This window comes from Bubalus bubalis, chromosome 16 (genome assembly GCF_019923935.1).
Source record: "Bubalus bubalis isolate 160015118507 breed Murrah chromosome 16, NDDB_SH_1, whole genome shotgun sequence".
NCBI lineage: Eukaryota > Metazoa > Chordata > Mammalia > Artiodactyla > Bovidae > Bubalus > Bubalus bubalis.
In genome coordinates this window covers 38,665,412-38,782,287 of record NC_059172.1, presented here as the reverse complement: position 1 = coordinate 38,782,287, position 116,876 = coordinate 38,665,412, and the positions used below count along the sequence as shown (strand labels likewise).

Here is a 116,876-nt window from a genome sequence, read left to right as displayed (position 1 = left end):
ATGTTCTGTTCCTTGAACACCCCAGGTTGTTCTTGCCTCATGCTCTTCGCATCTACTGAAGGCTCTATCTGAAAGATAGGTACTCCTAGATTTTCTCCTCCTAGATCTAGCAGATCTACTCCTAGATCTTCAAATAGCTCCGTTTCAAATATTCAGCAAGCCTTCCTTGACCACCCAAAGTAGATTAACTGCTCCCCTCCATTCACACTCCAACACATCAGCCTGTTTTGTTTTCTTTATAGCACTTAAAAATCATCAAATTTAACTCATTTATATGTTGGCCTTTTTATTGTCTCCCAGCATTAGAACAGCCTCATCAGTGCCTGGAAGAGCACCTCATTCCGAAGAGGGCTCATAAATGACCATTGAATGAACATAGGACCTTGTGTGTTATTTTGCTTTTGTTTCTTCGTGTGTATGCTGAGAATACATCTTGCGGGAATGACTAGCTGGGCAGAATTGGGGCATTCCCAGTAGTACTACTAAGTGCCTGAGGAAATGATCTTGAGTTCTAATGTTCTCCCTTTAAAAATATCCCTTGTGGGTTTAGCACAGAGCTGAGAGCACAGTTGTGAGCTGGGCAGGGATTCAAAGTCCTATGTGTTAGCCATCCTGAGATCTGCCTAGCCCCTTGGAAACAGGACTAACCCCAGGTCCATCTCCCCACGGTGTCCCCACACTTGCCTCTCCCCAAAGGCCAGGCACACACCCTCTTCTACCTTCAGTGTGAACAGACCTCCTCTTTCTCGGATGTACACACTGTTTCCCCCTCAGTGTGTCACTTTGTCTGCGTGCACACATCTACATCCCTTATAAGTCTCAGAAACATTTCATCACATCAGTCCAACTTTATTTTGGCTGTGGGCTCAGGACAACGGAGGGCTGCACACGTGGACTCTCCTTTGGATGCAGGTAGCGGGGCTCAGCTTGGTGGGCAGGGGCAGGTGCATCAGGACCTTCCTCCTGTGTAGCCTAGTGGTGCCCAGGGGCCCTTCCAAGTACACAGGACAGGAATACACTGCCAGGCCGCCTCGGGGTGGCAGGTCATTGGCCCCTGGGGCCTGGGCACTGACGCTGACAGGAGGCAGAGGGCTGGGTTGACTGGAGGAGCTGTCCTGCAAGGCCCCTGCTACCGGGTCCCACTTGGCATTGTGAAGCTGTAGTCCAATCAGCAGCAGCCCCATCTCTGGAACCGTGGGATGTGGGCCATTCGCCACCTGGGGGCGCCAGAAACTGATCAGGCACGGCTAAGAAACTAAGGGGTCCCGGTGGAGTCGGATCAGAGAAGCAGGTGAGCTACTGAGGAAGTAGAACCAAGAGGAGCTAAGGTGAGGGGCTTAGCTACACTGCGAGGTGTAACCAGGAATTTGAAGGGGCGGAACTGGAAACGAAGGGGTAGCACGAAGATACCTGGAAGTGCAGAGGACTGATCAGCTCCTGACGTTTGTGGGGGAGTTGACAGGAGCTGGAGGCTTGGCAAGCTAGGAAATTTGTTGGGGCGACCACAGCAAAGGTAGCTTCCCAACGCAGGGACAGCATCAGGCGGCGCGGGTGGCAAAAGGCTGACAGGTGAAAGATGCGCTCTGGTACTTGGGTTCCCACACCCAGGTAGCGAAGCAACAGCTGCCCACGGCGCGACAGCTGTCGCAGCCAGTGCCAGGGCGGCTGCGGCCCGGCAGGCGCGTGGGGTCGCCAAGGCGGGGGTAGGCGGCCAGTCCAGAGAGCCTGAGCCACCTCGGCACAGCGTCGGGCGGCACACGGGGGCGCGCCCTTCAGCTGCTGCAGCAGGCAATCCAGGTCCCTCTGCAGTGCGCCCACCAGCTGGCTCAGTTCCAGCACCTCCGTCTTGAGGAAGCCCTCCACCGGGAGCGGCGCACTCAGCCCCAGCTCCCCGAACCCCACGCCAGACTCCTCTTGGCGCATGGTCTCGGTCAGCTGAGCCTGCAGTGACTCCAGTCTCCGCTTGGCTTGCGCTAGGCGTTGCCGCAGCCGCCTTTCGGCACGCCGCGAGGTACCGCGGGCCGCGGGCACCCAAGTAGGTGAACATCGCTGCAGCGCACTCAGGATGGCGCGGCTCTGGCGTCGCAACAGCCATGTCTGGGAGCCAGCACTCAGTCCGCAGATCCGGGGTTCAGGCGGTGTGGGCAGTAGGTGCATCTGAGCCTTGCACTCTTCCAGAGCATCCAGCTCCTTTAGTTCTTAGGGGTTGGAGAGGAGGGGTGAGAGATAAAGACCATCTTTTTCCACCCCAGACCCAAGGAGTAGGCCTTCCTCTGACATTTGAACCCATCATTATCTCATAACTGTGTCAATATCCTCCTTTCTATACCTTTATTAGTACCTTTGTTATATTCCCTTGAGCAAGGTGGCATTACTGTGCTGCTTCCCACCCCAACACAGATACCTGACTGCAGCTCACCTGGGCTGGGCATCAGAGTGGCCAGCAGATACTGAGGTGTGTGTGGCTGGGCTCCATTCCCGCTGCTGGAGCTCAAGCAGGCTCGCGTGAGGCTAACCAGGACCTCCCTGTCCTTGTCATCTCCCACAGGACCCCCATAGAAAACCGAAGCTGAGGGTGAGGTCAGAGCCCCTCAGTTTCAGTCCCTCCCATTTCCACCACCTCCCAAACCAAAGTAGTAGATTATGTCCCATCTCAGCGCTCCCCCAGCCCACTCCCTTCTGGGTTCTCCTGGGGGCTGGTGACTACATGGGGGACAGGAGGAGTCTCACCGGCCAGCTCCCTCATGGCAACACTAGGATTGCTAAGGTTGGCCCACAGCTGGTCTTGGGTCTGCAGGACGTGGGTCAGGGTCGCTTGACTCCTGAGGGTGGAGAGCAGGAAGTTGGGTTTCAAAACTGTCTGTATGCTGAGGATTTTCACATCTTTCTCTCCAGCCCAAACTTCTTTCCTGAGCTCCAGACCCATGAGGCTTATTAGTCATTGCCACTTGGCACCTCAAATTTCCTTTCAACTGAAATCATTTCCCCCCACACCAGCTACCCAGTCATCCAACGCTGAAATCTGAGACCCATCCTTGACTCTTCCTTCTTCCTCACCCCATCTCATTTCTCGATACTGCCAGAGCCTCCCCAAACTATTCTGCTTTCCTCCAGCCCACCCCATCTGATCCGTTCTCCACACTGCTGCCAGACTGATCTTTCCAACAAACAAATGGGATCATGTTTCTTCTATTTAAAGCCCTTTAGTGGCTTCCCACTGTCCTCAGGATCCGATCAGTCCCACAAGCCTGACCCCTAGCATGTCCACCTCAGCCACACTGAAGCCTTCTCTCTCCTGCTAAGCTTAGTTCCCTCTGCTCAGAAAGGCCTCATCTCCTCCTGATCTGCCTCTGCTATCAGGACTCAATTCAAAGCAAGATTCCAAAGTCCTTGGAGACGCCTTCCTTGACTTCTCCTTGCCCTCATATTTTGGAGCTCCCCAGAGATGAATCCCAGCATGTGGAAAATATTCAGTGTTTGCTGAGTGACTGACAGAGCAGGATGGGTGGGGGTCCCTCACCAGTGCCCCCTGTGAGCCTGCAGCTTCATTCCATAGAGCTGCCGGTGTAGCAGGAGGCCATGTAGGAGAAGCAGAGGCAGCACCCTGCTTGGGGGTTGCACAGAGAGTCCTTGCTGGACTAGCTCCATACTGTCGACCAGGACATGGCCCAGCTCCAGGGACTGGTCCCAGAAAACAGGCATGGAGTGCTGAGTGAGCACGGCTGGGGAGGAAGGAAAGTGCTGAGTCAGCACAGTGCAGTTGCCCTCTGGGCTCCAATCCAAGAGCCTATGGGGAAGCTCCTTCCTCACCTGGTAAGGAAGCAGTAGCTTCTGCAGACACAGTAAGCCAAAGACGGAAATCCCTGTGGACAGCAGCCACATTCCCACTTGCTTGTTGAGCAAAAAGCAGTTCTAACTCCAGGTCCGAGACCTCTAGGGGTCAGACATGGGGCTGAGATCAATTTCTGGATAGGGATCAGACTTGAGGCTAAGGGGTCATACAAAGGGGATGAGGGGATAGACCATGAGACCCAAGTTCAAGCTCAGGCCCAAGTTCAGGATAAAGTCCTAGAAGCCATCTCTAGATAGCAAACCCACCCTTGGCTCCATCCAACAGTCCCAGCAAGGGCTGCAACAGCTCTTTTGGCCAGTGAGGCATAAGATGACAGTTCTCCAGCACCAGCCATTCCCCCCTGAGCATAGCCTTGTGGAGAGAGCTGATCACGATGGAGACTGGGTCCCAGGTTTCAGAGCCCAGAGCTATCACCTTCAGATGCTTCTTCCCCTGGAGACAAACAACAAAATGGCAGAGTAACTCAAAGAGATCCTAGGATGACCCAAAGGAACCAGAGTAATGCCACAGATGACCCAGAAAGTCCCTGAGTAATCCAGAAAAAGAATGCTCTGGGGGAGCGGGGGGGTACCACCCACCCCAGCCCTAAGAGCCCCGTCACTCTGTGGCCCAGAGGCTAGGCTCAAACCTGCTTATGTCTGGCAGCCAGCTTCTGGATAACGGTCAGGTGATGCAGGGTGGCAGTGGGATGACCGGGTGGTGGTAACAAGATCAGTATGGGCTGAGTAGCCTGAGTGTGTTCAAAGGGGATGGTGTGGGCACTCAGGTTTTCATCCAGGGGCCGGCCCAGGAGGCTGGTGGTGAAGGTTGCCAGGGTGCTGATCAGGCACTCAGGTCGCAGCACACGCCACAGGATCAGCTTCTGGAGGAGGCTCAGTGGGTGAGCTCCCGGCCCTGGTGCAGGGCCCAGCACACTGGATGATAGCGACAGGTAAGCCTGCCAAACACTGGCATGGCCCGCCAGGGATGCACACAGCCCAGCGAATGGGGGCAGCACCTCTAACATCTCACATTCGTGCCAGGTTCTCAGCCCTAGCCAGGCCGGTCGAGCCACACCTGGGACTGGTTTTTCACAGCCTGTGCTGGGAGAGACTGCCAGTCCAGGCCAAAGGGCCAGCCTCTCCAGCTCCGGCGCCTTCCTTGCCACTCGCAACAGAGCCAGAGCACCCAAGACACCCACCAAGGGTACTCGGGTCAGGCCCAGTGTAGCCACGGTGCTACCTAGTAGCTGGTGGGTCAGCTGTCTCTTCAGCTGCAGCAGACGGCAGGTTACTTCCTCCCGCTGGTGAATCTCACCCTTTATGCTGTTCAGAGCCCGTTTGGTGGCAGCCAAACAATCCTCTGGACTCATATGGAAAAGTGGTAGTAAGTTCTGCAGTGAGCTAAGAGCCTTTATGATGGTCATGCCATGCCAGACCACACGCCGATAGGGTACCCACAGTGCCACCTCCTTCAGCTTCAGCTCTTCTAGGTCCTCTAAATGGGCACGCAGCTGACACAGCTCCGCCTGGGCCCTCACCACGTCTCGCAGGAACTTGGCTGGTTTCTGACGCCGTGGGCCCTGGAGCAGTAGCATCGTCAGCAGCCGCTCCTACAAACAGTTACTTATTGCATGGATCTGGTCCTTCTCCACGTAGTTCCCCGCTCAGTGACATTCATCTCCACCCCCATACCGGGCCCCATCCCAACCCACAGACTGAATCTCCAAGCACCTCAACAGCCCCTGCAGCTTCCCAGGAGTCCAGGAATCTGACGGTCAGGTCCCACCAGTGGGTCTCGAGCTCAGGACGCTCCGTGCACAAGATTTCCCGCAGCATCCGTTCTTCTAGGATTTCTGTATTCACACCCAGGTCCAGCACATTCAGCCCCTTCAGCAATTCATAGCCTAGCACTTGGAGTCACACAGGAGAAATGCTTAACCCTTTCCCTTTGGCAGAGCCAGGGGTGAGGGGCCCAGGGAGTGTGGCTCCCAGCTATGGTCCTGAGCCCGCTCTAGGTCAGACTGAGTGAAGCTTGGGCCCTGGTATGTCCACAAAGGTGTGCTGGCAACTCACCCACTGGGCCTCACCTTTTTCCAAGGCATTGAGGGGGACAGTAGTACTCAGATAGAGGCAGAAGCCAGGCTGCACCTGGGGTGGGCTCAGCTGTTCCCGCTGAAGTAGCCATTGCAGTTCTGGGCAGTCTAGGCCCAGCTCCATGTTGGTCAGTAGCACGGGCAGGCCTGCGCAGGGGAGACAAGGACACCTTACCCACCATGTCAGCACCTGGGTGCCCCCATGCACTAAGTCTGGCTCCAACCCAGGGTTCTTCCAGAGGATTAGTGCCTGGGGTGGAGGTTAGACTGGGGGTTGAGAGGCCTGTGGGGCCACTGAGTAGGGCAGGACACAGGAGACCTTGGGCGGAAGGCTTGCATTCTCACCACGGGCAGCTGCCTCCCGGAGCCGAGGCCCCAGCTCTGGGCTGGCGCCTGAGAAGACTTGGAGGTCAGGAGCGGGTGGGGACTGAGTTTCCTCCTCATTCTGCTGTTCTTTCTCCTCTTGCTCCTGTTGCCCTTCCTTTTCCTCCTTTGTCTCCTTGATTCTCCTTTCTTCTGCCTTCTGCTCCTTTGTTTTATCACACTCATCACTATCATCATCTTCATCTTCCATGTTCTCCTCTTTAGACTCTTTTTTATTTCTCTTAAAGCCCTTCCCTGTGGCAGGAAGATGAAGAGGTGTTCTTCTCAGGGAGGGAATCAGGCTCCTGGGGAGCCTTATTCACCCAAGGACTCCAACTCATGAAGGAAGGTCTGGTCTGCAGGAAGACACCTTAGGAAAGTCACTTAAGCTCTCTAAGACTCAATTTCCTCATCTGCAAAATGGGTTGATATGAGTGCATTACTAACACCACATAGGGTTCCTGTGAAGATGACGTGAAACAATGCACAGAAAGCACTCCGCTGGCGCCTGGCAAGCACTCAGTAGAGGGCAGCTCTCAGTAACTATAAAATTCCAGGAAGGGGTTCTAGTCGCCCCTGAAACTAGCTCCATTTCTGCCTTTCTGTAGGTTGGCTAGAAGAGTCAGTGCATTTCCCTTTTTGCCTGAGCTAATTCTGTCACTAACAACTATACGAGTCACCACTAGCATAGAGATCAGTGCCTGGAAGTATCAATTTGTAAAAGAAAGTCCATAAACTGTGGTCTTGGCCACCACATGGGCAGTGCTATGGACATGGGTGGTTGTAACCAACAGCTATCTGCAGTCCCCTTCTTTTTTGCCTCCTCTACTGCAGGAGCTGGAAAAAATGAATAGTGTTTTGTTTTGTTTTATGTTGGGAAATTTAAGAATAAGTTTTTTAAAAAATTAAGTGTTTAAGAAATGGGCAAGTAGACGTTGCCAGACCCACAATGTTTGTTTCCTATTGCTTAACAAATTACCACAAACTAAACAGCTAAAAACGACACACATTTATTATCTCTCAGTTTAGTAGGTTAGAAACCTAACCAGACACTCTGCTCAGAGTTATACTGGGCTAACATTGAGACTAAAATCACAGGTTGCACTGCTCAACTGGGACTTGGGTGTTCTTCCAGGCTTACCATTTTATGGGTTTTGTTTGTTTTTGTTGTTTTATTGAAGTACAGTTGGTTTATAGTGCTGTTAGTTTCAGGTATACAGCAAAACGATTCAAATATCTATATGTGTATTCTTTTTCAGATTTTATCCATTATAGGTTATTACAAGATATTGAATATAGTTCCCTGTGCTATAAGTAGGTCCTTATTGTTTATCTATTGTATCAATAGTAGTATACAATAATATCTGTTAATTCCAAACTCCTAATTTATCCTCCCCCTCCTTTCCCTTTAGTAACCATAACTTTATTTTCTGTAAATATGTCTGTTTTGTAAATAAATTCATTTGTATCATTTTTTTTTTAGATTCCACATATAAGTGATATATGCTATTTGTGCATCTGGCTATCCAGATTTCTGGAAGATCTTTTATTTTTCTGATGAAAGGGACAGATATTGGCTAGGAGCACCTCTGACATGATGCTTGGAGGGATAGTAGCCTTTGATAGCAAATATGGTGGCTTTAAAACAATAGAAACTTATTCTCTCAGTGGCCTTGAGACCAGAAATCCAAAATCAAGGTGTTGGCAAGACTGCACTCCTTCTGAAGGCTTTAAGGAAGATTTCTTTCTTGCCTCTTCCAGCTTCTGGTGGTTCTAGGAGTTCCTTGGCTCGTGGCTACATAACTCCACTGTCTTTCCCTTCATACGGCCTTCCTCTGTGCACCTGTGCCTTATCTTCTGTCTCTTAAAAGGACACTTATCATTGGATTTAGGCCAACCCTGGAAATCTAGGATGGTCTCATTGCAAACCCTTAACTTAATTATATCTACAAAGACTCCTTTTCCAAAAAAAGATCACATTCATAGGTTCTAGAGGTTAGGATAAGGATATATCTTTTGGGTGGACACCATCCAACCTACTACAATGTGATAAATGACTATACCAAGGTCAGAAAGCTAGAAGATTCTGGGTGCTTGGAGGCAACACTGAAGCCCTAAACCTGCTTATCCCGGTCCTTTTTATAGGTTAAGAAGGACTTATCCAATAAAATAAGTCCATTTGTTTAAGCCATGGTGAGTGGGACTTTTGTTATAGGTAGTAAGCAGCAGTGAGGCTTTTTCTTTTCCTTACTGGTAAGGTGGCTAAGCTACGTGTAGCTAAAAAGCTGGCTTATCTCATGGGACTTGGCCCCTGTGCTCACTGAACTTTAGTGGACTTAGTAGAAGATGCTGGAGCAAGCTGGCTACACCTCTTCTTAGTGAAACAATCTCCAGAAAGAACTTTAAGGGAATTCCTTTCTTCTCATATCAAGCACTGTTAGATCACACATGATCAGATAATCATGAGCCTTGCTGACTTCTAAAAAATGATTCTGTACATCATATCACATGGAATAGGAACTCACGGGCTATTGGAAAATCAGGGATGCCTCCAGGTTCATTGCAAGCACTTCTCTCCCTGCATTCCCTGCCTGAGTAGTCTCTCTCCCCATTTTGATCCACATACTTCCAAGTAGGGGCTGCATTCCATGGCCAGTCAGCCTAAGCTCCCCGCTAATACTGTTTTCTTACTACAGCCCTGAGTTAAGGGCCAAGGTTTAGATGGACGACAGTTACACTAAGGCTTAGTGGAATTGGTGGAGTCCCCAGAACCAATGTTAAGAGACGGAAGCCAGAAGTTGGGGCTTAAATTCAACAACGAGAATATATCAAGAGTTCTGGCATCAGTTTAATAGGGTCTTTACAAGTGAAATCTGGAGGGGAAAAGACGAGAGATTTTAGGGGATTAGCCAGAAATTCCCCCATCTGGTAATAAGTGTTTGCTTAATTTTACAGCACATTCTAAGCCCCCATACCCATTCCAATAGGAAGTGGACATTTACGTTATAACGGCTACCAACAGGGTACTCTTACCTGACCTTCCTCTCACAGATATTTCTGGGGGACAATGGGCAAGGAAAATTATACTGTTTATCAGAACTCAGGGCAGCTGAACTGGCTGTCCAGGAACTGACTCCAGTGAATTCAATTAGCCAGTGAAATGATGCTAATCTTTTACCTTCTGTCTGGCATTGCACAGTATCTGCTACAGACCAATATAATGTGTATTTCTTACCCTTTCCAAGTTTCTAAACAGAAGTTTATTATAGTTATCTTGATTTGATTTTGCTTCTCTTTGCTTATCAGGTGTATTCTTAAGGTGAGATTCACTTAATCTAGGATAGTTTACAGAACCACCATGAAAAGCCATATCCAGATCTGATCAAGAGATTATTCAGAGTTTCAGACTCAGAATTGGATATAGCAGCTAGATGTTTCTTTAGGGTGTCTCTTATTAGAGAGGGGGTAAATTAATTTATAGCTACACATGTGCTAGCAGTATAGTGGATGTTTTTGCAATGGTGTATGGGCACAACAGAAAGTCATATACTGGACAGCCAAGGGATGGACTGTAATATCGATAGCAGTAAGACACTGGTAGTAATAATGACTACTGACTCAATGGACATGAATTTGAGCCAACTCTGGCAGATAGTGAAGGACAGGGAAGTCTGGCATGCTGTAGTCCATGGGGTCACCAAGAGTCGAACATGACTCAGTGACTAAATAGCAACAAGAACAAATAATGACTAATGTTTTTGAGAACTTATTATACACTAGGCACTGTGTGAACTCTTTTTTTCATGAATTATCTTAATTCTCACAACACTTTATGAGATGGCTAAAAGACCCTGATTTTATTGGCAAACAAACTTAGGCTTTCAGTTCAGTTCAGTTGTTCAAGTCGTGTCCGACTCTTTGCGACCCCATGGACTGCAACACGCCAGGCCTCCCTGTCCATCACCAACTCTCAGAGTTTACCCAAACTCATCTCCATTGAGTTGGTGATGCCATCCAACCATCTCACCCTCTGTCATCCCCTTCTCCTCCTGCATTCAATCTTTCCTAACATCAGGGGTCAGCTCTTCACATCAGGTGGCCAAAGTATTGGAATTTCAGCTTCAACATCAGTCCTTCCAATGAACACTCAGGACTGATCTCCTTTAGGATGGACTGGTTGGATCTCCTTACAGTCCAAGGGACACTCAAGAGTCTTCTCCAACACCACAGTTCAAAAGCATCAATTCTTCGATGCTCAGCTTTCTTTACAGTCCAACTCTCACATCCATACATGACTACTGGAAAAACCATAGCCTTGACTAGATGGACCTTTGTTGGCAAAGTAATGTCTCTGCTTTTTAATATTTTTTAAACTTAGGCTTTAGAGAGATTAAATACCTTGCCTTAGGTCACACAGCTAGCAAAGTGCAAATATTTGACCCAGGTAGTCTGCTTATAGAGCCCCAGTTACAGACTACTTTATTATATACCTTCTGTTCTAGAAATCTATTATTTTTATTATTTCCCCAGAATTCCTGATAAATTTGAATAGGAAAACTCTGAGTCATAGTCCAAGGTTCTAATAGTGCTGAGCAGACCAGGAAGTGGAAGATTATGGTCAGCCACATAGATTCACAATCATTGCAGTATGGGCCCAAAAATATACATGTGACCTGATTTATTAATATCATATTGGCTGAAGAAATCTGGGATACCCTGGCCATGAATATTTAGTGTCTTCATTGTGAAAGGGAAGAGTGCATGTGGCCGAGAGTGTTGAGCAGCTCAGATATCAGTTTATTATCCCTGGATTTACCTGTGCCATTGGTGGGACTGGTGGCCAAGCATCCAGCCTCTTCCAGAGGCAGCGGCTTCAGCCAGATGAGGGCCTCGTTGCCAGGGTCAAGCAGCAGGGGCCAACGGCAGCTGAAGTAGTGAGTGCGACTTCGCAAAAGCAGCGCCGCCAGGCGGGCTGACTTTGCCTGGGGCTTCATGTCTCGGTCCCACTGGAACTGTTCAGATTCGGAGCTCAGCAAGGACACAAGGCTGAAGGGAGAGCGTATGGAGAGCAGAGGGTTCTTTGGCAACCTGGTGACAGATTTCTGCATCTGCTTCAGGGCCTGTGCCACGTCATCTGGGCCCAGCGGCTCCTGACAGCCCCTGCAGAGAGCCAGCCACTTGTCCAACAGCTCCTGGCGTCGCACTGGTGGGAAGGGACCCAGGTAGTTGATGGCAGCTGAACACAAGAGGGTATCTCCGAGCACCGTGGAGGAGTGACCCTTCAACTTCTGGTGTGGAAGGGAAGACCAGACAGTGTGTAGGCCGGCAGGGAGGGTACAGGTAGAAGGTCTGGTGGAGAGGGAGCAAGGCAGGGTGTGGGGGAAAGCGTGGCAAGGAGGGCAGAGTGGGACAGAGGGAGGCGGTGAGGGCATGGGGAGGAGCAGAGGAGTGGTCTGCAGTGCAGAAATGAGCTTTAGGGGGCAATCTAGAAGGAGCTGGTTACCTGGAGCTCCGTAGTCCAGGAATGCATAGGCGTGAGCAGGGCAGCCTCAACCGGCCACTTGTGATGTTTGCCACATTGAGCCTGCCCCAGATTCTCGACCACACGCTTGTGGGAAGTTTGGGCATTTTCCAGATTCTTGGACAGGGCCAAACTGTGCTCTAGAATCTCCTGGGCCTGGAACTCGTACTGGCCCAGGCGGGCCTGCTCCCGAGCCAGTGTCGCCTCCACCTGCCGCAGCAGCAGGCCCGTGGGCAGTCCTCGGCGCTGTGCCAGCCCGTAGCACAGAACGGCCCAGAGCCAGGCTGCCAGGCTTGCTATAGGTATGCTCACTGCCCGCAAGTCTGCATCGCTCATGCCTGGAGCTTTCAGAGCCAGGTTTAACTTGATTATCTCTGCGTCTGTCATCTTCTCCTTGGGGAAGAACACCAGCTCCTGGGAGAGTGTGTGTTAAGAGGGGTGGGGGAAGACATGGATGCTCTGACCTTGCCCCAACAGCCTCGCTCTGCCAAGTTGCCGCTTCGTGCCTGTATTTCTCCTCCTCCGTGGAGCCCCACATTTCTTACCTGATAAAAATCCTCAGAGCATAGCAGCTGCTTGGCACTGGCCCAGCCTGTTTCACGGTGGAAGAGGTCGCACAGAGCATCAGTCACCTGGACCACAGACTCTGGTGGTGCTCGATAGCTTCGTATCTCCTCAAAGTCAGCCACCTGCAGCTGGCTCAGGGGCCCCAGAAATGCCTTGCCCATCTAAACAAGGAGAGATGTGTGATTGCAGTGAGGTCCCAGAATGTCCTCTCTTCCTTCAAGGTATTTCCAGGAGGGACCATCTTCTCCTAGGGTCTCCAAGGGACCACACCCCAAGCCATCCTATTACCTTTGCCCCAGGAGACTCCATGACAAGCCAACCCATCCTCTCCTCTGGGCATCCTAGGAGAGGTTGTTCCCTTCCAAGAGGGGATCAGCGCAGGGCAGGTGGTGGGAAGAGCGCACCTGCTCTAGGAAAGCCTCATACTGAGCCCGCAGGGCATCCCGCTGCTTGGTCAGGTTCTCAATGAGGTTCTCCTGCTGCCGACACTCTGTCAGCTGCCGCTTGTACAGAATCTTGCTTTGGTCTAGCTGATGATTCAGTCTGCCAAGGCTCTGTGAACAGAGATTAGGCTCTGCATCTCCAGATCTTGGGCCAGGTGGGACTACCCCAAGGGAAGACCCCACATGGGCTTGGACTCAGCCATACTCCTGACAGTTGTATGACCAAGTTGACCATTAGGGTGACCCAGTTGAACTCCAAGTAGGCTACAGATACGTGCTGTGCTCTGAAACTGTCATTCCCCAGTCTGTGAGTTATACATCTAGTCAGGCAGCCTCACTGCATGGGTTGGGTGCTTCTAACCTACCATACAGGCCTAGGCGATCTGAATCCAAAGCCTACGTGCTTAACCACTGGGTGACACTCTATCTTACTTGACCCGCTAGTGGCATTTGTCACAGAAGAAGCTCCTCTCTGTTGAAACATTCTCCTCCCTTGACTTTCATCAGACCATGTTCTTCTTTGGCTTCTATGGCTGCTCTTCCTCATTCTCTTCCTCTGCTATCCCTTAAATATTTCTCAAAAAGTTTTCAGGGCCCCCTTATCTTATCATCTTTCTGTGTACCTCCCTAAACTCATGGCTCTGATTATCACTTATATTTTAACAACTCCAAATCCTTATATCTAGCCAGATTCTTCCCCAAGACCCACACCTCCATATCCATCTGCTTAGTGGGAGTTTCCTCTTCAGTGTCTCACAGACCCCTCAGACTCCACATATCCAGAAGTGGATGTATTGGCGATGGCTCCTCAGATCTCTTACAATCCTATTCATCTCTTCATGTATTCTTTCCTCAGAGATCTGTGGCAAAATACATCCAAGTTTCCCAAGGAAGAAACCTGATGGTTACCTTGACTCCACCTCTTCTAGTCCTCCAAATCAAACCCATCTTCAAGCAAGGCCTTTCTGTTTTATCTGCAATATGTCTCTCATGTCTGCTTCCATCCCCAAAACCATAACTCACACCCACGTGCTCTCACTCCTGATCTTTTGCACTGGCTTCCTAACTCCTACTCCCCCTCCTCTAATCTGCTTTTCATGCTGCAAGCCTATTTGGTTTTCTCAAAGGCAAATATCAAATCATCATGTCTCTTAACACTCGCCACTGTTACATTTGGTTTACAGTACCTCCGTGACCAGGAGGCTTCTGTTCATCTTTCCAACGTCATTTGCTTTTCCTCTCCCAGCAGCGTGCTCTCCAGCCATTCCTGACTTTCAGTTCCTCCAACCTGGCACACACACTCTTGCCTCTGGGCCTTTGCACCTGCTGTTACTTCAGCCTGCAACATTCTTCCCACCCCCTTTCATACCAAATCTCACCTGACCTTCAGGTATCAACTTTGATGTACTTCATCCTTGCGTTTACATATTTAAGGAATGCTTTTGGTGCTTACCAATGCCTCTGTGCTACACAGTGTGGTACTATGCTCTCTCTAGGAAGTTTTTTTTTTTTTTTACTTCTTTTTTATTTTTTTTAAATTATGAAAAGATGATAACACATTTACCAGAAACTTGGAAAATACAGAAGAATGATACATATAGTTCTACTATATATTTCAATTATTTTTCAAGTAGATAAATTAAGATTTTTAGTTGGAGTTCAACATCAAGCTCTCAAAAATTAATAGAATAAATATACAGAGAAATATAAGGATACAGTAGTCCCGAAAAGCACTATGAACCAATTCAACATAAGACTCATACAATTTTAGGAAGTCTTTCTTGACACTTCAGAGCATGCTGGACTCACTCTGTCATAATGCATTGTTTTGTAACTACTTGCATGAGCCTATATCTTCCAGCAAACGAGGCACCATGAAGGACAAGGAGAGCGCCTGTCTTTATTAGGAGGCCATCTACTATCAATACATGATGACATTTATTGGGCTTTTGCTACATGCCAGCACTTTGAAGTACTTTACATGTAAAGGCCTCATTTAATCCTCATCCTAACATTTCTGGATCTGAGTTTTTTCATCTGTAAAATGGAAGAAAGAATGGCCTCCTTAGGAAAGTGGAGGTGAGAATTCTATCTACCTAGATAGGAGTCGGACACGACTGAGCGACTTAACTTTCACTTTTCACTTTCCTGCATTGGAGAAGGAAATGGCAACCCACTCCAGTGTTCTTGCCTGGAGAATCCCAGGGATGAGGGAGCCTGGTAGGCTGCCGTCTCTGGGGTCGCAGAGTCGGACACGACTGAAGCGACATAGCAGCAGCAGCAGCAGATGTAAACATAAACGTCTCCTGCATTGCAGGCGGATTCTTTACCAACTGAACCATAAGGGAAGAAGCCAGGATAGATGTAGACATGCACAAAAGTATTAATGAGTGCTCACACAAAAAATACGGAATTCAAATAAGCTTTGCTGAGCACAGTCATAAATAAATGAACCAACTGAATATGAAAGGGAAAAGAGATGGAGGGGTCCAAGATGACTCCTGGGGTTCAGCTTAAGTGACTAAGTGGAGGGCGGTGCCATTTCCTGCGGTGGGCAACTGAAACAAGTACACATGGTTATGGCTGTTAAGTGAATGCCCCTGAGACTATGAACATCTCTTATCCAGCTTTGGGCTTCTTATGTTCTGATCCAAGGATCAGAGAATAATAGCTCCCCTAAATTATATAAAAAATCCCTGGTATTAATCGTTTGGGGAAAAAGCAAGACCTGAGACAGACAACTGGAATCTGGAAATCATGGGAAAGAGGACTCCCGTTCATCAATGAACTTCTTAATTTTTTGCATCTCAACAGAGTTTTAATTTTTAATCTAAGCTAGTGATCCTCCGTGGTGAATGGTGGGAGGGCAACAGTACTATGATGACTCCATAGGACACAATGAAAACCACGTATGTAGGTACTATGTAAGCCATGCCCCTGGGGCTGTGCAACGCCGAAGGAGAGCCCTGCCCCATCAGAAGAGGAGGGTTCGGCATGGGGAGCTGGAAGACCTGAAACCCCAGGAGAAAGCAAGTCATAGTATCTGCTTGTGGACTAATCACTAGTAACTATCTCACTGTAGTTACTCCTGAACCTTCATCAAAGTTTTGTGTAAGCAGGAAAGGGGAAAAAAATGCAATATCAGAATTCCTCTTATTAAAAATGAAACAAAAACCAAAAAATGTCTATTTTAGGAAAGCATTTTTAACTAAGAGTGTTTGACTACAGAACATGTAATGTTGCCACTGCTACCAATTTTAGATGCTAGATATGAGCAGTTCACTTATTCAAAGAAGGAAATTGCTCTGTATAAGAAAGCAACAGGATTTACAGTAAGGACTGGGAAAAAAATCTCTTGTTACATGAGCATTGCCTTTGGGAAGTGCTAAAGGAAAAATAGGGTGACTGAACAGCATTGGGAGCAGTGCTGGGGAGATGTGACAGGGAGAGAAAACTCTGTCACTAGGAAATGCCCTGTAGAGGAAGGTGACAGGAAAACAGGACACTGAGATCTAGTAAACCATTTAAACCTATTTCTGGTTCTGTTCTAGAATGTAAATTGCCCCCACTGCCATCACCCATCTGCATTTCCCCACTGTCCCTAACAGTGTACATTTTTGTATACAGAGTGTATAAATTTGTATATTTGGTGTATTGTGGAAGGACATGCTGCAGGAACAAAGCGGTATGGGAAGAGAGGACAGCTACAAGAGGTGTGCCAACCAGCAGTGAGCAATAGAGAATCCAGGAGAAGAGGATTAAAGTGAGAGGGGACCATGAGGATGTAATCCTGCCCCATCCCCAATGGGAATCTCTGCAGAGCTTGGGGAGCATACTGAACTTCACACCGTCAAGGTACTAGGGACAACTGGAAGCAGACACTTGGGTTTCATGCATTTAGAGGAATCAGCCTGATCTCAGACGTGCCACAGGGAAGTTTGAGCCTGAGCTCTAGAGGAGGAGGCAGCAGGGATTAGAGACAGCCCCTGGGGGAAGAGGGGCTCTCAGGAGACCAGAACTAAGGTTCAGTCTGGTTGGTTTCTGCAAAGTCATTGTTTGGGCTCCTGCTTTGACCTACTGTTCATGCCTCAAACTCCTCTCCCCCTTACCTTATGGGAGCCTTTCAGCTGCTCCTCCAAGTTGAAGACCAGGGTGGTGTGGGCACTGTGCTTCTCAATCAGCATCTTCAGATTTTCCAGGGCATTCTGTAGCCTGAAGACACAGTGTGCCAGTGAGTGGACCTGAGGGAGTGGAAGGAGATACAGGGGAGGGAATGGGGGTCACTCACCGCTGGGCCCTGTTCTTAATGTGCAGGGTCATCCATTGCCGCTGCAGTACGAAGGTGTCCAGGAAGTCCAGGAAGGTCTTGGGGGTGACGAGGGACAATTCAGGGCACAGGTGCCCTTGGTAGCTGGCAGCCGAAAGGTGGATGAGAGCCATGGCCTTGGCCACGCTGGGAACTGAGGCCTGGATGTCTGGGAACCTCAAGGAGTCTGCAACAGGCATGACTTTAGCCTGGACTTGTGAGCTTGTAGGGGAAGAAAGGAAAGGGACCCTCTCTCCTCGCTCAGGAAGGAGGGCAGAAAAGGTGAAGGGAGGCTCAACCAGGTTCTAGAGAGAGACTGACCCAAGTATCAGTCCTCTTTAGAACCTGGTCTAGATGAGGGGTGAGGGCAGGTAAGGAGGGCTCACCGTTATCAAGGGGTGGGCTCTCAGAGCCCTTCAGGTGATGCTGGGCCACAGCGACCAGGGAGTCTTGGTCCCAGGGTTCATAGCGGTCAGTGCAGGCACTGGCCAGTTGAAGGAGCCTCAGGAAAAGGGTGGGGGGTAGCTGTTTGTGGGCCTGGTCATCTCCGATCAGGATGAACATGTGCAGGTGGCTCCGCACCTGATGGCAGAACCTGTGGGGCCGGAGCTCTGATGCCGTCCTCTCCTTCATCCCTGTCTGCCCACAGGTCCCCACCCCAACCTGACCCCTCAACCCTGCTCTTCCATGCCCCCTCAGTAGCCCTTATGTTTTGTGGGGGCTTTTGGCCTTCGGCCAGGGTGGAGCCAGAGCAGAGCAACCCCTGGCTTGGGGGTCTTGGCCTCACCTCTGCCACAGAATTTCCTTCTTGATGTTCTGCTTGACACTAAGGCTGTCCCTGGGGAGATGTCCTTCAATGTTTTCCAGATCTGCCTCTGTGTACAGGTCAGGAAAACTGCCTGAGGTTGCCAGGGCCAGCAGGCGATGAAAGGTAGTAAGATCCACACCCTTGGGCACCAGCAGGGCCACCGGCTGGCCTAACGTGCCAGCATGCCAGCTGACCTCCCTTAGACACTGGAGAATGGCTTCCTCTGATCCACACGGCAGACAGAAGAGGCGGGTCTGACAAATGCCAGCAGCCAGAGTGATGGCAGTACAGCGCCCAGTCCCCTGAGCCCCTGCGAGCAGGAGGCCATGCTGCTGGGGCCTGGCCAACACCCGGACCAGGCGGGCCACGTGCTGGGCCATCGAGTGGCACCGGGCAAGGTGGGGGTTCAGGCGCAGCTGAGCAGCTGAGGTGGCCAGCTGCTCCTCCAGGCTCATCCACTGGCGTTCCAGGTACAAGTTGGAGCTCTCAGAGTTGGACTCTAGTATCAGTTCCTGACTGAAGACCAGGTCTGAGGGCTTCTCCTGGGGCCGGAGTAGCAGCATTGGGAGCAACAAGGGTGAGACCATGTCTTCTTGGGCTGCCTTCTGAGCCAAGTTCTTAGATTTATTTGGCTGGAGTTTGTAGCTGGAGGTCCTTGTGCCTTCCTCCTGGCTTATCTTCTGACTCATGTTTCCTATGGTCATCTTCCTTACTGGTGCTACGGGTGGTGCTGAATCATTGCACGGTGAGCCTGTGATGACCGGAAGGTCGTACGGGGCCTCCTCCTCCTCCGTCTCACTCCCGCTGTTGCTCAGGTCCTCCCACTGAGCCAGCTCCCCTTCAGATTCCACTTCAGGCACCTTCTCTTCCTCCTCCTCTTCCTCATAACCCTTGCCCAGGCTCTGGGGTGCTGGCCCACAGCAGAAGACATTCTGAGCTACCTCTAGGAGCAGTCTGGCACAGAAGGAGCGTTCCTTGAGGCTGTCCAGCCGGTCACAAAACGTTCTCTGTGCCTCATGCAACCAGAGGCGCACGATGTTGCGCGTGGCCATCATGATCATCAGGCGAGTGCCACGTAAGCCGGACACGCGGCGCAGGTGCTCTTGATGGTTGAGACAGTCCACAAAACCCCGGGAGCCCACCCTGATGGGCAGCAGCTGCAGGCTGCCCAGAAGCTGGCTCACAGAGTGCATGGAGAAGCGGTAGTGTGGGCGGAGGGGTGAGGGCATAAAGCAGTTGCCCACTGCCTCCCAGGCCTCCAATGAGGCCCGAACCAGGGCTCTTGCTAGAACACTCTCCCGTTCCACAGAGGGGAAGCGCTCGAGCCAGGCCTGTATGCTGGGCATGTGCCTGCTCAGCAGCGTGGCCTGGGTCACACTGCCCAGGGCCAGCACTGTGAAGAGCCGAGAGAGGCGTGGGCAGAGCAGCTGCTCGCAGAAGCCTGGCACCGTGGCAGTGGCCAGGAAGTTGACTCCAGGCTGCAGCGTCTGCAGCTCCAAGGTGCTGTGGGTGTACACAGTGCCATCTATGGCCTGACGCAGAGTCTCCAGCAGTGGCTGACAGCTCTTCGCTGGGTCTGGGGGCCGTGAACAGAGAAAACCTGCGTGAGGCCCAACAACGGTGTCACCCTGCTCCTCCTCTCCCTGCCTCTGTGGGTCTGCTCCTGGCACACGTGGGCTTCTGAGGGAGTTTATGCATCTGGGATGTTGGGACTGGGTCATGTCTGAGTACATTGTTCTCTCTCCCTAGAAGTGAGTGATTTTTTTTTCCTTCTTCCCTGAATCCTACCTCTAAGACAAATTACATATTCATTAACTGAAGGTTAGTGAACAGAAAGGTTTGGAAACCTGATCTGACCACAGCAGAGGGAAAAGTACAGTCACTACAGTCAAAGATAATGGAGTTATATCTCATGCAGGCTTTTATAAACTCAACTTTATTGAGAAATTATTTCTATAAAATAAAATGTACACATTGTAGATAGTTCAGTGACTTCTGACAAATGTATATGTCTGTGTAACCAGCACCCCAGTGATATTTAGGACACTTTCATCACCCCAGAAAGTTTCCTCCTGCCCCGCTGCAGTCAATCACCTATCACACTGTCCCAGGAATTTCTATCTGATCTGACGTCTATCATTATGGATTAGCTTTGCCTATTCTAGAACTTCATACAAAGGGAATCATACAGTATGTGGTTTACCACGTCTAGCCTCATGCACTCAGCGTGATTCTGAGATTCAGCCATATTTTGCGTGTATCAGTAATTTGTTCTGTTTCATTGCTGAGTGATATTCCATGATGAAAATATCACAGTTTGTAGATTGACTGACACTGATGGACTTTTATGTTGTTTTGAGGTTTTGACTATTCAGAATAATGCTGCTATGAACATACATGTGCAAGGTTATTTAAGAACATACACGTGCTTTCATTTCACTTGGGTAAATACCTGTGAGCAGAATTGCCGGGTCATATAGTAAACATACATTAAATAGGGAAGAAAATGTCACACTTTTTTTTCCCCTACAGTTGTATCATTTGCTCCTACCAGCAAAGTGTGAGGGTTTCAGTTGCTCCACATTTCACAATTACTATCAGTCTTTCTTAGTAGAATCTTTCTAGTAGGTGTGAAGTACTGTCTCACAGGTTTTACATTTGGAGTTCACTGATGCATAACCGTATCAAACACATTTTCATGTGCTATTCGTCACTCATATATTTTTCTTTTGTAAAGTGTCTATTCAAAGTTTTTTGTCCATTTTTTAAATGGAGTTTTTCTTACTGAGTTGTAAGAGCTTTTTTATGTTTTCAAGGTACAAGAGCTTTGTTAGATATATGTATCTTGAATTTTTTCTATGGATTTTTTTTTCATTTTCATAAGTGTCTCTTGAAGGGCATAGGTTTTAAATTTTGGTGAAATATAGTTGTATCCTAAGAAATCATTGCTTCTAGCCAAGTTCACACAGATTTTTCTTCAATATTTTTTTAAGATTTATAGTTTTAATTTTTATACTTGTCTATAATCTATTTATAATTGATTTTTGTGAATGTTGTGAGGTAGGATTCAAGATTCTTTTTTTTTTTTTTTCCTCACACATACATACAGATGTCTCTACCCCAAGAATTATACCTTCCCCCAGTGAATTATCTTGGAGCACTTGTTGAAAATCAAATGACCATAAATGACCATATAGCAGATTCATGATTCTGTTCCATTAGGCTGTATCCATGTCCTTATACTGATATTGGTATTTATTACTTGATTACTGTAACTGTGTACAGTAAGTCTTAAAATCACTAGTTTAAGCCCTCCAACTTTCTTATTTTTGAAAGTTGTTTTGGCCCTTCTAGGTCTTTTGCATTTCCATGTAAGTCTCAGAAACAGTCTGTCAGTTTCTAAAAAATAAAAAAACAAAAACAAACAAAATAAACAAGACTTCCTAGTTTAGACTGGGACTGCACTGAATCTGTAGATCAGTTTGGGGAGAAGGAACACCTTAACACTGGTGACTCATCTGATCTAAGAACATGATATATTTCTACATTTACTTAATTCTCTTTTATCTCGGCAGTATTTAGCAATTTTCAGTGTGTATCTTTCACTGTTTATTCCTAAATACTTTAAGCTTTTACATGATATTTTAAATGATACTTAAATTTTTAATTTCTGATTGTCATTAGGATGTAGAAATAATAATGATTTCAATAGATTGACTTTGTATGCTGTGAGCCTGCTAAATTCACTTGTTTATTCTGATAGTTTTGTAGTTTTGTTTTTGCTTTTGGTAGATCCTTAGGACTCTCCATGTAGTAAATCATGTTATATGCTAGTAGAGATAGTATTACTTCATCTTTTCTAATTTTAAAGGCTTTTCCTTCTTTCTCTTATTGTACTGATGGCAGTCTCTGTTCACTATTAAAAAGCAGCAGTGAGCATGGACACTCTTGCCTTGTGACTGGTCTTATGGAAAAAATGTTCAATATTTCACAATTAAGTATGTAATTAGCTATAGATTCCAATAGATGCCCTTCATCAAATTGAGAAAATTCCTTTCTATTCCTAGTTTGCTGAGAGTTACCATAAATAGTGTTGAATTTTATCAAATGCTTTTTCTTTATCTACTAGGATGATCTTATACTTTTCTCCGTTATTCTCATGTCATGCATTACACCGATTGATTTTTGAATGTTGAGTCAACTTGCATTCTTGAGATATACCCCCACTTGATGATAATGTGTTGCTAAATTTTACTTAGTATCTCATGAGGATTTGTTTTGCATTTATATTTATGAAAGATCATGGCCTATAATTTATTTTCTTGAAATATCTTTCAGAACTTGGTATTAGGGTTTGGTGGCCTTATAAAATGAGTTGAAAAGTATTTACTCCATTTTCTGAAAAACTGTATGTTTCCATTTTTTTCTTAAATATCAGATATAATTGAACTGTGTAATAACCATCCAGGACTGGGAATGTTTATTATTATGAATTCAAATTTTTAATAGATATATAGGGCTATTCTTTTCCTATTATTTTTCTTCTTGAGTCAGATTTTGATAAGGTGTGTTTTTCAAGACATCTGAATTACTAAATTTATTACTGTAAGTTTTTCTACAATATTCCCTTGTTATTCTTTTTAATATCTTTAAAATAAAACCTCTTTCATTCCTGATATTGATAATTTATATTTCCTATTTTATTTCTTGATTTGTGTTACTTGGAGATTCATTTAATTTATCTTTTTAAATTTTTGCTTTGCTGATATTTTCTATAGTTTGTGCTTTTTATTCTATTTCATAGATTGCTGGTCTGATCTTTATTATTTATCTCCTTCTAATTATTTTAACTTGCTCTTCTTTTCCTAGATTCTTAAGCTGAAAATATAGATCACTGATTTCAAATTTTTCTTATTTTCTAATTAGGCATTTAAAGGTGTAAACTTTCTGAGCACTGCTTTAACTACATTCCACAAATTTTGATATATTGTGTTTTCACTAGTATTCAATTCAAAATAGTTTCTAATTTCCCTTTGAGTTTCTTCTTTTATGCATGAGTTATCTAGAAGTGTGATGTTTAATTTCAAAAATTGGGGAATTTCTAGTATCTTACTGGTTTTTATTGCTACAGTCAGAGAAAATATTCTGTAAAAGTTAATCCTTTGAAATTTGTTGAGACTGATTTTATGCATAAGGTCTATCTTGGTGGATGTTCCAATGTGCACTTGAAAAAAAAGTACATTTTGCAGTCAGTGGATATAATGTTCTCTAAATGTCAATATGGTCAATACTGCAAGGGATGCAAGGGACAAGATTATTCAGTGAGCATATGTAGACTGAGAAGATATTAAGAATGGAACACTCAAGTCTGGTCTGTAGGTATAGGTCTGAGAGTCGATAAATATAGCTAAGGATTTTACAGTCAAAAGAAAGGACGATGACTCCTTCCCTCCCGACTCCTCACCGGAAGCAGCCAGGTGCAGATCCTCCAGCAGGAAGAGGAGAAAACCTTTAGAATCCAGGTGCCGCGCAGTCCATGGGCCGGCTTGTGATTGCCCCTGGACCTCCCGGCTCAGCAGGAGGCGAAGGTGGGTGGTACTGACAGCGGGGTGAACGGGGCTGTTTATGTAAGGGTGCTGTGGCTCCACCAGCACTTCCACAAAGGTTGTCTTCCCTGTTGCTGCCTCTCCAGCCAGCAGCACTGGATGTCCCTCTGACAGAAGCAGGTCCACCACGTACAAGAGCCGCTCAGTCTGCAGGACAGGAGCGGGGCTTACTGTGGCAGCTCCTGATTAGCACAGTAATCTAGCTGAAAGTAAAGGTCTTAGGAGGCTTATATTAAAGTTGTATTTGCAGAGCACTTCATGTATTCTTGTGATTTTAAAAACGTTTCAAGGAATGGGAGCAGGCAGCCCTCGGCTATGCTGAGGACATGTACAACCCAGGATATGTCTTTAAGCCCCAACCCCAGCTTCGGCCCCACTGTCCTCACACCTGGGGAGAAGGGGAGAAGGTGCCCTGAGTTCCCTTGATGCGGCTGCCCAGGTATTGGCCAGTGAAGGGGGCCAGTGTCCCGTCTTCGGGGCATACATGTAGATCAAACACTGAGTCTGAGGGTGGCAGCTCACAGTAGTTGGAGAGGCAACTAATAGAATCCCTCAGGAAGGTGTCATAGAGGGGCCAGAGCCTGCTCAAATGAACATACGGTGAGAGTGTCATATGGTTACAACAGTTCCATTACACTCAGTTTCCATACACTCACACACCCCACCCTTCTCCAACAATGGTGCCAGGGTTTGGACACCCATGGGTCGTTCCATTTCCGCCCTCTCCATCTCCCCCCTCCAGCCCTGTAGATACCTGGAGGGAAGGTGGGCTCCGAAGCCCCAGATCACAGCAAAAAGAAAGCTGCTGATGGCCAGCAAGTGCTCCCTGCGCTTACTAGGCACGGCATCACTGTCAATCTGGCTCTGGTGCAGAGAGCTGTTTTTTGAGGCCTTGATGCTTCGAGCCACTATACACTTTGAATCACTATAGCTGAGGTCCTCTATGAAGGTCACCATGGCCAGGAAAGGAGCCCCAGTAGGAAAAAAGAGGAGGGGGTAGGAAAGAGAGTAGAGGTTGGCTATCACTTCTCACTTTCAGTCCCAAGATCCTAGTCCACCTAAGAACCTGGGCCACAAGCTTCAGCTTATATCCCCACTATCCTCAAGGCCACATAGCTCTCAAATCAGTCCTTGCCTTCACCTGGGATATGTGCCTTCTCCTCCTCATCTATGCGCAGGTATGGGTTGAGCAGACAACGCAAGATGCGGGCCAGGCTGGTGACTTCAGCCACACCTGGGCAAATGGCCCGCTGTCCATGTACCTGCAGCAGAGAGCTAACACCCTGGCAAGTGAGGAACTGGAATGTTGCGGGCACCAGCCCTTCAGCCAGGTGGCTGAGCTCAGTGACAGTTTGGGGCTGCAGGCGGTACTCACGGGGCAAGGCTGCCATCAGGACGCTCAGTATACCCTGCCAAGTCTGCTCCCCCCCACACCACACCAGGGCACAACGGCCCACCACGGTGGGGGACATGCCTGTGGTATCTCCCACTTCCATCAAAAGAAAAGTACCTGGGGGTCGTGCTATTTGCTGACCATTGGGGAGGCTAAGCTGTGGGGGGTCACCTAGGAGGCAAGTGATAGAGTCCAGCCAGGAAGAACTGGCAGCTCCATCACATATTATCCAGTGATGAATCCCCACTGATTCCTGTACCTGCCCCCTTGGGCCCATGGTCCTACACCGACTGCCTTCACGCAACAGCCTGGGGAAGACACCATTGTGCCAGCAGGGGCCCTCCAGCCATCCCAGGAACTCCTGAGGGCTGAGGACGCCTGGATACAGGTGAGTAATTTCCACAGGCTGGCAGCTCTGGGTTGTGGGGTCCTCCATGGCCGCCAGCCGATTCTGGATCTTAAATAAGCTGTGCCAACACATGGTCTTGCCACTGCCTGCTGGGCCCAGGAGCAAAATGCCCGAGGCCTGGCCCAGGGCCTGGCTCAGTTGATCCAAAGACCCCAAAATATCAGGGCTGGGATGCAGGCCTCCCTGCCGTAACTCCTCCACCAGCAGTGACTTCCTCAGCCTGGGGGTCACAGGCTCTGCCAGCACCTGGGAGGCGGTGGGAAAGAGCCCACAGAGCAGCTTCTGGAGGTCCTGCAGATGGGCCCCCTCCAGGAGGCTGAACAGTGGGGAGCGCAGCAGGGTGCGCAGCAGGGTGGCCTCCTCCATGGTGGCTAGGCTGCGGGACTGCTCAGACTCGGGGTCCTCCTTGGTCACATTCAGAGCCTGTATCGTGTCTTCTAGCACTTTCCTGAGGAGGGGCAGGCGGCAGGGCAGGGGCCCAGACACCAGCTCACGCTCTAGGGAGAAGAACTTGGATAGGCGGGTCGCGATGCGGGAAGCATCCCGGATCCCTGCACCCAGCAGGGTCAGCTCTGCCACTTGCTGCAGGTCGGGCAGGGTCAGCGCCACGGGCCGCAGCAGCTGGCGCAGGTTGGCGGGCATGGCAGGGCTCAGGGCCCGCAGCGTCAGGAGACAGCCGTAGCCAAGGCGCATGTCCACATGATGTCTCTCAAAGAAGCTGCTGCCGAGGAGCCAGGGGTGGGTGGGGTCGATGGTGCTGGTACTTTGGGAAGCTTCCTGGTACAGTGGGGCATAGAGGTGGCGCAGTTTGGCCAAGCGCTGGCCCAGGGCAGAGAGCAAGCCAAGGGGCAAGTGCTGAGCTGCTTCTAACAGCAGCCAGGCACCTCCCTGCAGGGCACCGTTCAGGTAGTTGCTCAGGCTGCGGGCCTCCATCTGTGGCAAGCAGGGCATCACCACCAGCTGGCGCCCCAGGGCCTGGGCCAGGCTCTTTACTATGGCTGCCTTGCCCACACCACTGGGGCCCAGTAGGGTCCCACAGGCCACCTCTTCCAGGGCTAATAACAGCACAAGGGCTGGCCGCTCAGGCAGCAGGCTGGGTAGGGACCCCAGTCTGGGACCCAGGTACTCATAATTGTACAAGAAAGATCGACCCAGCACATCTATCCAGCATGCAGCTGGGGACAGAAAGGTCTCAGTAGACACAGCAGTCTTGAGACCCTGCAGGGGGCTTTGGGGAGCAGTGTGAGGGGGACCCAGGTGATACTTGAGTTGGCGGACCCAGTGGAAGTCTGTCAGTCCAATGACCTGGTGCTCTTGCAGCAGCTGGGATATGTCCCGGTGGGCCACCGCCATGACCAGCAGGGCACTGAGCAGGCTGGTCTGGCGGACAGAGGGCAGGGGCTGCTCACCCTGAGAGGCCCTCTGGGCCCGGAGAAAATGCACCAGTACCTCTAGCTTGCGCACATGCATGGGGACCATGGCCAGGGTCCTCCCTTCAAGCAGAGCCTCCTCCATGCCGGCCCGCCACACCACTTCCTCCGCCACCAACACACACTGCCACGGGAAGGCCTGGACTAAGTCCAGCCAGTGCTGGACATACATCTTCACGGGCAACTGGCTTTCCTGGGGCAACTGGTTTTCCTGCTTGAAGGCCTTGTCTAGGGACGGGCCCAGAGCAAGACGGGCAGCCACGCAGTCCTGCAGATTGTACACCAGTGCCAAACGCAGACTCTCCTCCAGGGAAGCCAGCCACTTGGGGAGATCGGGATGCAGAGGAAGGGACCCCCGCAGCTTCACCTCCTCCCCACCCACCCCAAACACCGCGAGCGCCTCCACCTGAGTCTGTATGCTTGGGCTTGACTCCGGGTCATCCGTGCCTTTTGCAGTTTCACTGGACTCAAAGCTCACCGCATGCACATGAGGAAAGCAGCGTCGAGCCCACAGCTGGGCCTCACAGGACTCCAGTGGGGCAGCCAGCAGGGCCACGAGCTCACTGTCGCTGAGGAAGAAGAGGCGGGGGAAGTGGGCGCGCACGGCATAGAGCACGCTCTCCAGTGCCATGATGATGCCCTCCAGGTCCATGGAACCCTCCTGCAGCAGTTGTTGCAGCTGCTGGCCTTGGAAAAGAGGGTTCCGCTTGGCACTGGGCACTATGAGTGACAGAACCAGGGGGTCGGCTACAGAGATCTGCATCAGGGTCCGATACTGCGCATCCATGGCCTCGAAACGGGTACTCTGTGGTAAGAGAGGGCAAGGGTGAGGGCAGCGCCCCCACTCCGACCCAGGGCCCTGCTGCTCAGCAGCACTGGTCCACCCTGCCACACCCACTTCCCTACCAGCTCAGGACTCGGAAACTGGATCTGCATCTCATACAGAACTTTATTTAGGAAGATCCACTTCTGCTGGAAAGTCACCCACGCCTGCAGCAGGGCACCTGTGAGGGCAGTCAGGGGAACAATGGAGGGAGACTAGGGTTCTAGCTTCTGCAAGAGGGACCAGCCTCCTCCTGCCCTCTTGGGGTGCCCTACCCCCAAAAAAAGCTGCTTAGTAGGACCCCAGGACCTTGTACGAAGGAGAGAAAACCTGCAACGTGAATAAAGACCTGGTCACTTTAGCCCAAGAAATGGCTCTGAAGGTGGTGCCCACTCTGTCTTCCCCAACCCGCACCTCTCTCCCCGTCATCTCCCATCAGGTCCCACCTATGAGCCCAGCTAGAGGCCTGCACTCACTCAAGCCATGCATGATGGTCACCCACTCCAGAGCAATTCTGTTTAAGTCTCCTGACTTTTGGATGGCCAGGATCTTGAACAACACCTGAAGGCTTTCATGGATAGAGTCCTGCAGTCTGCTGTAATCTAAGGAAGAGTGGACTTGAGCTGAGCTGAGCTAGCAGTCAGATGGGGCAAGGGTGCAGGCGACTGATACCCAAAACACGCTGAAACGCACAGATCTCAAACTATTCTCTGGAAGATATAAACATTTTTTCCTCCACTAGTTGAACCATATGCTCACCAACAGTCAGAGTGTGTTTGCAAAACTGTTTATGTGAGTTCTGTTTATTATGTAAGTTATATTTTAATTACAGAATTTAGTATTATGTTAATCACTGAAATACAGGTGGGGAAAGAGTTGCTGGTTCTATAAAAACTATGGAAGCCTTCAGAAGTAAAGGTAAACTATTAAAAAATAAAGGCATGATATTAAATTAGGTATCCATGCTGTTGCTTTAGTCTTGTCCGGCTCTTTGCTACCCTATGGACTGTAGCCTGCCAGGCTCCTCTGTCCAAGGGATTCTCCAGGTAAGAATACTGGAGTGGGTTGCCATGCCCTTCTCTAGGAGATCTGCCCAACTCAAGGACTGAACCCACGTCTCTTTGCATCTCCTACACTGCAGGTGGACTTTTTTTTACCACTAGCACCACCTGGGAAGCCCAAATTAGGTATGGACAAGTCAATTTTTTTAAACTGTGAAATTATAATAAAACTCTAGAAAAATTCTGGACTCAGCTTCATAAGTGTCCTCGTGTCACTTCTCAACTTTCAGAAATGGAAAGTGGAAATAGCAGACAATGTATTAATACTACAAAGGCGTGCCGAACCTCTATCAGTTGACTGCAAATCAAAGAAGAGCTCTTGTCCTCAGGTTAAAAGGTTAGTAAATAAATGTACATTATATGATTTAAGCTAAAATAAAAATCTTAAGCCATGTATGCATATTTTATGACTGATTGCCCTATTTAACTAACTTTTTTAATCCGCTGGCTGGCTTTAATTAGACCAGATAAGAGGATTTCTCCTTTACTGGCAGTTCCCTAACTATTTCATTTTTGGTGCCTGGACATACACTGCGCCCTCTGTCCAGCAAGCCCTTCTGCCCTTGCATGTTTGGTAAACTTGTACTCCTTCAGAAGTCAGCGTGAGGCCTTATCCTAAGGAAACGGAAGACTTCTCTCAGTCTCCTGCTCATTTCAAGTTGCTCCTCTTTCTGATGGCTCAGTGGTAAAGAATCTGCCTGCCAACCAGAAGACCTGGGTTCAATCCCTGGGTTGGGAAGATCCCCTGGAGAAGGGACCAGCTACCCACTCCAGAATTCTGGCCTGGAGAATTCCATGGACTGTACACTCCATGGGGTCGCAGAGAGTCAGACACGACTGAGCAACTTTCACTTCTACTTTTTCACTGCTCCATCGCACACCCATCTCTGTTCTTTTGTCCCTGTCTGGGAGTTCACAGGAGACAGGACTTTGGTCTGATAATCTCAAGAGTCTCCTGAATTTGGCTCAGAAGAGGCAGGTGAGTTTGACGAGGGAAGGACAAAGGAATGAATGAGCTGGTGCAGCCTAGAGGACAGAGCATTGAACACTGTGGAGATGTGACCATAAAGGGGAGACCTTTGCTGAAGAGGCCAGACATTGGGCAGGAGAGAGGGAGTGAGGGGCTCCCAGGAAGATTAAGACTGTGTGGGAGCTGCATGGAAGATACTGTCTCAGAAAAGATGGATGGCTCAGGCTATCCAGGAGGGCAGGGGCCCTGGCTAGAGAAGACAGATCCGGCAGAACTTGGTGGATGAATATGCCCCTCACCCTGTCTGGCTGTCACTGGGCCCTAGGAGGGCCTCCTCACCTGAGAGGATGAAGGTGCCGCTGTCCTTGCCCACTACCTGCCACTGAGGGCTGCGGGTTGCTTGCCTCTTGGAGCGCTCAGAGACTGGGGACTCGTAGGGCACATGCAGGATGAAGTTGAGCAGTCGCAGCTGGCGTGCTTCCCAGGCCCGCCGCAGCCTCAGGAGCGCCTCGTGGGCATGAGTCCGTATGTTTTCAGTCCTCCAGATCTGGAAGAGCCAGGACTTAGGAGCCGGGACGGGGGTATGGCTCAGGGGATAGCCCTGGAGCTTGGACTCGAGGTCCAGGGCTCAGCAGAGTGCGGGTCTCGGAGAGGGAGAGCGGGGTCATTGGCTTCAAAGGCAAGCCACCAGCATCACACTGTGACCTAGGGCTGCTGCCCTGAAACTCACTCTTTTGCAAAGCTCTGGTCGAGCAGACAATACATCAATCAACTCATGCTCTTTGGGAACAGGGTAAGTATTGGGAGACATCTGCCATGCTGTGTGCCCACCACTTAGAGGCTGCCACCCACTTACTTCCCCTGTAGAGGAGGGACATACTCTCAGTCACAGAGTCTGGAACCACCCATCAGATCCCCATACTCCCCAGGAGGCTAGCAATCTCAACCCCCTCCCCACAGACCAATATCTGCTGTCCTCCTTGTCTCAAGGGGCTGCTGGGTCTTAACTGGCTCTTTTAGAGCTTAGCAAACAGGCCTTGGGCTTGAGCTACCCCTCCTCGGTGGGGGTTGTTGGGGAGGGCCCACCTGATTGATTCGATCTGTAAACTCCAGCAGCGGACAAGAGAGCAGCTGGCCCACTGTTAGGAGCTCTGTGCTGTAGAGACTGCTTAGCCCTAAGGCTGGAGGTGGAGGGACAGCAAGTCAGAGCAATACTCGGTCTTTGGCAGAGCCCAACCTAGCCCAGCCCAGACAGCACATCTCAAAGCATGACATAGAGGCAGGGGCCCAGAACCCAAGGTCCAGAGCACAATTCAGAGTCCAGAACTAAGACTCCAGCCTAAGTCCAGCCCTGGGCAGCAGAGAGGATCCACGTGGTAGAGTGGGAGGCTAAACATGCTTGTCTCAGTGAGGGGAAGGAGGCTGTGGTCCATGGGGAAAGGTCAGGGCAGCCCAGGGAGGAAAGATGCTTCTCCAAAAGAGCCATAGAGAAGTGAGTTGTCCCATTGTTCTACCCCTATGTCCTTCCCTCCCCCAGCCCTCTGACTCTATCCAAACCCACCTCGCAGGAGTGCTTGGCAGTTGAGGTTCTGCACCTGGAGGCTGCCCAGCTTGTTCAGCAGGGGAAGGAGGCTGCGGAACTCCTCCAGCATGTGCATGCAGCGCTGCAGCACTGGGCTGTGCAGCCCCAGGGTCGCACTTATCCGGGCCGCCTCTGTCAGCCAGCCGTCTGTCTTCTCCTGGGCCAGAGCCAGATTGAACTGTGGGGGGAGAGGCACACCGGCAGCTGGAGACCCTCCCACCCCCAGCCCCAGAAATGCTTCACACCCGGGCAGGGGCTCCAAGGAGGGCGTCAGCACCTTGGCAAAAGCCATGCACTTCCATTCACTGATGTTTTCAGAGATGACTCGGTACAGGTGCCAGATGTGCTGCTGCTGCACGATGGGGCGGGTCCCACAGACTGGCAAGGGCACAGGACTCTCGTCCCCTGTGGGATAGGCCCGGGGGTCAGGTGGGGGCATGATCAGTCAAGATCCCATTATGACAGAAGGGAGGGTCCTGAAAGTGCAGGGGATGAGGTTGGGGGGTGGGGGCGCAGTATCCAAAACTGTTCAGTACAATGAACCAAGGGAGAGTTAGTCCAGGGAAAGAAACTCTAGGAAAACGTGATAGGGATGAAGGGAAGGTGTCCTCTTCTATTGATTAGAGTCTGTCTCTCTTATGCCACTTCGGCCACACCACCCTTCTCTATTGCTCAGATACATCAGCCCTGCTCCCTCTTGATGAGGGCCTTTGGCTGGCAGCTCATTCTTTCTGGAACACTCTCCTCTAGAGAACTATATGGCTCACTCCCTTACCACATTGGAGTCCTTGATCAAACGTCAGTTTCTGAATGAGACCTAGGCAGTGCCCCCCCATTAAGAACTGCTATCCACCCTCCCTGACATTCTTGACTCCTCTTAATCCCAAGGACAGAGGAGCCAATTTTTTGACTTCAGAATCCAATATTTAGCCAAGCTGTGATATAAGGACATTATACAGTCATTCTTAGTCATAAACAGCTTAGAAATTCTAACACCTCCAGCTCCCTTCTTAGAAAAAAAAACAATTACTCAAAGAGTTACTGCAGCCATCCAAGGAAGAGGTGAAAAAAACTAAAAAGATGTGGTATTTTTTAAAACTGAAAGTGGGTAAACAAAACCATGCAACCTTAGATGTAAAAATAGTTGTTAACATGGTTACAGAACAAAGCAAATGTCAAAGATAGCAAGTAAAATAAAAGACACAGAACAGAAAACAAACAGTAGCATTAATGGTCTAGATCTAAGATCCTAGATTGTTGTATTAATAATAAAAACTGGGAGTTTGGTGAAGAGACAGGGGTGGAAAAAGGAAATAAAATCAATGCTGTGCAGTTTTCCGGGTAAAACCCCACAAGGCCAGAGTCCCCTACTCTACTTTTCCACAAACATCCCAACCACTAGCAGGAAAGGCCAAGGTCTGTGGTCTAAATCAGCTAGAGTATGGGATGAGGGTCCCCCAATACTTGACCAAAGGAAGCCCCTTGTTTTAGGATGGTCCCAAAGCATCTCCTCCCTGGGATTGGGGACCTCACAGTCAGAGATGGTAGCGGTTGGCAGCTGGCTAAGAGTCAACTCAGAAGCAATATGCCCTTGCAAGGGATACAAGTGAGCGACAGAAGTGACCGCACCTGAGAAAAGAACCTGCAGCCCACAAAGTCCTTCCGGTGCAGAAGGGAAGCAGCCTAGCCGCACACTGCACAGAAGGGCCAAGACCAAGAGTTCGATCCGGCTTTCCTCCTCGGGGCCAGGGAAGCCCTCAGCAGCCGCCTCTCTCCACCACACTGGCTGGAAGCAGTGGCCATGGAGCATCCACACCCGTTTTTATCTGGGACCTGCTGCCGGCTGTAGGCCTGAGTTGAACAGGGCTACACAACTGCTAAGGACTACGACAAGAACACGTTTACATTTCTCTGCACAGGCTTTTAGCCCTCCGATCCCATCACATTCTGATGGAACACTCACCTATTTGCTTTCTCCTCCAGACCATGAGCTCCCATCTAAGCACAACGTTTATCCCCACCCTAAGCACAACACTTGACATACCCAATGGATTTAGATTTTGTCCTGCGATCTTTGCATATGAGAGAGACTAAAATGAAGATATGTGATTCCTAAGACTTGCTTAGGATCACCCAGGACACAAGCCAGGATCACACCACCCAGGATCACGCCACCCAAGAGTGGTGGTGGCGGAGGGGGCAGGGCCCTGGGTACCAGTGAAGGTGGTGTAGGCATGGTGCAGGTCACAGAGGCTGCTGACTGTGCTCTGGTACTGACGCTCCAGGGAGATGAGCTGGCGCTCGGTGTTCCTCTGCTCTTGAGCAGGGTCCATGAACGGACCAGACAGGGCCTTCTCAATCACACCTTCCAGCTCCGCCAGTGCCGTGGCCATCAGCTGCTGCAGCTTAGGCACGATGGCATGCCGCTTGCTGAGCAGGAACTCTGAGGCCTGGCTTTTCTCATACTGGAATGACTCCCACGTGTCCATAAGCTGAGGGGCAGGCAGAGGGTGGTCAAGCAGAGCTGGTGGTGGTGGGGAGGAGCAGCGGGAGGGGCAGAGGAGATGCCTTCTCACCGAGATGTCCAGTGCCTCATTCTCAGCACTGAAGAGGCCAAAGTGGTTGCGGATGAGCTCATAGAGTGACCGCGTGTATTCCATTTGCTCCTCCAGCTCAGCGTACCGCTCGTTGGCCTCATTCAGCTACAGGGATGACAGCATGAGACCAGCACCCTCACAGCCCTGTGCATCTCTCTGCACCCATCCTGAGGGGCACTCCCTCCTGCTAGAGGCTCCAGGTCCCAGCAGTTGCCTTTTAACCCACCGAGATCAGGGCAGCCCGGGATCAGATCCCCATCTGACCAAGGTCTCCCTGAAGACAGCACAGCCCCTCCCCCATTGAGTCATTGCCCTGAGGACAGGGCAATGGATCTCTACTTAAGCACACAGAGAGCAGAACTCTGTCTCTGAAAGCAGGACTGTCTCTCTCTCATCACATCAGGGCCTCTCCATATCATGAGGATACTGAGGGCCATGTGAACAGGGTGAGAACTGGCCAGGGCAGGTCACACCGGTGAATGCAGTTTAAGGGCATCGAGCCCCACTGGGAGCTCAGCAGAGACCGGAAGGGAGTGTGCTTAGCACGTGAGTGGGTTGGCCCTGGATAAGCTGGGGAGGAAGGATTGGGAGCGCCCACCTTCTGGGAGCACCATGCGATGGAGTGGATGTCTGAGCTGATGGTTTGGAAGGCCTTCATGAAACCTGTGAGCTCTGTTATCAGCTGCTGACTGCGGCTCTGGCATTCGTTCTGTACCTGTTCAAGAATGTCCTTCCTGATGTTTACCAGCTTGGATTCTGAAGACAGGAGAGAGTGAGGCGTGAGGGGCTGCAGTGCCCAGGGAGCATCCAGGAGAGGCTGGAGTGAGAGCAGGTTGAAGGGGAAGCCAGAGCATGAACTGGTTCCCTCAGTCACTGAACACATACTGGACCCCTGCCTGGTGTCATTAGCTGCAGTTCACTGGGGCCCGTGCTGGGCACCAGCAGACAAGGGTGATGAGTGAGACAGAAAGGTTCTCACCCAGAGAGGCTCACAATATGGCAGTAGAGACAAACATATAAATGGACAATCACATATCAGTGCAATAAATGCTCTTCAGCCAGCCCTCAACCTGGCTCAGTGAAGAGGAAGGAAGCCTGCAGAGACTGAGGAAGGCGTCCTCAGGGCAGGGGGCACTGGAGCAGACTGCACTAAGTGGTTAAGGCTCCCAGGGGCACACCCAGTGGATGAAAGCATGTGCAAAGGCAAGGGAACGCCATGTCCATGATAAGCAGAATGCCCACCAGATAAACAGTTTCTGTCTGAGGAGTCTTACTGCATCTGCTCTAGCTGGCTTTGGCAATATGAACAACTTCACTGTCACCAAGGACAGGAATAATACCAATATGATGGGTCATATGGTAGAGCAAGGATTCAAACGCTGGCAGCCTGGCTCCATCTTGTTATGTCTTATGCTTTGAGGGGTTAAAAGTAAATTGACTCATCTTTCATGAGCGTCTCTGCAACTGGAAAGTAGGACAGTGAGTTCCGGGGCATATAATTAGGACATACAAGGAATGGATCTGATGGGGTTTTGAAGAAAGTAACCAATAGGAATTGGCACCAAGAGCTGAAACTGAGAAAACCAAGATGAGGGAACCTCCAAGGGGTACTCAAGGTTGAGCAGAACACAAAGATGTGAACTTATCCTTTTCCAAACTGTCCCACTGGCCTCTGACAGTAGCTGGACCATTGCAGTGGTGCTGCTTTCTGAGCAGCAGCACCAGGTTGGTGAAGACCAAGAGCTCAACAGTGACACCATGTGGTAAGAAGGAGCAGTAGACTGATAAAGTACCAGGATTCCTCGGGGTTGCAAGTTGGAGATGGATGGGAAAAGACATTTGAGAGATACTTAGGAGGCAGAAGAATGGAAAGGATTTGGTGACAGGTTGGATGTGGTGGAGTTAGGGAGATGGGTGAGAAAAGTACGAACTCAAGTTTCTGTTGAGGCCAACTCATTATCATTCTCTATTAAAGGGAGCCCAGATAAAAGAGGAGCAAAGTTGCAGGATAAATACATAAGACTAGAAGGATGAAAGAAGGATGAAAGTGAACAGAAGAGAACAAGGTGAAATGAAAAAAAAAAAAAAAGCATTTGCTTCATGCCATACTCAATGCTAGGAATATTACAAATAGTATCTCATTTAATCCTTCTTCCCATAACCCAGTGAGTGGCTACATTATTATGTCCATGTTACAAATAAAGAAACTGAAGCTCAGTGATATGAAGTCATGCAAACCAGTAAAAACAGAGCCACAGTTCTGAACCCAGTGCTTTTCTCTTTCCATCTGTTCCTCTTAAAGAGGTCAGTTGACCTTGGATTAAAGACAAAGAAGTCAAAAAATTAGAAAGAACACCGGCTTCCTGAGCAAGAGTGGAGCAAAGCCCACTGCAACCAGGGTCAGAAAGAAAGCAGGCCAATCACAGGCCCTCCTGCTTCTGCCTGGCCAGCCTGAACCCTCTGTACATTTAGGAGGGAGGGTGGGAATAGGAGTAGGGAGTTCTGTCACCTAGGAGATACCTAAGGAAGCCTGTGCTTTCATCTGTGGAGGGGCAAAGGCAGGGAGAGCTAGGCAAGCAAGCACTTCGAGGCCCAGCTCCAAGGCCTCCCACCTTCATATACCAAGCAGGCCTAGAGGGCATGGGTCTGAAAGTACCTAGTCTCTGCAGGAAGCAGACATTGCGATCTGGGGGTGTTAGGTCACAAAATAGAACCTCTCAATTTCCTGGAGGAACCAGCTTCCCAATCTACTGTGCTCTGTGTCTCTCCACAGCCATCTCCTGGGTGGAGGCACTTAGCCAGCAAACAGTAGTGTGAGACGCGCTTCCCACAGGAAGGGAAGAAGAGAAAAGAGGAACGAGGCTACGTCTTAAACCAGACTTCTCAGAGATCCAGGGAGACCAACAACTGGGCCTTGGGCTCATGTGGGTAGGTAGACACCTGAAGTGGGAAACTGAGATGGGCTGAGGGGCAAATAGATAGCAAGTGGGCCTGAGCTCCACTTTCCATGTAGTCACTCTGGGGAGATGACTTGCAGGGTGCCCTTATACTCATGTGACATGAGACAGTCACAGCAGAGCAGAAACCAGGGCGTGAGAAAGAGGATCAAAGTTAATGTTCCCAAGACCCCACAGCTCCCAGACGGCAGTGGACACAGGAGACAGTGGAGAGTTGATAGCCAGCAGGCCCGGATGGTGTTCCTGGGTTGAGGGGCGAGGGGCCCTTCAGCAGAAGCTATGGGGGTGGCCAGCCTAGGACAAAGACTGGATGAAGGGTTCACTAAAACGCCAAGGACATGTGGTGTCAACAGGAGCCAATGCAGAGCCAGGTCAGCAAGGGCAGACCCTCTGGGTTCCTACCAGCCAAGAGAACACCGGCCAGCTACTCCAGCTCAGGATGCAGCTGCAGCAGAAGCAGCAAGGTCAGAAGGAGGGCAGAGACCTCAGGGAAGTCAACAGAAGCCAGCCAAGAAGAGCACACGGACCTGAAGCCCCCTCCAATGCCAGGTGCCACCCTGGGGAGGAAAGTGAACTGAGGACACTTGAGAAACAGAACAACCTTGAACCATAGTATGAATTTTGAATTGACCAATTACCCCCAAATAGACTGAATTAGACCAAAAGTCCTACTTTAAATGGGAAAAAAAAAATGTGTTCACTTTCAATTGGAATACAGTTGTCCTGAGGGGAATTGGTTCTAGGACTTCTGAGGATACCAAACTCCACACATGCTCAGTTCCCTTATAAAATGGCATAGTATTTGCTTATAACCTATACATGCCCCCTGTGTACTTTAAATCATCTCTGTGCTGTGTGCTAAGTCACTTCAGTCATGTCCGACTCTGTGTGACCCCATGGACTGTAGCCCATCGGGCTCCTCTGTCCACGGGACTCTCCAGACAACCATACTGGATTGGGTTGTCATGCCCTCCCCCAGGAGATCTTCCCAACCCAGGGATTGAGCCTGCGTCTCTTATGTCTTCTGCATTGGTAGGCAGATTCTTTACCACTAGCGCCACGTGCGAAGCGCCTTAAATCATCTCTAGTTTACTTATAACACCTAAAACGATGTAAATGCTATGTAAATAGTTGTAAATACAGTGTAAATGCTATATAAACAGTTGTCGGTTCAAGTTTTGCTTTTTTGAGACTTTCTGGAATTATACCCACAGACATAGAACATACAGATATGGAGGGCCAACTGTCTGTTCTTTCACCATCAGCAGAATTTAAGGCTACAGCACAAGCCAAGATCAGTTCAAGAGAGTAACTTTTTATACATACAAATCGTGGTGTCGATTTTGACTGCTACATGTGGAGAGAGGGCACCCTTGATTCCTGAGAGTCTCAATAAAGAAACTGAATTCTCCTAGCCTGAGGAGCAAGCAAAGATTTTCCTCAGTCACATTTGGTCTGACTCCTTCCACACCATAAGAACAGAAAATGTCAGGTGACAGAGACACCTTTCCTGAGAAGTGTGGGGGATGAGCTGGGCCAAAACAGATGGAGAGGCCGTCCCCTGTAGCGGACAGCTGGCAAAGGGAAGGATGGGACCTGGGGCTTTGCGAGGCTCTACTAGTTCCTGCACCAAAGGTCTCTGGGGGATGCTGAAGGCCCAAAGGGCCGTGTGGATAAGGTACAGAAGGCGAAGGAGAGAAGGGAGGATAGGACTTCGCTGGTGGTGCAGTGGTTAGGAAACCGCCAGCCAGTGCAGGGGACACAGGCTCCATCCCTGGACTCCACATGCCATGGGGCAACTGTACCCACGTGCCACAACTAGTGAGGACGCAACTACCAGGCTTTGCAGGTTGCTCAGTGGTTAAGCCTCCTGACAACCCAGGAGACAGGAGATGCAGGTTCGATCCCTGGCTCAGGAAGATCCCCTGGAGGAGGAAATGGCAACCCACTCCAGTATGCTCGCCTGGGAAACCCTGTGGACAGAGGAGGATGGCAGAATACAGTTCATAAGGGTTGCAAAGAGTCAGATATGACTTAGCAACTGAGCACACACGCATGCTGCAACTACTGAAGGCCGCATGGCTAGAACCTGTGCTCCACAACAAGAGAAACCACCGCAGCGAGAAGCCCCTACTCGAGGGCCACCGTAACGCGAGAGTAGTCCCCATTCGCTGCAAGCAGAGAAAGGCCGTGGCATGCAGCAACAAAGGCCCAGTGCAGCCACAAATATATAAATAAATAAAATTTTAAAAAGCCAAGAACGGAGGCTAAGCAGCACTCACCGATCTCCGCCCGTATGTCGCGGCAGCTCAGCAGCAGCAGCCTGCCTCTTGTGATCAACTCCATGGGTATCCTGGAGACTTGGGCCTGCCAAGCGTTCAGGCGGGTCACCAGCATCACGTAGTTCTTGATAGGATAACCTCTCATAGACTCCAGCTTTTGACACCCCCAGGCTTGCAGGAACTCATAAATGCCTGTCATCCAGTGATAATCCCTGCAGAATTCCTGCACCTCCTGCAGCATGTCCTAGAGGCAGACGAGGGGTTTAGGGCAGAGGTGGGCGGCTGTGACAGGAACTGGTGGCCACCATCCCATTCCTTAAACCTCTGTCCTCACCTCCAGCAGGGCCTGTTGGACAGCCAGTGCCTGCTGGATTTGGGAGCTGTTGTCCAGGTCCTCTTGCAGCTGCTTATAATCAAGGGGTAAGTACTGGCCCCGAAGCCGGCGCCCATGGACCTCCAGGGCTTCAGTAACTGTGCGAGACTTCCAGGGCCACACCAATCCTATATTCGGGCCACAGAAGACGTCCACAGCATCGCTGGGCTGACCCTGGAACTTGGGCATCATGAAGTCTGAGTCTGAGTAGTCTTCTTCATCTTCGTCTAGTGGGGGACATACCATGATTGTCCATGAGTGCCCTCCAGGGACCATATACAACCTCTCCCTCTACCCTGAGTGGGGACACACACATTACACACCTTACACATTCTCTGTTCATGAGTGAGTTTACACATACATCTATATCATAAGCATAGTGTCAGGGAATCTGTTGGGGTTTAGACGCAGACAGCAAAATTTACTCTAGCTAGCATATGCAGTAAAAGCATTAGTCACTCAGTTGTGTCCAACTCTTTGCAACCCCATTGACTGTAGCCTGCCAGGCACCTTTGTCCATGGATTCTCCAGGCAAGAATAGTGGATTGAGTAGCCATTCCCTTCTCTAGGGGATCTACCCAATCCAGGGAAGCCCAGTATAAGTAGCTCAGTATAAGCCCAGTATAACCAATTCTTTTATAAAATTACATGAGTTGTGAATGACTGCAAGAACTGAAAAACAAAACCACTCTAGACCAAGTGTCCAGGTATTTGTGCTGCCTGGAAAATTGGGATGTCATTGCCATACCACCAGCTACATAAACACATGATCATAAATGATTACGAGCCCCACCAGCAGAACAGATGGCATGCGTCCTGCCTCTCTCCCCTACTTACCTCAATTCTGAACTGAAGTCACATATAGCTCTAAATAACCTATGACTCCCAGCCTCGAGGAGGTCTGAGAAACGCAGTCTCAGAAATGCAGAACAGAGGAGGAGGTGCGGAAGGAAGCTGAGCAAGCCAGTCCTCAGCACCTGTCTTAAGGAATATCCTTGAACCCAGCCTTAGCCTTAATTCTTGGGCTTCCCTGGTGGCTCAGAGGTTAAAGCGTCTGCCTGCAATGCGGGAGACCTAGATTCGATCCCTGGGTCGGGAAGATCCCCTGGAGAAGGAAATGGCAACCCACTCCAGTATTCTTGCCTGGAGAATCTCATGGACGGAGGAACCTGGTGGGCTACAGTCCACGGGGTCACAAAGAGTCAGACACTCCTTAATTCTTAGAAACTGGTTAATTGCCAACTTCGGTATTTAAGATTTGCACAAAAAGGGAGAAGAGGCATCAAAATGTTCATAAATTAGATTCATACAGCAAACACGTAAACACCACGGTGCCCCCTCCGAGCAAGGGCCCATCCTCAGATCTCTTCCCTTCCCCATCAGGACTCACTTTCTAGAACTAACCCAGTTTCGTGGTTTTAAATACCATCTATTTTCTCTGGAATTTGTGTCTAACTCAGATCTCTCCCTGAATCCCAATCCCATTTAAACAACTGCCTAGTCCACATCTCTACCTAGATGCCTACCTTGCACCTCAAACTTTTAACAGCCGCAAATGGGCTCTGATCTCCACCCAGTCCCCTCCAAATTGTTCCTCATGTAGTCTTCCAACTTCAGTAAACAGGAACTCCATTCTTCCAGGTTGTCCAATCAAAAACTTTGAAGTTATCTTTGACTCTCTTCTCTCACATACAAAGCACCCACCCATCACAAAATCCCATTGGTACACGCACGAGGAGCAAAAACATGCCTCTACCCTCCTACCCCCCAACACATGTTCAGACCCAGGTTAGAGCTGCTCCATCCATGTCCAGCGCCTGACTCTATGGCCATGAGGACACTGCACATGCCCTTCTCCCTCCTTCCACCCTTCCTCCCCACTGCCTAGGGCTCCTTAAATACCTTCAATATACAGGGACTCCCAGAAGGCCTTCAGGTCTGTAGACTGCATTACCTTCATGCCAAGGTACAAAGAAGGGGCAGAAAGAGCAAACAATGAGGGTTCAGACCAGGCTGAGGGCTTCTGATTCTAGATGATAGGAACAGGGTATTCCCTGTAGGGAATTCCTCCAGCCAGCCCCCTGCCCAAGCCATAATACCTTCAGGGCAGAGGCCTTTGTTGACCTTAGGCCCACAGTTAAAATCTGGATCATATTTTCAATACAGGGCTCATGAGACAGCTGACCACGACTGTCAAAGACCAGCTGTGCTGAGAGTAAGGGTTTCTGCCTTGGGGCCTGTAAAGAAAGGTCAGGAGAGGTTGTGGGGCCAGAGGGCAGTACTTGCTCCCCACCAGTCGGCCCCTGACTGCCTGCCCACCTTCCCCCATGCTATCCACCACCTCACTTGCAGGATGTTGGCCACAAAAGAGGTTATCTCCTCCTCTATGATGGACACGAGGTTCTGGCAGATCATATAGTCTACCAAGCGGGCCAGCTGTCCCATCTGCAGCAACCAGGCCTCCGCCTGCTTCAGCCTCTGCTCCAGCTGCTCGCACTGCACCTTCTGAAGGTACACGGAGGTCTGGTCTGTCCTGATCCTCTTGCAGTTTTTCAGCCGCTTCTGCAGGCCCTGTTGCATGTGGTATGTATCCTCGTGGATCTGTCAGGAGAGTGGAAAGTTCACTGGAGAAAGGGAGATGGAGACCAAACTGGCCACCCACTGGTCTGTTGCAAAGCTCTTGGGTCTTAGAGTCTAAAACCTCGACCCTAGATATGCAGATGGAGGGCTGCTTCTTAGTAGAGATTGGCCCTGGAAATCTTTAAGTGACCAGAGAAGATGTGAAATGGAGAACATATAGGAGGCTACAATGAGTTGATTTGATAGGCCAGGCCTGTCTGCCAAATGCTTCCAGTGAAGTGAGAGTTGCTCAGTTTTGCAATTCTCTAAGCCAGAGTGGGTAGCTGTTCCCTTCTCCAGGGGTTCTTCCCAAACCAGGGATCGAACCCAGGTCTTCTGCATTGCAGGTGGATTCTTTACCATCTGAGCCACCAGGGAAGCCCAAGAATACTGGAGTGGGTAACTTATCCCTTCTCAAGTGGATCTTCCCAACTCAGGAATCAAACCAGGGTCTCCTCCAATGCCCCCGGGGAGGAACTCAAATAGAAAGTTTGTGCGTGTGTAAATAGAGAGATTTGCCATGCATAGATTAGACAAAGAAAAAAAAAGATATTCAACAAATAAGGTTCAGTAATTATTCCAGGTTATGGTGTCCAGTCACTAGGCCTGTGTGATATGGCATGCTCACCAGCATAACATAGCCTTCTGTGAGAGCAGAAGCTCTCTCTGGCTACTGACATAGACTTTCTAGTGGGGGATGGGAAATGTGGGATAAAAGCCTGGGAGCCTCTTTGTGGGTTCATCTCACAGCGGGGAAGTTCCTCAGCCTACAAGAGTGCTGATAGTTGCCACCTCTCTGGCCTGTCCTGATGAGGAACAGAGGGGAGACACCAGGAAGGTATGTTTGGCCAGATGGACCCTTTTGTCCCTGCTGCTCTCCTATCCTTTTTGATGATCAGCAGAGCTTGTGGTGAGAACTATGAGGTAGCTATGAATTGAATTCTGCTCACCCTGAGCTCAGATCCTAGTCTTCTGAGACCCAGACACAAGGCAGTTGAAACCTAAGCTAGGCATGTCATATACAAACTTGCCCTGGATATTTGGCGAGGTGTCCTCTTCCATGCTCTAGCAATGCCCTCAACATCCAGTGGTTCCTATACCATAATCCTTAGTCCAGTGCACCATTATCAATTCGTGTGACTCATCCACCACACTGTAAATTCTCCAAGGAATTTACTCCTTATTTGATTCTGTCAAACTTAACCCCAACTGCTTAACACAGAGTCTGGCATGGTTAGTTCCATTATAAATGTTTGTAAAAAGAAGATATCATCTCACATTGTAAGAGGACTTACCGGGTGACACCAAGGATAAAACCATGAACAACAAGGTCCTACTGTATAGCACAGGCAACTATAGTCAATATCCTGGGATAAATTATAATGGAAAATAATATTTTTTAAAAATGTATATATATGTGTGTATGCATGTGTAAAATAGAGTCACTATGCTGTACAGCAGAGATTGGCACAACATTGTGAATCAACTATATGTCAATAAAAATTAAATAAATAATAAAATAGAGAGAAAATGGAGATTCTAAAAAAAACACTAACAACAACAATAATTACTACAATAGAGTATAATCTATTTAAAACCTTACCACTAGGGACATTATATCAATGCAAAGAAATAGAAGAAAACAATAGAATGGGAAGGACTAGAGATCTCTTCAAAAAAATTAGAAATACCAAAGGAATATTTCATGCAAAGATGGGCTCAATAAAGGACTGAAATGTATGGACCTAATGCAAGCAGAAGATATTGAGAAGAGGTGGCAAGAATACACAGAAGAACTGTACAAAAAAGATCTTCATGACCCAGATAACCATGATGATGTGATCACTCACCTAGAGCCAGACATCCTGGAATATGAAGTCAAGTGGGCCTTAGGAAGCATCACTATGCGCAAAGCTAGTGGAGGTGATGGAATTCCAGGTGAGCTATTTCAAATCCTAAAAGATGATTCTGTGAAAGTGCTGCACTCAATATGCCAGCAAATTTGGAAAACTCAGCAGTGGCCACAGGACTGGAAAAGGTCAGTTTTCATTCCAATCCCAAAGAAAGGCAATGCCAAAGAATGCTCAAACTACCACACAATTGCACTCATCTCACATGCTAGTAAAGTAATGCTCAAAATTCTCCAAGCCAGGCTTCAATAGTATGTGAACCGTGAACATCCAGATGTTCAAGCTGGTTTTAGAAAAGGCAGAGGAACCAGGGATCAAATTGCCAACATCTGTTGTATCATCGAAAAAGCAAGAGAGTTCCAGAAAAAAATCTACTTCTGCTTTATTGACTATGCCAAAGCCTTTGACTGTGGATCACAACAAACTGTGGAAAATTCTTCAAGAGATGGGAATACCAGACCACCTTACTTGCCTCCTGAGAAATCTGTATGCAGGTCAAAAAGCAATAGTTAGGACTGGACATGGAACAACAGACTGGTTCCAAATCGGGAAAGAAGTACATCAAGGCTGCATATTTTCATCCTGATTATTTAACTTATGCACAGAGTACATCATGTGAAATGCCAGGCTGGATGAAACACAAGTTGTAATCAAGATTTCTGGGAGAAATATCAATAACCTGAGATATGCAGATATGCAGAAATATCAATAACCTCAGATATGACACCACCCTTACGGCAGAAAGCGAAGAAGAACTAAAGAGCCTCTTGATGAAAGTGTAAAAGGAGAGTGGAAAAGTTGGCTTAAAAATCAACATTCAGAAAACTAAGATCATGGCATCTGATTCAATGACTTCATGGCAAATAGATGGGGAAACAATGAAAACAGTGACAGACTTTATTTTTAGGGGCTCCAAAATCACTGCAGATGGTGACTTACAGCCATGAAATTAAAAGACATTTGCTCTTTGGAAAGAAAAGCTATGATCAATCCAGACAGAATATTAAAAAGCAGAGACATTACTTTGCCAATGAAAGCCTGTGTAGTCAAAGCCATGGTTTTTCCAGTAGTCATGTATGGATGTGAGAGTTGGACCATTAAAGAAAGCTGAGCACCGAAGAATCGATACTTTTGGACTGTGGTGTTGGAGAAGACTCTTGAGAGTCCTTTGGACTGCAAGGAGATCAAACCAGTCAATCCTAAAGGAAATCAATCCTGAATATTTATTGGAAGGACTGATGCTGAAACTGAAACTCTAATACTTTGACCACCTGATACGAAGAACTGACTCATTAGAAAAGACCCTGATGCAGGGAAAGATTGAAGGCAGAAAGAGAAGGGGACGACAGAGGATGAGATGGTTGGATGGCATCACTGACTTGATGGACATAAGTTTGTGTAAGCTCCCGGAATTGGTGATGGACAAGAAAGCCTGGTGTGCTGCAGTCCATGGGATCTCAAAGAGTCAGACACGACTGAGTGACGGAACTGAACTGAGGGGCATTATCTTTAAAGTTCTAAGGAGATTTCTAATGGGGCTTCCTGATAGCTCAGTTGGTAAAGAAACATTGTAAATCAACTATACTTCAAAAAAAATAAATAATAAAAATAGAGAGAAAATGGAGATTCTTATTAAAAAAACAAAGTAACAACAATAATAACTACAACAGAACATAATCAGTATACATTTTTAAAACCTTACCATTAGGGGCAATATCTTTAAAGTTCTAAGAAGATTTTAGAAACCTAGAATTCCATATCTAGCCACAGTATCACTGAAGTTTGAAGATGAATAAAGACATTTTTAGATATACAAAGACTCTAAAAATTTACCATCCACAGATTCTCTCTGGGGAAAAAAGGAGTATATTTCTGACAGAAGAAAATGAATACAAGAAGATAAAGTGGTTTACAAGAAATTGCAATGAGAAAAAAAATTGTGAAATATATTGTTAATTCTAAATGAGAAGCTATAAAACAAAAATGTTTGTAAGAATGTAGGACTAAAATTCCAGGAGATATCAAAAAAAGCATAACGAGAAGGGTGAAAGGTAGGGAGAGGAGAAAAAGAAAATTAGAAGAATACCAAGATTTTATTCTGCTTGGGAGAAAGATACAGATAGAAACTCGGCATTTATTCAGTCAACAAATATTCATTGAGCACCAACTGTATATCATACACTACAATAAGTAATAGAAACATACTAGTTAATGAAACAGATAAAAATTCCTACCATCTTGTTGGAGTACATACAATAAACATAATAAATAATACACAATAAACATATAAATAGTAAATTTATATTGTATGAAAAAATTATGAGAGCTATGAAAAAAAAAAAAACAGGAAACAAGGAATCAGGAGTGCTGGTTAGGGGACTTCCCTGGAGGTCCAGTGATTAACAATCTGCCTTACAATTCAGGGACGCAGGTTCGAGCCCTGGTCAAGGAAGTAAGATCTCACATGCCAAGGAACAGTTAAGCCCACACCTCAACTACTGAAGGAGGGAAGGAGGAAGGAAGGAAGGAAATGGGTTTATACCAGTAATGCAAAGGTGGTCTAACACTGACAATTCACCATATTAACAGACTCAAGGAGAAAAATTACATGATCATCTAAATAGAAGAAGAAGAAGAAAAAATCACTGGACAAAATTTAACACCCATTCATGAAAAAAACCTCTTAACAAACTAGGAGTTGATGGAAACTTCCTTAAAAATTGATGAGTATCTAAAACACTCACATATAACATCATTATTTGTTTCTAATCTATCTGAGTTATTCAATAATGCTACATTTTAATGGACAGCAGTATGCTTTTATTCAGCACAGATTATAAGCTTGGTTCTGCAACAGTTCAGTTGCCAGCTGTGATGATCACTGATTCTGCCTTACTGCCCTTGCACCCCACCTTTGGGGTGACTGCCAACAGGGACTGGTTCCATTCCACTCCACATAGCAGCACAGGAAGTGGCAAGTGTTGCATTTGCTTGTCCTTTCATTTTTTCAATGGTGATTTTTAAAAAGTTAATTTTAATATAGACACGTTGTTTTTTATGGCTTTTAATTTTTCTGTTTTAAGAAACCCTGGGATGATGAAAATATTATCTCATGTTACCTTCTGAAAGCTTTTTAAATTTTCTTTTTGCACTTACTGTCTTTTACCCACCATGAATTAATTTTTGTATATGGTATAGCAACTACCACAAAACAGCAATGTTTTAAAATACCATTTATAATAGCAACAAAAAGTGTCTAGTATCTAGCAATAAATCTAATGAACACAAATATATTCAAGACCTCTACAGGAAACCTGCAAAATCTTGTCAAAAGTAATTAAAGAAATAAAAATAAATCAATAGATCTATGTCATGGATTAGGAAACTAAATATTGTTAGGATATCAATTCTCCCCCAAATTGATCTATAGATTTAAAGCACGTGAATAAAAAAAAGAATTCCAGTAAGGTATTTTGTGGAAATTAACAAGCTGATCTGAAAATGTATATAGAAATTAAAAGAACTAAGAAACCTAGGGAAATCTTGAATAACAAAAAGCTATAGGTCTTACAATACCAGATATTAAGACTTATTATGAAGCTACAATAATTAAAATAGACAAATAGATTAATGGAGCAGAAGAGAGTCCAGAAACAGGCCCACACATACACAATCATCTGATGTAAGAAAAAGACACCACTGTAATTTAGTAGGGAAAGGACAGTCTTTTCCATAAATGAGAACAATAAAACTTGACTCTTACCTCACACCATACAGAAAAATTAATTTGAAATAGATCATACAACTAAATGTAAATGATAAGGTAATAAAATTTCTAGAAGAAAATATAGGAGAAAAGGGATAGGCAAAGATTTCTTAAGCCAGAACCCAAAGGACACTAACCAAAAAATAATCATAAAATGAGCTTCAAGAAAATAAGAACTTGTGCTCATCAAAAGACACTATTAAAACATTAAAAAAGGCAAACCACAGACTGGGATAAATGTCCACAATATTTATATATTTGATACCAGGCTTATATGCAGAATATATAAAAGAACTCCTACAAATTAATAGACAACCCAATCAAAACTGAACAAGAGTTAAATACGTCACAGAAAAGAGTACCAAAATGGCCAATAAACATTTGAAAAGATGCTCAACATCACTGGTGATCATAGAAACACAAACTAAAACCATACACTCACCAATATGGTTAAAATTAAAAACCTCAACACTCTCAAGTGCTGATGAGCTTACAGGACAACTAGAAGTCTGATGAGAATATAAACTGGAACAACTACTCTAGAAACCTGTTTGGCACTGTTAAACATACCTAAACCTTATTCTAGCAATTCCACTCCTGAAATATACACCCCAAAGAAATGAGGGTTTAAGTCTATCAAAAAACATACAAACTTCATAAGATTATCCACAATAGTAAAAAACTGGAACTAACACAAATATCCATCAACAGGAGAATTAACAAATAAATTGTGGCTGCTGCTAAATTGCTTCAGTCGTGTCCGACTCTGTGTGACCCCGCAGCAGCCCACCAGGATTCCCCGTCCCTGGGATTCTCCAGGAAAGAACACTGGAGTGGGTTGCCATTTCCTTCTCCAATGCATGAAAGTGAAACGTGAAAGTGAAGTCGCTCAGTCGTGACGCCATGGACTGCAGCCCACCAGGCTTCTCTGTCCATGCGATTTTCCAGGCAAGAGTACTGGACTGGGTTGCCATTGCCTTCTCCGGAAATTGTGGCACATTTGTATAGTAAAAGACTACACAGCAATACAAAAGAGTGAACTGCTACCACCTATGGTACTATGGATAAATCTCACTAACATAATGTGAAGTGAAAAAGAAAGCCAGACCAAAAAAAGAGTAAATGAAATTTCAAATCAGACAAAACTAATCTATGGTGACAGAGGTCATAACAGTGGTTACCTTTGTGGAGGCACTGATGAGAAAGTACCAGGCAACTTGCTGAGGTTCTATAGACAGTATATATCTTGATCTGCTGGTAGTTATTATATGGGTGCATACATAAGGAAGGGTTTCCCCAATGGCCCAGCAGTACAGAATCTGCCTGTTATGCATGAGATGTGGGTTCAATCCCTGGGTCAGGAAGATCCCCTGGAGTAGGAAATGTTAACCTCCTTCAGTATTCTTGCCTAGAAAATCCCCTGGACAGAGGAGCCTGGTGGGCTACAGTTCATAAGAGTCGCAAAGGGTCAGACACGACTGAGAGACTGAGCACGCACGCACAGAGGGCATGCACCGCAGACGTAAAGTAGGCACAAGAAGGAAGGGCTCCATGACTGGATGCTTCTATCAGCCACGGTGACCTATCAAAAGCTCAAGAGAGCTTCCAAGATAAGCCCAGAAACACATAAGATCAGGATCCCAACTTTCAAATTCTCTACTGCTCCTGGCACAAATGACTGAAAATCAGACATTGTTATGTTCCTTCTCAACTCCGCTCAAGCCTTTAGGAAAAGATTGACTCTAAGCCTCTGCCTATTTGTTACTAATCCATCCACCTAGAGTACAGGCTGCTGTTGGTAAACAGGACAAAGACTCTGAGCCCACTGCAGAGTCCAGAACACACTGGGAAGCTTAAGCCAAGAGATCGCTGAAACCTTGGCATGTTCAGCTTGGAGAAAAATCTCACCGTAAATGGGAGCCTCTTACCAGATGAAGGATGGATGTGCAGAGACGCAGGCAGCGATAGAGCAGCCGCAGAGCCTTGTGGTTCTCCTTGGCTAGAGCCCGCCGCAGGTCCAGCAGCTCATAGCACTGATCTGCTTCATGGGGGAGCCAGGACACAGAGTGCAGCTCCTGCAGAAGTCTGGAATCAAGGGCTAAACTGGTCAGAGCTGGCGACTCTGCCCTCCTTCCTTGGACTCTTTTGACTTATTCCTAGCCCAGCTCACCCCAGAATGAGCAAAGGTTTAGAGACAGCATAATGTTTCCAGTGACCGACAGTGACAGCCTCCTCTTGAGGGTTCTTTGGAAGAGTTTAAGCCCAGGGTGTTCCTGACTGTGGAATTCTTTGGCAAAGGTTTGGGGTATGCACAAATGTTTACATTGGGTAACCCTTTCTGCGAGGAAAGAAGGTCAAAGAGATCCTAGGGTCTGACTGAGGAGAGACTGCAGAGGCTTTTTCCTTGGAATAAGGAAAGCCGCAGGTCTTTACAGTCTAGACGGACAGGCAGGTTCAATGCACGATACTGGATTCTTGGGGCTAGTGCACTGGGACGACCCAGAGGGATGGTATGGGGAGGGAGGAGGGAGGAGGGTTCAGGATGGGGAACACATGTATACCTGTGGCGGACTCATTTTGATATTTGGCAAAACTAATACAATTTTGTAAAGTTTAAAAATAAAATAAAATTTTAAATAAAAAAATAAAATTAATTATTGTGATAAAAAAAAAAAAAAAGGTGAAGAAACTCCATCTTCTCTATGGGCTGGCCATCCCTGAAGAAATCCACTTCTGTTATTTATTCCCCCCACAACCACCCTGAAAAATCTACATCTCAAAATATCCTTGAAAAAATGGACTCCCTGATAAACAGAGGATGATCATACAGGTACCATTTATTCAGTTCCTACTGAGGCATTGAACATGGTACTTTATATTCATTATCTCATTTAATTCTCACTGCTGGTTCGTTGAGTAAAGAAAGTGAAAGTAAGTTAAAGTGAAAGTCACTCAGTAATGTCCGACTCTTTGCAACCCCATAGACTATACAGTCCTTGGAATTCTCCAGACCAGAATACTGGAGTGGGTAGCCTTTCCCTTCTTCAGGGGATCTTCCCAACCTAGGGATTGAACCCAGGTCTGCCTCATTGCAGGCAGATTCTTTACCAGCTGAGCCACAAGGGAAGCCCAAGAATACTGGAGTGGGTAGCCTATCCCTTCTCTAGCGGATCTTCTTGACCCAGGAATAGAACCAGGGTCTCCTGCATCACAAGCAGATTCTTTACCAAGTGAGCTATCAGGGAAGCCGTCAAGTACAGAATCTGCCTGCAAAGCAGGAGACTTGGGAGAGGCTGGTTCGATCCCTGGGTCAGGAAGCTCCCCTGGAGAAGGAAATGGAAACTTAATCTAGTATTCTTTCCTGGAAAATCCCATGGACAGAGGAGCCTGGCAGGCTACAGTCCAAAGGGTTGCAAAGAGTTGGTTATGACTGTGATTTTTTTTTTTAAACAGCTGTGGAAACAGTGTCAGATTTTATTTTTTTGGACTCCAAAATCACTGCAGATGGTGATTGCAGCCATGAAATTAAAAGACACTTACTCCTTGGAAGGAAAGTTATGACCAACCTAGATAGCATATTCAAAAGCAGAGACATTACTTTGCCAACAAAGGTCCGTCTAGTCAAAGCTATGGTTTTTCCAGTGGTCATGTATGGATGTGAAAGTTGGACTGTGAAGAAAACTGAACGCCGAAGAATTGATGCTTTTGAACTGTGGTGTTGGAGAAGACTCTTGAGAGTCCCTTGGACTGCAAGGGGATCCAACCAGTCCATTCTAAAGGAGATCAGTCCTGGGTGTTCATTGGAAGGACTGATGCTAAAGCTGAAACTCCAATACTTTGGCCACCTCATGCAAAGAGTTGACTCATTGGAAAAGACTCCGATGCTGGGAGGGATTGGGGGCAGGAGGAAAATGGGACGACAGAGGATGAGATGGCTGGATGGCATCACCGACTCGATGGACATGAGTTTGAGTGAACTCTGGGAGTTGGTGATGGACAGGGAGGCCTGGCGTGCAGCAGTTGATGGGGTTGCAAAGAGTCAGACATGACTGATCGACTGAACTGAACTGAACAGAGTAGCAAAAATCTTTTGTTTTCAGATCAGGAAACTGGGGCTCAAAGAGCAAGGTCTCTTGCTAGTGTTTAGGACTTAAATTCGGATCTGTGCATCCAATTATGCCATGATGATTAAGCTAGACTGGAGAAAATCTAGAGCTGAGGTTGTGAACTGGTAGCACATGGGCCGAATTCAGAATGAAAGGGTTTTTGTATGTACCACTAAGAGTTGGCCAGCACAGTGTTTTAATAAAACTTTTTGGTGTTTTAATGAAAATTAAAAGATAACCAGATAAAATTAAGAGATTTTACAACAAAATGTGGATTCCTAGGTCATCCTGAAAAAATAATGTGGCTGACATGCTGGATCCATATTCCTAATGGTAAGAATCAGTTGGAACTGAGTAGTGACTGTCCTCTTCAGGTGCAACCCCCAAGCTGACTGCAGTGCCATATTCCCTAATGTCCTGAATGCAGCCCACTGTGCTTCTTTCACAGCTCTTCCTTGGGCCCTGCAGGCATCTGAGCTTGCAACTCCTATCACAGAAGATAACCGCAATGGTTGAGGAGTTGTGCAGACAAAGCAAGCAAGAACTGAAAACAGGAGAAACTTTTTCTTAAAAAAAAAGAATTCAAGTAATACCATGGTAAGAGCAGAGTTTCAAATACCTACATTACATCCTCAGATTTGATATTTAATAACTGGACAATCTGGAGAAAGTTGATACAGAAATTTATTAATACATGGATATGTTCAGAATATATTTTTCAGAGGAAAAAACTGGTTACATAACAATTATGTAAAGTCTGATTGCATTTGTATATATGATGGGAAAAAGACTAAGAATATGTGACAAAATGTCATGGTTATCTGTAGATGGTGAGACTGAAGAGTTTTTCATTTGTGCTCTTTTTGTATTTTCCAAATCTTCTAAAATGATCGTGTATATTACTGCTTATAAAATAATTTTCAGAAGTCCACTGCAGGGACTTCCCTGGTGGTCCAGCGGCTAAGAACTCTGTGATCCTAATGCAGTGGGGTTAGGTTCAACCCCTGGTCAGGGAACTAGATCAACTAAGACCCAGCACAGCCAAATAAATAAATACTTTTTTAAAAGTCTATAGAAGTTGTGACTTGAAGACTCACCTGCTGATATGGAGCAGCCCAGCTCCAAAGTGGGGGACAGCCAGGAGCAGGTGTTTCTCTAGGAAAGACCGATGCTGGTGCAGCCTCTGCAACTTCACACCCTTCTTCCAGCTACAAACCAGAGGGAAGTGACAGTGTACTGTGGCTCTTTGTGATGCCTCTTTCCAAACCCCATAGCCACCATCACCCACCTGGCTAAGGCCTTGCGTAAGAGGCAATACTTGAAGAATGGAATAAGCTGGAGCTGTTGCCAGAGGACAGAGTGGTGGTGCCAGGTACCCAGTGTCATCGCCTCACTGCCCTCCACGGGATGTATGTGCAGGATCCCAAAGGGAGAGAAGATGTAGTGCTCGGGATTCACCTTGTTGGCTGGCACCACCATCAGGCTGTAAGGCCTTTGAACCAGAGCACAGATCAGTGGGGGCCTTGGGAACTTGTGCAGACTCCAGGGAGGGACAAAAGAAGGGCAGAAAGGGGAAACCAGGAGGCAGAAAGGAAGGCGGAAGACAGTGGGAAGAGGGGAAAGAGAGCAGAATTTTCTTCAGGCCAGAAAGATGTGATATTAAGAAGAAAAAGGAAGCCAAAAACAGGTGGGAAGAAAGAAAAAGGCTACTAGCCAGTTCCAAGAAGTTCATATCTCCAGACGCAGAGAACTTACATCCCATGAAATCTAAGATGTTATCAATTGTAAGCTGCAGCATTCTTTTATGAAACACTAAAAGAAAAAATGCTATCAATATGATATGCCACCAATTTGTAAGGTGCATGACAATTTCAGAAATGTTGAAATGTGAAAAAAAAGTACATCTTAGAAATGATAAAATATGTATATCCTACACGCTGAAATAACATGCAGAGATAATCAGGGAAGGCTGTTTGGAGTAACTGAGGACCGGGGGAAAGCAAGGGTAACTAGAACACTAGACACAGGCCAATAAAGAAGAAAACTGCCATCTAGTGAACCAGATGAATTCCTCCAGAGCCATCTTTTAATCCTAGTAAGTTGTCTTATTTCAGGAAAATGCTCCCATATCCCACATTAAATGCACTCTATATGTAAGTATATAACATATAAATTATATGCTGTATCTAGTTGAGGTAAACTAGTTGCCATAATTCCATGCTTGGGCACATTTAATAAAGCATTTATTAATTTTTATCCTGTGGTTTTCTTTTCATAACTTGGAGTCAGTAATATTTTTAAGCACTAAAAATATTTTTTAGCCTTTAAAAAGCTGTGTGTCCCAAGTCCAATGCATATAATGCCTAAAAGGTAAAACTGCCCTCCTCTCTCTCTCTCTCTCTCTCCCATCACTCCCCCCATATATTATTAAGCAAATGACTCAAGGGCATATACATGGATATCAGAATAAACTCAGTAAGTCAAACCATATAAAAACTTTATTTCATTTTTGACAAAGTGACTAGATCTTCTCAAGTATACTATTATCCCCAAATTACAGATGAGAAAACTGAACAAAGAGAAGACGTAAGTTTGCACAAGGCAGTTAAGAATTTTTGTTGTTTAGCTGCTAAGTTATGTCCAACTCTTTTGTGACACTATGGACTGTAGCCCATCAAGCTCCCCTGTCAATGGGATTTCCCAGGCAAGACTACTGGAGTGGTTTGCTATTTCCTTCTCCAGGGTATCTTCCCCACCCAGGGATTGAACCTGCATCTCCTGCATTGGCAGGCAGACTCTTTACCACTGAGCCACCAGGGAAGCCCAGGATTTAAAAACCAAATCTACCTGACTGAAGCCCCTCTCTCTTAACCGCTGGATTACACAGCATCCCACAGGATAGCTACCTATCCTAACTGAGGCCTGACTTCCCAAGGGGATACTCCTTCCCCTGTGGCCTTCTTAATGGAAGCTATTCTTCCTGCACAGGGCAGGAGTCAGGGAGAGCTGAGCAAAGACCCTAAGGAAGTGAAGGAATATAGTCTTCCCTAAGTATAAATCAAAATCTAGGACAGGGGGTTCCCTGGTGGCCTAGAGATTAGGATTTCTGGCTTTCACTGCTGTGGCCCAGGTTCAATCCCTGGCCTGGGAACTGAGATCCTTGCAAGTGTGGCAATCTAGGACAAATATAAGAAAATTTTGATAACTGCAAACACACTAAAAGAAAACCTCAAAGTGAAATAAAAAATGCCAAGTTTCCACTTTTACTGAAGGTGCACTAGCAATGTGGACCAACACTCCCCTTGAGAACGGCTAGAAAAACTGGGCAAAGTATCTAGATAAAACGTGAAAATCATTAACAGAACTCACAAGTTAAATCCCCTGGGCTTCCAGAGGGGACTCTGGTTACAACACAGGTTGAACCAGAAAACACCTCCCTCCTTGGTGTGGGCCCCCAGCTCTTTTGTTTTAAAACCAAATCTGCTTTAAACCCACTTCTGCTCTTTACTTTTCTGAGTCTGATGAAAGGTCAGCTCCTCTTCTCTATCTTTCCGGAGCATATAGTAAAACTGACACACCATTTCTCTACTGGAATCTCTGTTTGGAGAAAAGCAGCAACAAGTGCAAAACTCACTTCACTGTGTTCCTTTTTGGGCAGATGCGGGCCCTGTAATTATTCACTGCTTTTTTAGTTCTCTTGCTCATGGTTTCTTGTTTCTCTCTGTGCCTAATTATCTTTGAATATGTTGCTTCTCTGATTATGACTGAGCTGATAGTTGAAAGCCCTAAGCTTGTCATTTTCTTTCTATAGGCTCTCCACCATTGTCAACAGGGCTCCCACCCCACATTGCTACCATTACTGTCCCTACAGCTGGACAGTCAAGTGTAGCAGCCACTAGGTGTCAGTAGGTAGTTCATCATCTTCAACTACAGTGACAATTCAGTCAGTTGTGATGTCACCACGGGCCATGGATTACTAGCCTGCTATTTCCCATTAGCAAAAAGCCTAGTACTGTCCAAGGCCAAGGACATTACCAAACCAGTATCAGAAACCCATATTTGAGGATTGTTTCCGGAGACCACTCATGATGCCAAGTACTATATCGCAGTCCAGTCAGGAAAACAGAAATTGCATTCAGCATTTCAACAAAGTGAACTCAATAAAGAAAATGTGTTTCAGAAAAGGTGTCAGAGGACACCTGAAAAGCAAAAAGGGAAAACTAAGGTAGAGCAGAGACAATAACTACAGGAAATGGATGCCAGCCCTGAGATTAGAGGAACAAAGGAAAGAGGTTTGGGTTCTCAGAAGCCATGGATTTGGAGGAGGGGCTTGTAGTACAGGGACTTGGATTTCTAAGGAATGCCACCTGGCTGCTACTAGTAAATAAGGAGTTCGGAGGAGGGGCCTTATAGAGCTATGATTCGGAACTCTGATGGGAAGGCGCTACCCCTTGGTTTGGCGTTGATCCCTCTTGCAGTGCCAGGATCAGGAAGAGGCTGCTTCAGAAAGTGCCTACTGCTGGCAGAGTGAACGACCATTTCTGGGGCAATGATATGAAAGGAAAGCAGAGGAAGGACAAAGTCCCTTCTCCTTTTATCCTGCTATCCGGTCTCCTTCTAGCACCCGCTGTTAATCAAACCTAACAGGAAGCTAGCTGAAAAAAGAGAAAGGAAGTTTACAGAGTCCCAGCCCCAGCATTACAAAGCAGAGAGAGAAGAGCAGAACTAGAGCCAAGAGACAATTGCTTAATAACAAGCACAATGCTCTCAGTGAGCTCTTGTTAAATGAATTGATCAGTAAATCAGTGGATGGTACAGATCATTAGTCCCACTGAAGTTCAGGAGAAAGAGGTCAGTGTATGCAGGATATATAGATTCCTGGGAATAGATATCAGATACTGCTTAAGAGTATGGACTTTTGAGTTAAGACAGTGCCAGGTTTCAGTCTTGTTTCTACCACTTACTATGTGGTCTTGGACAAGTCACATAACCTGTCTATGCATCAGTCTACTCATTTCATATATGGAATAATAATGGCACCTAACTGGTAGGTGGGGATTAAATGACACAGGTATTAAAAAAAAAAAAAAGCTTGATTAATGGTAATTAATACTGATATTTCTGGGAAGAGAAGAGACTTGAATAGGGGTTTTAAAAATACTAAGATTTTGATCTAATGGAAGAAAATGAATGAATGACTCTCGAGTCATATGGAAGAAGACTTGTTTTCATAGCACAGAGATAAAACGAGGACCAAAAGGTAAAAGTTAAAGGAAAGTAGTCTAAGGAAAATGATGCCTTGTGAAACACAAAGATTTAAATGAACACCTGATTCTTGCACTGGAGTTAGAAGAGTTCACCATCAACTTCCCTTCTGAGGTGATGACCAAATGTTTCTGTCATTGCAGGATGAAATAAAGAAAACAGAGCAAAAAGTAGAAAAGAATGACTAACACGAAAAGCCATGAGAGCAAAGGGGAGCAAGAGGAAGTGAAGAGTGGAGAGAAGGCGGAGAAGGGAAGAAAGAGGGAACCCGGGAGACAGAAGAAATGAGAGGTGAGAGGAAAGACGGGAAAGTAGCTGGTCTGGAGAGGAGGAGGGGAAGATAGTGTTGGGGGAAGTCAGGGAATGGGAGGAGCAGGTCAGGGGTCTGGGCGTGGGCTCTCACGTAAAGTAACGGCTGGGAGCCACGTTGAGATAAAGGAAGTGGATCTTCTTCAGGTATCTCTCTGTCTTCATAACGGCCATTATCTGGCTACCTGGGAGGGAAATCTGTGGTAAGAAGCCAGGGCTTCTTTTTTGGAGGGTCCTCTCCTCAGGAACTTCCAAGTCTGGCTGAGACCTGTATGATACAAAGTCAGGAAAGAAGAGGCAGAGCAAAGCGGTCAGGTGGCCGCTGTCTGCCAGTGAACAAAGGAGCTAGATTAGGTGCCTGAGAGGGCCTGATGTGGCCTTGTTAGAGCCTGTCAACCATCTACACCCAAAGGGTTACATGCTGAGCAAATACAGCCCAGGCAGCTGCAGTCATTCAGATCTGTGTGTGAAGAACCCTTCCCTTTCTGATAAATGAGTAGTCGTTCTGGATTGATTGTGATTACTATGACATCAGTGTTACATAATACTCAGTAAAAGTCATGGGAATACTTTGCTGTCCCAACTCATCACCTTGCAAGCCCACAGTCCTAGATATCTCCTCTCTGGCAACGTTCCTAGCCTTCTAGATCTCTTATCTTTGTCCCCATTATACCTGCTTTCCAACTCTTCATGATCTCCATGCCTGGGGGTTCTTTCTTGCTCTTTCTCCATCATCACCCAAACTCCACCTTCACATCCATCTCTTCCCAGCTGAGATCCAACTATACATCCTTCAGCACCCTTAAGCCTGCACCAATACCATCAGTCTTCCTACCCTTCTACCATTCCAGCTGATAAAATTAAAATTAATTAAAATTAAATTAAAATTAATTATTAGAGAAGCCAAACGTCAATTACCCGGACTAACAAATTTGGTTAGAGTAAACTCAGAGCACAAAAATAAAACAAACCAAAAACCCTCTGAATAATTCAGTTTAGACTTAATCAGTCCAAGTATATTCATGCCATTAATTAACCCAAATCTAGATCAACAGAACAAGTTACCCCAGGGCTACAGTGCCATCCCTAAAGTTCACATCGGGACTTCCCTGGTGGTCTAGTGCTTGAGAATCCACCTGCCAATGCAGGGGACACGGGTTCAATCCTTGGTCCTGGAAGATTCCACATGCTGCAGAGCAGCTGTGCCCTTGCACCACAACTGCTGAGCCTGTGCTCTGCAACAAAAGAAGCCACTTCAACGAGAAGCCCTGGCACTACAACCGGGGAGTGGCCCCAGGTTTCCACAACTAGAGAAATCCCATTGGCAGCAATGAAGACCCAGAACAGCCAAAAATGAATAAATTAATTAAATTAAATGAAGTTCACATCAACAACAGGGTTTGTGATTTTGACATTAGATCAGGACATCTTAATGGTGTAACTGCACTAAAGCTTCATTTCCTCGATAATTAAAGCCCTACTTGTACTAAGCAGGTTCAGAAGATCTCAGAACAGAAATATCATCTCCTGTATAGACTCCTGGAGTCCAGTCTCATCTGTGGGCTTGCTCTGCTTGATGTCTTAGTACAAGTCCTCAGGCAGCTACCCCTTGCAGTCTCCTTGACTGCTCTTGCAGGCTTCCACCTCCCCACTCCCGTACCCAGCCCTGCTGAGCTTCCAGTCCCCTTCCTTGCCTGTGTCCCTGCCCAGCAAAAACTGAGGCTCTCAGCCATGAAATAACTCCCTCAAGTTCAGCTGCCTTCCCACACATTTATCTGTACATATTTCCATTCTACTTTTGCCTCCAAATTTGAGTGGAAGGAGTGACCTTCTTCTCTCCAAGACTAATTCCTCCATTTGTGCTCTGGATCCCATCTCCCCTCTTCATGATGTATTTTTAATCTCCTCTTCTTCCATTGTTAGCCTATACTTATTCATTCGCTCTACAAATATTTATTGAGCATCAGCTTCTCAAAGACTGTCTTGAGGGCTATAAACACTTCTCCATTTTTTGAAAGTCCTACTCAGACACCACTGTTCTTTCAATCTGCTGTCCTAATCGCTCTCTTTCAAGCCAAGCTTCATGAAAGAATGAAACATGATTTCCACTTCTTCCCCTTCCATTCACTTCTGAATGCACTACAGTCTGCCTTCCTCATCAAGAAACTACACTGAAACTGCTCTCACCAACCTCTTCCTTGTTGCTAAATCCAGTGAATATTTTTTCAGATTTCTCTTAATTGTCTTGATAGAGTTTAACACTGACTACTCCCTCCTCTTTGAAACTTTCCACTTTATTCACTTCCTGACCTTCAGGGTATTTTGTTAACCCAAATTTAAACCCAAACTCCTCTGATGTGCTTTCTCCTAATTCTGATGTGTATGCACACACACAAACACATACCCCTAGAGGAAGAGCCAGGGAAAAGGCAGTGTTCTTTGATTTTGTAGCATTTAACACAAATTGTAATGCTATTTTACTTAAATCAACCAGTTTAACATCTATCTCCCTTAACTAAGCTGTAAAACCCCAGGGTGGAGAAGGAAATAGCAACCCACTCCAGTACTCTTGCCTGGAGAATCCCAGGGACAGAGGAACCTGGTGGGTTGCCATCTGTGGGTCACACAGAGTCAGACACAACTGAAGCCACTTAGCAGCAGCAGCAGCAGCAGCAAAACCCAAGGGAAGAGATTGAATCTCTCTTATCCTCAGCATCTAGCAGTTCCTGATATATATTGTTTATCCAATAATACTTCTTGAACGTATGAATGCCTGGGAGGCCAGTCCTGAGGAATATGGTGAAATTAAGCCACATTAACTAGGCCTCAGAGGTTTACTGCCAGCTCCAAAAAGAGGACCAAGAACTTGACTTCTTGCCAGCATCTCAGCCCATTCTCACTCAATCTAGATTGCTCCTCTAGGAAAGGAGACTTATACTCAGGGCACAGGGCAGATCATTAAAAAAAAAAAGCATCTGGTGGGGCAATTGAAGGCATACACAATGAAAGCACTGGCCACCTTCCATCAGGACCCCAAGAGCCTGCCTATCTGCCCACTGTTAAGGTTCTAAGGCTTCAGGAAAAACTTGACCCAGCCATATATAGTGATATCGTGAAGTTGCTCAGTCGTGTCCAACTCTTTGCGACCCCATGGACTGTAGCCTACCAGGCTCCTCTGTCTATGGGATTTTCCAGGCAATAGTCTTGGAGTGTATTGCCGTTTCCTTTTCCAGGGGATCTTCCCAACCCAGGGATCTAACCCCAGTCTCCCGCATTGTAGACAGATGCTTTACCATCTAAGCCACCAGGGAAGTCTGACCCAGCCATAAACAGAGCTAAAATTGAGAACGCCAAGGTTGATTGAAGGTAAAACTAGCCTTCTTCCCAGACAGTGAATGTATGAATGCCTGCAAGCCAGTCCTAGAGAATATGAAACAGAAAACAGCTTGAGTTTCTAGAATGTGTCACAGAGAAGCTGGCCAGGGGACAGGGAGAAATTCCAAGACTAGAGTTAGAGAACTCTGAGAAGAGGGTGTCTCTGTAGGCATTCTGAAATCCTAAGAGAGCAGTTTAAGAGCCACACTGGGGAGAAAATCATCACTCCAAGGGCCAAGAGTCCCTCACTCGTAGGGCAAGAAGACTCTGGAAGGATCAGAATGAAAAGTCCTAGCTGGCAGTGCATCCAACTCTAGTCTGCCTTGGAGCTGGTTTAGCTCCAAGACATGGGATCTCCAAGATGTGGGAGGGGGCCCCCTCCCACATAGACGAGTGGGAGGGGCCCCCAGACAGGCATTCACCTAGGAGCATCTGGAAGGAGAGATCCAGACTGAGTATCCTGCAGTAGGTAGGCCTAGGGGCAAGATTCAGGGATTATGGAACAAGTGAGAAAAACAACTAAGCACTACATGAGAAAGAACTCTAGAAACTCTTGGAAACTCAGGCTGTTTTCTGAAGCTTTGGCTTCCTCGAGGTTGCCTTGTGATTTTCATTAATTTCTGCATTTTCCTAAGGGGATTAACACTGAGACCACTGGGATTATTACCAGACAGAAAGGAAGAGGTTTTTTTCTTTCCTTGGCTCAAAGCCCTGGACTAGGTTCCTCACTTACTTAGTCTCTGTTCTTCCAACAGGCTCCTCCTCTGCGTTGTCAGTGTCCCTGCTTTCATACTGTACTGGGATGTCAGTCGCCAGTGCCAAGGGCAGAAGCCTGAGGCCATCTAGCCACTGGGTCTCTTCCATGGCCACTTCTGCACCGACAATACCCAGGCTGTGCTGTAGCTCGGGCAGGGTCAGTGGTCGCAGCCATGTGGCCAAATCGTCCTCGACTTGCTGCCCTTCCCACTGGGCCTGCACAAAAGGGCATGCTGGGCATGGGGTCCCATGATGGAACCTCTTCTTCCGGGGATAGCAGTCAACATGGGAGGTGCCCTCTAACAATGAGGTATCTCGGGGAAAGGCCTGGTCTATGGCATCCAGCAGATCCAAGTGGAGCTGGGCCTGAACCCAGGGTGCCCAGCGGTATAGCCGCTCTAGGAAAGGCAGCAAGTCGAGGCGGCCGACCAGCAGCACTCGATATGGGGGCAGCAGACCCAGCACAGCGTGCAGGTAGCTCCATGCCGCAGGGCTGCCATCCTGTAGCACTTTCGAAAACAGGGTTTGGAGCTCAGCTACCAGGAGCTCCAGCACTGTGGGCCGCTCAGACCGAGTCACTGCCTTCAGGGACTGCCTCTTTTTTCTCTGACAGGCTTGGCGCTGCTCTGCTCTGTCCAGGACACCTACGGAGCACCGAGATTCAAGGGCTTTAGATGATGCCTCTTCATCTGAGACCAAGAGGAGCCAGGCATTCAACTGCCGTCGAACTGCTCCTGCCCATTGCTCGGGATCCAACTGCCAGTTCCAGGCTCCTGGTTGATGGATCTCACCTGGTTTGTGCAGCGCAAGAGAGGCAAGAGAAGGGGGCTTAGGCTTTGGGCAGTGTCAAGGGGATTGGGAGAACGGGGAAGGGAGGGACTTAGGACAGTGAGATGGATAGAGCTGCAGTTTCCTGAGACCCTCAACCAACCCCACAGCTTCCCCTTAAGACCGGTGAAAAGCAGGTCCAGGATGGAGGCAGGCCCCTCCCTGACCAGGAGTCCCTTTCCACTGCCCCCGACACCATCCCCTCACCTGGGCTATGGGGCACAGAAGGCAAGGGAAGGGAAGAGAGCGGGATGTGCTGGTGAGGTTTCATGGGGAAGTGCCTGTAGGAGAAACGGATGAACTTAGACTTGGGCTCAGGCTCGCTCTATTCACAGCCACCCCCACACAGAGACTGGCACGCACACGTATGATCACTGGTAGAGGCAAAGTGGCTCACGCACCTAAAAGGGCTCACTCAGAGGACCTCAGAATAGCAGGGAACAGTCACTGGGACTGGAGCCTGGCGATCTCCTGAAGGAGAACAGGTCGTCACGGACAGGCAGCAAAGCCCGGTCCCGTCTGCCCTCCAGTGGACTAAGAGAACGTGTTGAGGACAGAAGGCAGAGGAGAGGGTACAAAGGACTACTAGGCGGGATAGAGGCGGGGGCGGGGGAAGAGTGGAGACGGCTGGGCTGGGTGCGGGAGGAAGAAGAGGAGGTGAAAGAGGAGAGGAAGGGAGGGGGTGTGGGAGAACGGGACACTCCGGGCCGGGTGGGGGTCAGTGGTGAGAATGTGTGTGTGTCTGTGTGTCTGGGAGCAGTGCTGAGAAAGGAAGGGATCCCCAGCAGCGGACTCACCCGCGGCCCCATCCCTCCCAACTGTTAGAACAGTTAGCACGTCGCCTGAGGCCCGAGCCTCCCGTGAGAGCCCATGCGAGGCCAGGAAGGGGCGGGGCCCTGGGGGAGGGGGCGGGCCCAGGCCAAACCTGCCCTCTGCCCTCTACCCGCAGGCCTTGGGAATAGGCAGTCCGGCTGGTTGGGTTTGGAAAAGAACGACTTGTTTGATTTGGGAAAGTAGCAATCCTGCTGGCGTCGCGAGCGGGTGTAGTCCATATTGCCTGTTTATCTATTACTGAGCCTGTAAGTTGCTACGGGCACCCACAACAGGGGTCATTGGGACACCCCAAACCACCCCACCTAGACCACCACACCTAGCAAAAAATCCAAGTAAGACAAACCCCTTGATCACAGGGGAGCTCAAAATCTGGGGGTTTTGGGGTAGTGGGAGGGCAGGGGAAAACGCCTGAATGATTAAAATAAATAGAAATTCAGCATGTGACAGAGTCCCACCTCCACTTTGGATATCTGATAAGAATCCCAAACTTAAAAACTTAAAAGGTCCCAAACCTGAGTCCTAACTGCCTCCTCCCCCAAATAAGCCTGTTTCTTTCGTTTTCTTCCACATCTCAGTAAATAGCGAGTCCGTTTTTCCAGTTGCCTGGGTCAAAGGTTCAGTCAGTTCTGGTGTACAGTTGTGTCTGACTCTCTGCAACCCCATGGACTGCAGCACACTAGCCCTCCCTGTCCATCACCAACTCCCGGAGCTTGCTCTAACTCATGTCTATCGAGTTAGTGATGCCATCCAACCATCTCATCCTCTGTCATCCCCTACTCCTGCCTTCAATCTTTCCCAGCATCAGAGTCTTTTCCAATGAGTCAGTTCTTCACATCAGGTAGCCAAAGTATTGGAGTTTCAGCTTCAGCATCAGTCCTTCCAATGAATATTCAGGGCTGATTTCCCTTAGGATTGACTGGTTTGATCTCCTTGCAGTCCAAGGGACTCTGAAGAGTCCCAACAAATGTGTCTCCAACACATTTCGAAAGCATCAATTCTTCAGCGCATAGCCTTCTTTATGGTCCAACTCTCACATCCCTTACATGACTACTGGAAAAACCAAAGCTTTGACTAGACAGACTTTGTCAGCAAGGTACTGTCTCTGCTTTTTAATATGCTGCCTAGGTTGGCCATAGCTTTTCTTCCAAGGAGCAAGCGTCTTAATTTCTTGGCTGTAGTCACCATCAGCAGTAATTTGGGAGCCCAAGAAAATAAACTCTGTCACTGTTTGCCCAACTATTTGCCATGAAGGAATGGGACCAGATATCATGATCTTCGTTTTTTGAACATTGAGTTTTAAGCCAGCTTTTTCATTCTTCTCTTTCACTTTCATCAAGAGGCTCTTCACTTCCTTTCATAAGGGTGGTGTCATCTGCGTATCTGAGGTTATTGATATTTCTCCCGGCAATCTTGATTCCAGCTAGTGCTTCATCCAGCCCGGCATTTTGCATGATTTTCTCTATGCATAAGTTAAATAAACAGGGTGGCAGTATACAGCCTTGACATACTCCTTTCCCAATTTGGAACCAGTCTGTTGTTCCATGTCCAGTTCTAACTATTGCTACTTGACCTGAATACAGATTTCTCAGGAGGCAAGTAAGGTGGTCTGGTATTCCCATCTCTTGAAGTTTGTTGTGATCCACAGTCAAAGGTTTTGGCACAGTCAATAAAGCAGAATTAGATGTTTTTCTGAAACTGTCTTGCTTTTTCTATGATCCAATAGATGCTGGCAATGTGATCTCTGTTCCTCTGTGTTTTCTAGATCCAGCTTGAACATCTGGAAGTTCTCAGTTCAGGTACTGAACCTGGGAGATTAGGGAAAGTAGCAATCCTGAGGGTATCATGGGCAGGTGTAGTCCATATGCTTGTTATCTATTACTGAGCCTGTAAATTGCTATGGGCACTTACAACAGGGGTGTTTTGGGACACCCCACCCCACCCAATACGCACTTGCATGTATCCATCTAGACTACCACACCCTTAACAAAAATTCCAAGTAAGACAAACTCCTTGATCCAAGTGAGGCTTAACTTGGAGAATTTTCAGCATTACTTTACTAGCGCGTGAGATGAGTGCAATTGTGCGGTAGAACTTATATGCAGAGTACATCATGAGAAACGCTAGACTGGAAGAAACACAAGCTGGAATCAAGATTGCCAGGAGAAATATCAATAACCTCAGATATGCAGATGACACCACCCTTATGGCAGAAAGTGAAGAGGAAATCAAAAGCCTCTTGATGAAAGTGAAAGTGGAGAGTGAAAAAGTTGGCTTAAAGCTCAACATTCAGAAAACTAAGATCATGGCATCCGGTCCCATCACTTCATGGGAAATAGATGGGGAAACAGTGGAAACAGTGTCAGACTTTATTTTGGGGGCTCCAAAATCACTGCAGATGGTGACCGCAGCCATGAAATTAAAAGACACTTACTCCTTGGAAGGAAAGTTATGACCAATCTAGATAGCATATTCAAAAGCAGAGACATTACTTTGCCAACAAAGGTCCGTCTAGTCAAGGCTATGGTTTTTCCTGTGGTCATGTATGGATGTGAGAGTTGGACTGTGAAGAGGGCTGAGCGCCAAAGAATTGATGCTTTTGAACTGTGGTGTTGGAGAAGACTCTTGAGAGTCCCTTGGACTGCAAGGAGATCCAACCAGTCCATTCTGAAGGAGATCAGCCCTGGGATTTCTTTGGAAGGAATGATGCTAAAGCTGAAACTCCAGTACTTTGGCCACCTCATGGGAAGAGTTGACTCACTGGAAAAGACCGTGATGCTGGGAGGGATTGGGGGCAGGAGGAGAAGGGGATGACAGAGGATGAGATGGCTGGATGGCATCACTCACTCGATGGACGTGAGTCTGAGTGAACTCCAGGAGTTGGTGATGGACAGGGAGACCTGGCATGCTGCGATTCATGGGGTCGGACACGACTGAGTGACTGAACTGAACTGAACTTGAACATTCTTTGGCATTGCCTTTCTTTGGGATTGGAATGAAAACTGATCTTTTCCAGTCCTGTGGCTACTGCTGAGTTTTCCAAATTTGCTGGCATATTGAGTGCAGCACTTTAACAGCATCATCTTTTAAGACTTGAAATAGCTCAGCTGGATTCCATCACCTCCACTAGCTTTGTTTGTAGTGATGCTTCCTAAGGCTTACTTGACTTTGAATTCCAGGATGTCTGGCTCTAGGTGAGTGATCATACCATTGTGGTTATCTGGGTCATGAAGATCTTTTTTGTATAGTTCTTCTGTGTATTCTTGCTACCTCTTCTTAATATCTTCTGCTTCTGTTAGGTCCATACTGTTTCTGTCCTTTATTGTGCCCATCTTTGCATGAAATGTCCCCTTGATAGTTCCCCACCCCCACCCCTTCACACATCCCATGTCTAATCATTCAGCAAAAATTCTCTGAAACTGTAATTTCAAAATATGTCCAAAATCCAAGTATTTCTCATCACTAAGAGCTAAACCCACTAAGTCACTAAGATGGTGAAGGAAAGGGAAGCCCGGTGTGCTGCAGTCCGTGGAGTCCCAAAGAGTCAGACATGGCTGAGTGACTGAACACCACCAAAGAGCTAAACCTTGGTCTAGGCCACTATCACCTCTCAACTGGATTATTCCATCACCTTCTAACTCATCTCTTGGCTTCCACCCTTGCCCATACAATCTGCACTTTTTAGACAAGCCTGTGGCCTTTTTCAAATACAGGCAGATCGTATCACTACTCTGCTCAAACTCACTAATGTTGTATCATCTCATTCCCTGAGGAAGTCCTACAAGGCCTACAAGTTGCTACTGCTCAGCTGACTACTACCTCTGTGAACTCTGTCCTTCTCTCCCCATTCACAGAATCACACCCAGCATGCTCCCACCCCAGAGCCTTAGTACAGTGCATCTCTGCCTACCGATCATTTAAGAGACAGACAAGTTTTCTGTGCTGTGTAACCAACTGCCACAAACTAAGCAGCTTGAAAATAACACCCATTTAGTATCTCACAGTTCTGTATGTCAGTGCCCTTATCATGGCTTGACTGGGTTCTCTGCTCAGGATATCATAAGCCTGAAATCTAGCTGTTGGTTGGACTGAGTTCTTGTCTGGAGGCTCTGGGGGAAAATCCTCCTCCAAGCACATTCTGGTTTTTTTGTGCATGTGTGTGTGTGGAAGTGCAGAGTCTTAACCATTGGATGGCCAGGGAAGTCCCCAAGCTCATTCTTGTTGTTGGCACTTTTCAGTTTCTTGTGGTTATGGGATGGGGTCCCTGATTCCTCCTGGGCATCAGGGGCCAGTCTCCGCTCCATTCAAGAGGCACCGGTTTTTCTTGCCATATGGTATCTTCATCTTCAAATCAGGCACAGTGCCTTAAACCCCTCTCATGTTTCAAATCTCTCTGACATTCTCTTCTGCCTGCCTTTTATATATTTATTTGGCTGTGCCAGGTCTTTGTTGTAGCATGTGGGGTCTGGTTCCCTGACCAGGGATCAAACCTGGGCCCCTTGCATTGAGAGCATGGTCTTAGTCACTGAACCACCAGAGAAGTCCCAAAAACTCCCTGCTTTTAAAATGTGGTTAGGCCTGGCCTATCCAGATAATCTCCTTTTCTTACAGTCAAGTATGTCATATAATACAACCTAATCAGAGAAGCAAAACCTGTCATATTCGGTCCTGGGGCTTATACATGGTGTGTACACAGCTGGGTGGGAAATCTTGGGCACCATGCTGTAATAACAAAAAGACCCCCTAAATACAAGGGCTTAAACAGGATAGAAGTTTATTTTTACTCTTATAGAACTGTCCAAGTATAAGTACTCCAGGGCTTAAATGGCAGCTTTTGAGTTGTTCTGCCTTGCTCAAGGAAGTGTTCCTTGTCTTCAAAGTCCAAGAGAGTTCACCAGCATGTGTGTTGAGCCCCATCCCAAGTAGTGAGATGGGGGAAAGTGCAGATGGCATGCCCTTACCCTTAAGAGCACAGTCTAGCAACGCACACATCATTCATCACACAGACACATCTAACTGCAAGAAAAGCTACAGAATTTGATCTTTATTTTCAGCAGCCATCTATCTGGGTTAAAGTCAGGGGTTCAATTAGTAAAGGAAGAAGGGGACAATGGATGCTGGGGACAACTAGAGGCTATAGCACAGTGAACACTCTTCTTCCAGATGTCCCCAAGGCTTGCTCCCTCATTTCGAGTTTTGGCTTCAAGAGACCTCATTAGTGAGTTCTTCTCTGACAACCTAGCATAAAATAGCAATAGTATCCCCATCATCCTTGTCCTTCTTACTCTGCATTAATTTTCTCCATAGCACTTATTACCATCTCATATCAGTACATACTTAATTGCTTATTGTCTGTTTCCCCTGACTAGAAGTCTAAGCTCCATGGTGACAGATTGTGAGTGCTCTCTGCTCTCTCTAGCACTAGGCACCATGAGTAGGTGACCAGAAAATATCTGTGGAACAAATGCATAAATGTACAGCAATCTTCATTAGTGAAAAAGAGGTCAGACTCTGGAAGTCAGACTGGACTGAAAACTTGACTCCAATTATTAGTTGTGAGATATTTTTCTGCAGTTTCATTTTTCTGTGTGTAAAATGAAGATAATAATAGTACTTACTTTACAGTGTTGTTGTGAGAATTAAATGAGTTGTTATATAAAATGCTTACATTAGAGCCCAGTAGATAATAAGCATGTGATATAACTGATTTGTGCAAACTATGTATTTTTGTTGTTGTTTATGGCACTCTACCAACTTCTGTGGACATAATGGTGAATGAGACATAAAAAGGTTCAGTAAAGGCCATATAAGGAGAGGATGGGTTGCAATTTTAAATAGGGTAATTAGTAAAAGGTGGCATCTACACAGGAAAGGAAAGGTGGAAAAGAGGGCAGCACTTGCCCCTGTCTATTGCCTGGTTAGTTCTGATTTATCTTTCAAGTCTCAGCTTCCGAATCACTTTCCCAGGGAAGTTCTTCACCCCACACACAGTTAAGTTAGTACTACTGTCTGTTCTCACTGCAATGCATATTTCTTCTTCGTCACAGTTGTGATTACTTGTTCTATATTGACCTTCACCATATCCACATTAAGTTCCAAGAAAACGACTGCATCTTTCTCATTCACCTCTGTATCTTCAGAGCTTAACAATGTTGGTAAAAGCAGTCACTCAAGTATTTGAGAATTATTATAAATATATGGAAGAATGTGGGGCATACCCAGGAAAACAAAGAGTCCAGAGTTAGCAGGATGTGTCTGAACACTACAAGTAAATTGATTCTTTTATAACAAAGGATAAGAGAGTCAAAAGCTGGCTGAAGATGAGGCCAGAGCCCATCAGAGGAAGCTTCAGTTGTGAGGAGGAGTCTGAAGGTCATGGAAGGCTTTAAGTAGATGAGTGCCATGGTTACATTTCTATTTTACAAGAATCACTCTTGGTTAGTATGGAAAGTGGATTGGCAGTACCTCCCAGTAGCCATTCTTTTCCTTCTTAGTAACAGAATTTTAAAGTTAAAAAAAAAAAGCTTTATTTATTTATGTATTTTTATGGCTGCACTGGGTCTTTGTTGCTGCACTCAGGTCTTCTCTAGTCGCGGTGAGCCGGAGCTACTCTCTAGTTGCGGTACACAGGCCTCTCGTTGCAGTGATTTCTCTTGTGGCGCATGGGCTCTAGGTGCCCAGGCTTCAGTAGTTGTGGCATGCAGGCTTAGCTGTCCTGTGGCATGTGGCATATTCCCAGGCCAGGGGTCAAACTCGTATCCCCTGCATTGGCAGGCAGATTCTTCACCACTGAGCCACCAGGGAAGCCCCAGAACCTCCCACTTTTAACTGGGTAAATGACTAGTAAGATTAAAGATAACATTTCCCAGCCTCCCACATAATAAAATCTGAATAATTTGCTGCAGACAGAGGTTTTTGGGTGTTGACTTATCTCATTAAGGGAGGAAGATACAAAAAGTGAAATTTTGAATGAAAAAAACTTCAAAATCATTGGCAAAATGTCAAATGCAGATTCATTGCTGTTCCTTTTGATTAAAAGCCTTCCTCTTATTATATAAATAGTTGATTGAGCTAGGAAGAGACTGAAAGATACTCATTCAACAAATATTTATCAAGCACTTTTATGTGCCAGGCATGGTGATAAGGATACAATGGTGAGCAATACAGACAAGGACTCTGACCTCATGGGGTTTATAATTACCAAGTGTACAAGTGCTACAAGCCAAAAGTAGAGCATTTATGGGAGCTGGAGTCTGGGATCAGTTATTTGAGGAAAGTATTTGAACTAAGTACTCAAGAATGAGTAGAAATGAGGTGGGTAAAGGGGGAAAGAACTGCAAGTCAGGAAACAACAGGTACAGAGGAATCAGGTATGACAGGTTAGAGGAACTGAAAGGCCAGAATGGTTAGAACACACAGAGAGTGAGGTGTGTGGTTCATTTCAATTCAATTCAGCAAACAGTATTAACTGCCCAGTGATTGACAGTTACTGACAAGATTAAGCTGATAGGCAGGGGCTGGATCATGCAGGGCCTTGTAGGTCATGTACAGAATGTGTTTTTAGTCTAAAAATGGGGAGCTATTGCAAGGTCTTAAGCATCAGTTTGTGTCTTCTGGCTAATGCATGGAGAATAGATTGGAGGGCTGCAAAAGTGAGTATGAGACGCAGGAATTGCAATAATCCTGGTGAGAGATTGTGATGATGAAGAGAAGCAGACAGAATCAATCGATTTTTAGAAATTTAATTGGACAGCATTTTGGCAGTTGAGTGAAGGGATGAGTGAGGTTTCTAGTTTCTGCAACTGGTTGAGTACTAGGCATAGGAGGAAAAATTTATCAGAAAACATGTTGAATTGGGATGTTTTTGAAACACCTAAGTGGAGACATCAATCAAGTAGCTCAGAGGAGAGATCTGAGTCATCAGTAACTAGGGCTCAGCATGAGGATGAAACAATCCCAGAAAAATTAGACTGAGAAAGAACAGGACCTAGAGAAACTTTTAGATTTAATGGGTGGAAGCAGGTAATCCTACAAAGGAGGCTAAGAAGCTGTGGCCAGAGGTAGTAGTAAAACCATGAGTGGAATCAGACACCAGTGAGAGTGTCGATGAGAAACTGTCAATATTACCAGATGCCACTGAGAAATGAAGTAAGCTGGGGAAATAGCCACTGGATTCAGGGATATGAAGGTCACTTGGTGAGCTAGGGTGAGCTCACGAACTGTTTCAACAAAGGTTGCTGTGCTGTGCTCAGTCGTGTCCGACTCTTTGCAACCCCATGGATTGTAGCCCACCAGGCTCCTCTGTCTATGGGGTTTCCCAGGCAAGAATACTGGAGTGGGTTGCCATTTTCTTCTCCTCAATAAAGGTTACAGAAGTCAAAATAGAGTGGCAGGAGGAGTGGGAATGGAGAGGACCTAAGTATTAATATCCAACTGTTCTGAGAAGTTCAGCTGTAAAGTGGAAAAAAAGTACATGGTACCTGGGAGATAGAGGGGTCTGTTTGTTTTAATGGAAGCCTTCAGCATATTTAGATGCTTATGATAAGAAATTAGTAAAGTGGGTGCCGAGGTCCAGTCCCGCCTGATCCAGGGAATTCAAAGGGGAGACGGCTTTGGCGAACAGGATACAATAACTTTATTTAAATATTCATTAGAGATATAAAGAGTAATAGAATGAGGATAGCTCAGTAGGAAAATTCCATGGAGAAAAGAGGCTGAGTAGCTTGGTTTACGCGGAAAATCAATATAACCTGTGACATCAGGTTAGCTCTGACCACGGAGGCCACAGGCGCCCTCTCAAATAGCGGAAGGTGCCCCACCTTAGGCACCTTCTCGAGTGGGTCTTAGAAGCCCAGGCAAATAAATGATCGCAGAGGACCTCCGCGCTCCAGATGGAGACTCAGCCAGAATGTGAAAGAAAGAATGACATGGGGAGACCAAGCTTCGGTGAGCAAGGCCCGTAGCTTTATTTTCAACAGGGGCTTTTATACCATAAGTTGTACATAGAGGATAATAGGGGGTGTGAAATCATGCAAAGTCAGCAGTCTTTGATCCTTATCGAAACCAGGGTTTCTTTCCTGCAAATCTATCGTATACAAATGGTTTAGGTGATTTACATCATCTTCTGGCCAGAAGGCCTATTAAGATTTTATGACTCTGACAAAATTTGTCAACTATAAGACTTATTTTCTCTAAGAGTAATTATTTTAAAGTTTGGCGCCATCCTCCAAAGGTGTTAGATAAATTTGCATTCCTATATAGGGCAGAGGTGCAGTGGGTTTACAGCAAAGGAAAGAATTTATTACCTTAAGGGTCTAAAGTTGCTAACACCAAGGCCACTACTTATTTTTTCTACATACCAACTATATTAATTAATACACATTCAAGGATACAATACAGGGGATGTGGAAACTTGGCAGCAAGCATTGGTTCATCAATGAAATCTTTTACTAGTTTTATTCTGACAGTTTCTAACTCTCTGAGAGGCTCTAAGCTATTTGAATATCTTAAGCGTCCTGTGCCTCTCGGCTGGGAGACTGTAAACAATCGTATGCATAGCTGTAGGAGTCCGGGTAAACTTGTCAGGCGAGTTAGAGAGCTATCTGAGGGGTTTGGATTTAAACACTCCTAATGCCCAGGAACTTTATTAACTGGAGCTGTAAGTTAACTCTTTTTAGAGAGAATGAGATGGTGGTGGGGGACAGCCCCCGTAAAGTCAGAGGTGAGAGCACAAAGCAGTAAAGTAGGCAGACTCTGGTTTTGGGGGTAGATGCTCAAGAATTTCCAGGGGGACTCCTGAGGCTCGATCCTGCCTTTGCATATGCCGAGCCTCCTTCCTCATGACCTTTGCCATGGGCGGAGTTCCTCACACTGGCTCGCGGCAAGTGGGGAAAAGTCAGAGGTCTCCAAAGAAGGAAGGACTAGGATTCAGGGCCCAGGCATTGGCACTGGCCTTGAGAGGGATGCCTGTCCTGTTTAGATGGGAGGGAAAGAAGAAAATGGTGCAGATGGAGATGGGTGACCAAGTTGGGAGATGTTATCAGAGCTCCTAATTGATAGCTTCCATTTTTGCCTGTGAAGTAAATATATAATATAGGTTACTTGCAGAAAGCGAACAGAATGGTGGGGATAAGAGGCTTAAGAATATTGGTTTGAAATAGTCACTGAAGGGAACAGGAGAGATGACTAGAAAAATCTAGTGGGATTACAGGGGCAGAGGCTCCATTTGAAGTTAGCCATGGGCTTCCCTGGTGGCTCAGACAGTAAAGAATCCACCTGCAATGTGGGAGACCTGGGTTCAATCTCTGGGTTGGGAAGATGCCCTGGAGGAGGGCATGGCAACCCACACCAGTATTCTTGCCTGGAGAATCCCCATGAACAGGAGTCTGGCAGGCCACCGTCCATGGGGTCACAAAGGGTTGGATGTGACTGAGCGACTAAGTACACACAGCACACATGGATTCAGTGATGAAAATTTGCTCTATAGTGATTTCCTTGGGCAGTTGTTTTTTTTTTTTTTTAAGACTCATTCTTTTGACATGAACATTATCTCTGCCGTTTGTCCCCAGTCTCTGTGTCTGCTCTTTAGTATGAAGACAGATCCCCTATAGGTGGTAGGTAGCACAGCTGGGGTTGGTGTGTATGGGCAGCGGGTGGCTAACCCTAACCCTTCCCATAGCTTTTCATTTGGCTGAGCTGGGTCTCAGTTGCAGCACGCAGAATCTTGGATCTTCACTCCACTATGTGGGATTTTTCAGTTGAGGTATGCAAACTCTCAGTCGTGGCATGTGGGATCTAGCTCTCCAACCAGGGATTGAACCCGGGCTCCCTGAATCGGGAACATCAAGTCCTAGCCACCAGACCACCAGAGAAGTCCTCCTTGGTCAGTTTTTAGATGTCCAAAGGCAGGCACAAATATTTCATTTTTATCAAAGTCCAACAAAGAGATGAAAGGAAATTCAGCCTATTCCAAAAGAATGACTAGAATGGAAAAAAAAAAAATGGTAGAGGAATAGTTCATTAAACAAAGTGGAAGGAATAGTCAGTGAATAAGATGCAATAGTGTTTTGAGATGGAGCAGTTTAGGGTGGTGACAACATAACTAAGGAACTTATAACTAAGGACATATAACTAAGGGTGTTAAGACAGAGCAGAAATCATTGCAGATTGGGCCAAGGAACTGAGACAGAAACATGAATGGACTGTCTGCGTAACATTTAAAGTATCAAGGGATGGCTAGGAAGACGAAGGTCTAACTAGAGGAAAGTAGGAAAGTGGCAGTTATTAAGGATAGGTTCTAATAGAGGGTGGTAGAGTTGAATAAGCCCAAAGGAATTAGACTTGACAAATGAGTGGGCAGTTAAGTTCTAAAGCCACAATGGCAAGAATAACCCTGTCTCAAGTATGTTTGTGAAAAAATGATAAAGTTTTATCAATGTTTATCATTGTGTTGTGCTTGAAATGTCACATTGCTCTCATGCCAATGGCTAACACTTTTTATGTCAAGACCTGAGGGAGACTTCAGTGACAATAGAAGATGGATAGTAGGAATAAGTACTTTTCATAAGTACTGAACATATTTATACACAGAAGAGATTGAAATGTTAAGGAACTAATTGGTGGATCAGATTGAGAAACACTTATTTTTCCATGCCTAGGGAAAGGATGACTGCAGATGAGCAAACAAACTTCGGAAGTTCAAAGAACATAGACTTCGTAATTCCTTAGTTGTCTAGTAGTTATGGTCAGGGGTTCACTGCCTGGTTAGGGAACTAAGAACCCAGCGAAGGGCAAAAAAAGAACATAGGCGTTAAGAGTCAGATCTGTGTTGTTAACCTTTCTCCAGCAATTACTCAATTATGTGACATGGGAACACAGATAATTCACATCAGAAGTTTATTGCAAGGATATACATAAATGTTGATGTGGAATAATCTTTCGACCATCACCACAGTTTCTGGTCCCTGTTCCCGTCATTGGGACTTGGAAAATTCACAAGTGGTTTCATCTGCATTTATACTTTCCAAGAGACTTTATTGAGCAAATATGAGGCCACTCAATAGGAAAGTTCCCGGTCAACAACTTTTTGTTAAGAAAGGTTCTTAATAAACCTGTACAAGATTTGTTCCAATAAAGACAGCTACTTTTCTCCACAGGTAACCGGGTATAAGGTGGGCTTCTGGTACATACTGAATTCTTGCTTCCTCACCTGTTGAGTGAGGGTAATACCTACATCAGAGAAGGCAATGGCACCCCACTCCAGCACTCTTGCCTGGAAAATCCCATGGACGGAGGAGCCTGGTGGGCTGCAGTCCATGGGGTCGCTAGGAGTCGGACACTACTGAGCGACTTCACTTTCACTTTTCACTTTCATGTATTGGAGAAGGAAATGGCAACCCACTCCAGTGTTCTTGCCTGGAGAATCTCAGGGACGGGGGAGCCTGATGGGCTGCCGTCTATGGGGACGCACAGAATCGGACACGACCGAAGCAATTTAGCTATACCTACATCAGAACCTATACAAAATGGGTACTCAAAAGATATTTTGAAAGGCAGCCTGGTAGAGTAAAGAAAACATGGATTTTAAAGTCAGATCTGTATTTTCAACATCCTGATATGTACAGGGGTGAAAATATCTGCTTTGTGGGTGGTTGTACTTAAAAAAAAATGGTTACCGTGGGAGCCAGTGTCTAAGAACTACTTCCATTTTAAAAATAAAACATGGTCACTTGATATGGAGGGACAGAAGAAAAATTAAAACAGCCAGAATGACACAAAAAGGACACAAGAATGGCAAGAAAACTCAGTGATGGAGTGATAGGCCATTCAGATTGTTGAATACAGAAGAAAATTCCATGGAGGGCAACAATAAGGAAAGAACAGAGGGGCTGGAATTAGAAATCACAGAACAGGTACAGCGGGAACATGTAAGGGTAGAGGAAGAGATGGAGTTAGGAGATTACAGGCAAGAAGTGAGACATAAGGTAACATTCAAGAAGTCCTGAAGATTTGACTTTCTTCCCTTTTCTTTTCATAACCATCACCACCTACTTCTCCCTTAGGTTTTTATCCCTCAAGTCTGAGTGTATTGCAGAATATGGTTCCACAAGTTTTCCCCTGACTGCTCCTGAAGACAAGAACACAGATTTTCTTTATTTAAAGATTTAACTGCTCATCCTAAGAAGACAGAAAATATTAAGTAACATCTTGAAGTGGTTGATGCTCCAGTGAATTCTTACAAGGTTTCATCTCTGTCTGACGCTACTGACTTCCCAGGAGGTAATGCCTAAAAGCCCTGTGGATTCTTAATCTGTTTTCCAAGATATCTCCATGCGAGCCATTCAGTCAGACAGATTTAACGACAACTAGATAGAGTTCCCATTTTCTTTCATCGGGGCAACCAACTTGTTGCTATTACCAATCTTAAAATTTTACCCTTAGACCTTGCTTTAACCAGATGCCTGGTTATAGGCTTTCCTTCTACATTCAGAAGGCAACTTCTATGCTTCCAGGGCTGAAGCACTAACTGACAGAATAAAAAGGATGGTGCCAACAATGTGGGCAAAACTTCCTTGCCCAGAATATAAACCAAACAGAGGAAAAGTGGGTTTATTAGCTCCAGGAAGAGGAGCAACAGTACCCAGCTCTCGGACAACTCCTCACTTGCTATACACAGGCTGCACCCAGCCCTAGGTCCACTGGCTCCTTTAATTTGAGGGTTCATCCAGCGCCTCCTTTCCCGAGGTTTGCGGATGGCGAGCTGCCTGATGGTGAGGTTTCCAGTTGTTCAGCAGCAGCATGTGGCACAGCTGAGGCAGCCTCGTAGTCTGCCATGCGGCGCTGTACCAGGGCAGGCATGAGCTGCACGTAAGCGGCCATGAGGCGGTGATTAGAATGGATCAGCTTCCCGGCACAGCTGTGCAGACATGCCTCCTGGAAGGAAGACAGGATGGAAGCAGAAGTCAAAGGAGTCCTGTCAGGTCCTGCCGCAACTCCAGCCTAGGGGCGAGGGTCATAGAAAGGCCGGGGCCAGAGGTAGGGGAAGTGGCGGAAGAGAGAAGCAGTCTACTGTTAACTCTGAGGATCGAGGGTAATTCCCCTACTCAGTTCCCCACCTAACCTCCTCAGCATCCAGAGCTCGGTGGTGCAGGCTGGGCACGCAGCGCTGGAAGCAGAGTTCCGTCATCCGATTGTAGACCAAAAGGAAGTCCCGCAGCTGAGAGGAAGGGGGACAAGAAACTCAGCGAAGAGGGGCCACATCTTAATTCAAGGCCGCGCCGCCCGAGCTTTCCCAGGACCGCGCCCCGCGGCCCGACGTTCCCAGCCCTCAGATGCTTGGCTATTTGGGGTTCCCGCTATGCAGACAAGGATGCTAGTTGAACGCATGGCCCTAAGACGACTTAGCTCCCACTCACGTTTCTCAATTGCTGCTGCTGCTGCTGCTGCTGCTGCTGCTCCATCACGCCACCAGCGTGAGCTCTACGTCACTTCCTTATCAGGTTCTCGGTAACGCCCCGGAAGTGACATCTCGTAGCTCTCCAGGGACAGAAGGGTTGGCTCCAGGATCGCCCCGCCCCCAGATTTCAACGTCACTTCCGCCCTCATAATCGGCGACGTGGCCGGCTTCTTCTGCCCGGGTGGGGTCGTCACTTCCGCCGAATCCCTGACCTGCTGCTAGGATCGCGACGGGAACTGGAGCCGGAGGTCCCCGCGCGGCCCGGGCCTGGCGCCCTGAGGGGAAGAGCGGCCCGGCCCGAGGTGAGAGGGGCATGCATGGGCGAGGGCAAGTTGAATGCACGAACCTGACCAGAAGGCAAGATGCCTCTGAGCCCTGGGGACGGATGAGGACACACCTGATGCCCAGGTGTATGGGGGGAGGGCGGAGACTCACACACCTGGGGAAACTAAAATGACTGTGGAAGGAATCACCTACCTATGTCCTGGGAAAAAAGAGGTTTTTCCCAGAGGTCGAGAACTTAGACCAACTGATTCAACTAAGGCCTTGGGGGGGCAAGGCCCGAGGAAGAGGAGGTGCATGGGATGGAGGAGGGGGAGACCACCTGCAGGAAAGGGGAAGAAACACGAAAGGAGAGCGAACAGCCAAACAGTGGTTAACATACCTGAATGGGAGTAGACACCTGAGCTCCGGGAAGGGGGTTAATCTCCTGATGGGGAGAAACACCTGCATGGGGATGAGCTTCTTGAGAACACAGACTTTATCTCTCTTGTTCGCTGCTGTATCTCCATTGTCTGAGATAGTGTGTGACACATAGTAGGCACTCATTAAATGTCTGTGGAGTGATTGAATGCGTGAATAATCAGTGAAGTTCTGCTCGGGTCAGGGGTTCATGGGGACATGACCTCAGGTCACGCACACCTGAGGCCTGGGTATGTCTGTGTACAAATATGCACCTTAGAGGGGAGAAAGACACAGAGTTCAGGGAAGAGTGGTACCAAACCCCAGAACTCTGAAGCCCTGGGACAACCTCTGAAATGGTAGGGGAGACCTTCCTGTTTGGAGTACTGGCCAGTTTCCAGAGCCGTCTGTGTTGGGCTTTGCAGGGCGCTGGGGTGGAGACCTTGACTCCAGTCCCTTCGCTCGCCATGACGGACGGGATCCTAGGGAAGGCAGCCACAATGGAGATCCCCATCCATGGGAACGGTGAAGCTGGGCAGCTTCCTGAGGATGATGGGCTGGAGCAGGTGCTTCTGTTTGATTCTTCATATTGTTTCAATTGAGGAATCCCAACTTATAAACCCTAAACTCTCACCTCTGTTCCCCTAACTTACCTAACTCCCTTCAATTTTTTTACAAATCTTTGTTCTGATTCTGTGCAGACTTCCCTTGTGTGCTCTCTCTATGATGCTTCAATCCAAGCTTGTTTTCACCCCCAAAATGCTTCAGCTGCCCCTATGTTCCTGAAGCCCCCTCTTCTCTGGCCTATAGGACCTCCAGCAGGTGATGGTGTCAGGACCCAACCTCAATGAAACCAGCATTGTGTCTGGTGGCTATGGGGGCTCTGGTGATGGACTCATCCCCACAGGTATGAATGATCAGAACAGGACAAGCTGCTTGAGCGGAGATGGGGAGAGGGATGGTTCCAGGGAGCATCAGAAGTTCAAAGTGAAGTCGCTCAGTCATGTCCGACTCTTTGAGACCCCATCGATTGTAGCCTGCCCGGCTCCTCTGTCCATGGGATTTTCCAAGCTTGAATACTGGAGTGGGTTGCCATTTCCTTCTCCAGAGGATCTTCCTGACCCAGGGATTGAACCCAGGTCTCCTGCACTGCAGGCAGACTCTTTACCGTCTGAGCCACCAGGGAAGCCCTAGACTATGGAAGCATAGACTGTGTCTAAGAAGGCTTGCATTTTGTTTGGAGATCCTTGAACCTTGAACCAGAACCTCTGCTAGTATGAGCCTTATGGAATCTCAGCCCAAAGCCAGCTCCCAGAGTTGTGCTTTTGCTTCCACTTGCAGTTTAGCCCCACTTGTACCTTTCCCTGCTGTCACTACCTAAGACAGGCAAAGAACTCTGTTTCACAGCTCTCCTTCCCCCTAACCTGCTTTAGAGCCTGAATCTAATTTGGAACTTCTCAGAGTTTTAATTTGACTCTTAATGTTTAGAAGAACAAACAGTTGTGAATCTCACACTGACTAGAATCAACATGGGAATTGTCAACCGGGTGTTCTGTTTGCTGGACTCACCATCCATGATCAGTCTCCCCATACTGGGCCTACTTCCTGCTGTTTCCTCTACCCCTGTACACATGCCACTCCCTCTTCCCCCCTTTTCCAACCCTCACTTTAAGAAGAGGCCAATGTGTATTGGGATTTGGGTCTCAGGGCATGATGTGTAAGTTTCTCCTAGTGAGTAAGAGAATCTAATTGTCTCTAGCTTCTGCTCCTTCAGGGAAGTCATTTTCATGTGCTGGGAGGGGAGTTGGGGGGGAACCACAGAGGTGTCTGATTGTATCTGAGAGAGACTGGCGTCAGAGAACTTGGTCCTTTAGGGTCTGGCCGCCATCCATCTCACAGTGCTACTCCTGCTGGCCCTGGAGATGAGGTGGCTCGGGGCATCGCTGGAGAGAAGTTCGACATTGTCAAGAAATGGGGCATCAATACATATAAGGTGGGATTCAATCACCTCTCCCTTCCCCCAAACTGCCCTGGGTACCTTTTCCCCATCTTCCAGATCCTAATATCCCAGCTATGGCTGAGACTCGGAAGCCTGGGGATGCTGGGGTAGGTGCCTTTTGCGGGGGCAAGGTACTAGGGTCTCTGACCTGCTCCCCCGCTTCCCATTAGTGCACAAAGCAGCTGTTATCAGAACGATTTGGCCGAGGCTCCCGGACTGTGGACCTGGAGCTGGAGCTGCAGATTGAGCTGCTGCGTGAGACGAAGCGCAAGTATGAGAGTGTCCTGCAGCTGGGCCGGGCACTGACAGCCCACCTCTACAGCCTGCTGCAGACCCAGCATGCACTGGGGGACGCCTTTGCTGACCTCAGCCAGAAGTCCCCAGAGCTCCAGGTGCCTCGGCCAGGCCAAAGAGGGTGGGGGGACTGGGCCGGGGCCCTCCCAGGCAGTCACCCCTCAGCCTCCCTCCCTCCCTCCCTCCTGCAGCCCAGAGGGAGAACCCCTCCAGGGTGGGCCCAGCCCCGCCCCCAGCAGCACTCACCTGTGGAGGCAGCCTAAGGGTTTGTACAGAGGTCCAGAAGTGGGAGGCGGTGGGGGAGGCGGCACATTAGGTGCCTCACAAGTAACCCTTCTCTGCATTGACGAGAATGCCTTCTGTGCTCAGCCTAATCAGAGCCCCTCCCTTGCCTGCTGCACTAGCTTTCCCTATTCCAGTCCTGTGAACAGACCCCCCACTCCCACAGTCCTGCCCCAGGCAGCCCCAGGGTGGCCCCACTAACTTTCTGGCTAAGAGAGCCTTGCTGGAGGCGGTCCTGACTTGTTCCAGTGTCATTGGCTGTTTCCTCCTGGCAGAGGAGGGGGAGGAAGGGCCCTTTAGCTCCAGTCAGGTGGTGACTGTTACTCAGGCCTGTCCCTTCCTTCTGCCCTCAGGAGGAATTTGGCTACAATGCAGAGACTCAGAAGCTGCTGTGCAAGAACGGAGAGACATTGCTAGGGGCTGTGAACTTCTTTGTCTCTAGCATCAACACATTGGTAACCAAGACCATGGAAGACACTCTCATGACTGTCAAACAGTATGAGGCTGCCAGGTGTGGGCACTGGCAGGGCCTAGGGTTTTGGGAGTTGGCTGGCATGGGTGAAAGTTTTGAGCTTTAGGGGCAAAAGAATTGAGAAAAGTAGGAGAGTGTGTGGAGGGCAAAGGGGTGGAGACCAGCCCATATCACCCCCTCCCCAGGCTGGAATATGATGCCTACCGGACAGACTTAGAGGAGCTGAGCCTAGGCCCCCGGGATGCAGGGACGCGTGGTCGACTCGAGAGTGCCCAGGCCACTTTCCAGGCCCATCGGGACAAATATGAGAAGCTGCGGGGAGATGTGGCCATCAAGCTCAAGTTCCTGGAAGAAAACAAGGTGCTAACCCCACCCCTTTGACCCAGCCCACCTTTCCATCTGTACCACTGACCTTCCCCTCAAACTCCCCATCACTGAATGGGGAAATGCATCCTGGCTAAGGAGTAGGAACATCCCCCAGCCCATTCAATCCCTGGACCTTTCCCTATCACCCTCCCTCTGATCCCCGGCCCTTTTCTATTAGAGGATTTAGCTGCTGATCCCAAGAACACCACTGGGAAAAAACCACCCCTTGAGCTTAGGTGCCAGAACCCCTGGCCCAGCCAGTCAAGTTAGGTTTCTCCTATTACAAGGCTTTTATCCCTTGACTCTCTTGGTGGAGTTCAGCCCCCACTCCAAAAGCACCATCAGAGCAGAGTCCATGTGCCCCTGATCTGGGTTCAGGATCATAGCCCCTCAGAAAGGGTGTCTGAGTCCAGTCTCAGCTGACCCTGCTGGACCCCCAGATCAAGGTGATGCACAAGCAGCTGCTGCTCTTCCACAATGCCGTGTCCGCCTACTTTGCTGGGAACCAGAAACAACTGGAGCAGACCCTGCAGCAGTTCAACATCAAGCTGCGGCCTCCAGGAGCTGAGAAGCCCTCCTGGCTAGAAGAGCAGTGAGCCACTCCAGCCCAACCTGGCTATCAAGAAGGACATCGGGAGGGGTAGTCCCAGGGTGGGGGAGATTTGGACATGGGACATCCCTTGCCACCTGCACTCTGGCTTGGGTTCCCTATCCCTGGCTGGGGCCTGACAGGGGGCCTGCAGGCCCAGCAGCTGCAGCCCTGTCCTTTATCTTCCTGGCCACTGGGCTTCATTCCCAGATCTTTTCCTTTCACTCCACAGCCAAAGGCTATGACAAAACCACTCCCTGGCCAATGGCATCACTCCTCAGGCCTATCCCCAGTTTCTGGGATGTGCCCCCTGACCAATGGCAGAGCCTCAAAAGGTCCTGTCAGCCAATGGCAGCTCTTCTTGGGCTCCCCTGGGCCAATGATGTTGCCTCCAGTACCCTTTGTCCCTCCTCAATGCGTGCCCATTGCAGAGAAGGGGACTGGGACCAAAAGGGTGGGGATATGGGGAGCCCCATTTTTGGCAGTGCATCTGAATGGGTCTCCCCTCACCTGCCCACCCAATTTAATTGTGCTTAGAGCCCTGGAAGATTGGGACCTAGCACTAGGAATAAACCTTTCATAAAAGCAGGCCCAGTGAGGTCAATTTGTGGGGGATTCTAGGAGGGTGGTCTGGGTGGATAAATGCTCAGTCTAATCATACATCAAAATCCTGCCACTTTAGGAGAGCTGGGGCCAGATAGCTGAAGTCACAGGTTTCTGGAGAGCCTAGTCCCCTTCCCCAGCCCCAGTAGGAGCCAAAGCTTTATTTGCCCTTTAGGCTCATGCCAGGATAGCAACGTATCTTAAAACACAGGGCCCAGAGAGGGTTGGGCCTACCGACCTCCATCATCTGTTCATTCATACAGCAAATATTTACTGTACTGAACACTTTTATTTGCTGCTGCTAGACCCTGGGGAGACATCAGAGAATAAAACATGGTCCCTGCCCACAGTGCTTACGGCCTAGTGGGGGATAGAGGCAAGTAACCAGGCAACTACAATACAGTGGTAAATACTAGGATACAGAAGCACAGAGGATGGATGCTGGATGGAGCCTAGATGGATAGAGGTGGGGATGTCAACTTGAAAGCCGAGAACTGAGGGTAACTAAATGATGACCAGGTAAAGAGTAAGGGGAAGAGCATCTTAGGCAAAGACGCCAGTGTATGTGAAGGCCCTGAGTAGGAATTGGGAGGAATTAGCTTGGCAGAAATGAAGGGGGAATGGCTAGAGGATGACTACAGAGGCAAGGTAGCAGATCATGCTGAGCGTTTTCAGGCTGCTTAAGGACTTTTGCCCTTTGTAAAGAGAGCTGTTGAAGCCTTAACAGAAATTTGATGGCATGAAGGACATTTAGGGTTGAGGAAAGAAGTCTGTGAGGCTTAAAATAGTGTTCAACAGACCCAAGTCACCTCATATTGGGTAGTCTCCTAGCTCTGGCCCCAAATTACAGAGCAATTATGAACCCTGAGGCTCATTCAGACACCAGAGCACCTGTGCCAGAACTGAGGCAGGTGAAAGTCAAGGCACTTCCCAGGGTCCCTGCTGCACCCAGATGTTGAGCCCAAACCTGAACCTTGTGTGTTGCAAGAAAGCTCCCTAACAGCATTTTCATTTAGTGAGGGTCCAGGTACCATTGCCCTATATCCCTTAGCCAAGGAATGCTCCAGAATTCAGCATTGTCCTCTACCTCAAAAGCTGCGGTTATCTGACAAATTTGATTATTGAGAGGTGGCCCCCCAGCTTATGGGTCACTGGGATACTTCAACATGAAACGTTCTGAGGCTCCAAGTGACTGGAGCCAGGACCTACAAGCAGAACTCAAACCCTGTTTCCAGCCCTTTCTACCTGAGTGAACAGGGTTACTGTCTGGGGAGCCGAGGACCTTCAGTTCTTTCCGTTGCAAAACACGGCTAATGAAAGAAGCTACCTATTGAGATGATGAGTATTAAAGAAGATCATATATTTAAGGTGATGCGTTATGTGTCTGGCACATAATAAGCAGTCCCTGCTAACAGTTACACTTTTTATTATTTTCCACCGGGACTGGTTTTCCACAATGTGATGATTCTGAGAATCGCTCTGGTCTTGGATGGTGGAAGGTAGTCGCTAGATGGTCTGAACCATAATTTCCTCGCGAGGGGGCTCCTGAGGGAGAGCCAGGGACCTTGAGCCAAATCAAGCCCCATCTTTCTCGGCCGTCAGCCCCTTCTCCCAGAGCTCTGGGTACTGCTCTTCCACTTTGGGGCTCTTCCGTCGCCGAGAGATCCGAGCCGAGGCACAGGCGATCCCTGTCTCCCCCGCTCAGCAGAGACCACACTAGCATAGTCCGTAGGAGCCCCCCAAGACAGCCTGGAAGGGCATCTCCAGGAGGCAGCCCTTACCCGCTCCCAGAGTCCGAAAACCCTGCTGCCCAGACGCCTTTTCGTAATGAAGCGTCCGCCCAGTCCCTGAGACCGACTACGCTGCCCTTTCCTGGAATCGTCGGGAGTCAGAGACAGCTGGCGGGGATCGAGGATCCGGGATCTGGCTCAAGGATTGCCCAGCCCGACCGCAGAGGCACCTCCTGCAGGAGCCTCAGGGGAGTCGGGGGATCTGAGCGGGTGGGGGTAGGGGCGGGCGGGGCCTCCGCGGCGGCGGGCGGGGCGTGGGTGGGTCTTCGGTCTCCCAGCCGACCCCTCCCCCGGCTGGTCCGCAGCCCCGCCCCGGCCCCTCCCTCCGGCCTGTGCGGCGGGTCCGGCGGTGGCGCCGGCGCGGGGACAGGCGGAGGCGCGGGACGTGGGGCGGCGCCGCGGGCACGGCCGGGCGGACGGGCGCTGGCAGCAGGGGCAGCGCCGCGGGCCCCTCGGAGTGGCCGCAGTCCTGGTCTTGGCCCTCCCATCCTGCCTGGCCGCGGTGAGTGCGACGGGAGGCCCCCAGGGGTGCGTTTGTGTTCCTGTCTGCCCGGGTCCGGGTCTGGGTCGGAGCGGCGATGTGTCTGTCCGAGTGGCTGTGGGTGGGGGCATAGATGCTTTTCAAAAGATGTGCCTGTCTCTGTCCACGTGAGGCGTGTCCCTGTCCGTGAGAGCCGTGGGGGGATTCTTCGGGCTGTGGCTGCTCACGTGAGGTCCATGTTTGAGGGGGGAGGCGCGGGTGGATGGGTGATGGTTCCTTGGAAGAGCGCAGGGTTTGGGAGCTTGTGTATGTTGGCGGAGGGTGTCGAACGGTGCGGCCGAGGATGATGGGGGGTGGGGGCGCGGGTGGGGTTGCTGAGTGGGACTTTGGAATCTAGTGGCCCAGCTTGTCTGAGGGTTCCTTTCTCCCTGGTGCAGACACTTCCACCCCTTGCTACCCTCTCTGTCCTCAGGCACCTAGAGGCCCATCGGCGGGTATAGAGGACACCTTTCCTCCTCTAGTCCTGGCCTCAGTACGGGCAGCCTCATCCGGAGGCTGTTTCTTGTTGGAAAGGACTCTTCTGTTTCCCATGCAGCCAGAGCCCCGCCTGGAGGACCCCAGGCTCCTCCCTGGTTCTGGCCTCCTCCCTTCTGGACTTGGCTTCAGATCATGGGCTGCAATCCTGCAGGGACAGATGGTTGCAGGTTGGAGGGGCAGGCTGCACCCCAGGGAGGTCAGTCCGCTAAAGGCAGGTCCTGGGCTTGTTCCTGTGCGAGGGTCTCTGATGTGGAAAGCATAAACGAGGACTGGCTCCTAGAGGAAGATGAGATCTGGGAGGTTGGAGCAGGTGCAGAGGTCTTTTTCACAGGTCTCTCCCTGCCTGTTTGTCCAGCTCATCAGTGCCCATTCATCCCCTAAGCAGGGCTGTGATTTGCTGCAGAATTGGAATCAGCTGCAGGCCTGACAGGTGCCCTGCCTCCCTTGGCTTGCATGCCTCCAGTGACAGAGCACTTACTACCTTCTGCTATGGGGAAGCTTCTTTATGTTGAGTGGAGGTCTTTTTCCTTGGAACTTTGTTCCCTTGTCTTGTTATTGCCTTTGATTTTGTCTCTGTGTCTGGTGAGAGGGAACTGCAGTGATTTAAACATGGCTCTCTTGTCACCAACATATACTGAGCACCTCTGTGTGCCAGGTGCTGCCTCAGCCACTCAGGGCACAATAGCATTCTTGCTGAGAGAAGAGCCTGAGCAAAGGCCCATAGTTTGTATAGTATTTGTGTTTAGAAAAACAGAGCAAAATCATTTTGCTAGGCTAGGGTAGAGGGTGTTCAGAAGGAGTGTCATTGGTGCCCTCAACTCAGTAAGAGAGGTGGACAACTACAACCACTATCTAACACACCTGGCCTTGCTGTGAAAACCAGAAATCAAATACTCAAGGTTGTACAAGGTTGAATTTGATCATGGACACATATTACAATCTGTAGAGACCTTTGGCTGGACAGAGAACCTTGGGAATCTCAGATCTGGGGAAGAGAAAGATATGCCACCCACACACACACAATTTGCAAGTAAGGGGATGGAGTAGGAACTTGTCCAGAGTCTTACCTTGCATTAGTGAGGTTAGTGAGAGTCAGGACTAGCCCCTGAATCTCCTGACCTTTAACCAAGACACATTTTAGGAACAGAAGCAAGGATATAGTCATAGCCTATATCTGAAAATTGGACGAGAAGGAATTGAGAAGACTCCCAGGATTCTGGCTGACGGAGCTAGATGGACGGTGGTGGCTTTTATTGAGATGAGAGGTGCAGCAAGATGAATAGGTTGGGGGAACGTGAAGTCAGTTTCAGACTAGTCTCTAGCATCATCCCTGTACAGATGTCCTAGGTGCAGCTAGATATATAGGTCTGGGTTCATGAAAGTTTTCTGCATAGGAGATAAGACTTTGGGAGTCGTTAGCAAATGGATGGTAACTGAAACCATGGGAGATGGTGAGATCTCCCAGAGTATGAAAGTGAAGGGAGAAAAGGCCCTAGAACAAAGCCCTGAGGAACTAGACAGATAAGGAATGGACAGTGAAGGAGCAGCCAGAGAGGCAAGTAGAGAACTGACATCAAGTGGGTCGTGATAACATCAAGTACAGTCACTGCCTTTTTGAGTCTTGCTCTCTTGCCCAATTGGTCCATGTTTCTTAATCTTTCATGCTTCTGTTCCTTGACTCACTGTTTTCCCAATGTACTTATCCTATTTGTCCCTCAAGATCCAGTTCATATATCCCTTCTTCTGAAAGTTTTCTTTATTCTCCTCCCCTACCTTCAGAGTTAGATACTTCCTCCTCTTTGCTGCCACTGTAGTTTGAATATGTTAATATCATGACACTTATCACATTGTAGGTTATATATTTACAAGTCTGATTCCCACCCTAGTCTGAGAACTTGTAAAGGACAGGGAGTGTGTCTGTTTCAGCATTGTGTCTCCAGTAACTGTTTTAAGGGCCTTGTCCAGAGTGCCCAGGAAATTTGATTGCTTGATAGGTTGATCAGCTGATTGAATGGTTCATTCACCTACTCTCAGTCTAGCACTAGGGGGCGAGGAGAGTGACTGCAAATTTCATCACTTTCCTCCCTTGCCAATCTTACTGCAAGGGTTCCTTGGCTTTGAGGACTTTACCTCCTCCAAGGTTTCAACTGTTCCAGGGAAACCCCAGAGACAGTAACCTGCAGCATTTGTCATTTTGCTGAGGCTTCAAATGATCGAGTACACTTGGAGGCTAGTGAACAGGAGAAAGTCATTTTCAGAAGTGAGTGAACCTAACTGGCCTCTTGCAGCCACTGCTTAACAATGCCTTGGTCACCCACCTTTACTCACAGCTGTGTAAGTAATGTTATACTGGGACTCCTGTGAGGTTGTAGGGGGAAGTCCTGGAGGAAATTAGATGCTGCTTGAGAATTTGGAGAAACTGAAAAGCCTTGAAAAACATCCTTTGCAGATGTCAGAGATCTAGTGGAATCAGCACTGGCTGTCTTCATTTGCTCACAATCAACTTACTCTTCAGCCCCCTGGATCTGGCTTCCTTTCCTCCAGCCCTTAGAAACCACACTCCCTGGGGTTAATACCAGCTCTTCTAGAGCTTTAGATCATGGGAACTCTTTGCAGCATTTCACAGTGAAGACTGTTCTCTTATCCATGAAGCTGTCTTCTCCCTTTGCTTTCAGGATATCTTTCCTGATTCTCCTGCCTCTTTGGCTACATCTCCTCAGCTTGTTGGCAGGCTTTGCTTCCTTAAATGTTGAAGTTCCTTGGGGCACAGTCACAGGCTCTCCTTTCTCATCTTATACCCTCTCTGGATGATGTCATCCACTTCGATGGCTTCAGGCACCATGTCTACACCAAGGACTCCAAATTCATTATCTCCAGGCCAGGCCTCTTTCCTAGGCTCCAGCTTATCTTTCCAATTGCCAGCTGGATCTCTCCACTCGAAAGTCCTGTAGGCACCTCAGATTCCTTTTACTAAACACTGAGCCTGTCACCCTCCCATTCAAACTGCTTGTCTTTCAGAGTTTCCAAGCTAGAAAACTATGAATCATCTCTAATTCTTTCTTCTCCCTCTGCTCTTCATATCTAATAACTGGTCACCAAGTTCTGGGATTTCTTGCTATGAAATCCACTTCTGTCACCTCCCCTTTGCTACTCCACTAATCAAGGTCACTCTCATCTCTCCTCTAGAATATCATGGCAGTCTCTTAACTTTCTACTTGTGACACCCTTCATCTTTTTTCCACACTGCAGTCAAAAATTTACTCTCCTCTCTCCCTCACCCTGTACTTAAACTCTCTCCACCTCCCCACCCTGCCCCTAAAAGGTTTCCTTTGCTCTTTGGATAAAGGCTTAACCCCCTACCAGTATAGAGTCAAGTCTAAATTCCTTAATAAGACCAACAAAACATTGTGATCTAACTGCTGCTTACCACTCCATCTCATTTCTTAGCCCTCCCCGTCACAGTGTTTGATTCAGTCTCCTGTTGCAAAAGACATGCTCTGTGTAACTCTTACCCATCCTGGAGCTCTTTAATGGCCTTTTCTTCTGGAGAATTCCCTTGACCTCCAACCTTTAGTACCCTCTTCCCCTGCCCAGAATCTAGGTTAGGTGACTCTTAGCAATCTGTCCTTCCCCATCATAGCCCTCACCATATTGCACTGCAGTAATCTATTTATTGGGTTTCCCTGGAGGTTCAGACAGTAAAGAATCCACCTGCAATGCTGGAGACCTGGGTTTGATCCCTGGGTTGGGAAGATCCCCTGGAGAAAGGAACGGCTACCTACTCTTATTTATTAGATTGTGGAATCCATGAAGGCTAAGCTGTGACTATTTATCTTTGTATCCCCAGACCTAGCAGAGGTGCTGAATGAATGCTGAAAGAGGAAACCTTTAGAACCTCAGTTAAAAGATCGGAAGGATAAGGGATGCAGAGATGGCAGTAGGCAGCCTGAGGAAGCAGGGTGAAATCTCAGCTCTGAGTTCAAGATCTTCCGAGTGTCTGCTGTGATAAACAGTTCATTTAAACCATGGCCTATAGGACCTTGGGGGCAGTGAGATGGGAGTGTTGGGAGCAGAAGCCCAGGAGAGGAAGGGAGCCTAGTGATTTAGGCGAGGGCGGGGGATGAGGGGGTTGGGGAGTGGGTATGACCTAAGCGGCTGCGTGCCCAGCACGTCTGGGTGGGGAACTGAAGCAGGAAGGGGAAGGGAGGGAGGAGCTGTCAGTGCCTGGATGGAGCCCAATCCCCGCCCCTGTGTGACAGGCTGGGAGAGCCCCTTGGGCTTGGAGAGAGGCGGAGCCTGACTTCCAGCTGCCCGAGAAGGGCCGGGTGGACCACTCCTACTCTTCCTCCCAGCCCTGCCCTTTGCCAAACAGAAGCATCAGCTTGGCCCTGGCCTCCTGTTCCTTCCGCCAACCCTCAATCTGTCCTCTTCCTGCTGGGTTGTTGTCTTTGTGTTAAATCTCCAGATTCAGAACCCATCATTTCTGGAGAAGGAACCTCAGAATCCCAGTGCCCACATCAGGGAGGATGCTCACAGGGATGCCTTCCACCCTGCCCATGCCCACCCTCACATACACATGAGACACATGCAGCCGAGCCTCTCTCCTGCCCCTCCACAAACCTGAAGAGGGCTCTGGACTGGCCCCATTGCATTCATTCATTCGTCTTTAGAGAGGCCCATGCTACATTGAGCTGGGCACAGAAAGGGATGGCCTGCCCCTCGTCACTGCCTGTTTTGAAGTAGTCTGATTATCTTTCTGCCTCCTTTCATGGCCATGTTTCTCTCTTAAATGGTTTGCATCCACTGTGTTAATTTCTTCATCTCCAGTCATCCTTCCATCACTCTGACTTGGCTTCTGCCCCTTCCATTCCACCACATCCAAATCTGTTGGATACCCTCAGTCTTTATCTTCTTTCACTGCTCCTCCTTTCTTGAGTCAATCTCTTTCCTGGATTTCCTTGATCCCATACACTCTGGCAACCCACTCCAGTACTCTTGCCTGGAAAATCCCATGGACAGAGGAGCCTGGTGGGCTGCCGTCTATGGGGTCTCACTGAGTCAGTCATGACTGAAGTGACTTAGTAGCAGCAGCAGCATACACTCTTGGTCTTCCTCCCATCCCTCTGGGTTCTCCTTCACTCTTCACTCTCTGTCTCTAAATGGTCCCATCCATTATCATTGCTGTGCATGCATGCATGCTCAGTCACTTCAGTTGTGTCTGACTCTTTGTGACCCTATGGACTGTAGCCCGCCAGGCTCCTCTCTCCATGGGATTCTCCAGGAAAGAATACTGGAGTGGGTTGCCATACCCTTCTCCAGGGGATCTTCCCAACCCAGGGATCAAACCCGAGTGTCTGGCATCTCCTGTGTTGCAGGCGGATTCTATACCCACTGAGCCACCTAGGAAGCCCCACCATTGCCTTAAGTATCCTTAATATGCCAGTGCTTCCAAGTCCAAAACCAGTCCAGACCTCTCTCTTGAGCTCCTATATTCTATTCCTTACTTGACAACTCTACCTGGGTTATCACATCTCAGACATAACGTGGCTAAAATAGAATGGCCCAAATCAGTTCCTCAGCTTCACTGTCTCTGGGCACAGTCCACCATCTGCTCAGGGGAGAAACCTGTGAGTCCTTATTGCCTTATTCCTTTCCCCTCCACATCTGGTCAATCATGTTATCCTTTTGACTCAACTTTATGGTTATTTCTCAGCTCAGTCCACCTTTTTGCTTATAGGCTGGTGGCTCAGATGGTAAAAAGTCTGCCTGCAAACTGGGAGACCTGGGTTTGATCCCTGGGTCAGGAAGATCCCCTAGAGAAGGAAATGGCAACCCACTCCAGTATTCTTGCCTGGAAAATCCTATGGATAGAGGAGCCTGGAGAGCTACAGTTCATGGGGTCACAAAGAGTCAGACACGATTGAGCAACTAACACACTGCTAATACCCAACGTCAGCCTACCTAAAGAACTGGGGTAGCCTCCCAAGGGGTCTTCCTGCTTCCACCTGGCTCTTCTTCAATCCTTGTGGCCACCAGAATAGCTTTTTATTTTTATTTTTTTTTACAAATTGGATCATTTCCCTCCAATTTGGGATAAAACCCAGATTATTAACATCAAGGTCCTTTGTCATCTCATTCCCAGAGTTTCCTCCAGTCTTTTATTCCTTTGTTCTAACCATGTGGTCCTTTCGGGTTCTCAATGACCTTTTTGCCTAAGAGCTTTCCTTCATGTTGTTCCTTCAGCCTGGAATAAATTCCCTCCCTCAGTCCCTAATGCCTCTACCCTCATCCCTGCCATTTACCTTCTAGCCCCTCAAAACTCTGCTTAAAAATCACCTGCTTGGAAAGGCCTTCCTCAGTCACCCAACTGAAACCTCATAACTTTCTCATAGCTTTCTGTGTAGCACTCCCTTCCCCAAATTTGTAATTATATATATATATATATATATATATATATATTCATTTATTTACTTTTTAAATATCTGTCACCACCTCCCCACCACAAGGACAGTGACCATATCTGTTGTATTTATCACTCTATCCCCAGTGCCTGTACAAAGTAGGCACTTAATAGTTATTGAATTACTGAATTTCTTCAATAAATACAAACCAATCCTTACGTCAGGCTCTGTGCTAAGTGCTAGGATTAAAAATGAATAAAATATAATACCTGTCTTCAAGAACTCTGTATAGAGTGGAAGAAACCAAGGAACAACAAGAAAATTACAGTGTAGTGTATAAGGGCCAGGATGGAGGAAATACAGGGTGCAGAATGACGCAAAGGTGGAGCACCTCATCCAGACCTCAGGAAATCAGGGAAGGCCTTCTGGAGGAAGTGACATTTACGCGCAGACGTGAAAGATAAGCGAGAAATTAGTCAGACGAGGTAGGGGTTAGAAGAGGATCTCAGGCAGAGAGAACAGAATGTGTGACTGCCCAGAAGCAAAAGAGAACAAGGAGTTTTCCAGGAACTGAAAAGAAACCAGTGTGACTGCTCACAGAATCATGAGATGTGAGGTTGTAGAGGGAGGTATGGGCCAGACAAAGCTAAGCCTTGTTGGCCAATTTAAGGAGTTTGGACTTTGTCCTCTGGACAATGGAGAACCATTGAAAGAATTTAAACAGGGAGTTAGTGACTAGATGGAATCTGTGTTTAGAAGCTTCATTCTGGCTGCAAGGGGGATTGGTGACAAGCAGGCAAGGAGACAAGGACACCAGTTAGGTGGTTGCTGTATTGTTGGAGAGAACTGGTAACAGCATGAATTGAGGATGGTATCTGTGCATTTGGAGTAAAGGGGATAAGATATTGGGGAGGCAGAATCCATGAGACCTGGATACTGATTGGATGTGGAGAAGAATGCGACCCTGGGCAGTGGTGCTGGGAGGTGGGTCAGAGAACTGCTAGAGGGGCTGTAGGTGGCCAGAGGAGAGACACTCTATCAGAAAAGCCTCCTGGGGGAGGGTTTAGGGGAGGCAAAGGAGATAAAGGGCGGGTGTGTCAGTGAAAGTGCACATCCCTGTACTGTGCACTTGACTGTACTTGACAGACACAAGTGTGAATCCTCAAAACAACCGTTTCAGGTAGGGATTAGTATTCCCATAACCGCAAATTATGGACACTGAAGCACAAAGAGGATATATGAATTGTCCAAGGTCACACAGCTGGAAAGACGCTGAGCTGGGTTTGAAGTCCAGTCTAACCTGATGCCTGTGCTTTTGACCAGAGCAGCAGGCTCAGAGGGTCCCCGGTCCACCTACTTCACCTTGCTCCATTCCTGGCAGGGAAGAAATGGGGCTAGTGCTTTTCAGGGACTGTGGGTGGTGGGGATCATGTGGAGGAAGGGAGTGCTGGCTTCCCTGGTGCTGACCATCTCTCTGGGTACAGGCTGGTGTGAGTGGCAGGAGCCACCTGTGGGCACCATGGCGAAAAGGGAGGACAGCCCTGGCCCGGAGGTCCAGCCGATGGACAAGCAGTTCCTGGTGTGCAGCATCTGCCTGGATCGGTACCGGTGCCCCAAGGTCCTGCCTTGTCTGCACACCTTCTGTGAAAGGTGAGGGGGTGTGTACTGGGGAGGGATGAGAACCTTGCAGGCCCTCTGGAGAAGGGAGTGGCATGTGTAAACCTGTAAGAGGTAAAGGAGATGTGTGCACACGTGGAGGGGAGCAGATGAACCCCGACCTACAGGAGATGAAGGTTTGGGCCTGCGAGAGGACCAGTGGTTTCCTAACACTGGGCGGCGCCTCCTGCCTAGAACAGGGCCTTCTGTGCCCCTGCCCAAACTCTGAGGCAGCCATCGACATCACCAGAGAAATCAAACAGAACTGAGGCTCTCAACCAGCTCTGGCACCAGAAATTTCTGACCAGTGGGAGGATGTTCAAAGCTAGGTCTATCCTCCCTGCCCATCCTCATTGTCATCCTGAGGTACTGAGTGGAAGGCAACCCCTCCCAGCCTCTGGGCTTCTATCTATTATTCATTCACTCAACAAATATTTATTTATCGAGCAACTACTATGAACCAGACCTGTCCCAGGTGCTGGGCAAGCAGTGATAAGCAAAAACAGATATGATCCTTGCTGTTAAAGGGCTGACAGTATAGTGAAGGAGGAAGATAGTAATCAAATCATCATACAGCCAGACTACTGATAAATGTAATATTGCAGATAAATGTATATTGATACAGATAAATGTAATATTGCACCCTGAATGAGTGCTGCAAATAAAGTGCTAAGATGGGATCTGTTAGAAGTTAGAGAATCAGAGAAGGCTTCCCTGAGGTCTGATCCAGAGGCTGGATGGGAGTTAACTGAGTGAAGGGAGTGGTCAGAGCCTTCCAGGCAGAAGGCAGAACACCGGGAGGCCATGTGGCATGAGTAACTGCATTGGGTGAGAGGCTCTAGAGGAAGCCCGGCGAGGCTGGAGCATAGCGAGTACAGTTGCGAGTGGCCTGGGACAGAGCTGGAGCTCAGACAGAGAGGGGCTTTGTTGACTTCTTGGGAAATTTTGTTCTTAGCCTGAGAGCCACGTGAAGCCTTTGAAGGGTTTCATGGATGATCACATCTGTATTTTGACAGTATTGTCTCTCTTTTATCCCTTATTGTCCTGTGGTGAGTTACCAGATCCCTGGGTCTTGTCACCATTGCCTCCACCCCGCCCTCCCAGCCCCTTCACTGAGCCCAGCTCTGCCCCAGGGATGCTCTTCCCTTCCAGCCCTGCTCTTTCAGGTTCCAGCTCTACTGCTGTCTCTCCTCTTCATCAGCTGGAAGCAGTCTCAGCCTTCCTGTCTATTCTTACATCAACCTGGCTGACTTTACTACCTACATATGCCCCTTAGTTCTTGACTGTTTCTCCGGGGATGCCCTCCATACCACTTCAGTCAGACACCCTCCCAAAGACACCCTGAATCTTGCCATCACCCAAAATAATGCCACTTCTTCTGTGGCCACAAGCTCCAGCATCCCACTCTTGGCTCCCATCACTCCACTTTCAGTACACCAGCTATGACTGGATGTAGATATCTAATGCCCTTGACCACTCCCTCTTCTCCCAGTTACCCGCTCCTTCCTGGACTCCCTGTCTTTCCTACCCATTCTGAATCCTATGCAGACCATACACCTTTGTCCTCTTCCAAACCCATGTGGCAGAAGCCCAATCCTGGATCTGAGCTGTAATTAGATGTCTCCACACCTTCTCCTACACCCAGATCACTGAGCACTCCTGGAAAAAAATCAGTGCCTGAGAAATTATAACAATAGCTACCATGTATTGATTGCTCACTATTTGCCAGGAACTGGCTAAGTGATTTACATGTATTGATTTACTTAATCCTTCCAACAGATACTTTATTATCCCCATTTTTAGAGAAGAGGAAACTAGGGTTCAGAGTCAGTAAGTAATTAAGAAATATTTCCAGGTCTCTGCAGAAGTTAAATAGTCAAGGTCTGAATCCAGATTTGACTGCAGAGTCTTCTCTCCCAACTACCACTCATTCACTTATCCCTTGGTCCCTGCTCTCAAAGACTTATGCTCTAGTGAGAAGCGATGGACAGTAGGCGAGCAAATAATCAAACAGGAGAGTCACAGTTTGGACTGTTTTCCAGGAAATAAATAGGGAGCAGGTGAGGGTGGTTGGGCCAGGGGCTAGTCTACAGAGAGTCATCAGGGAAGGCTTCTCCAAGGAAGTGACGTTTGATCCAAGACCTGAGGATGAGAAGGAAACAGGCATGTGCAGATTGTTCCAGGCATGGGTATCATCTTTGCACTGTTTCATGCAAAAGCCTTAAGGAAGGAGTAATTGGGGCATGTTCAGAGACTGGAGGAGAAGCCATTGTGCATGAGTAAGGAGGAAAGTGGGGTGAAGTGAGGTAGGAAAGAGTCAGAACAGTTCATGGGGGAGCTTGGCAGTTTTAGGAAAGTGTTTGAAGTTTGTTCTAAATGCAATGGGAAACCCTGGAGGATTTTCTTTAGCAGGGAAATAATGTGACATAAATTGGGTTTTTCAAAGCTCATTCTGGCTGCTGTGGAAGAGTGGGTTCTACAGAAGCAAGAGTGGAAACAGGAAACCGTTAGGAAGCGCTCGTAAGCCAAGCAAGAGCAACACAGAGGATGGGGTTCTTGATGAGTTCAAAGGTATTCTGCAGGGTAAACCCCAGATTCAGCGAGCTTGAAAGAGAGCTACAGGGGAAACTAAATGATATGGTTGAAATGCAGACTTCAGAGTTGATGAGACATAGGTGGTGCTGGGAACATGGGAGTAGATGGCTGAGGTTAAGTAGAGGAAAAAATCCTAGGGGTAAGGGGGTAAAAAGGCTTAGGAACTAAGAAATCTTTTTTTTTTTTTCTTTTCTCACGTCATGCACAAATGTGTGATCTTAGTTCTCTGACCAGGGATTGAACTGATGCTCCCTACACTGGGAATGCAAAGTCATAACCGGTGGACCACCAGGGACGTCCCTGGAACTAAGAAATCTTGATGGTGGGTGGGTTACTCTGTGGATGTCAGAGTCATTGAGAATAAGGGCAGGAGTGTGTGTTAGGGTGGGAGGGGAGTAATAGAAGAAGAGAGTGAGCCAGGAGGAAGACTTCAGCCAATGGGGAAGCAACCATTAAGTCAGCAGAGACAACAGCAGGGTCGGGTGTTGTAGACAGAAGGCCTGAGCTTCCAAGGAGCTGAAGAAGGAGAATTTAGCAGTGTTCCAGTTGGGGGTGGGGAGGACTCAACCCCACCTTCTGGCCCCGAGGAATGTGGAGTATGAGATCAAAACCACCCGAAGGGGAAACTAGGTCACCGATAAGTTAATATTTGTGAAGCACTTAGAACTGTGCCTGGCACATGGTGTTTGTTAAATAAATAAGATAATTAATTCAGATCAAGAGGTGTAGACAACATTAAGAGGGGAGATTGAGGATATGGGAAACTTTGCACCAGTCAGATCTTCCCTCCACAAATTGGTGGTCTCCAAACACGGTGGCTCTAGTGGTAAAGAGACTGCCTGCCGATGTAGGAGACTTAAGAGACGCAGGTTCAATCCCTGGGTCGGGAAGATGCCCTGGAGGAGGGTACTGCAACTCACTCCAGTATTCTTGCCTGGAGAAGTCTATGGACAGAGGAGCCTGGCGTGCTATGGTCCATAGAGTCTCAAGCAGTCGGTCACGACGGAAGCAACTTAGCACGCATACAAACACAGCGCCATCAGTCTGTTTCTAGCAAGACCCCTCTCCTCCTCCCTTCAGTGCTGAATCCTAGCCTCCTTGTCCTCTTGGACCCGCCTTCACCCACTCATTTGCTTTCAGCCGCTAACCTTGCCTGAAGCAAGTTGCTGCTGCTGCTGCTAAGTCGCTTCCGTCGTGTCCGACTCTATGCGACCCCAGAGACGGCAGCCCACCAGGCTCCCCCGTCCCTGGGATTCTCCAGGCAAGAACACTGGAGTGGGTTGCCATTTCCTTCTCCAAAGCATGAAAGTGAAAAGTGAAAGTGAAGTCGCTCAGTCGCGTCCGACTCTCAGGGACCCCATGGACTGTAGCCTACCAGGCTCCTCTGTCCATAGGATTTTCCAGGTGAGAGTCCTGGAGTGGGGTGCCATTGCCTTCTCCCTGAAGCAGGCTAGGCATCCTAATTTTGGCCCATGGTGCTCAAGTACAGCCACCTCCATTTCCCCCTCCCTCCATCCATCCGCTCCTCCTCTTCAAGCCAACCTGAGCCACTCTCCCATCCCCAGACCTTGTCCCATGTCTTCTAGTCTCTTGCCTCCCTCCTCTGCTGGCTCATCAATTTATAAACATGCTCAAGCCTTCCATTACAGATAAGAACTCTGCTTTGTCCCTCTGTCCTTCCCAGCTGCCATCCAACCCCTCAATCTCCTTTTTACTCAAACTTCCAACCTCCCATTCACTCTTCAGTTGGCAACATTTTCCCATCCTTGCCTTCCCTGACTCAGCTGCTTTTGACACTGACTACTCATTCCCTGCTTCTGGAATTGCTCCACTCGGCTGCCCTGACACCATCGCTCCTTCTGTCTCTCTGCCCGTTCCTCTTTGCTCTCCTCATTCAGTATTTGCTGGGTCCTGCTCTTGGCACTGTAATCCCCTTCTTGGTGATCACATCCTCTCCCATGGCTACAGGAGCCGTCTGAATGTTGGTGGCCTCCCTCCCTCTCTAACCTGCCTTCTCCCCAGCTGTCTACTGATCCCCTCTCCTTGGATGTCCCAGTGTTACAGTAAACTCAGCCAGGCCAAGGCTGAACCTCCCTGTAAACTAGTCCTCTTTCTGTGTTTCTCATCATGGTGAATGGCACCACCATCCACTTAGTCATCGAAGCTAGGATCCTGGGAGTCAACCCAGGCTCATCGTTCACTCCCCGTATCTAATCAGACAACACCTCCCACTGGCTGCACTTCTTAAACACTTGTCAAATTTGTTCCATTTTGGTCTACATTGTTATTGTTCTGTTGCTAGGTCATGTCTGACTCTTTCCGACCCCATGGACTGCAGCATACCAGGCTTTCTGTCCTTTACCATCTCCCAGAGCTTGCTCAAACTCATGTCCATTGAGTCGATGATGCCATCCAACCATCTCATCCTCTGTTGTCCTTTGGGCTACATTGCTATGCTAAGTCACTTCAGTCGTGTCCGACTCTGTGTGACCCCATAGACGGCAGCCCACCAGGCTCCCCCATGGATTCTCCAGGCAAGAACACTGGAGTGGGTTGCCATTTCCTTCTCCAATGCATGAAAGTGAAAAGTGAAAGTGAAGTTGCTCAGTCGTGTCCGACTCTTAGTGACCCCATGGATTGCAGCCTAACAGGCTCCTCCGTCCATGGGCTTTTCCAAGCAAGAGTACTGGAGTGGGGTGCCATTGCCTTCTCTGTGGTCTACATTGCTAGTGCCTAGATCCAGGTCTTCCTCACCTCTTGCCTAGACTATTACAAGAATATCTTGCATAAGCACATGCATTACCTTGGATCTGCCTCTCGTGTTTCACTAGCTTTGTTATCTTGGAGCACTTAACCTTTCTGAGTCTGTTAACAAGCATCAAGTATACAGTGCGTGGCACATTGCGCCTAATAAATGGTAGCTGGGTGCTCAGGAGGAAGATGCTACCACCCCTTGGTTGCTGTCTCATCATATTCACAGTCACCTTCCACACAGAGAGTGAAGAGGAGCTTGATAAAGTGTAAACCTGGCTCTACCATGCTCCTGCAACACCCTCCTGCTGTTGGGATAACTTCTAAGCTCCTTGGTGTGGCCCAGGAGCCCTCCATGAGCTGGCCCCTGCCTCTCTCTCCAGACTTCCCTTACCATTCCTTGCCTTGGAGTCCTTTCTAGCCACCTCGAACTGCTTATAATGTCCTAGTCATACTGTGTGGCTTCTGGTCACCTTCTGTATCTGGACCCCCCTTCCTCCTCTCCCTGCTTTCTCTGGTCAGACGAACAATTATTTGTCCCTGAAGATTTTGCTTATGTCACCTCCTCTTCTGGCCTTCCTGGCTACCCTCTCCACCCACCCTAGGCCAGATGCCCCTTATGTGATTTTCCTTATTACTACATCTTCTGTGTTCCGTATATTTATTTATTTGTTTTGACTGTGCTGGGTCTTTGGCACATGGGCTTCTCCAGTTGTGGCGTGCAGGCTTTAGAGCATGCAGGCTCAGTAGCTGTAGTGCCCGTGTTTAGTTGCAGTATATGGGGTCTTAGTTCCCTTACTAGGGATTGAACCCTGGCTCCCTACAGTGAGGGGCATTAACCACTGGACCACTAGGGATTAACCACTGGACCACCAGGGATGTCCTTGTGTTCCTTATATTAATGATCAGTAATACTAATACCCGTACATGAATTTGAGCAAACTCTGGGAGATAATGGAGGACAGAGAAGCCTGGTGTGCTACCGTCAATGGGGACACAAAGAGTCGGGCACGACTTAGTGACTGAACAAAAACAAATACTAATAGTCTACAATATATAGCACTGTGTGTGAGTCAGGCATTGTCAGCACTTTACATTTAATCCTCCATACTTTGTGAAGCCTGTACTGTCTCCATCTTACAAAGGAGGGGTCCTTAGTACATAAAAAGTTAAGTAACTTGTCAGGGGTCACATAGCGTAATAGGTGACGGACCTGGGAATTGAACCCAGGCAGCCTAACTTCAGGACTCATGCTTTTAATCATCACACTGTTTACTTCTACAAACTCTAAATGGGGAGGGAGGAGGGAGGAGGGTTCAGGATGGGGAACACAGGTATACCTGTGGCGGATTCATTTTGATATTTGGCAAATCTAATACAGTTATGTTAAGTTTAAAAATAAAATAAAATTAAAAAAAAAAAAATAATTTTGTTACTTTTTTCCTCTATAAACTGGAAGTATTTTAGAGGTAGGCACTGTGGTTTATCTTTGTATTCCCAGAGCTTGGCACAAATTTGGCAAGAGTAGGCAGTCAATAAATGTTTAATGAATTAATGGCAGGGGGATGGGGACAGGCAGTCGCACATTTTCTGTGAGAAGGGTTTGTAAACACCTGTGAAAGGTGAACCTGTGTTTGTGCACACTGTGAGGAATGCGGATATGTCTGCTCTTCTGAGAGACGTCAGGGGTGTGTTCCCACTCAGTTGTGAGAGAGGAGGCTTCTTACCCCTGCTGGCAGGACAGGATGCGTGTGCCAGCCAGAGTGGTTTCCAAATGAATGTAACAGCACGCCTGAGAGGAAAGGGACTGGCACCCATAGCGGGTGGGAGGAGGGGCGTGCTGACGCCACCTCACCCCTCCATTCCTCTGACGCCCCCTCCTCCCTGGTCAGATGCCTCCAGAACTACATCCCTGCCCAGAGCCTGACACTGTCCTGTCCGGTGTGCCGGCAGACGTCCATCCTTCCTGAGCAGGGCGTCTCCGCACTGCAGAACAACTTCTTCATCAGCAGCCTCATGGAGGCCATGCAGCAGGCACCTGATGGGGCCCACGACCCCGAGGACCCCCACCCCCTCAGCGCAGTGGCTGGCCGCCCCCTCTCCTGCCCCAACCATGAAGGCAAGGTGGGCCCAAGCAGGCCCAGTGAGGCCAGGACTTGGGGTGGAGGGGCAGGAGAGGTCGGGGGAGGGGGCTGAGAGGCTGTGGGTGAGAGGGTATTTCTCTGGGTAAGGTGGTCCAGGTAAGGGGATGCACCTGGAAGGTGAGAGGCAAGGAGGGTAGGTGGGGGAGGGGAGGGGACAAAGAAGTCTGGTGTCTAGTGGATCCCTGACTGGAGTTCTTATGCCGCCAGACGATGGAGTTTTACTGTGAGGCCTGTGAGACGGCCATGTGCGGGGAGTGCCGAGCTGGCGAGCACCGGGAGCATGGCACGGTGCTGCTGCGCGACGTGGTGGAGCAGCACAAGGCGGCCCTGCAGCGCCAGCTCGAGGCGGTGCGCGGCCGGTAGGCGCCTGGCGGAAGCGGGCTGGTGGGGTGGTGCTTTCACAGAGGCAGAAGAGAGACCCTGGGGAGGGTGGAGATACAGGGAGGTGGCAGGGAGGGGAATTCACCCAGCGCGGTGGTAGGGTCCCCAGGGAGAAGGAATGGCTTGGCGCGGGCACCCTCAAGCAGCCCCTGTGTGAGATGTTTCCCCACCCCAGACTGCCGCAGCTGTCCGCAGCTATCGCCTTAGTCGGGGGCATCAGCCAGCAGCTGCAGGAGCGCAAGGCAGAGGCCCTGGCCCAGATCAGCTCAGCCTTCGAGGACCTGGAGCAAGCGTTGCAGCAGCGCAAGCAGGCTCTGGTCAGCGACCTGGAGGCCATCTGTGGGGCCAAGCAGAAGGTGCGTCTGCTCACCCGTTCCCACCGCTGTCCATCCTGAGACGGCCTGCTGCCTTCCCCGCTTTTCCACACCTGTGCACACCTTCCCCTGGCCTCTGCTTTCCACCTGCTCACGTGGTCAGTAGGTGCTGCAGGCATCTGTGTCCTTTGTCCATACTCACCCTCTTGTATTTCTTTCATGCCATAGTACAAGTTCATCAGGAATCACAAGAAACACCCCCTCCCTAGCCTTCCCCCCAACACACCAGTCTGCTCACCCAGACCTCTCGGAACCCCTCCTCAGGTGTTGCAGACCCAGCTAGACACACTGCGTCAGGGTCAGGAACACATCGGCAGTAGCTGCAGCTTCGCAGAGCAGGCACTGCGCCTGGGCTCGGCCCCGGAGGTGCTGCTGGTGCGCAAGCACATGCGAGAGCGGCTGGCGGCTTTGGCGTCACAGGCCTTTCCGGAGCGGCCCCATGAGAACGCACAGCTGGAACTAGTCCTCGAGGTCGACGGGCTGCGGAGATCGGTGCTCAATCTGGGCGCACTGCTCACTACCAGTGCCACTGCACACGAGACAGTAGCCACGGGCGAGGGCTTGCGCCAGGCGCTGGTGGGCCAGCCCGCCTCGCTCACCGTCACTACCAAAGACAAGGATGGGCGGCTGGTGCGCACAGGCAGCGCTGAGCTGCGTGCGGAGATCACGGGCCCGGATGGCACGCGCCTGCCGGTTCCCGTGGTGGACCACAAGAATGGCACGTACGAGCTGGTGTACACGGCGCGTACGGAAGGCGAGCTGCTCCTCTCGGTGCTGCTCTACGGACAGCCGGTGCGCGGTAGTCCCTTCCGCGTGCGTGCCCTGCGCCCTGGGGACCTGCCACCTTCCCCGGATGACGTCAAGCGCCGCGTCAAGTCTCCTGGCGGCCCGGGCAGCCACGTGCGCCAGAAGGCTGTGCGAAGGCCCAGCTCCATGTACAGCACGGGCGGCAAACGGAAGGACAACCCCATCGAGGATGAGCTAGTCTTCCGAGTTGGTACAGCGGGGACGAGGGCTGAGCCAGAAGGGGCGGGGCGGGCGGGATGTGTGGGGCCAGAGGCTCAAAATGACCTCTGTGAAATTTTGTCTGTTTCCGTTCCATCTGTTCTGTTCCCCACAGGGAGTCGTGGAAGGGAGAAGGGTGAATTCACCAATTTACAGGGTGTGTCCGCAGCCAGCAGCGGCCGCATAGTGGTAGCAGACAGCAACAACCAATGTATCCAGGTAAGCTCTCCCCTAATAGAGGTTCTCAGGCTATAGCCTACTCAGAAACAGAGTATCTCTGGAAGGAAAGGTGAAACCCTGCAGAGTACCTTTCCTTAAAGAACAATGAATCATGGCACCACCCCTCACCCAGCCACTTGCCACCCCAACCTCACTGGCCACAACAGTAACCAGCAACTTCACAGTTAGGCACCAGGGTTTACTGAGCTAGCAGCCTCTACCTCCCAGGCTGTGGTCAGGCCTGACCGGCTCCTGGACCCCGAAGATCTGGCTCATTCTTTCTTTCCCTCTGCCTCCACCTGAGGCTCCACTGGCTGGCTTACATCTGCCCTTTTCACCACCGTGTGGTCAGGGTGCAGGCTCCGCCCTCCCCTACTATCTTCCAATGTGCCTGTGTGTCATCTGTGCTAGTCTCTGCAAATGTCCAGTTGACTAGACGGTCAAACAAGGGTAACTTGTGAAAGTGGTGCCTTCCAGTGGCTAGAATGTAATGCATTTCATAGGTGGTCCTCCTAGTGCCTCGCGCACCTGAGTGGAGCATCCACCACTCAAGAGGACGTGGTCTCTGCTGCACTCTGGGTTCCAGAAAGCTAGAAAATGTGGTTTTCTCTCTGCGTTCCTTGTAGTGAGCCTAGGAGTGGGCAGAGCCTATGACAATCACCAGGGTGCTAGACGCAGCAGCGCAGTTCAAAGCTCAAGGTCTGAAACCAGACACCTGGTCTTGAATCCTAGTTCTGCCACTTACTGACAAGTCATGTGACCCCTCTGTGCTTTGGTTAACTCATGTGTAAAATTAGTAAAAGAGTACCTCAGAGGGCTGCCTGATATAATGTACTGTGCTTGACACTGAGTCAACCTTCTAACGTTAGCTGTTGTTGACAATATCATTGTCCAGGTGGGGGCTGTAAACAAAAGCCAGGAGGTGGGAAGGTGCTGGAGAAGGCTGTTCAGGGAGCTGGAGAAAGGGGCTGTAGGGAGACTATATTAGGAGTGAAATGTCTGAGGTCACGCTGTAAATGATTTGGGAGCAGAAGCTATGGGATTTTGATTTTGATAACTGCACAGGATTGCTTCTACCTACTATAAACTTTCAGTTCTAGAAAACATTTTGTCAAACAGCAAAACTTGTCCTTGAGCCTTACTTCACACCTGTACATTTAAACTTCTTCCCGACTCTGTGCCTGAGTACCCCTGTCACAGATACAGCTCTCGCAAAGGTCTGTCACCTTAGGCTCAGCTCCACCTGGCCTTTGCTTTCCTCCCAGCAGACTGAAGGAGCCAGGGGCTCTTGCATGTATTCCCCAGCCTGTCTAGCCTGCCTTTATTCCCACCCTGTTGCTAAGCGCAGAGGAAAGGAGAGGCTCAGGTCAGCACAGGGAGACATTTGGGTCCATCCTGCATAGCATGGAGTGGAGCAAGGTGGATGGGTAGGGCTGGTGATGAGACCTGCTGTCGTACCTTCCACCCTCCAACTCGGTTCCTCCTCTGTATGCCAAGGGTGCTTTTTGGCACAAAAGTTGAGGTTGGGGAAACTTCTCCTGGGGTGGACACACATGTCACTTTGTCTCCCCAACAAGGGACTGTGCTTGTCCGTTGTTTCCAGGTGGGGACTTACGAGGGAGGGCCTAGTGCAGCCCCCTCCTCGCTCCAAATACTTCCTTCCCCTGCAGCAATCTTCCTGGCCCCTGCCCCCACCCACACAGACACCTCATAGCTGCTAGGAGCCTGGCTTTCAGTTCTAAAGCTGGGTTTCTGCTGCTTTCACTCTGGGGTCCTCGGGTCTGGTATGGGCCAGGCTTCCAGAAGGGCTGTGACTCCCTCCTTGGTCCATGAGGATTGGAGTCCTCATGAACTTTTCCTCCTTTGGAGCTGGCTATGGTGACGGCCAAGACAAATCTCCTTGTGTTGAATCCGCATCAGCTGACAGGAGAGAAAAAACATTTTGTGATTTTTGAATGAAGGGTTTGATTTGGCTATATTACATCCTTGTGTAATTAATTGTCTGAGTCCAGAAATTTTATCAGCTCTTTTGTGAAAGCATCCTCATTTCTTTCAGGCAGAATGTTAATCACATTGTCCTCTGAGCTCCCTCAGCCTTTTGCCATGGCCCTTTTCATTCTTTACTAGAATCACTGGTTTGCTTGTTTTATTTTATTTAGTCTCTCGCCCAAGTAGACTCAGGTCCTAAAGTTGCCTACTGTTACTGTGGCAAGAGAGGATGTTAAGGGTCAAATTAGGGCACTGGTGGATTCTGGACATAAGTAAGCAAATATGACAGGTTTTGATGAGCCATCAGATATCAAAGGAGAGGGAAGGATCAAGAATTGCAGCGCTTGGTGCCCTGGGTAGGTAGTGTTGCCTTTTAGGAACGGGCCTGGGAATAAGTTGATGAATTCACACGTTCATGTGTGGCGAGTTTGAGATAACTGTGCAGTGCCTGAGGAGAGGTGTCCTCCCAGTTCTGGTCTGGGAGTGAGCTGATGGATTCATCCGTTTGTTGAATGTCTGCTGTGCGCCAGTTGCTACGCCAGCGCTGCAAGGCAGCCGCAAACAAAACAGACACAGTCCATGCCCCACCCAGGGCTTACATCCTGAGATGGGAACAAGGCTACTTAGCAGTTACTTAGGTACAGAAGTGACAGTTCTTATGAAAAGAGCTAAAAAGTGTGTATTATGGAGACCTAGGGACAGGGAGGCCTGGCGTGCTGCGATTCATGGGGTCACAGAGAGTCAGACACGACTGAGCGACTGATCTGATCTGAACTTTATATGTATATGTTGATTCAGGTAGTAGAATTGATCATTAAAAGCTTCTCTGAAGAAGTGACCTGGGAATTCTGAGAACTGGAAGATGAATTGGAGTTGGCCAGTTGTAAGGGGTGGGATAGGATAGGATGAGAAGAGTAAGGCCCCCGTAAAGCCTCAGTGTTGAGATAGAAACGAAGCTGCTTCGAGTGAAGGACGCAGATGTGTTGCTTCACTGCTGATCTGGTTGCACCTTTTCGTCTCTCTCAGCCCGTAGTGCCTATCTTCTTGTGGTGGCAAGTGCTGTCCAAGCACAGGACCAGGGCAGAACCCAGAGGCTGTTCTGGTCAGACAGGGATGGCATGATGGAAGGTCCATCTCAGGAAGAAGTGATGTCCATAGGTGGGACCAACTCAAGCATCCCAGCAGGCCTGAAAAATGGGAATGTCACAGGCATGGGGACCTCAGTCCACTAAAGAGGGAAGAAGTCTGGATCAAGAACAAGACCAAGGCCTGTAACTTGAGTTCTGCAAGGCTGCTGTTGGCTTTGATTTACCTTGTGTCCCTAGAGTTATAACAAAGACTTAGGCAGAGAGAGAGATGTTTTGGCTGTGAGGAATAAGCAGGAAGGCTTAGCTATAGAGAAGAGCATTAAAGTAGTGTTTTAAGGATGGGGAGACCTGACCATGTTGCTAAGGTGGGGGAGGTAGAAGCAGGGGTGAGAGGTTGAAAGGTTTATTCTGTCCAGATTACTTTATCAGCCTCATAACCTGGAGGGTCCCTTCCCCTGACCCTCACCTAACCCTTTCTTGTCTGCTACCAAGTCCTGGTGAGTCTTCCTCCTTATGTCTCTTGAGTCCATCTACTTCCCTCCAGCAAGTGCCCTGGTCCAAGCCAGCATTAGTTCTCCCCTGGATCACTGCAGCACCTGACTAGTCAGCAGTTTCCAGTCTCGACTTCTCCCTGCAGCCAGAGTGCTCTTTTTACTCCTTTTCAAAAAAAATTTGGCCATACCATGTGGTGTGCAAGATCTTCGTTCTCCAATCAGGGATCAAACTCTCATCCGCTGCAGTGGAAGCGCAGCACCTTAACCCCTGGAGTGTCAGGGAAATCCCTAGTGTGCTGTTTCTTAAAAAGCTCCCATGGGCTTTTTCCAGCACCACTAAGCAATTCTTTAATTCTCAGTGGACACTGACCAGCGATCCTATGAATTTGACTCAATTCTGATACTACCTGAAGATGGCATCACACCCCACAGGTTAAAGGCTCAGCCCCATAAGATGGCCCTCTTCAGAGGCTAATCGACAGTTCAGGTTGTCACCTATACTCTGACCCACCAGCTGTAAGTTGGAAGTTCCTACATCCCACTCCTTGGGCTCAAATAATTAGCTACAGCAGCTCACAGAATTCAGAGAAACATTTAATTATGTTTATCATATCCTTTATTAGTATAAAGGGTATTATAAAAGATACAGGTGAACAGCCAGAAAAGAGGTACATAGGGTGAGGTCTCCTAGTGTAGGAGCTTTGGTCCCTTTGGAACTGGGGAACACACCTTCCTGGCACCAACCCAGAAGCTCATCGAATCTTGTTGTTCAAGAGGATTCATAGAGCTTAATGTGTGCTCCCCACCCCTTCTCCTTCTCGGAGGTCGGTGGGCAGAGCTGAAAGTTCTGACCCTTTAATCAGATGGTCTTTCTGGTGACCAGCCTCATCCTGAAGCTATCCAAGGGTCCCACTCTAAGTCCCTCGTTAGCATAAACCCACAAGGGACTCCTTGTGAATGACAAAAGACACTGCTACGGATCAGGAAATTTTTTCAGGGTTTGAAGAGCTCTGTGCCAGGCACTGGGGACAAAGACCAAATATATTTCATATTATAGCACAGAGTCAGATCTTATCTTGTCATTCTCCTGCCCAGAGCTTTTCAGTGACTCCTCATCGTATCCAGAATAAAGCCTTCTTCTGTTGTTTACGGAAATGCCCATTGCAGTCCACCCACACTGGACGAGTAGTGCCCATGCTGGACTTAAGTAGTGTACATATTGAACTCTGTGCCTTTTGCATATTGTCGACTCTTTAAAACACCTTCCTCCTCTCTGTTTACTCGCCAGCTCTGGCTCATCTCTTGGCGTCCTTATGAGGCTGTTAACTCAGACTTCCCCTGCTCTTGGAGCCTTTGCTGACCACCCCTCACCCCTTTCACATCCTCACGATTCCAGCCATGCCTCTGCTGCATGTCCCCTAAGATCTGCCATGTCTGATTCTGCCCTGTGCCCCCAGCAGGGTGTCAGGAAGTGCTGGTTGAGTGATGAATGAAGGGGGGGGGGGGGTCTCCTCCCTCAGGATCCTGCTCCCCTCCCTCTGTGCCCACAGTCTCTCCCCTCCTGCCCTCTCCCTCCCTCGGTCCTCTGCTCCAGGTTTTCTCCAATGAAGGCCAGTTCAAGTTCCGCTTCGGGGTCCGAGGGCGCTCGCCTGGGCAGCTGCAGCGCCCCACGGGTGTGGCCGTGGACACCAATGGAGACATTATCGTGGCAGACTATGACAACCGTTGGGTCAGCATCTTCTCCCCTGAGGGCAAGTTCAAGGTGAGAGGCCTGCTGTCACTCTACCCTGCAGCCTTGGTGGCCAGCGGCGGTGACCGTTCTAGTGCCTCTTGGTGGTCAGGGCCTGGACTGCCCGATCCATCCTCAGCCTAAGATTCTGTTTTGGCACCAGGCTGGGACTGCTCACCCCACCAGGCAGCCCCTAACGGGTAACCCCTTCCTGCAGACCAAGATAGGAGCTGGCCGCCTCATGGGTCCCAAGGGAGTGGCTGTAGACCGGAACGGACATATCATTGTGGTTGACAACAAGTCCTGCTGCGTCTTCACCTTCCAGCCCAATGGCAAGCTGGTGGGCCGTTTTGGGGGCCGCGGGGCCACTGACCGCCACTTTGCAGGTATTGGAGGAGGATTTAGAGACCTAGTTCCTGAAACCCCAGCCCCAGAGAACTCCCTTACATGCCCCAGTTCTAAAGACCCCTTTGCCTATATTTGGCCCTAGGGGACCCCGTCCCTACACTGTACCCTAGCACCATCATCCCAGAGACCCCACCATCTCCTCACAGCCCAGCTTTGTTATCACAGAGGTTCTTCCCTGCTCCGCTCAGTCTCCCGGCTTACTGCCAGAGAGCCCACTTTTTATTTTCAGGGCCCCATTTTGTGGCTGTGAACAACAAGAATGAGATTGTAGTGACGGATTTCCATAACCATTCAGTGAAGGTCAGTGCCCTCCCTCCCTCCATGGCCACTGTCCCAGCATCCTTCCCTCCTCCACAAGACCCTGCTCTCCCTCACCTCCCTGCTTTCTCCCCCGAGATCATTCCTTTGCTCAATAAACATTTGTGACGTGGCTGCATTGTCCCAGGAACTGTGCTCGAAGCTGGGAATAATCACTATGTTAAAGCAAATATGTTCCCTGTCTTCTTGATTTTGGTCTAGTGGGGTTGAGAAAAAGGTGCCAGGATATTGTAATATGATGTGGCAGATGCTGTGTTGCAGGAGTGCAGGGAAACTTGTGAGGGTGTAGCAGGAGCCCTTGATTTAGGTGAGGCCGAGAATGACCTGAAGCACAACTGGGAATTAACCAGAAGACAGGGGGACAGGAGAAGCCAAGCAGGCGGAAACTCTTCCCATGTAATTCAGGTAGTTCAGATGAGGTTTGAAGAGCGGGGAGTAGAGCCAGGTGAGAAACGAGGCTTGCTCACTCCCTGAAAGGGCTTGCTCTCTTCCTAAGAGTTATGGGGAGTCACTGAAGGATTGCAGGCAGGAACGTGATGCAATCTTATGTGTCTTAGAGCGCTCTGGCTGGGGTGAGAGTAGAGGCAGAAAGATTAGTCTTTTGCAGTAATCCAGCTGGGCACCATTGCAGTAGCGGTGTATGCACAAGGTACAGATTTGACACAGACTCAGCGGCTTATGGTAGTTCACGAGAGGTCAAGCAGAGGAGAAGGTGGGGTTGAGAGTGACTTGTGGCCACCAGGGTGTTGCCAGTCACTGGGAAGTAGAATGAACTGCCTTCCTGGGGAAGATGAGCTGCCCAAGGGACATCAGCAGGGGTGTCCAGTAGGCAGTGGGATGCATGGACGTGAAGCCCAGGGAGAAGAAACCGGTTTACAGCTGCAGATGTGGGGGTCCTCCGCCCTGGGGCTTCACCCCATCCTCCTCCAAGGCCCTGCCTTCTGCCCGAGGCCGGGTCCCCAGCCCCCAGACCTTTTCTCTGCCAGGTGTACAGTGCCGATGGGGAGTTCCTCTTCAAGTTTGGCTCCCATGGTGAGGGCAATGGGCAGTTCAACGCTCCCACGGGGGTAGCCGTGGACTCCAATGGGAATATCATCGTGGCCGACTGGGGCAACAGCCGCATCCAGGTGAGGAAGGCCCAGGGGTGGCATGAGGCTGAGGTTTCCCGCTGGGCCCCGTGCACCCGCCTCCCCAAATGCCGCTCATCTGCCTGATCTCACCTCTCCCTCTGATCTCCACTCCCTCCCCAGGTATTTGACAGCTCTGGCTCCTTCCTGTCCTATATCAACACATCTGCAGAGCCACTCTATGGCCCCCAGGGCCTGGCACTGACCTCGGATGGCCATGTGGTGGTGGCCGACGCTGGCAACCACTGCTTTAAGGCCTATCGCTACCTCCAGTAGCTGCACAGGGGGCCTGCCTGGCTCATGGAGGGACGGACATAGGGGTGATTGGACAAGATGGTCTGGCCGGGAGGTGGTCCAGACCTGGCAGCACTGAATGTGGGCTGCGGGCGTGGGTGTGCCCGGTGCCCTCCCTCTCCCCACTCCCAACCCCCCACGGTTGCACTTTATTTATTCGGTTCTTGCTTTGGTGACTGGGTGGGCCTGGACCATGGTCCCAAGGATATGTGCAGAGCTTCACCCTCCCCTCCCCACCTTACACACCTCCCCGTCTCCTCAGTCTGCTCCCCACCCCCCAGCCTGGGGCCAGAACAGCCTCTTACTCCAGGGCGAAAGTCCCTCTGGTTGTCTCCCTACCACCCTATACACACTGACAGAGGCAGCAATACCCCACCCCCCATATTAAATAAATGTGTTCACCATGATGGTTTTGTTGCTTTCTTGTGGGATGGGGCTTGGAAGGGGAGATGAGGGTACAACCAGCTCTTGATGAAAAGAGGGGCAAGCAGCTGGGTTAGGGGACCCAGAGTCCAAATGTGCCCTTATGTTTTGAAGCTTCAGGAGAAGAGAGCAGAGAGGCAGAGCCCCTAGAACTCAGCCACCTCTAAATGCCTGTCCCTAGGCCCACGTCTCCTGCAGAAATAGGAAGGTCTTTGGTTCTCTGCTCTAGGGCTGAGAAAGGACCCTTACCCAAACACAACCAGCAGCTGTGGGGAGAACAGTTGTAAGGATGACAGCAATCCTTGAGGCGCAGGACTGGGTTAGGGACCTGGGGCCAGCCGAGGCTATGGGAAACTCGGGGCATTTGAAAACTCAGTCCCGAAGACTTGGAGCTCCGCTTCATCCTCCTGCTCTTGAGCCAAGACTGCTGCCCTTTCCCTACAGTGGAACGAGGGTCCTGGCACCCCCTCCTGAGCTCTATTTGTCAAGGTTTGGCTGCCAGTTCCAAAGATAATTACCAGCAGCCCTCAGTGTTTTGGGAGGTATGGTCTATGATTTCTCCCTCTCTACAAAAGGCTGAAGCTACTCTTTATTGCTAAGTAAGAGCAGAGCCCAGTCCTGAATCTGGAGCTGTCATACCCCTAACTGGTAAGTTCTAGCACCTCATTCATTCTTCAGCCCCTTGCACACAGTATGGTAGCTGGCAGAGAATGCAGTCAACAGTATTTGGGGAGTGATGGCTCTGGGAAGGTTGAGTATAAGAGGTCATGGGGAAGCTCAAGACTTTACCCTGGTGGAGCACCACCCTTATGGCAGAAAGCGAAGAGGAACTAAAGAGCCTCTTGATGAAAGTCAAAGAGGAGAGTGAAAAAGCTGGCTTAAAACTCAACATTCAAAAAACTAAGATCATGGCATCCGGTCCCATCACTTCATGGCAAATAGATGGGGAAACAATGGAAAACAGTGACAGACTATTTTCTTGGGCTCCAAAATCACTGCAGATGGTGACTGCTTCAGCCATGAAATTAAAAGATGCTTGCTCCTTGGAAGAATAGCTATGACAAATCTAGCGTATTAAAAAACAGACACATTACTTTGCCGGCAAAGGTCTATCTAGTCAAAGCTATGGTTTTTCCAGTAGTCACATATGGATGTGAGAGTTGGACCATAAAGAAAGCTGAGTGCTGAAGAATTGATGCTTTTGAACTGTGGTGTTAGAGAAGACTCTTGAGAGCCCTTTGGACTGAAAGGATATCAAATCAGTCGATCCTAAAGGAAATCAGTACTGAATATTCATTGGAAGGACTGATGATGAAGCTGAAGCTCCAAAACTTTGGCCACCTGATGTGGAGAACTGACTCATTGGAAAAGACCCTGATACAGGGAAAGATTGAGGGCAGGAGGAGAAGGGGATGACAGAGGATGAGATGGTTGGATGACATCATTGACTCAATGGACATGAGTTTGAGCAACCTCCTGGAGCTGGTGATGGACAGGGAAGCCTGGCATGCTGCTGTCCATGAGGTCGCAGAGTCAGACACGACTGAGTGACTGAACTGAACTGAAGGGAGCATGATTCCTGGATCTAGGGTGGAAGGGCCTATTCATGGACCTCTGGAAGACAATAGGGGCTTTTCAGAGATCAAAGGGACACCTTGTGGACCGTAGGGAAGTCTCAGTTATGTATGATTTGATGAAATAATCACATTAAGTGTTTAGCACAATGCCAGGCACATACATATGCCCAATAAATACAAGCAAATTATTATAGTCATTCATGGGAAGGGACCTAAGGTGACTCAGTGGTAAAGAACCTGTCAGCCAATGCAAGAGACTTGGGTTTGATCCCTTGGTGGGAAAGATCTCCTGGAAGAGGAAATGGCAACCCACTCCAGTATACCTGCCTGGGAAATCCCATGGACAGAGGAGCCTGGCGGGCTACAGTCCCTTGTGTTGCAAAAGTTGGATATGACTGAGCACACACACAGACACACATTCAGAGGGAAGTAAGAATGGACTACGCAGGAAGGCCAATTATAGACAGGGAAAATCTTGAAGGAGTTGATCGAGAGCAGCGAGCACTTTGGGTACCTGGACCTGCATCCCAATTCTTCTAAGTCCAGAGAAGAGAGAATCCCATCTCTGCTGCCTGGAGTGCTCAGCACACGCAGCACTCATGGAAGTGAGAAGTAATTGGGACGAGAGAACTCAGTGGCAGAGCGGGCTGCACACAGCCAGTCCAAGGGACAGTAGGGCAGTGTCCAGCTTAACTGCAGCCCTTGGCGATGCCAGAGGAAGCTCTGTCCATGAAGATGTTTGCAGGCACACATTCACACTCCCTTAGGGGGAAGTCAGAGAGTTGCTGGTCAGGAGTGTTGGGAAGAAAGACAACGTAGTAAAGGGGATGGTTGGATAATTCTGGGCTTGAAATCCCCAAGAAATCAAGCAAGGGACCAAGGTTCCTACACCTGCTTGGGGCAGCGGAGATTTTCAGAGAGAGGGGACAAGGCACTAAGGCCCCACAGCGAGGCTGAGAAGAGTGAAAGGGAAAAAGTGTGGGGAGCTGGTTTCAGGGAGGAAATCACTGGGGCTGTGGCTTCTGGTTGCTGGGTGGGAGTGCACTGATCCCCGAGGCCTCCAGGGGGCGCTCAGGCCCAAGTTTGGACACAGCCCGGGACACAGCGCTGGGAATAACTCAGGACAAGCAGAAATGGCCAACATATCCACACCTGGGTTCTCAAATGGCCTCTCAGCCTCTGCTCAGAAGGTGAACTTTCATGCAAGCTGCCTGCTGTGCAGAAGACTCTGTTGGCCTAGTCCCTGAGCGGTTGGGGGGGAGGGGGCAGGGGCGCTGAGGCAGTTGGGTCGGGGGTGTACCGGAGGAAGAGGAAGGCTTCCACAAATACCATCTAAAACACCGTAGAGTAGACAAATTAGGAAACAATGGTGGAAAAGTGCCACAGATCAGTCTTCTGTGATAGGTAGATCCAGGGGTGCTGTAATGAGGACCAGAGCTGTGTGGGAAAGAAGAGGCCAAGCTGAGAAACCACCATCCAGTGTATGTGCTGTCTCCCAGCAGAGGGCCCTGCTAGGCCACAGGGGAGGCTGCTCCTGGACCAGAAGGTCCATGCAGGGCCCTGCCAGTACTACTGAAGACCCTCACAGTGGCTTTTCCGGGGGATGTTCCTGCTTGGTGTGAACACTTCAGTCTCCCCAGGCAGGCTCAGTGAAACCTGTAGGACACGTGGACACAGTTCTGGAGCTAGAGATGGTTGTTGAGGGGTTGGTGACTGGGTGCTCAAGGGGGGCTAATTCCAGAAAGGTTATATAAGACTTTAGAGGCTGAAGACAAGGAGAAGGGGAGTCTAGGAGTAGCAGCCCCCAGTGCCCAGCAGCTGGGAGGAAGCGGGCCCAGTCAGAGATACCCTGCAGTGGGAGAAACGGCTGTCAGGTATCTGCTGAGGGAGTCGAGGTGCTGCCCATGCTGCCAAGGGCCTGAGGAGTCCAGCTTTGTCCGCTAACCTTAGGGGAGGAACAACATTAACATGACATGTTTTCATGGTAAGTCAGGAGAGGACGCTAAACCTGACGGCAGAGGCCTGGTAACATGTTCCAGGGGTCCCAGAAATCTGTCTTCCTGTCAGGAGGAACCTTTGCAGAGTAGATAAGGGATCTGAGGCCTTTGCTGAGGTTATTTAAGGGGATGTGGAGGGCATCTGAGAGGGATCAGGGGCCCTTCAGGCTGGATTGGGGAACAGGGATCCTGGAACCTCAGCCTGGCCCAGAGCTGACTGCTCATAGTTGTCTCCTGCAGCTACGTCTCAGAAACAGGCAGACCCCAGTGAGTGCCGAAGATAGCAGATACTAGAGATGGTGGAGCTGAGAGGAGGAGAGGAATGTAGGGCTGGACACTGGAGAATGAAACAAGACCACAAGATGAAGGTCAGTGCCACAGAGACCTATGACCCCTAGATCAGTGTGTCTCCAAAATAAAACACCCCCAATCCTGATATTCTCCTTACTTGGAAAGGAGAAAAACTGTCAGAAATTTGGCAACATTAGTAACACTATTCAATACTTGAAATTAATGTTTTTCATTCAACAAATATTTATTTAACATCTATTACAGGTGTACCTAGTTTATTGCACTTTACTTTATTGCACTTCACAGATAGTACTTTTTTTTTTTTTTTTTTGTAACAAATTGAAGGTTTGTTGCAACCCTGGGTTGAGCAAGTCTTTTAGCACATTTTTTCCAACAGCATTTGCTCAGTTCATGTTGCTGTGTCACATTTTGGTAATTCTTGAAATATTTCAAACTTTTTCAGTTTTATTATATCTGTTCCAGTAATCTATGATGTTACTATTGCAAAAAGATACAACCCCCTGAAGGCTCAGACGATGGTTAACATTTTTAGCAATAAAGTGTTTTTAAATTAAGGTATAGAGGCTTCCCTGGTGGCTCAGTGGTAAAGAATCCGCCTGCCAAGCAGGAGACACTGATTCTCAGACCCTGGCCTGAGAAAATCCCACATGCTGTGGAGCAACTAAGCCCTTGTACCACAACTATTGAGCCTGTGCTCTGGAGCCCGCAACCCGCACCTACGGAGCCTGTGGGCCGCAACTGCTGAGGCCCACACGCTCCAGAGCCCATGCACCACGACAAGAGAGTCGCTCCTACCCTCTGCAGCTAGAGAGAAACCCACACAGCAACAAAGACCCAGTGCAGCCAAAGATAAACAAATACAATTATTTAAAAAAATTAAGATATGTACTTTTTTGGATCTAATGCTATTACATACTTAATAGACTACAATATAATGTTGTTATAACTGAAACTCCAATACTTTGGCCACCTGATATGAAATACTGACTCATTGGAAAAGACTCTGATTCTGGGAAAGATTGAAGGCAGGAGGAGAAGGGGACAACAGAGGATGAGATGGTTGGATGGCATCACTGTCTCGATGGACATGAGTTTGAGCAAGCTTCAGGAGTTGGTGATGGACAGGGAAGCCTAGCATGCTGCAGTCCATGGGGTTGCAAAGAGCCGGACACGACTAAACGATTGAACTAAACTGAACTTAAACTAATTTACTTATTTTATTTCTAGTTGCTCTGGGTCTTCACTGCAGCACACTAGCTTTCCTTAGTTGTGGTGAATGGGGGCCACTCTCTAGGGGTGGTGTGCAGGCTTCTCATTGCAGTGACTTCTTTTTTATTTGCACTGAGAAACCAAAAAAATTGTGTTAGTCATTTTATTGCGATATTCACTGTATTGCAAGGGTCTAGAAACAAACTCGAGATATCTTTGAGGTATGCCTGTACATGCCCGGTCCAGTACTAGTTTAAGTAGAGAAAATGTAATGGTTCAGGAACTTCCCTGGTGGTCCAGTGGTTAAAACTCTACCCTTCCAATGTCTGGTCGAGGAACTAAGATCCTACATGGCACAGCCAAAAAACATTAAAAAAAATTTTTTTTTAAATATATAATTGTACATAAGACAAGCAAATCAAAACTAGCAAAGAAAAAAAGCATAAACAAGCAGAAGCAAAAGCATATACAAATAAAATAATTTCAAGTTTTATTAAGTAACATAAAGGAAACCCGCGAGATTCTGAAATAGCTAGATGAGGTGGACAAGAAAGGCTTCATTGAAAAGACAGCATTTAAGCAAGAATCAGCTATAAACATTGTGAAACCCCAGTAGAGTTTTATTTATTCTGTGATAGGTAAACAAAGCACTT

At 48.4% G+C, this 116,876-nt stretch overlaps 4 protein-coding genes across 5 annotated transcripts; 2 read left to right on the top strand and 2 right to left on the bottom strand.

Moving 5' to 3' along the window:
- Window positions 1–866: 866 nt before the first annotated feature.
- Window positions 867–63,161, bottom strand: DNHD1 (dynein heavy chain domain 1). Its single transcript, XM_044929024.2, has 42 exons — window positions 63,150–63,161; window positions 61,502–62,358; window positions 57,488–57,661; window positions 53,108–53,311; window positions 52,917–53,027; window positions 49,642–49,798; window positions 41,765–42,019; window positions 41,518–41,655; window positions 41,321–41,372; window positions 39,380–39,645; window positions 39,046–39,289; window positions 34,405–34,562; window positions 33,425–33,911; window positions 31,487–31,614; window positions 31,189–31,387; window positions 30,714–30,808; window positions 29,967–30,174; window positions 28,073–28,198; window positions 27,680–27,777; window positions 24,683–27,578; window positions 24,296–24,482; window positions 23,930–24,122; window positions 23,400–23,688; window positions 17,915–19,511; window positions 17,514–17,722; window positions 17,110–17,314; window positions 16,931–17,033; window positions 12,783–12,932; window positions 12,357–12,539; window positions 11,794–12,225; window positions 11,107–11,578; window positions 6,273–6,545; window positions 5,922–6,074; window positions 5,566–5,744; window positions 4,482–5,444; window positions 4,099–4,285; window positions 3,811–3,933; window positions 3,521–3,722; window positions 2,731–2,822; window positions 2,420–2,569; window positions 1,411–2,198; window positions 867–1,217 (listed from the first exon to the last, which is right to left on the bottom strand). The coding sequence occupies exons 1-42, from the start codon at window positions 63,159–63,161 to the stop codon at window positions 867–869; spliced, it is 14,346 nt and encodes a 4,781-aa protein (XP_044784959.2).
- Window positions 63,162–76,775: 13,614 nt separating this feature from the next.
- TIMM10B (translocase of inner mitochondrial membrane 10B) lies at window positions 76,776–77,735 on the bottom strand. Its single transcript, XM_006042113.3, has 3 exons — window positions 77,598–77,735; window positions 77,303–77,398; window positions 76,776–77,115 (listed from the first exon to the last, which is right to left on the bottom strand). Exons 1-3 carry the CDS (start codon window positions 77,640–77,642, stop codon window positions 76,903–76,905), a joined length of 354 nt encoding a protein of 117 aa, XP_006042175.2. The 5' UTR covers window positions 77,643–77,735; the 3' UTR covers window positions 76,776–76,902.
- Window positions 77,736–77,791: 56 nt separating this feature from the next.
- ARFIP2 (ADP ribosylation factor interacting protein 2) lies at window positions 77,792–82,910 on the top strand. Its single transcript, XM_006042111.4, has 8 exons — window positions 77,792–77,940; window positions 78,745–78,885; window positions 79,130–79,226; window positions 80,194–80,312; window positions 80,489–80,710; window positions 81,248–81,405; window positions 81,552–81,726; window positions 82,173–82,910. Exons 2-8 carry the CDS (start codon window positions 78,787–78,789, stop codon window positions 82,326–82,328), a joined length of 1,026 nt encoding a protein of 341 aa, XP_006042173.2. The 5' UTR covers window positions 77,792–77,940; window positions 78,745–78,786; the 3' UTR covers window positions 82,329–82,910.
- Window positions 82,911–85,053: 2,143 nt separating this feature from the next.
- TRIM3 (tripartite motif containing 3) lies at window positions 85,054–111,113 on the top strand. 2 transcript variants are annotated; one of them, XM_044929447.2, is made up of 12 exons: window positions 85,054–85,216; window positions 93,618–93,783; window positions 101,028–101,259; window positions 101,487–101,638; window positions 101,836–102,016; window positions 102,203–103,031; window positions 103,155–103,258; window positions 108,424–108,591; window positions 108,776–108,944; window positions 109,196–109,266; window positions 110,271–110,411; window positions 110,535–111,113. In XM_044929447.2, the coding sequence occupies exons 2-12, from the start codon at window positions 93,653–93,655 to the stop codon at window positions 110,685–110,687; spliced, it is 2,331 nt and encodes a 776-aa protein (XP_044785382.2). In that variant the 5' UTR covers window positions 85,054–85,216; window positions 93,618–93,652; the 3' UTR covers window positions 110,688–111,113. The 2 variants fall into 2 exon arrangements, with proteins under 2 accessions (XP_044785382.2, XP_006042171.2); XM_006042109.4 differs by having other exon boundaries at window positions 85,056–85,216; window positions 102,299–103,031.
- Window positions 111,114–116,876: the final 5,763 nt, after the last annotated feature.

Excerpts from the sequence above, each read along its gene's own strand:
- TRIM3 (XM_044929447.2), top strand. The coding sequence starts at position 93,653 with ATGGCGAAAAGGGAGGACAGCCCTGGCCCGGAGGTCCAGCCGATGGAC. Across the intron at positions 93,784-101,027 it reads CTGCACACCTTCTGTGAAAG|ATGCCTCCAGAACTACATCC; the intron begins GTGAGGGGGTGT and ends CTCCCTGGTCAG. Across the intron at positions 101,639-101,835 it reads CTCGAGGCGGTGCGCGGCCG|ACTGCCGCAGCTGTCCGCAG; the intron begins GTAGGCGCCTGG and ends TCCCCACCCCAG.
- ARFIP2 (XM_006042111.4), top strand. The coding sequence starts at position 78,787 with ATGACGGACGGGATCCTAGGGAAGGCAGCCACAATGGAGATCCCCATC. Across the intron at positions 78,886-79,129 it reads AGGATGATGGGCTGGAGCAG|GACCTCCAGCAGGTGATGGT; the intron begins GTGCTTCTGTTT and ends TCTGGCCTATAG. Across the intron at positions 79,227-80,193 it reads TGATGGACTCATCCCCACAG|GGTCTGGCCGCCATCCATCT; the intron begins GTATGAATGATC and ends TTGGTCCTTTAG.
- DNHD1 (XM_044929024.2), bottom strand. Across the intron at positions 49,799-52,916 it reads GGGCTGCTCCATATCAGCAG|ACTTCTGCAGGAGCTGCACT; the intron begins GTGAGTCTTCAA and ends CCTTGATTCCAG. Across the intron at positions 2,199-2,419 it reads CACTCTGATGCCCAGCCCAG|AACTAAAGGAGCTGGATGCT; the intron begins GTGAGCTGCAGT and ends CCAACCCCTAAG.
- TIMM10B (XM_006042113.3), bottom strand. The coding sequence starts at position 77,642 with ATGGAGCAGCAGCAGCAGCAGCAGCAGCAGCAGCAATTGAGAAAC. Across the intron at positions 77,399-77,597 it reads AGCAGCAGCAATTGAGAAAC|CTGCGGGACTTCCTTTTGGT; the intron begins GTGAGTGGGAGC and ends CCTTCCTCTCAG. Across the intron at positions 77,116-77,302 it reads GAGCTCTGGATGCTGAGGAG|GAGGCATGTCTGCACAGCTG; the intron begins GTTAGGTGGGGA and ends TCTTCCTTCCAG.